The sequence below is a fragment of the Primulina eburnea genome, chromosome 8, assembly GCF_022965805.1.
Source record: "Primulina eburnea isolate SZY01 chromosome 8, ASM2296580v1, whole genome shotgun sequence".
In the NCBI taxonomy this organism is placed as follows: Eukaryota; Viridiplantae; Streptophyta; class Magnoliopsida; order Lamiales; family Gesneriaceae; genus Primulina; species Primulina eburnea.
In genome coordinates, this window is record NC_133108.1 from 378,066 (window position 1) to 522,244 (window position 144,179).

The 144,179-nt window shown below is 38.0% G+C and overlaps 10 protein-coding genes across 18 annotated transcripts; 2 read left to right on the top strand and 8 right to left on the bottom strand.

Annotated features, from left to right (window-relative positions):
- Positions 1-1,564: 1,564 nt before the first annotated feature.
- Positions 1,565-7,528, top strand: LOC140838131 (peptidyl serine alpha-galactosyltransferase-like). The gene is made up of 8 exons (XM_073204210.1): positions 1,565-1,901; positions 1,978-2,148; positions 2,303-2,546; positions 2,977-3,177; positions 3,813-4,288; positions 5,576-5,740; positions 5,864-6,107; positions 6,291-7,528. Exons 1-8 carry the CDS (start codon positions 1,603-1,605, stop codon positions 7,116-7,118), a joined length of 2,628 nt encoding a protein of 875 aa, XP_073060311.1. The 5' UTR covers positions 1,565-1,602; the 3' UTR covers positions 7,119-7,528.
- A 19,546-nt stretch (positions 7,529-27,074) lies between these two features.
- On the bottom strand, positions 27,075-29,401 carry LOC140837620 (cytochrome P450 724B1-like). Its single transcript, XM_073203734.1, has 9 exons — positions 29,315-29,401; positions 28,893-29,226; positions 28,664-28,816; positions 28,315-28,560; positions 28,049-28,135; positions 27,813-27,891; positions 27,631-27,737; positions 27,431-27,549; positions 27,075-27,297 (listed from the first exon to the last, which is right to left on the bottom strand). Exons 1-9 carry the CDS (start codon positions 29,344-29,346, stop codon positions 27,180-27,182), a joined length of 1,275 nt encoding a protein of 424 aa, XP_073059835.1. The 5' UTR covers positions 29,347-29,401; the 3' UTR covers positions 27,075-27,179.
- Positions 29,402-67,227: 37,826 nt separating this feature from the next.
- LOC140837621 (uncharacterized) lies at positions 67,228-69,405 on the bottom strand. Of its 2 annotated transcripts, none has more exons than XM_073203735.1 (4): positions 69,105-69,405; positions 68,289-68,813; positions 67,952-68,177; positions 67,228-67,847 (listed from the first exon to the last, which is right to left on the bottom strand). In XM_073203735.1, the coding sequence occupies exons 2-4, from the start codon at positions 68,811-68,813 to the stop codon at positions 67,405-67,407; spliced, it is 1,194 nt and encodes a 397-aa protein (XP_073059836.1). In that variant the 5' UTR covers positions 69,105-69,405; the 3' UTR covers positions 67,228-67,404. The 2 variants fall into 2 exon arrangements, with proteins under 2 accessions (XP_073059836.1, XP_073059837.1); XM_073203736.1 differs by having other exon boundaries at positions 68,289-68,825.
- A 562-nt stretch (positions 69,406-69,967) lies between these two features.
- LOC140838132 (uncharacterized) lies at positions 69,968-72,095 on the top strand. 3 transcript variants are annotated; one of them, XM_073204212.1, is made up of 3 exons: positions 69,968-70,398; positions 70,545-70,655; positions 70,824-72,095. In XM_073204212.1, the coding sequence occupies exons 2-3, from the start codon at positions 70,572-70,574 to the stop codon at positions 71,934-71,936; spliced, it is 1,197 nt and encodes a 398-aa protein (XP_073060313.1). In that variant the 5' UTR covers positions 69,968-70,398; positions 70,545-70,571; the 3' UTR covers positions 71,937-72,095. The 3 variants fall into 3 exon arrangements, with proteins under 3 accessions (XP_073060313.1, XP_073060312.1, XP_073060314.1); XM_073204213.1 differs by having other exon boundaries at positions 69,969-70,398; positions 70,827-72,095; XM_073204211.1 differs by having other exon boundaries at positions 69,968-70,655.
- An 11,878-nt stretch (positions 72,096-83,973) lies between these two features.
- LOC140838133 (galactinol--sucrose galactosyltransferase-like) lies at positions 83,974-86,658 on the bottom strand. Its single transcript, XM_073204214.1, has 4 exons — positions 85,373-86,658; positions 85,120-85,297; positions 84,689-85,056; positions 83,974-84,604 (listed from the first exon to the last, which is right to left on the bottom strand). The coding sequence occupies exons 1-4, from the start codon at positions 86,606-86,608 to the stop codon at positions 84,041-84,043; spliced, it is 2,346 nt and encodes a 781-aa protein (XP_073060315.1). The 5' UTR covers positions 86,609-86,658; the 3' UTR covers positions 83,974-84,040.
- Positions 86,659-87,291: 633 nt separating this feature from the next.
- LOC140838134 (glycosyltransferase BC10-like) lies at positions 87,292-90,879 on the bottom strand. Of its 5 annotated transcripts, XM_073204215.1 has the most exons (11): positions 90,483-90,879; positions 89,878-89,994; positions 89,605-89,705; positions 89,337-89,408; positions 89,012-89,093; positions 88,783-88,863; positions 88,293-88,331; positions 88,025-88,090; positions 87,757-87,906; positions 87,557-87,685; positions 87,292-87,476 (listed from the first exon to the last, which is right to left on the bottom strand). In XM_073204215.1, exons 1-11 carry the CDS (start codon positions 90,714-90,716, stop codon positions 87,435-87,437), a joined length of 1,113 nt encoding a protein of 370 aa, XP_073060316.1. In that variant the 5' UTR covers positions 90,717-90,879; the 3' UTR covers positions 87,292-87,434. The 5 variants fall into 5 exon arrangements, with proteins under 5 accessions (XP_073060316.1, XP_073060318.1, XP_073060319.1 ...); XM_073204217.1 differs by lacking the exon at positions 89,878-89,994; XM_073204218.1 differs by lacking the exon at positions 89,605-89,705 and having other exon boundaries at positions 89,921-89,994.
- Positions 90,880-91,657: 778 nt separating this feature from the next.
- Positions 91,658-97,006, bottom strand: LOC140838136 (uncharacterized). Its single transcript, XM_073204220.1, has 2 exons — positions 94,000-97,006; positions 91,658-93,915 (listed from the first exon to the last, which is right to left on the bottom strand). The coding sequence occupies exons 1-2, from the start codon at positions 95,054-95,056 to the stop codon at positions 91,736-91,738; spliced, it is 3,237 nt and encodes a 1,078-aa protein (XP_073060321.1). The 5' UTR covers positions 95,057-97,006; the 3' UTR covers positions 91,658-91,735.
- A 57-nt stretch (positions 97,007-97,063) lies between these two features.
- Positions 97,064-106,027, bottom strand: LOC140838137 (polyribonucleotide nucleotidyltransferase 2, mitochondrial). Of its 2 annotated transcripts, none has more exons than XM_073204222.1 (17): positions 105,632-106,027; positions 104,893-105,048; positions 104,637-104,807; positions 103,719-103,844; positions 103,491-103,652; positions 103,285-103,404; positions 102,830-102,967; positions 102,536-102,698; positions 101,342-101,467; positions 101,004-101,134; positions 99,993-100,212; positions 99,768-99,851; positions 99,055-99,134; positions 98,357-98,500; positions 97,926-98,247; positions 97,667-97,794; positions 97,064-97,314 (listed from the first exon to the last, which is right to left on the bottom strand). In XM_073204222.1, exons 1-17 carry the CDS (start codon positions 105,956-105,958, stop codon positions 97,213-97,215), a joined length of 2,700 nt encoding a protein of 899 aa, XP_073060323.1. In that variant the 5' UTR covers positions 105,959-106,027; the 3' UTR covers positions 97,064-97,212. The 2 variants fall into 2 exon arrangements, with proteins under 2 accessions (XP_073060323.1, XP_073060324.1); XM_073204223.1 differs by having other exon boundaries at positions 105,748-105,870.
- A 9,371-nt stretch (positions 106,028-115,398) lies between these two features.
- On the bottom strand, positions 115,399-116,033 carry LOC140838138 (oleosin H1-like). Its single transcript, XM_073204224.1, has one exon. The coding sequence runs from the start codon at positions 116,014-116,016 to the stop codon at positions 115,516-115,518; it is 501 nt and encodes a 166-aa protein (XP_073060325.1). The 5' UTR covers positions 116,017-116,033; the 3' UTR covers positions 115,399-115,515.
- Positions 116,034-116,552: 519 nt separating this feature from the next.
- On the bottom strand, positions 116,553-118,223 carry LOC140838139 (uncharacterized). Its single transcript, XM_073204225.1, has 7 exons — positions 118,077-118,223; positions 117,965-118,012; positions 117,850-117,896; positions 117,225-117,291; positions 117,089-117,132; positions 116,915-116,972; positions 116,553-116,835 (listed from the first exon to the last, which is right to left on the bottom strand). Exons 1-7 carry the CDS (start codon positions 118,128-118,130, stop codon positions 116,779-116,781), a joined length of 375 nt encoding a protein of 124 aa, XP_073060326.1. The 5' UTR covers positions 118,131-118,223; the 3' UTR covers positions 116,553-116,778.
- Positions 118,224-144,179: the final 25,956 nt, after the last annotated feature.

The following is a 144,179-nucleotide window of genomic DNA, read 5'->3' on the forward strand; positions in this document are numbered from 1 at the left end:
ATGGATCCATCGACCTTCAACTAATACGAAAGTCACAATTAAATATCTAAATTCACTAAAAAGGGAAACATTTACGTATATGATGAAAGGAAATATGATATGATATGTTGAAAGGAAAATGTTAAAGTTTATTTTTATGAAAAACTATTTTATCAAAAGTATTTTCACTGTTGTTTGTGAATGTATATGTATTACTTGCTATCATGGTTAATGTTTGCTGAGTCAATAGAATCACTATGTGTGATCGATGCAGGTCAGCATGAGATGGATGCTAATGGAGGTCTTGATGGTTGATCTTGCTGGATTGAAGTTGCACACAACCCGATGACCGTCCTTAGTTTTCTGCAAATAAAATAAGTTTATCATTTATGATTACTTAAATATTTTTTTGACTTATGATGCTTTTGAGAGATTTTTGAGAGGATGTTATAGTTAAGTGTATTTTTAAAATAATATCAGTTTATGTTGGTTGACGTTTTACGACTTTATGCTTTGAATTTACTTTCTTTTCGATTTTCAAATAATGGTTGATTGGTTTATTTTTAAAGGGTACAAAATATTTATATTTTAAATGCTTAGTGTTTCGACCGAATGAATTAAGAATAAAAAAAATTCTAATACTTTTCAAAAAAAATGAGTAGTGAACGTTTCGATCGAATCCGAGTTCAAACAAATAATGTTTAAATTGAGTTGAGTCGAATATAGCCTAGATTTTCATGTATCCAAAATCAAATTCAATATAATAGCCCATCCTGTTTTTTCTTTTGTTTCCACCCTTCTGTTTTAGGAGTTCCGATAAATCAAACCAAGACAATCCAAAGTGACAAAGTTGATCAAATTGCACGGTATAGATTATTTTTAGTTAATCATCATTTTGAATCAGTCTTAAAGTCAACTAAACCAAAAAATGGAATATTTCAATTGAAAAAATTAAAGCAAATCTAAACAAAACAATTATGAATATTATAATAATGATAATAATAACACATAATTGTAAAAAAAAAAACACATTTTAATTAGATATGTATATAAATTGAATTAAAACATTTTGCAACAGATATTGTAACGTTTGTTGTTGAACATATTGATTAATTAGAAAAAATAATAGAAATTTGTGGTTATGGCTTACAAGAATAAAGGTTGTAACCGAGTTTTATCACTATTTCAAATTGATTTACTATTTATTAATGATCATGTATTTATTTAAAAACCAAAGTATATGCTTTTAAAAAGTCGACGGAAACTGCTGGCAATATAATTCGACGAATTTAAGAAGTAAGTTAGGTTGTCAATAATAATGAATTTATGGAAAGTTGCCGTGGATTATGGGCACTTAGTTAGGTGGACTCTCAATTATCTTTACAATATATGTTTATATAAAATATATTATTTTAAAATAAAATTTTAGAGATTATTATTATCCTTATTATTTTATAATTAGAGAAATTTTTTCTTTTTATGAATAATCACATTTAGATATGATAATTTCAGTAATTTCAAAAAATATGGTATTTTTTTTTTAAAAAAAGGTCAACGAGATTTTGTCCGGTATACATCCTCCAGATTCAGATAATAGTAACATTGGGATAGTCATTGTAATCAATGGGAGTTGAAATATTAACGGCGGTGTTGTTGGCGGTCCTGCTGGTGGGGCGAGCTGAGATCCAGCGGGATCAAGAGGCGCCGTTTAGGATGCACACGCTTTTCTCGGTGGAGTGCCAGAACTATTTCGATTGGCAGACTGTGGGCCTCATGCATAGCTACCGTAAGTCACATCAGCCCGGCCCCATCACCCGGCTGCTTAGCTGCACCGAGGAGGAGAAGAAAACTTACAGGGGAATGGATTTGGCGCCAACTCTTGAGGTTCCATCCATGAGTAGGCATCCCAAGACTGGTGATTGGTCAGCTTTTCTTCATCACTCGGATATCCCGTTTCCTTTTTCCAAATTATCTATTTCATGCTTCATTTTTCCCCAGGTATCCAGCCATTAATAAACCAGCTGGGATATTGCATTGGCTTAAACATAGCAAGGATGCCCAGAATGTTGATTGGGTGGTAATTCTAGACGCAGATATGATCATTCGAGGTCCAATTGTTCCCTGGGACCTAGGAGCAGAAAAAGGCCGCCCAGTTGCTGCATATTATGGGTAATAATACAAGCCATCAAACTGATAGGTTACTCGTGTTTTTCCACCAAATAATATGAGGGGATGCATGGGATTGTTTCTTTTGGTACGAGCCTTTTCTTTTACCACCTTTCCTTAAAAAGTTTTTCATAAAAAGAAGCGGTGTATTGGCCAGATACTTGGTTGGATGTGATAATCTTCTGGCTAAATTGCACACAAAGCATCCCGAACTCTGTGACAAGGTCGGCGGGCTTTTAGCCATGCATATAGATGATCTTCGGGCTTTGGCACCGATGTGGTTATCAAAAACCGAAGAAGTACGGGGAGATACGGCTCATTGGGGAACTAATTATACTGGTGATATTTATGGAGCAGGGTGGATTAGTGAAATGTATGGATACTCCTTTGGGGCTGCAGAGGTAACCTTTTTTGCACTAACTTTATCATAAGTTATCCAATATTTCGTGCTTCTGTTAGATATTTCTAATTTTTCTTGCAACACCACCAGTAAGCTTATTTTGAAGTAACAAGATTGGATGGGAGAAGTGATGCAACCTTGCTACTAAAAATATATTAAATTTAAGAGAATGACAAAATAATCTAATTAAAAGTTATCGAACTTCTAAAGACAAATGTAAGATAGCATGTTGAAAATTCAAAGCATGACTGTTAACTAACATAGTAGTGTTGTCTAACATCTTCAGCTTCCAGCTGCTATATCTTTCTGTAAATGTCATACACAATTATATTAACCAGAAAAAGACACATAATTCTGTCCTTATCCCCTTCCCCCGGCACCATTGAAGTAAAAATAGAGACATTCATGACTATGATTTCTGCTTTTGACAGGTAGGACTCCGCCACAAGATAAACGATAATCTGATGATTTATCCAGGCTATGTTCCTGGAGAGGGCATTGAGCCCATTCTTTTGCACTATGGGCTACCTTTTAGCGTTGGAAATTGGTCGTTCAGTAAGTTAGATCACCATGAAGACAACATTGTATATGATTGTGGGCGTCTCTTTCCCGAGCCTCCTTATCCAAGAGAGGTAAATTGATAACCTGATTTCTTGCAGCAACCTTTCCCGCCAATTTCAGGGTTTTGACTTCTTTCACTCTTATCGTTGTCAATTAGATTTAGATTTATATAATAAGTACACATTGAAAATTTGATTTTAACTAGTAGTTTGTTCGGACAATTTGATCACCAGATTTGTACACTTTCGAGTGACAAAATGCGTGGAGCTACTTAATTTACAAATATAGATTTTCTTGCCGCATCTATGTATATTTTCCTTTCAACACTAGTTAGAGTTTCAAGAATGTATTCTGGAATCAATGTATGAGGATTGGAATGTTGTTTGTGCTAAAAAATTACTGGTAGATAGTGTTTGTCACCATCCATTGTGTGCCCTACCATTTGGATAGCAGTGGGAATTCTCTCATGCTAATCAGGCAAGTGAGAATTACAATTTTATTCTTCTTTATCTGTTAACTCTGGAAAATGGCTACTCAATGGAGATGGGATACATAATGAAAATTCTTGGTGCAAATTATTCTCTATGCCTTATTTTTCTCCAGCATTTATTGTTGATTTTTAAGAGTGATTGGTATTGAACACAAAGTTGAATTGTTTAATGAAACATTCGAATTTCAAATTGGTATGGCCTGGCCTTTCCTACAGGTGAGAGATTTGGAAAGAGATCCAAACAAAAGACGGGAACTATACCTCAATTTAGAATGTATAAATATGCTAAATGAAGGTCTATTGTTGCAACATTCAGCTTATGGTTGCCCCAAGCCCACACAGTCAAAATACTTGAGTTTCTTACGGAGCAAAACATTTTCAGATCTTACTCGTCCAAAACTATTGACTCCAAAAAGTCTTCAAACCATGGAAGTGAATGTACAGAAGCAAGATGCCAATGAATCTGGAAAGACATATCCAAAAATCCATACCATTTTTTCGACAGAATGTTCTCCTTACTTTGATTGGCAGACTGTGGGGCTTGTTCATAGTTTTCACCTGAGTGGTCAGCCAGGAAACATTACAAGGCTACTAAGTTGTACAGAAGAGGACTTGAAGCAATATAAGGGGCATGATTTAGCTCACACGCACTATGTTCCATCAATGAGCCGACATCCGTTAACAGGGGATTGGTAATTTTTTTTTCTACTTTTGCTGAATATGATCACAACCTTAAGATATAATCTTGCACATGGACAAGTAGTGACAATTGTTATGGATAAAAGAGAACAAAAATTGGCATTCTCAAACTGTATGTAACATATAATGAGTGACGTTTGCTTTTGTGCCACATTCTTTGATTGGGGATATAGGACAAGACAGATGGAGAGAGCATTCTCAACTCCACCTCTAGACATAAACTATAAAAAGGTTAATAACTATCACCCATCTAAGTAATCTGTGCTTCCTTGAACTTTCTTCAGCGAACCAGCCTCATTTATTGTATTCAATTCTGAATTCTTCTCAGTGGACAATATTTTCCTAGCATGCGTGGTTTAAGAAATAGTTTCCATCTCCCCACACTTGCCCTCCTACCTCAAACGAGAGGATTACTCAGAACACATACATTTTTTATGTTTTTCTTTTCTGTCACAATCTATAGTTTGAAACTATCCTGCAATAAAAAGGAAGGGGAAAAAACTGAAATAATTTAAGCTCTCGTTTTTATTATTTTCTGTTAACCTGAGGAACTAATCACAAATCCCGAGCTTTTTCCTTTATTGTTTATGTGGGCGTGGATTTAGTTGGTTGATGGTGATCTGGGAATTATTGAAAATATTAGATACATATATCATATATTTGTTGATGGTTCTTTTTCTTTAATAGTAACTATTTATTAGTCATACTTTGAGTTACCATATCTAATCATTTCTCTTCTTTTATTGGTGTTAATAACCATGAAAGGAGTAGGAAGCTCTTTAAGCAGTAGTTTTGGTGTTTAGAAAAATGCGATGAGGTGAATCAATTTGCTGACATAATAAGGTAGAATAATATGAGGTTCTCTGTGAGGCGAAAAAGGTTCTGTTGGTATCAAATTTCAGTGCATTTTGACTCTATTGATCACATCATGAGAATACTTCTTACAATCCTCTTTCAAGGTACCAAAATTACTCCCAAACGACTATTTTGAACTCCAGTTAAAAGTGAGTTTTCCTTGATCTTTGCTGAGATCCTCGCTTGAAATTTTTTTTACACGTGATTATCTTCTTCCTAGTGATTTTTTTTTTCTCCATTAGTCAACCATAGTTACCTATTAGAAAGATTAACCTCCATGTGTTTACATGCAATTTCGCATACAGTTTTTTTTTATGAAAAAGATTTATCTTGGTATCTCCAAATATCTAAATAACGGACCCAATCCCTGCATGCCATACTGAAAAATATTTAGTGACACCTGATTATAATTTGTGCTGTGATAGGTATCCGGCAATTAATAAACCAGCTGCAGTTGTTCATTGGCTCAACCATGTAAAGACTGACGCGGAATACATAGTTATCCTGGACGCTGACATGATAATGAAAGGACCAATTACGCCATGGGAGTTCAATGCTGCACGGGGACAGCCTGTTTCCACTCCCTATAAGTACGAAAGTTTTTTTGTTTTGCTTAAACAATTTGGTGTGGGAATACATCTTCGTTAGCAAATTTCCTACAGAAATTGTTATGATATTACTTTATCATTTGACTTTTCAATATGCTATGCCAGTTACCTAATTGGCTGTGACAATGAGCTTGCAAGGATTCATACTCGCCACCCTGAAGCTTGCAGCAAGGTTGGAGGTGTAATCATAATGCATATGGGGGACCTAAGGAGATTTGCTTTGCTTTGGCTACATAAAACCGAGGAAGTTCGAGCAGATATGGGCCACTGGTCAAGAAACTTCACTGGAGATATATACGAAGCTGGTTGGATCAGTGAGATGTACGGTTACTCCTTTGGGGCAGCAGAGGTACTTATGTTTCTGTTTCATTTTTATCATATTATCGGTCTTTTTGCATCGTTTTATTTTGCAGAATTAAAATGGATGATGTCAGGCCTTGCCAAATGTGATGCATGAGATTTTGCTTGCTCAAAGTGTAACAAATCTAGTTATGAAATTCTTAAGACAATATATTCATATTTCTGGCTGCAGTTGAATTTGCGGCATGTTATAAGCAATGAGATTTTGATATATCCCGGATATGTCCCTGCACCTGGTGTCAAATATAGAGTTCTTCATTATGGCTTGGATTTTAAGGTTGGTAATTGGAGCTTTGATAAAGCTAACTGGAGACATGCAGATGTGGTTGAGAGATGTTGGGCTCGGTTTCCTGATCCTCCTGATTCGTCAATTCTTGATCGATCGGATGAAAATTTGTTCCAACGGGACTTGCTAAGCATTGAGTGTGTTAAAACTTTGAATGATGCTCTAAAACATCATCACAAGAGAAGGAGATGCGCTGATCCCATCTCCTTGTCCGCAGCCGTTCATAAGATTCCTGATCCTGATTCCTCAAACACACTGACTCGGAAGATCCCCAGTTCTGATTCCTCAACCAACCTGAGACATGAGACCCCTGATCTCGATTTGTCAACCAACCCATCTCGTCAAGCCACTGATCCTGATTCGCCGACCACACAAACTCGAGGAACTCCTAATCTCCCTTTGTTACCCTTCACAAGTCACAAATCCACCAATGAAATTTCAGCTTCGAGGAAATTTGGAAAAATTGATGGAATTGATTCCCTTGGACATACTTCCGAGCTGAACAATGAATCTCAGGGAGTATCACCACCAGTAGAGACCAGCCAAACATTCACTTCCATGAGATTTTGGATAATTGGCTTGTGGGCATTCTCAATCTTTGGTTTTGTGGCAGTGATGTCAATGGTGATTTTCAGTCGCAGAGGGTATAAAAAAAGAGGTAAAACTTTGAAGTCCAAGAGAAGAACCTCTCTTAGTCAAGATTATGGTATATGAATGAACATTATAAGTATCTCCGATATTCTTAACTATTGTAAAAAGGAAAAGCCATAAAAATTCCTACATTTGGAGACTTACATTTCTTACATATCCATTCCGTGCTGAATATTTGAGATGAAGCCTGTCAAGATTCAAGCACGAATCTTTTGGCAGCTATTTGAACTGTTTCTGATCGTTTCTCCTCCAATTCTAGACAGTTAAAGAGCTTGACAGAATCTCACAGGTTTAAACATTATATTCACTGATTCCCAGTTTTGTAATGTATGAGTTTAGACTTAAGATCAAGTTTTCCTGTTTTGAGATTCTGATTACGAGATGACTGGATAATGAACAATAAAAAAGCTTATACACGTCAAATTTTCTTCTTGTCTTGGTTATTATATGGATGTATCTCTTATTTGCTTGTATCTTGTTTTGAACTACCAATTCAAGCATCTGCGGTCTTATTGTCCTATTTCTGCAAACGTTGTGCGATATTCTTCTGTTGTTTGTATCGTAACATCAAGATTTTCCTCAGACGACTTGTTTAGCACATGTATTGGTAACTCAGAAATGAGAAAAAACGCTATTTTTTCAATTCCGATTCGGTTAGCCTAAAGTTAAAAGTGACCCATCAAAGTAATCAGCTGGATTTGAAATCCACGACTTTAAATCCACCCACCAAAACACACTTCAGGCTTTTCCTTGGGGTGGCAAAAAATACCCAAGAAGCTGAAGGTAGAGATAGTGATGATGATGGTGATGATCTACGGAAATTGATCTGCTATCATCATTTGGGTGGAAGCTGGTGAGTAAAGGAGATCTAGAATAGAAGATGACGTGGTGGAATAATCCAGTAGCTGTGGAAAACAGGACAAGGAAGAAACATCTCATTACTTTATTATTTTTTAAGACATATAAATGCAATCCTCAAATTTACTGCAATATATTCAGTCGAAACACCATTTAAGACCAGATGAAAAAAAATTATATATTATATTATTTCTTAAATATCCAAATTTCGGGGCCCCCAAAAATCCTGGATCGACTGGAATTAACCCTGAATATAAACACTATCAAGTACTTCGCCTACAACTGAAAAGAGCTCATTTAAGCCCTTGCATCTCTGGTCCATCGCTTCAAAACATATTGACTTGGAACTATCTTCACATTCCTGCAGTCAAGAACTTTCAATGCATGGCTACACAAAATCCCTTCCATCTGAAACTTCACGCAACTGCAGACAACTGAATCATAATCCGCGGTGTATAAAACCTCATATCCTCGAACCTGACCATGAACAGTCTCTATACTCCACCGAGGACACAGAGTCGACAGTCGACACATTGATTAATCACAAGATTTAGAAAATTCTCCTATTCTAGATGAAACATTTCAAAATTATCGGTGTGTATAGGCCCTCACCTGCTTCAGCATTATGATGTCTTGTTAGAATTTTAAGGACCATAATTGTAATTATAAATATTTAATGTCATCAATTAAATAAGTCATTAATTGATGTGGTCTAATTTAGAATAAGAATTGACTTAGGCTTATAAGCCCAATTAATCAAGAAGTCCATGATAAAAAAACTATATTTGGTTGAAAAGAAATCACATAGTTTTGAAAGTATGGACAATCCAATGCTTAAAATATCACATAAATTACTATTTTATCCCACTGCAAAATTTGAAGAAATTTTTTTTGTTTTTATTACTCTAATTAAAATTAAGAAAAAAACTTTCACTGTTCACTAATTTCAATATTATCACTAGAATTAATATAGAAAACTACAAATATCATTTTATATATTAAATTGTCATCAATGTTATTTTAGGGGTATTTTTGTCTCAACAACAAAAAATATAAAATTTATCATACTCATAAAAATCTTACCAAACAAAACATATTTTATCACAACACATTAATATCCTTACCTTGAGTTTTGTCATCAATCCAATTATTTATCTTATCATATACACCAAACATAGCCTTAATGTCTTAATTGTCATGATATTATTGTGTGGATACCATATATGATATTTCTGGTTTGTTGAGGGGGCCAAATTAGAAATAGTGAAATTTGTTTAATTATAAAATGAGGTTATGGTCCCGATTTTGCAGAACGACGCATTGTTTTGTTTCCCATCAACAGAACTCTCTAGTTTTAGAAGAAAATTCAAGATTGAAGATCATTTCCAATAATCGTCTTGTTAGGATCGGTTAGGGGGATCATCGTTGAGCTACAATAGCTCGGTTCTTGAAATATTGAACACTGATGAATTAAATCGAGTTTGGTTAAAAACCAAGCGGAAGATACTCGAAATAATCCTTCGTAGAAACCGAATAAATATTTTGTAAACCATTTAAAATATATGCAAGTTGAATGAGTAAAAATATTCAGTTGAAACATTTTATCAAACACTTGGTATGCAATATTTTGGTATTTGAAGAACACATAAAATGCTTCAACAATGCATCCTTTAAAAACTACGAAAATGATAAGTAAATGCAATAAACAAATAGACACGAATTTGTTTATGGATGTTCGGAGATTTCAAACACTCCTACGTCACCCCTTCTTCTCCTTGGGAAGGATTCACTAGAAGACTTTGATTCATACAACTCTTTGTACAAACCCGATCCGGAAGGGCAGCACCCAACTAGAACTCCTAGCACTCAAGATTGTAGGCAGCACCTCACAATCAGCATATTGTTTAATGTCTCATATGCAAAGACTACAAACACAATGTTTTACGTCTTTGTGTAAAGACTCACTCAACTAAACTTGTAAGCTCAACTCTCTCGTATATGTGTGAGTGATTGTGTGTGTGAGGAATTTATTTTTTACAGTGCACATCTCAAATGTATCCTCACACAAGGGCTTGTGCTCTCAACTAGCTGGTTTCTTCATGCTAACTGCCCATGCTTTGAATTCTTTTCAAAAGCTCTTGTTTGATCTTCAATATGTTGTATTTATAGGCTCCAACACTGATATATACGTTAGACACAAGAATATGACCGTTTGAAAAGTTTCTGTACTGTTTCCGAGATTGCAACAGTCAAATTCAGCTTGCTAGGCATTTTCCCGACTGGTCAACTCTGGTCAACTGGTCAACTCTGGTCAACTCAACTGGTCATTCAGTTGGACTGGTTCAGTTTCAGTTGGTCAGCAGCTAGTTTCAGTTGGTCAGCAGCTGGTTCAGTTCAGTTGGTCAGCAGCTGGTCAGTAGTTGGTTCAGTTTCAACAGGTGTGCTGAAATCAGTCTATCTGATTTCAGTTTGTGCAGAACCAGTAGCTTCATCGTCATTTATCAGCATCATAAGCTTCGATTCAGACTTTGACTTATAAAAATGATTTGTAGATCTTTGTCTTATCTTTCCAACGCATACTTTATCGCTTAGTTTCGATAACCGAGCTGAGAGATATGACCAAAATACGGCAGCTGCTCAAACACAACTGATTGCTGTTTTCGTGTGATCAATTCGGTAATTGAGCGATCAGTTAGACCATGATAACATCCGATTTTGTCCAACTGACGTGAAATACGATTTGTTCCAAATTGGGTTTTCTAATCAGTCCAATTGGCGGGTTGTCATTTGAATCATCCAGATGGGAGATATCATCAAAACACCAAGCTTGCCAGAAATTCAATTTTTGCAGAATTCAGTTTCAGCTCGCTTCTTGTGTTTGCAACTTCACACTTGAGTAAATATGTTAGAAACACAATAACAAGTTTTATTAACATCAAAATCAAGATTGCGAACTTGAAAAGTTCCAACAATCTCCCCTTTTTTGATGATCACAAAACTTGGATAAACAATCAACTCAACTAACATATTTCTCTCCCTTTTTGTGTGAATCAAAAAGTCATATTTTCAAAACATTTTAAACAAGATTTTCTCCCCCTCAATATTAAAAAAAAAATCTACTCATTAAAGTCATAATGAGTTCTCCCCCTATATTTTTGAAATTTTGAAAAATGTAAAAGAAGAGGGATAACTAACCAATTTTCTTCATGGCTCATTTTCTGCTGCAGCACATATGCTCTGTCTTCAACAAATAAACTGTATTTTCTCGGGGATAATTACGCTGCAAATTTTATACCGCTGTAAACCTCTACGAGTCTAGTTTGCAACACAAAAAGCGGTTCGTCATTTGGACAATCGAGCAAGGAGATATGTCATTTTTCCCACGGTCGCTGCAAGCTGCGCGAAGATTCAGTTTTGCATATATATGTGTGTAAAAAATCTGAAATTTCGAATTTTAAACATCAAAATCAGTTTCAATGTTCTTTCAAGAACAACCGGATCTGATACCACGTGTTAGGATCGGTTAGGGGGATCACCGTTGAGCTACAATAGCTCGGTTCTTGAAATATTGAACACCGATGAATTAAATCGAGTTTGGTTAAAAACCAAGCGGAAGATTCTCGAAATAATCCTTCGTAGAAACCGAATGAATATTTTGTAAACCATTTAAAATATATGCAAGTTGAATGAGTAAAAATATTCAGTTGAAGCATTTTATCAAACACTTGGTATGCAATATTTTGGTATTTGAAGAACACATAAAATGCTTCAACAATGCATCCTTTAAAAACTACGAAAATGATAAGTAAATGCAATAAACAAATAGACACGAATTTGTTTATGGATGTTCGGAGATTTCAAACACTCCTACGTCACCCCTTCTTCCCCTTGGGAAGAATTCACTAGAAGACTTTGATTCATACAACTCTTTGTACAAACCCGATCCGGAAGGCCAGCACCCAACTAGAACTCCTAGCACTCAAGATTGTAGGCAGCACCTCACAATCAGCATATTGTTTAATGTCTCATATGCAAAGACTACAAACACTATGTTTTACGTCTTTGTGTAAAGACTCACTCAACTAAACCTGTAAGCTCAACTCTCTCGTATATGTGTGAGTGATTGTGTGTGTGAGGAATTTATTTTTTACAGTGCACATCTCAAATGTATCCTCACACAAGGGCTTGTGCTCTCAACTAGCTGATTTCTTCATGCTAACTGCCCATGCTTTGAATTCTCTTCAAAAGCTCTTGTTTGATCTTCAATATGTTGTATTTATAGGCTCCAACACTGATATATACGTTAGACACAAGAATATGACCGTTTGAAAAGTTTCTGTACTGTTTCCGAGATTGCAACGGTCAAATTCAGCTTGCTGGGCATTTTCCCGACTGGTCAACTCTGGTCAACTGGTCAACTCTGGTCAACTCAACTGGTCATTCAGTTGGACTGGTTCAGTTTCAGTTGGTCAGCAGCTGGTTCAGTTCAGTTGGTCAGCAGCTAGTCAGCAGCTGGTTCCGTTTCAGCAGGTGTGCTGAAATCAGTCTATCTGATTTCAGTTTGTGCAGAACCAGTAGCTTCATCGTCATTTATCAGCATCATAAGCTTCGATTCAGACTTTGACTTTAAAAATGATTTGTAGATCTTTGTCTTATCTTTCCAACGCATACTTAATCGCTTCGTTTCGATAACCGAGCTGAGAGATATGAATAAAATACGGCAGCTGCTCAAACACAACTGATTGCTGTTTTCGTGTGATCAGTTCGGTAATTGAGCGATCAGTTAGACCATGATAACATCCGATTTTGTCCAACTGATGAGAAATACGATTTGTTCCAAATTGGGTTTTCTAAGCAGTTCAATTGGCGGATTGTCATTTGAATCATCCAGCTGGGAGATATCATCAAAACACCGAACCTTGCCAGAAATTCAGTTTGTGCAGAATTCAGTTTCAGCTTGCTTCTTGTGTTTGCAACTTCACACTTGAGTAAATATGTTAGAAACACAATAACAAGTTTTATTAACATCAAAATCAAGATTGCGAACTTGAAAAGTTCCAACACGTCTATAAGTCATGGATTCCGGTACGCTTCCGCAATTTTGATTATTATTTGAGTGATTTCTTGAGAATTGGATAGAATTTATGGATTTTTTTCTGTGTCGAGATTTGAAATCCAATTGATTTCATCAATTGGTATCAGAGCACTCTATTCCAAATTCTTAAGAAATTATTTTGCCTCCATTAATTGTTTCGATTTCACTCCAGTCGATTATGATTATGAAATTTTTAAGAAGTTTTTTTTGTCATATCCATGATTGTTCACGGCCGATTAGAAGATTAAGATTATAAATTTTTGTTGTTTAACAAATTATGTTTAATCTGCCGTAATCTTTTGGGCTAAACAATGTTTTATTCTTTTTTTCGTTTTTTTATTTCCCTTCCAAATTATTTTTGGATGGATTATGTGGATTTGATAATTAATTATTCTTCATGCACAATCCAATGGTGATTGGGTCCCCACCGATTCTGAGCATTTGAAACCAAATTTTATTTTCCTTTCCAAAATGATTCTATCGGTGTATGTGATTATTGGTTGGTTGAAAATTGAACGGTGCGTCTGTGGTTTTTGGAAATATAAATCAAAACAGACAAGTGAAAACTTTTCCAAATCCTTATATAAAGGGCACGGTTATTATTTAAAATAATGACAATATTTTTTATATAAGTGTCATTTATTTTTGCCACAGTTTTATGTTTGATTTCATTAAATTTAATCATTTAGTTTATCATAATGGATTAAAAAAATTAAATAAATTTCATACGTCTATTAATATCTAATATTTCAAATTAAATTAAATTTAAATTATATGTCGCCAAAGTGACCGGTGTTATTTAAATTTATTTATTTTTATTTGAGGTATTAGGATATCATTAAGGTTTTAAATAAAGTGAAAATGAGTATATTTATGTGAGTGTTGATCAGTCCAAAGGAAGATTTATACTTGACAAAATGATTCATTTTCTTGTGATAATGAACATGTAACAATTACAAGATTTTACTAGTTTATTTTATGAAAATAAGAAATCTATCCAAAGATAGATTTCTTGTTTGTCATGTATTATTGTTAATGTTTGATTATTACCACAAGAGTACCACTTGCAAATGATATTATTGTCCAAAGACTTGGTATTGATATTGCACTAGGTATCTTGAGATGTGATTTGCCATTTACTTCTAATTTATTTAAGATGAGCATGTTATTTATGTTATTATTATGTTCTCTTTTCAGCAAAAGTTGCTACTATATCTGCTAATCTAAGTTCAGTGTCGATCCTTATTGGGACAAATTTTAAAGATTGGAAGGAGAACATCCTTATTGTTCTTGGCTGCATGGATCTAGACCTTGCGATCAGGACATAGCAACATGCTGCTCTTACATATTCTAGTTCCTCTGAGCAGAGGGCTGGATAGGAGAAGTGGGAACGCTCTAACCGCATGAGTCTTATGATCATCAAGCGTCACCAAAGCTAAGGATTATCTCGATGAGATGGAGAAGCGATTTGCCAAAAGTGATAAGGCAGAAACAATCATGATTCCGAAGAGCTTGATTTCCATGAAGTATAAAGGCAAGGAAAATATCCGAGAATATATTATGGAAATGTCTCACCTTGCATCGCAATTGAAGGCACTTAATCTTGAATTGTCATAAGACATGCTTGTTCATTTAGTGTTGATTTCTCTTCCAAACCAATTTAGTCAGTTCAAAATCAGTTATAACTGTCAAAAGAAGAAATGATCTCTTAATGAGATCATTTCTTATTGTGTTCAAGAGGAAGAGAGATTGAAGCAAGACAAGACTGAAAGTGTCCATTATGCAAGCACCTCTAAAGATAAGGGCAAGAAAATAATGAATGATGCTGCTAAAGGTCCATATCCAAAGAAGAACAAGCAAGATAATGACAAGAAAGATTGTTTCTTATGTGATAAGGATGATCATGTCAAGAAAGATTGTCCTAAGTACCATGCATGGCGTGCAAAGAAAGGTACATTTTCAAGTTTGGTATGTTCTGAAGTAAATTTAGCTTCAGTACCGAGAAACACTTGGTGGTTAAATTCCGGTGCTACTATTAATATAAGTGTTTCAATGCAGGGTTGCCTGAGCTGCCGAAAGCCAAATGATGCTGAAAGATGCATTTATGTAGGTGATGGCAAGTCAGTCGAAGTGGAAGTAATAGGGAATTTCAAATTGTTATTAAGTACTGGTTATTATTTAGACTTAATAGATACTTTTGTTGTACCGTCATTTAGACGGAATTTGGTTTATGTTTCTAGTTTGGACAAATATGGTTATTGTTGTTCTTTTGGAAACAATATGTTTAGGTTACCTATTAACTCTAATGTTGTTGGAACTGGTTCACTTATAATTTATGACAATCTATGTATGCTTGATACAAATGCTTCTTATATGGAAACCTTAAATGTGGAATTACGTGGTACTAAGCGTAAATTTAATAATGAAAACTCTGGTGTATTTTGGCACAAGCGATTAGGACACATCTCTACAAATAGATTTGAACGACTTGTATCAGATGGAATTTTGAACCCCGTTGATTTTACAGACTTACACAATCGTGTCGAATGCATCAAAGGCAAACAGACCAAACGAAAAAAAGAGGGTGTATATAGAGCCACAGAGGTATTGGAATTGATACATACAGATATTTGTGAACCATTTCCAACACCTTCTTGGAATGGTCAACAATATTTTGTATCATTCATTGATGATTACTCTAGATATGCATACTTATTCTTATCCATGAAAAATCACAGAGATTGGAGGTTTTCAATCATTTAAGACTGAAGTAGAGAATCAACTCGACAAAAGAATTAAGAAAGTCATATCTGATCATGGTGGTGAATACTACGGTAGGAATGACGGTTCAGGTGAACAACGTGCATGGCCTTTTGCTCAATACCTAGAGGAATGTGGAATCGTTCCACAGTACACCATGCCAAGCTCACCAAGCATGAATGGTGTAGCTGAACGACGAAATAGGACTCTTAAGGATATGGTCAGGAGTATGATCAGTCATTCAACCTTACCAGAGTCACTCTGGGGAGAAGCATTAAAAACATCAGCTTACATTCTAAATAGAGTACTAACTAAAGAAGCTATTATAACACCTTATGAGCTTTGGACAGGGTGAAAGGCAAGTCTAAAACATTTTCATATTTGGGGATGTCCAGCTGAGGCTAGGCCATATCGTCCACATGAAAAGAAACTAGACTCTAGAACAGTCAGTAGCTCTTTATTGGGTATTCTGAGCGATCAAGGGGCTATAAATTTTATGATCCCAAAGTAAACAAAATATTTGAGACGGGATGGGGGGAAGAATAAAATAACAGACTTTGTCTTCGAGGCGGAATTTTATCCAAATATTCTTCAAGAGGAAATGGTTCATATTCTTATGATTGATACTGTTAATGTTCAGGATTGTATTCATGTCATTGATCACGATATGATACAAGAACAACAAGACATTGTCAATCAAGTTCCAATCGAATAAACTCAACAAGCTCAAGAACCAGCGTCTGAAGAACAAGTGTCTTTACGGAGGTCAACTAGAGAAAAGAAGAGCGCTATTCCGGATGATTACATAGCGCTACTCCAAGAACATGAAGAAAATGATGGAATGGCGGAGGATGATCCAATCAATGTGTAGAACCCGTAAATCAGACTATGTATAAGCCATGCATAATTACTATTATTTAAATTAAAATGATTTTATGCATGAGGATTAAAATTCTTTTCTTTAAAAATTGTTTAGTATTTTACGCAGTAGTTTAGTTTTATCTTTTCAGTTTAAGTGAGGCTGGACTGGAGTTGGAGTATGAAGATAAAATTTAATATTAAGAAAACATTCCTAGAATTTATTTAAAATAAATAATAAGTTAGTTTAATGTAAAAGAATGTTTAAGGAATTATTTAAGTAATTTGAGATAAGTAGTAAATAAATTCTTTTAGGTTCAATAATTAATTTATTAATTCACTAAAATATTTAATGGGTAGATAAAACTTTAAAGATTTAAAATACAATATTTAAGCAATATTCTACCCCATTTCTAATAAGCAAAAATCAGCCACCTTATAAGATTTGATATAAGTTTGTCAACTCTCTATTTTTGATATCTTTCCCTATCCCTTCATGGTAGAATAATTCCTTCATTTTAAATCCCCACCAATTAACAATTAAGCAATATCCTCTCATATTTTTAATAGCAAATTTCGGCCACCTCCCATTTAAGATTTGAATTAAATTTGACAACTCATTTTCATTGATATCTTTCCTTAATAATTTTCTTGACATAATAATCCCTTCATTTTTAATCACCAAAAAATTATTAAATAAGAAACATCTACCTTTATTGGATAGCTAAGAATCGGCCATTCATCTCCAATCACTCCATCAAATCCCATAATATATTATATCTTTTCCTATCTAACAAACAACTAGGATAACAAGATTCATTTTGCCTTTCAAAGCTCCCTTTTTATTTAGTAAACTTCCCTTCATTCCCTAGCCATTTCCTCCATCCATATTCTCGAAATTTCAGAGAAGAATAAGCAGAAAATTGTGAGAAAGAAAGGGAGAAACAAGAGAGAAAAATAAGAAACAAAAGAAGAACACTCCGTCTCCGCCGCGTCGTGTCGTCGCACTAGTTTGTTTTCTTATTCATCAAAATTTCCAGGCATGTCTATATTATTACTTTGCTCTTCAATCAAGTTATATATTATTTTTAAACCATTACATGTGCTTGACCCTTGATAAAAACCAAAATCACCACAACAACATTTTCGAAAACAAAGTGCAGATTTTCGCCTCTCTTTCCTTGTGCCTTCACGGTTTTGGCTTGTTTTTGTCGTTCAGGGTCTGGCTCGATTCCAAGCAACCAAGGCTGCATCTATGCTTGTACTAGGATGTGTTAGATGGGTGTCGGTCCATTTGTTGCGGTCCATGCACCCCAACGAAATCATTTTTGACAGCAACACCCCATGTCGCAATTCATGAGACTCGATTTTTCCTTGTTGCTTGTCTAAGGGGAGAATTCGAACCTTGGCTGCCCTATGGGCTGTAGCCATGGTTAGAACCCATCCTCGACATGTCTAGGACGTGACCAAGATGCTCTTTCATGGCTTGGTTCATGGTTCCATCGGTTTTAAAAATAAAACAAGAACATCGCCCCATCGGTTTCGTTTTCTTGTTTTGGTTGTTGAGTTGGGTTTCGAATTTTTGGTGTTAAGTTTGTTGTGGTTGGCTTCTAGCCCTTAGCCATGACTCATACAACACCTTAGCATGTCTAGCATGGACCATGGTTAACCTCATAACTATTGGAACCTTCATTTGACAGCAAAACAAGCTACACCCCCCACGGTCCAGCATGTGTTCTCGGGTGGAGCTTCGGGTTTGTCGTAGGTGTTGGCTTGGATTGTGCCTAGCCTAGGGCCCTTAGCCATGGTTCAAACCATACCTTAGAATGTTGGAAAGAGGCTCTGGTTGGTGGTTCAAGCCCCAATGGCCATTAGCCTTACAAACGACGCAAGGAAGCGCAACAGCTGCTGCTGTAATTTTCTTGAGAGCAACTTTGTGCTTCGGTTTAGAGGCTTGTTTGAGTTCTTGGTTGGCTTTTAGCCCATGGCCTTGGATTTTAAGGTGCCTTATTGAGTTAGGAAGGTCATGTTTTTGGCCATTTGTGATTTTGTTAAGTTTAGAGGTCGTACGAAAAATTACAGTGCAACATGCTAAAGTGACTCTCGAAAGAGCGTTTCACAATTTCGGCCTCCATTCACCAAATTTCGAGTTTTAAAATTTTTAGGAGCATTATTTCATTATGTTAGGCGTATTTTGACCATGACTAAACGATGGTTCGGTGTTGGTTCGGGTTGGTACGGAGTCATGGTTAGAAATCTAGTTGTTGGTCTAGTTGGCCGTTTTTGGGATCAATGACTAAGTTATCCTTAAGGAAAAATCATTTGCATATTTTTCATGTTAGAATTAGGTCGCAGCGAGCCTGAAAATGATCCAACCCAATTGGTAAAATAACACATGAATTTAATTATATTACGTGCATAAAATATAAAAGTTTATTTTTGAGATATATGCGATATGTCTTGTGGCCACTTCACACTCATGAGATTGCAGCTTATGGGATTATTACTTCGTCCGGTGGCTACTGACCGGTTCATGTTCATGTATGGGTATGGATATACAGTCCAAGGGCTGTGATGATCTTTACCGCCCAGTATACTGTGGTTTATTCTGATCAGACGATTCAGTTCATGTTATGGGCCATTTGCGTAGAACATATTCTCAACAGAAAATTATGATACGCTATTTTATGTCAGGGCTCTATCGAGCAAACATTTCACTTACGATTTTTCAGTTATGCACGTATTTATAATTATTCATGACACGGTTTTTACGTTACGCTTTACGATATGAAATCTTTACATGACATGAAATTTTATGATATATTTACTCGTTATCTATGATATATGCATACTGAGTCTTTAGACTCACTAGACTTGATTGTTGTAGGTATTGATGAGGTCGGGGCCGAGGGCGGGGACCAGTGAGCCATCTTGGGTCGGCAGTATAGGAACTCGAGGACCTCATTTTCAGCACTTACTATTTTTATTCAAAACTCGGTTTTATTTTGTTGAATTATTTTAAGTTGTTATTTTGAAAACATTATTTATTTCCACTGCTACTTTAAACATTGAATCTCTATATCAGTATATTTTATGAATGATGCATTTTATTTATTTAAAGAGAAAATTTTAAATTATCCCGCAAATTTATGTATACGAAATTCGTAAAGCCATGCAAGATTCAAATTCTCAAAAGTGGGCTGAGGCAATGAGTGAAGAGTATAAGTCAATGCAAGACAATAAAGTTTTGGAACTTGTCCCATTACCAGAAGGCGTGAAACCTATTTCTTGTAAGTGGATTTTCCAAACCAAACGAGATTCAAAAAGTAATGTGGAGAGGTACAAAGCACGTCTTGTAGCTACATTTGCTAAATTAATGCAGGATAAATTCGAGATGAGTATGATAGGTGAGCTGACATTCTTTCTTGGTCTGCAAGTAAAGCAATTGGAAACTGGTACATTTATCGGTCAAACCAAATACACGAAGGAACTACTTAAGAATTTTGGTTTTAAAAATTTTTAGCTGCAAACACTCCGATGAGCTCATCAACTAAATTAGATAAAGATGAAGGGGGAATATCAGTTGAAATGCCACTTTACAGAGGTTTAATAGGTTCTTTACTTTACCTAACTGCTAGCCTTCCTGATATTGTGTTTGTTTTCTACATGTATGCTAGATTTCAAGAAAATCCTAAAAAATCGCTCGCATTTTTTGGCTGCCAAACGCATATTAAAATATCTTAAAGGCACACAAAATGTAGGCTTATGGTATACTAAGGACTCATCTTTTAATTTAGTTGGCTATTCAGATGCATATTATGCATGATGTAAACTTGATAGAAAAACACCAGTGGATCATGTCAGTTTCTGGGAGAAAGGCTGATTTTCTGGTTTTGCAAGAAGCAAACATCCATAGCAACTTCCACAACTGAAGGAGAATATCTAGTTGTTGCGCCCAACTGATCTGGATTCAGCGACAACTGAAAAATTATGGAGTCATCGCATAAGAATCACCAATCTTTTGTTACAACACTAGCACAATTGCAATTACATACAATCCAATTCTTCACTCCAGGACAAAGTGTTGGAACATGTCATGTTCGTAATCTTGATTTTGATGATAACAAAACTTGTTATTTTGTTTCTAATAATTTACCTGAGTGCACAGGAAGCTAGAACTGGTCAGGCTTCGAACTGACCAGTTAAACGAGCCAAAATTGAAGATAACAGATGCAAACTAAAAATGCCAGCTGATTGTCCAAATTGAATCAGCTCAACTGATATATCACAGAACAGTTCAACAGATTGTCCAGTTGATAGGCAGTTCAATAGAAGACCTTCAAAAGCCCGGCCAACTGATGAAGTGCTCAACTGATGAAGAGCTCAGCTGACCAGTTCAACTGACGAGTCAACTGATTTCACCAGCCCAACTGAATATCGGTTCAGATGACTAGTTATGTTCATCAATTAGGATTCAATCAGTTGAAGATCAAGACAAGCTTACCTAAGTGGATTCCAGCTACGCACAACGATACAAATGCTATTGTACGATCAAGGTAGAATAATGGACGTTGCAGCAATACTTAAAGACAAAAAGTTCTAGCATAGATGTCGGAAAAGAAGAGACACGAATCTCAAGGAATACATTCAAGCAGCAACAGATACAATTATTTAGTCTCACTGTACGATCAGTTTCCCGCCTATAAATAGAAGATCATGGAAGACCAATATACAAGAAGTGTATGGAAAAACACAAGTGTGAGAAGATACAGAGAAAAAAGGTACGCATATTGCATATCAGCTTACAAGAAGCAATCAGCCCAGAAGGAACACTTCATCGTGTTATCAGCTTAGATTAGAAGCACAATTCTCTCAGTGTGTGAGAACACTTTCATGTTGTACTCAGAGATCAGTTCTCACACACACCACCACCACCACTCAAATATAGTCTTGCACAAAGACAATAAACTTGTATATGTAGTCTTTGACACATAGATGTTAAACAAGTGTTGATTAGAAGATGCTGCATTCAGTCTAGTCTAGGAGTTCAGTTAAGCAGTTGGTTAAGTCCTAAGATGAGTGAGTTTGTACAAATCAATTGTATAAATCAAAGTCTTCTAGCGGATCCTACCTGAGGTGGTAGAAGAGGTGACGTAGGAGCAGTTGAAGTCTCCGAATATCCATAAATATATCTTGTGTATTTAATTTTTTAATTAATGTCTTCAAACTGATTTGATCAGTTATAGCATCCATCAGTTCAGTTTTCACCATAACTGAACTGATATATGTGACAACTGATTCCCTTTGTTTTCAGTTACACATAATATAAAATATATCAGTATTTCTTAACGAAGGATTATTTCGAGTGTTTTTCGGTTGGTTTAAAACCAAACTCGAGCTAATTTATCGATGTTTATATTCTTAGAACACGAGCTATTGTAGCTCTCTCTTGAAGATTATTGTGTTTGAAGCACCTCAAGGTGCCCTTCACATGATCCTTCACAAAGCATATCGATGTCAGACATGAGTTCATCAGAGATCATGCTCTCAAGAAGTAGATCAGACTGGAATACATTTCAACTTAACAACATGCATCATTGCCAAGATTAAGTGCAGGAAATAATAATGCATTAAAAGGAAAACAACATTGAACAAAATAATTTTTTTATTGATATAATTGAAGTTGTACAATAGAAATTTCCCTATCTATTTCCCCCTCATGTTGGTCAACCAAGTGGTTTTAACTCACCAGTAGTGGTCTTCAGGAAGTCCTCTAAGAAGGCGATCCTTCTCAGAACCTTCTACTCCTTGAGGAGCATCCGAAGATAGACACCTTCATCCTCGAAGATGTCAGCAACATGGGCAACACAGAGTCGCCGCTGATACTTATCTTTTGTCGCCACGAGGAAACAAGTCCTTCCTCATGGAAAGACTGCAGATCCTGGATCTTGTTCCAGGTAGATAGCATATTTTCCCTTCCTCGCAGCCACTATGGACCGCATGAACTCTTCTGCCATGTCTAGTTGCAGGGAACTGCTCGCCTTATCCATATGTTACTGCCTTGATAAGTATTATCTGCTGAAATATTCAAATTGATTTTGTGATTAACTAGTTTGTTCTTATTTATAGACCCAGAACCATACGAAGGGACGCGATCATTACTTTTGACAGGAGGATATGAAGAGATCTCTTTTAGCAATCGACAAAAATCTAAGCTAATGGCAAGCCAAACCCCAGCCTTCATTCTCAATGCAATGGCAATCGACTTCGACTCCTTAATATCTATCTCAGATGAAGCTGTTAGGAGCGTATTTCTGAAGCTTGAAGCTGCTGGTGTGAAGAAATTCTTGGTAATCGCAACCCAAGTCATTTATCCTAAGGAAATTCAAGAAGTTTATGCCAACAGCAAGATTTCTGATTATGGCAAGATTATTATGACCATCAACAATCAGGTACTGATTGTGTACAAATAATCTTTCAGCAATCTTTTCCAACTCCCAACTTGAAGGTTTGTCTCACTTCTCTGAAATCAAACTAGCTGATATTAAAGAAATGCAGACTCTGTTGTGTGCCGATTGGAAGAAAATCAAAGTTTCGGATCCCAAGAAAGAATTGAAGCCAGAGATCCAAACTGCTGGCTGATATTATTGCAAAGGGCATCATCGCCAAGGCAGATTCATTCGCTGCCCTCATTCTTGAAAAATTTCAAATCATGACTGCGAACATGTAAGGCACAAGATTGAACTGGTCAACTATTATTTCAATATCCCGAAGAACATGGTTCAATCCTCCAAGCAGTCAAATGGTTTCTCTTTGCAGCTCATCTATTTGCTGAAGAGCTCTGGTCTCATTGATGACTCAGCTGAAAAGTCATCCAAGTTCATGGTGTTCAACGTCAAGAACATTCAGCCACCAAAAACCAAGCTGGACATCTCGCCTGAAAATTTTATCAAGATCAAACAAGATATTGGGATGCTGGCAACTCCCAAATCTGTGAAAAAAGCCAGAACCAAGGACGTGGTTAAGAAACTGAAAATCAAAAGATAACTGATTGTCAGTGAGAGTGATTCGGAGAAGACTCCATCTCCGAAGATTTTGAAGAAGCCACGATCTCAGAAGACCAAATAAACTGCTTCTGGAGTGATTTCATCTGATAGGTTGATGTCTACTGGGTCTGAGGCACCCATAACTACTATAACATCGATCAGTTCCAGTTGCACCATCAGCTGAAGAAACCATCTGATCATCCATTGAATATTGTCACCAAATCTTGTGACAAATTGAAGATTGTTAGACATCGCGCACCTCTTATCACTATCACCAGACCAACTGTTCTACCAATTGCTCGACCGAAAGGTGTGATAATTAGAGAAAAGGTAGATTCAACTACCACGGGGCAGACCATTTCTCATGCCCTAGCTGACCCAAAAGGTAAGGGCAAGATGATTAAAGAACCCAGTCCAACTAACACAGTTCAGACTCACATCGATTTCATTTGGAGTGAGATAAATGAGTTTGCTGAGTCTAAGATTGAAGATTTTGAACAATGGGTCAAGTTTCGCATTGTAGTGTATGCCAGACGACTGAAGAAGAAATTAGTTTTAGGGAAATTCATTGCCCTGGAAACAATGATTTTGAAGACAGTCCAGACCATCATTATTGCTCAAGAAATGGAAAGCAAGACTTATTTCTTTGATCTGATGTGCTTGAAGAAGCTGGCTGAAGTAACAACTCATTTGAAACTGAACTACGATCCAATCAGCCCGACTTCTTATAATGACCGAGTTGTCTTCCAGCAGCTGGACTCAGATATGATATCTTTGCGAATGAGGATCAAAGTCTGGGAAATGGATCAACAATTATACATACCAGTTGATTCCCAAAAGTCCAATATCAGCAGAGCAAGCTCAGCCAACTGGAGTTCAGTCAGAACCATCCAAAGAGCCAGTTGCTGAATATGTTTCTAAGCTAGCAGCTGAATCTGTTCCTGTGCTGATTCAACCATCTTTACTCTCTGCACCTTCATCATCTCCACTAGCTGGACAACATCTATACATGGATGCTGAGTTGTCATTGGCCAACTTTGACGAAGTCATCCAATCAGTTGACACTGACATCCAGCTGAGAAAGATGTATGCTAACGATCAACAGAATAATTAGCATTGGAGGCTATGTTGAAAGAAATTGTAGATGAAGTTCAGTCAGTTGTTATGACTGAACAAAAACAACAAAATGATGCGGCCCAGTTGCACTCTAAACCAATAGCTGATTTGCAAGTTCCAACTGATATACTATCCAGCTCAACTGCTGCTCAGCCTACTACTTCAGTTCCAGACGCTCAACAGGAAGCAGTTGAAGAAGTTGTTACAGAATTAGAACAACAAACTGAGACTGAATTACGTCTAGCCATGGTGATTTTCAATGAAAAGGACAAGGGCAAAGCACATGCCACATCTGAAATCTAGTCTCCTGAAATACCTATAGCTACTGATATCATAATTGAAGAAATTCAGTCAAGTTTGCACAACCTAATCTCAACTATCTCTGATATGAAGTCGACTCAGCTAATGCACACGCTTAAATTTGATTCTATGAAGGAGAATACCATGAAGAGCCTCAAGCGGGTTACTAAGGATAGATGCTAAATGTTATATCTCAAGTCAGCTTAGAAGTCCGCCTTCTCTCTACCCTTGCCGGTGTTGAAAAAAAGGGGGAAGAAGATCAGCAACAGCAGTCAAAGAAAAGAACTAGTCAACCAACTGATCAAGGACCTGCTGAAAAAAGAGCAAAGAAGTGAAGAGCAATAAGTTTAGTTAGATGACAGTCTTTCATTCTTAAGTTTGTACGAATCTGTACAGTGGAAGATTCTTTTTTCTACAAGAATTCAGTTTATTTTATCTACGATGGAGTTTATCAGTTCTTGAATACTATGTTTTGTCAAATACCAAAAATGGGAAAATTGTTAGAATCAGAATTAGTTTGACAAATAAAGCTTTTGAAGATTTCAGAACTGACCGGCTCAACTGAATTAATTTGATCTTAAACTACCCAAACTGAAGTTGCTCATATTGATATAATGAGTTAAATAATTTAAGGCAATCGAACTGATCGAGGCTAACTGAATATGTAAAGATAACTGAACTATCAGTTAAAACTGATCAGTTATACAATCAACTCAACTGATCGGCTATATAGTCAACTAATAATCAGTTTGACACATCATCGGTTAAAGCGTAGCCAACAACCGACAATTTGTACAAAAGCATTGTAACTCATAATGAGAGTGTCCCATATCAGATTGCCATAGTCTACTATTATCAGAAGAACGTTGACACATTCAGAAAGGACAAATCAACATTAGCTTAGTCAAGACCAGGATTTTGACTCTCCTATTCTGCACTACTCTACTGAACCTGGAAGCACGTGTTCATGAAATGGGATTTCTTGCTTTCAGGCTATCATCTTCGGTACCATCGTGGTTGTAAAATTAGCTTGGGTTTTGCTGAAAACTAGTTGTAAGTGAGGCCTCTGAACTGCTACCACATGTATAGATGGGAGGAGGAAGAGCTATCCTGGCAGGGCTATTTTCTCTCGATCCCCAAAATCACCCGAAACGAAAAATATACAATCAATAAGAGATGCAAATGCAACCACAAGGGTCAAGTGACAAAGGGCCATGTACAACGAGATAAGGAGAAGAAAGGATTATCCCAACAAACAAAGCTCCATTGTTGCTTTATATTGAGCAAGAATTTCCATAAAACTATTTTCGAGATTGGTACACATTTTTTAACCATAAAATTAACAAACTGAAAAACAGATGGAAGAAAAGTTGGAAAAAAAATTGTAAGCAGATGCAACTTCTAGATGAAAACCTTAAAATGTTCTGAAGCAAGCCAAAGACCTGGAAATTATCAAAGTCCCGAGCAGGGATGTTTTCGTCAAATTCATTCATCATGACCCAGGGACCATCTCCCACCCAGCCAAAATAATTGATAAAAGGGAACTTGCTGCAATGCAATTTTTGAGGTTGTGCAAATCAAAGAGTGAGCAAAGGTGACCAGTATCCTCCATAAAATGTTTATAAAAGGAATTTCTGCCAAGCTAATTTCACTTCACTCTCGTAACTCGTTTCGTACCAAAGACTAAAACAAGAAATCCCATTTCATGAACACGTGCTTCCAGGTTCAGTAGAGTAGTGCAGAATAGGAGAGTCAAAATCCTGGTCTTGACGGGAAGAAATTCTTGGTAGTAGAGCACATTCAAGCTACTCCAACCCCATGAAACTGGATAAATTTCCAGCCACCGACATTAATTGATTCCAAAAGTACACCTTATTTTTGCAATATACATAGATGAATTAGACGAACCTTAGCCATAATTCAAGAATAAGTCGAACCCTTTAATAATAATTTGCATTGATCAAATATTTATAATAGGCGCAACTTTATGTAACTACTTAGATCATAAGTTGATCGGTAAAATGTGGTCCATGGATTATTTATATATACATTACAACCGCGCTCCATTTATATTCAATCATATTTGATCATTTATAACTTCAAAACTTCCATACATTTTTTCTGTATTGATTCTATCTTCATTGGCAAACCTCTCTTGAAATCCATGTAAGGACATGAGAGTGGACAATCTTCTTCTTTTAACTTCCACCTAACAATTCAAATCAATCAAAAGTCAGTAGGCGTGGCTTTGAACTCAAATTTTGTTTCACTCATCTAGACATGATTCAAGGATGGTGTCTCGATAAGAGTTGGATATATAAATACAATTAATGAAAAAGTACCTAATATTAAGGACAAAGTGGTGAAGAAAGAAGGCAGTCTCCAATTTACCAAGTTCTGCCCCTGGACAAATCCTGAGCCCCCCACCAAATGGGCTCACTTTTCGGCTTGTGGCCGGATCCTATAAACATATAAAAAAAAATATGTTATTATCCATAATTTAAGTTGATGGATATTAACAATGTGTATGAAGAATACTTACATCCCATCTCCAGGGGTTGTACTGGAATGGGTTTTCGTGAAGGGATGGATCCAGATGTGCACCCGAAAATATAGGAAGGACTTGCCAGCCCCTAGGAATTACATATTCTACAGAAATTAAGTGAATTCAATTAGCTAGCGGTTATATATTTAACTATTTTATAAATGCCAAAGTTTGTAAACCTTTGAATTTAACATCCCGGAGAGCTTTTCTGTGCAGAAACTTAACCAGATTTCCACAGCGTAAAGCTTCACATATGACCTGTACCAATAATGGATGCATATCCATGACTTTAAGCCAAAAATACATGTTTAGCATGAGATTTAGTAAACTTCGTTGTTTTCTTATTCCTGTTCCCATCAATCAAGGTTATACAAGAAAACAGCTAGCTAGCGTAACGTAATGACCATGCACATACATAAGAAGTGAACTCCATCTGCTTGTAATCTTCCCAATTCAAAAATTCCCCCTCCTTCTTTCTTCCCCTCAACACTTGGTGCTCTTCCTGAAGATTAGATCAGCGGTGGCCAAGTCAGAGATAGAATAGAAAAATTAATTTTCAGAGGGATCGGAAGCGGTGCTAGCTAGCTAGCTCCAGCCTCTGCTGTCCCTCTTCCCTTCAACATTGAGATCAAGATCCTGAGTATTAGATCAAACTGTCATATGTTTTGAAACCAGTGCTACCTGCAGCGTTTGAAGGGCCTGCGGCGCCTGCGAGAGAAAATAAACAACTAGGGCCATGAGGCCCGATGTTGTTTCATAACCAGCAAGCAAAAGGTCAAGCAAAATGCTCACTCTTTCCTCATCACTTAACCAAACTTTTCCCCGTAATAGTTCATCTAAGAAGTCCCCTTCTTCATTTACTATATTATTCTTCTCTCTTCTTTTTATTATCATCTCTTGCAATGTAGATGAAATTCTTGTTCTTGCCTGCAAAATTTAATTATTTATATATACACCACTGGCTAGCTCCCGGTATGTACATACGTACACGTTATTCAGGATTAATTATAGAATTGTAGCGCGTCCATACCTTGACGGCCTTGGCATAAGATGTCCCCGGAATGTAGAGAGGCAATGAAACGAATCCTTTCATGAAAGTCAGGAAATCCCCGAGAACTATCGCAGCGAGTGGATCCTCAGGCTCAATATTCATTAGACTTTTCAGCATAAGATGAAATGTCAACTGTGTGTATACACACACAATTTATTATTTCGTTTAAAATGAATGCAAGTTAATAAATTAAGATACATGCACGTACCTCTTTCGCTTCTTTGAAGAAGAGAACTTCCTTTTTTGATTTCCAGGAGTCGATGAAGGATAGAGTCAATTTCTCTAAGTAACCCAGAAAATTATTAGCAGACCTGGATTTGCATGAAGAATTGATGAAACCAACCGCTACACTTCTTATCTTTTTATGAAACTCCCCAGACACGAGCATCATCGATAATTTTCCAAGAACATCGTGAACGGGTTTGGGGTAACTGCTCTGGAAGAGCTTCTCTTCGTTTTGAAGAACAAACATGTTTAGTTCGTGATCACAAGACACGATAGTTGGGCACCCGAAAAGATGAGATTTGAACACTCTTCCATACCTTCATTAATAATCGATATTAATAAACTCTGTGTTAAAAATGAAAATATAATTAAATGCTGTAAAATAATATTCGTGATCATACGTACCTAGCACAATTATCTTGCAAGAAGCTGCCCATAGAGTTTGATTTATGTGGCTTGAGGAAAGCAAGGGTTTCTCCAATCAACGGCCATCTGCAGGTTGATTAATAAACGATAGAATACTGAATGTCAAATTAATAAAAAAAAAAAAAAACTGTGCATATATACCCCATGCTTCCATTGGGCAAGCGGCCAGCAGACTTTTCTTTAAAAATGGAGATATCAAAATGTTTGAGAGCAAAATATATTATGGATCCTGATAAAATAGCTAGCAACACAGACAAAAGGGCAGCCATCAAACTACTTAATTACTTGTTGGGTTGTGTGTGGGTGTTTGCGTTCATATATATATATATATATATATATATATATATATATATATATATATATATATATATATATATATATATATATATATATATATATATATATACACACAATTTTAATATCCTGCACACCTACCGTGCACACTTTTGTGAGCACCGATGAGGTGTCACTCATCCACTGCATGCGTAATTTTTCTATATTTCATCACATCCAATGAATGAGTGACACTTCATCGGTGCTCACAAAAGTGTGCACGGTAGGTGTGCAGGATATCAAAATTATATATATATATATATATATATATAGAATCCTTCTCGATTTATAACCGCTGTCTAGAAATATAAGAGTAAACTTGTATTTAATATTCTTCGTCATTAAATTATAATGTAATCTATGCATATATATGATCTAATCAAAAGTTTTTGCACGAAATTAATCTATATCTATATAAATATATGGATTGAATTGTGAATTTCCTCTATTGTCCCCATTAAAATTGTATTCTAATGACACTTGATCTTCCTTTTATGTAATTAGTTAATTATTATTATTAATCCATTGACTAATTATTATTTATTACTCTTTCACTCACTTTTTCAAGAAAATCACTATTATAAATAAATACATGGTTATTTATTTTTTCATCTACTCATTTAACAATAATCATTAATATACTTTTATTGTTAATTTTAAAATTATTTACTTTAATATTTACATTGACATCAAATTCACAAAAAATCACTATCATGATGTTAAAAATTTAAATAAATTGTTAATCTATACTAATTCACAAAAAATCACTATCATAATGTTATAATCTATATCTATATCTATATAAATATACAGATTGAATTGTGAATTTCTTCTATTATCCTCATTAAAATTGTACTCTAATGATATTTTTTCTTCCTTTTATGTAATTAGTTAATTATTAATCCATTGACTGATTATTATTTATTACTCTTTCACTCACTTTCATGGCATGACTACAAATAATATCAAAGTATTTATTCAACAACTAATGATTCGAAACAATATGTAATAATATTATTTATAAAATTAATTGATTTTGTGAAAATACCTTACAAATAATAGTAATAGTGTTATACATTCTTTTATTAAAATAAATAATACAAAAAATTATGCTAACAGAGGTTTCGAACTTATTTTTACAATTTATGTATTAATTATATTTTTCATAATCTTAGTTTTTTTTACAAATAATACAAAAAAAAATGTATGTTTAACAAAACAGAAAATAAGAAATTATAAATTTATATGTCGATGTTTAATCTATATTTATATCTATATATATATACTAATCTAAATATATGAATGTGAATTGTGAATTTACATAAATATCCTTACCCTCATTTAATAATAATAATTTAATTAAATATTCTTACCTTCATTTAATAATAATAATTGATACATGTTTTCTTTTTCATATATTCTTTTAATAATAATCATTTCATTAACACATTTTTATTTTTAAATTTAAAATTAATTACTTTAATATTTACATTGACATCAAATTCACAGAAAATCACTATCATAAATACATGTTTATTTTTTTGTTTGTTTTTCATCTATTCATTTTATAATAATCATTAATATATTTTTATTTTAAAATTTAAAATTAATTACTACATATTTTCTTTTTCATATATTCTTTTAATAATAATCATTAATATATTTTTATTTTTAAATTTAAAATTAAATACTTTAATATTTACATTGACATCAAATTCACATAAAATCACTATCATAATTACATATTTATTTTTTTTTGTTTTTTTCATCTATTCATTTAATAATAATCATTAATATGTTTTTATTTTTAAATTTAATTATTTACTTTAATATTTACATTGACATCAAATTCACAGAAAATCACTATCATAATATTATAAATTTAAATAAATTGTTAATGTTACGAACATTAATGTAATAATGAGAAAACAAATAGAGATGAGTGTGATTGAATAAAATTAAATTATTAATAAATATTAAGGTCATATAAAACATTTTTTTCCCATTTAGAAGGTAGATATATATAGATTACTTATGTATCAACAAAATACGTGATTGAGAGAAAATGTTTGTATGCAAGTGATTTCATTGCAAACATTTAAGTTATTTAATCAATTTTCAATATATGATGCTAAATACATATTACTAAATAATATAATATCTATTAATTAATCTATTAAATATATGACTTTCATTTGTAAGCTTACTATTATATTATTTTTTTTGTTTTACAATTTGTCATGTTAATGTTGTTATTTAAGTCATTTTTTTATCTTAGTTTAATAAGATCATTAATAGTGTATTTAACTCAATCAAACTAATTATTATTTTAATTTACTTTTAAATTTAATTTTAATTATTTAAATTTATATATTGCCGTCAAATAATAATAGGAAGACAAAGGGAGATGAGTCGGACTGAATAAAAATAAATTATTAATAAATATTAATGTCATACAAAATTTCTTTCTCCCATTTAGAATAAAAATATTTTCAAACTCTTTATGTGTCAATATAGATATGTGATTGAGAGAAATGTTTGTATGTAAGTGATTTCAAACACTGTTTTTAAGTTATTTAGTCAATTTTTTTATAAATGCTGCTAAATAAATATTACTAAATAATATGCTCCATTTGATCATTGTGTTCTTGCAATGAGGAGTTTTTTTTACCATAGCGTTAACATGTTTGATTGTTATATGTCATTTGTATTGATCATGTAATTGTTTTTGGATTGTTTATGTTATTTGTTGTTTGCACGAAGAAAAGAGAAACAAAATCAAATATCCAACAAAAATTGTTATTTTTCAATTTTTTATTGTTGAGATATTTTGTTAATTTTTAAACACATAATGCATGTTTTCTGTTTGCTTAGATTACTTAGTTTGAAGTGACTTATAAAATATTAAAAAAATTGAAATATTTCTTCATTTTTACGTTATGTCTCAGAATATCAAAAGATAATATTTTTTATTTATTGAGACAATTTTATTTCCAAACTTCTGTCCATAAATCAATATATAATTTTTTTACGACATTATTATATTCTCTAATCAATTTTTTTTTTACTTAGATTGATAGAAGACATTTTAATTTGAGTTTTTATGTTCTTGCTTATATTATTTTTGTAATATTATTTATTATGAAAATAATAGGTGAACTACAAAATTTGGTAGGTCTAAGAGTCCTCTGATGAACGACAAATATGGATAAATTATTAAAATATATAATATCCAGTAGATTTTTTGCATGCGATTTTGTTCTAATTCAATGATTATGCATGATTCCAAGTTTTAATTATATCACAAGTTAACACATGCTTTGTTGTTGCTAGATATATTTTGTCAATAGTATAATATTTTTCTATGGTTTAAGAAAAATTGTGTGACTTTGTATTATATTTTTACGGCTCCTTTTCTAAATGGTTTTCTTATGATTTGAAGGCACCATTTTTCATTTGTGTTTTTTTAAAGAAGTGGAATGAATATCTATAAAACGATGACATTAATAAGGCGTCTTCTCTTTATTTGAAAAAAATATTGGAAAATTTATACAAATTATGAATAATATGAGTTAATATTTAATTTGAGAATGATTTATGCTTTTTATTGCTCGTATATACTTCAATTTCTTTGTTATTGTACTAAATAAATTATTTTGTAAACTTTGAGTTATCATTTTTTTCCTTATCGAGGTTGTTTGTTTTATGATTTTTTTATTCATTTTGGTTAGTATTGTTGGCTGTAGTTGATTTTTCTGATATTATAAATGGTTTCTGTGAATTATATAATTTTTTGGTTTTTCATACATATAGTCTACGAAATGCGTCAAATTTTGAACAAAAAAGTTAAGACAAACATAGTGAATAAAAAAAAAATAGACATGTTAAATAAAAAAAATAATGTTGTGTATTACTATGTTGGGTGCAATAATTGTCCCTGCTTGGTAGAGCGGTCGAACCGTGGTGCTTGAGCTACTGTGCGGTTTAAAAGATTTGAGTTGCACCATTACTACTAGCTATAGCTTTTGGTAAAGCGGCAAGCGCTCGGCCCTACAATTGGTATCAGAGCCAAGGTCACGGGTTCGATTCCCATTGATTGCGAATAGTGCAATTGTTGAGAGGGAGATTGTTGGGTGCAATAATTGTTCCTGCTTGGTAGAGCGGCCGAACCGTGGTGCTTGAGCTGCTATGCAGTTTAAAAGATTTGAGTTGCACCATTACTACTAACTATAGATTTTGGTAAAGCGGCAAGCGCTCGGTCCTACATACTATGTCCTAATTTCTGTATGATATAATTCAAGCACATTTTTTTTATAGATATTTGAAATTAGGTTCAACTAAGTAACATGAAACATATACATATATATTAAATCATACTTAAAGCAAAATATTAAGATCAAGAATGATTCAGATTTAAATTTAAACAAAGCACAATGAAGAAGAAATTGAAGAATTGTATGTGTACATTAAGTGTTATATAATGATTATGTTGTTACTTCATGGTTGTCCGACATATGAATGTCATATAAAATGTCAATATTTCTCAATAAAATAGTTTTTCAAAAAGAAAAAATTCTTAATTCAGAAAAAAATACATAAAACAAATTGTGCATAATTCTCATTCTATTTATAATGGTATGAGAACAATTCTAAAACTTTGTTGACACAATATAATTGATCAATTTTGTACATTTTATTGAGACATTAAGCCAGTTTCACTTTATTTCCTCCAATATTATCTCGATATATTTCGATGTGACTACGAGATTTTTTTTGTCTTTTTTTTAGTCAAAGTGTCTAACCACTAATTCATAACATATATGATGGTGGCATAGAAAACTCCTCGTCCATGAAATCTAAATGGTTATATTATTAGATGAGATATTGAATAAGACAAATACTTTGACATATATTTGAATGATATCTCATATGCATATCTTAATTACATTATTCGTATCTCTTCTCAAGATTTTTAAAATACAATAATTAAGTTTGTATATCGTTCCACGAGATATAAAATATTATAAAACAAAATATAAACTCGATAGAAGAAAATTTTTTTTTGTTTCAATGAATAATATAATATTACGTTCTAAACACAACAAATGAGATTGAAACTATATCATCCTCATGACATGATGCACGCAATCATTATTTCAAAGCTTCCAAAAAATGACGATGAAGATGACTTTCTTGAATTGCGTCAAATTAAATGAGGACACAATTTAAAGATATAACCATTTGAAGAGATTTCAAGTATTTTTCTCACAGTTATTGAGAAATAGTTGTTAAAAATTTATTAACCTTATAGCTATATATTTATAATATTGATACTAAATATATAAAAATGATATCACAAATATCACAATATTTGAAGAAGGTGCAACACCATTCATTCGTTATGTTGTTGAAGAATATATAAGTTATACATACTTTTAGTCACAGTGAAAACTTATCGCGAATAAAAGCATTTTTTCTTAGTTGTTATAGTTGATGATTGTCAAAAGCTGAAAAATCATTTAACAACAAAAAAATAGCCAGAAAAATAAGATTATCAGATAAAAACAATGTAGAAAACCGAAAAAATGTCGTGATAAAGAAGCAAACTATGAGCATGTCAGATCCCGGATAAGGATTGTAAATAACATAATATATGTTAAAGACGATCAGATATTTGCTGAGCATATCAAAATAGTTATATTCATATTATAACAAACTACGACAAAGAGTTGTTAAGTTCTCAAAATCAACCAAGAAGAATATTTGAAAGTGTGTCAAGTGGATAAGATAATTTCTCTTATTCATATACCGTCTATGGTCATGATTTTTTTATTTTTTATGGCTTAGTTTGTTTCAGTTGATAAATGTTATTAGTCATATTTTAATTCATTTAAATATTATCAAAATTTCGCACATATATTTTCAGCAGTTTAAGTTTTTACGTGCAACGCACGTGCATTTTTCTAGTAATGAGTTAAAGAAGACAAGTGCTGGACATTTTCTTTTTAAAAGGAATTTGTCCCCCTATGGTAAGTACTTTAGCTTGTGACAATAATAATCTCCTAAGATACAACAATTCCGTTTTACCATAACAAAATAATATATTGCAATAACAATAACCCAAAAATATTGTATTATCTCTTTTGAATAGAAGAAAGTATTATGAATACAATATGATACATAAACTTTCGGGAAAATCTAATGCAAAAATTACTTTCAGTTGAGTGATGATGCACTGTTTAATATTTCCAATCTGCAGGGACGTGATATCAAATCATATGAGGTGTGTCTTAGACCAAAGGACATGAAGAAATTATCAAGAGACACCATATGTAAGAAGTGAAGTCTGAAATATCGAAAAGGTGAACACATATGTTCAAAAGCAGTGTGTCGTGTGCTGGGACGGTCAAATATTGTGAAGATTCGAACTCTCCGGCTACGTTTGGTTGGAAGGATAGGATAAACTAATGATTAGTATGTAAATGATAAAGAAAATGATTGTGGTAGGATGGATTAATATGGGGTAAAATAATATTATGTTTGGTAAGATTTTTAAGTGTTGGATAATTTTGAATTTTTGATGAAAAGACGAAATTGCCCTTCCCCTTCGCGGCGGCGGCGGCCGGCGGCCGGCCGGAAATGGTCCGCCGAAAACGGCCGGCCGGAAATTTCGGCCGGCGCCGGCGGTCGGTCGGTGCTCGGTCGGCGGTGGGCGGCGGCGGGAAGTGGTGGTGAGTTTGAATTTAGGCGGGAAGTGGTGGTGAGTTTGAATTTAGGAGAAGGGTAAAATTGGAAAAATATGATGGATTAAGAGTAGGATAAATAATCCTAGGGGGTGAGGAGGTATTATTTTAACCTACCTAATATAACATAATCATTCATAGGAGGGATAAGGTGGGTTAAATAAGCACGCGTACCAAACGAGGGATAAAGTAGGTTACATAATATAAAGCTACTTTATCCCTCAAACCAAACGGGGCTGGATGTAAAATCCAAGATTTCTGTATAAACGAGATAATATTTTTAATTCAATTGTATTAGGATTATGAAATCTTCTGTTATCTATCTCATTATTCAAGAGGTAAGATTTTCACTACAAAAAAATCTTAGTATAAATGTCGCTAATATTTAGCGACGTCTTTAGCATAACTGTCGTTAATAGCGATGGTTCAAATAATAATCGTCGCTAATAGCGACGGTTTAACCAAAAATTGTCACAAATTGTCTATAAATATCCGCGTCCTCGGTCCATTTTCTTCACACCAAATTTTTTCTCTCTGAGACGATTTTAATTTCGAAATAGGATAAGTTTTTTCGCTTCAATTCTTGATAAATTTCTAAGTGTTAGTTAAGATCATGAATATTATTAGCTTAGTCAGATTGTAAGTTTTTTTTGATAGATTTATTAAATTATAAAAGGATTTTTTTTAACGTAAAAACATAGAGACATATTTGTTTAAATTAGCGACGATATATCTTAAACCATCGCTAATTAACGACGAAAACCATATCATAAAATGTCACTAATTAGCGACGGTTTTTCAAAAAAAAAAAATGTCGCAATATTTAGCTACGACAACGGTTTTAAATCATTGTCGTCGAACGCACTTTCAACAACACTCTCAATTACGACAGTTTTAAATCGATTACGACGACGGATTTATCTGTTGTCGTTTAGTGTTTTTCTTGTAGTGGTTGGGATCATGTTCTCTCTCCGGTGGATGGACAGAGCTCGGCGGTAGCGCAAGTGAGAGTGAGCGACGGGAGCAAGGGGTTGGGAAATGGGTTTCTCACGTTGGCTTGTTCTTGTTCTATGTTTTCCTCTCTCACGATTTGGGTTTCTCCCGATAATAAGACAGACAAACCATTGTCTTTTGATCCCAATTTCATTTTTAAAAAAACACTTAAAAGACAACGGTTTTTGTAAACTCGTTGTCGCTGATTCTAAAAAACATTTTCATATACAACGGTTTTCAAAAATGTTGTAATTGACTAAAAAACGCTCGAAGATAATAGTTTTACAAAAACCGTTGTCGTTGAAACAAAAAAACAAGCTAATAGACAATGGTTTTGACTAAAAGCTTTTACTTAAAAAACGCTCAAAGACAACGGTTTTTACTAAAAATTAAAAAGTAGCAGACAAATTCTTTTTTTGTAAAATTGTTGTCTTTTATATGTTGTGTATTCAATATTTTCTTGTATTGTTTCTAATGTTGTTTCATAATTATATCGTGTATAATATTTTGGAGCTCGAAATGTAAGATAATGTTGAATATATATAAATATTGAATTTGGGATAAATAAATAGATCATGATCTAAGAAATTTAATAAGGAATAGTTGGATATGGGTATATCTAAATTCAAAATTGGAAAGATTTTATCAGACAAAGATCTCAGATTTGAGATGATGATGATATACCGGGATAAAGATCAAGTAAAAGATAATGCAATCCCTAAATTTCGAAATTAAGGATATATAGATTTCGAAATATTATCAAAGATCACGGATTAAAGAATGATAATTGTTTTTTGTACTCGAACGGCCCCCACTTGCTAAGTATTTCTCAAAATACTCACTCATTACTCTCTCATCCCTAGATAAATCCGAAGAACATGTCAAGGAAGAAGAATCAGAACAATTATGGGGCTGGTGATTTTCGAGATTAATAATAGCCATGTTTCGAATTTTCATTTTTTAATTCCTCGTAAAACGTTTCCGCATTATTTATTTTTCAGTTGTAAATACAATGCTATTTTGGAAGTTATAAAATAAACTGGTTTCGGTTTATAGTGTGCTATGAGGCTGGTTGTTTTTCAATTGTGTGATTGATTAACAACGCCGATGTCGACTAACCCCGGTCTCGGAGCGTGACACTCCAAGTCCTGCATGCATGAGAATTTGAAAATCATGCACATTTTACAAACATAATTTGAAGCCTTAAGGTTACTCAAGTTTGCAAAATGTAACCACCACTCTTCCATACATTTAAAGTATTTTGACAAATCCATTCAAGCTCTCAATTTATTTCACGTTCTAATAGCAAGTAAACTAAATCGGTAAGTATATGACTCTTGTATATTATTTTTTTTGTAAAGTTTGCAACAACACAGTAAATTGAAAGAACAATAATCCAAATATGTTTTATTCTATCTTTTAAATAGAAGGAAGTAAAATGAATATAATATGAGTGCATGATTTTTGAAGAAAATCCGATGCAAAAATTACTTTCAAATGAGCCTTGATGCTCTATTTAATATTTCCAATATGCAGTGACATGTCTTATAATCATATGAAGTTCTCTTGTGCCAAATGAAAGAAGAAATGAAATGTCTACTATTTGTTTTGCTTTAAAAGTACTAGAAATTTTTTTTTCCTCCTTAGTCTCCATAATTCAAAATATACATATATATACTTTAAAATATCTTCACACCAGTTTAAAATAAACATCCAACTAACATTTAGAAATCTAAAGGAAAGTAGTTCACAACGTAAAATCGTTAAATATTTTACCAAACCTAAAAACATTATTTGAAAAGTATAGTTCATACTATCAACCTCTCAAAACCCACTCATAACATAAATAAAAGTCATAAAATATCTTTAAAATAACATAAAATCATAATTCATAACTAGTGCGGGAAACTAGCGTCGATCTTCGGGTTATGTGCACCTTCAGTCCAGCAAAGTCAACCATCAAGACCTCCATTAACAATATTATCATAATCATCTCCATCAATCACACCTAGTGAGTTTAAAGACTCAACACACCATAATCTTGATAACAAGTATTACATATACAGATCACATGCACCGTAAAAATACTTATACTTAAAATATCGTTTTCATGAAAATGCATAAACTTTAAACAATAACATTTTCATAATGCAGAAACTTTAAACATAAACATTTTCATAAACTTTTCTCAAGATTTTCATAAACTTTTGCATAAACATTTTCATATAAACATAAACATATTCTTATTCGTATCTGAAAGGAATATTGTATTCCGAATTCATTTTGATATTATTTTGATTTTGCATTTCTAGACAAATTTAATAGGTTGGTTTTCCAAGATTTAATATCTCCTATCATTAGGAATGATTCAATTTAGTTGGAAAATTATCTATAAGATATAAGGTATCATATTTAAATTGGAGTTTCATTCCTATTAAACTCTAGTTTTCTTGTTTATAGGTGTGAAGGGTCCATGAAGATCTAGGTCAAAGAAGAGACTACAAGGGTCAATTATCAATATGGGTGCGCGGCACAAATATACCTTGACGGCAACTGGAGTCGTGTTGGAATATATTCCGGTCTTGGATATTTGCATATGAAGCAAGGGTGGTTCGGCTATCGTGTGATCGTGTTGCTGATTGGTGTTACCAACACTCGAAGAACAACACTGAGGCAGAGTGTTGATCGTAGAGTTGTTTCAGTTGAATTTTAAGCAATACGTGTTTGACTTATGCATCTAGATTTGATTTGTGGTTTTGATGCATATTTCAATTCCTTGGAGTGGCAAGGAATTTATCTTTGTTTCCTTCACTAGTATTGTTTGAGGTGTAAACAATTGACATAAGTTTTCTAGTGAAATTTGTGACATGAGGCAGTGCACAAGTCTTTGTACTTGTGCATAATTTAAATTCAAGTATTCATTTGTTGAAGTTACTTCCGTGTTAAATAATAAATTTTCGCTACAGTGTTGTGTGCCGTGTTGACAACACCGAGCACAACACCCAATTCTAATATACCGATTTTTAATATTTATTTCCTGTTAATTTATGCGCAATAATTCTTTCAGTATCCATATTCATATCAATATATTCATATAATCATTTTCATATTCATATTCATTTCGTGTTTGTTGAATTCAAATCATGAGTGTGACTCGTATTGTAGTATCCCGATTCCTAATTTGAGTTAATTATTGGATTAATTATTTTTCGGTGGGATCGGAAGGACCGAACCGGGTTCGGATCGTCCGATCATGGTTCGGATCGTCCGAGCCAGATGTCGGATCGTCCGAGCCAGGTGGCTGGACCCGTGGCAGACATGCAGAATTCGGATCGTCCGAGCAAGGGTTCGGATCATCCGAGACAGGTGGCTGGACACGTAGAACGCATGCAAGGTTCGGATCGTCCGAAGTGGGTTCGGATCGTCCGAAGTGTACCGGATCGGAGCTTCCGAAGTGGATCGGATCGTCCGAACATTGGCTATAAATAGAGACGCGAGGCTTCATTTCTTACTCGCCATTTCAGAGCGTTCTAGAGCGTTTTAGTCGTTTCTGAGAGGTTTCTAGTCTTTCCCGAGGTTCAGGCACTAGCAGGGAGCTACTGGCTTTGTAGCGGAGCTGTGCTCTAGTTGGGAGCTAGCGGCATCAGCGGGCTAGCGACGGACAAAGGCTTGGAATAGACCTGTTTGTCTGGTTTTCCAGTGGATTAGGATTGCAGTGATAGAGGTACGAAAGTACTATCCGAGATATCCTGGTCGAGTATACATTCTTATATGTGTTGCATGATTATGTGGTGCATTGATATATGTCATATGATGCATGCTATTATGTCACGCTGTATGATGCATGTTGCATTTCATGTTGAGCCGTATCTCCTTCGAGATAGCCTTTACTGTTGAGCTGTATCTCTTTCGAGATAAGCTATATCTTGTGGGGCCGCTCAGCCCTGTCTTGTGTTGTGGACGCATGGACACCGAGAGTACACAGTGGCCGACGGGTCCGGAGGGCTTCGGTGATCCGGGACATTTTAGGTCCACGTCTGTTCTTGTAGTGGATGCAGTGACCCAGAGGAGTACCGCGCGGCACTATCCACTTGGCGCCTCTAGACTGAGCATATTGAGATCCTTTGTTACTCCTGTTTCTTGACTACCCTGGTATCATATCATAGCATGTGCATTTCATATAGGTTTGTATACTCATGCTTTTGTACTGGGCGTTCTTATCGCTCATGTCCTCGGTTTTGTTTATCTTGGACACCCCATTCCCACGGGGCAGGCCTCAGGTTGGACAGCTCAGGAGGAGGAGGAGGAGGACATTGAGTAGCTGGTTGGTTTAGTTCTTCGGTATCTTTTTGATTCGATATGGTTGTACCGTATATTTCATTTTAGTTGAGTTGTCCTGGATTTTCGATTGGGTTGTATAACTATCTTTTGGTGGCAGTTTTCCGCCTTTATTTCTGATTGTTTTTAATTAAGTTAATCGCATGCTTAGTTCTTGATTAGTAGGTGATTCTGGAACGGGTCACTACACGTATTCGTATTCGTATTCGTATTGAGCGATGGATCCATCTAGATAAAACCAAAGTACTGGGCGGTGAAGACACCAGCGACACTTTCACCCGTCAACTGGGCCTTGGCCAATGTATTAACATATTAACGTATTCGTATCCATGGAAACACGATCGTCGGGATCCCACTGGAATCATAACCCTCACGATATCTCCAACATATCATCGTATTAGTCACAATCCCTTCATGTCCTTCAACATTTCGTATTTCCATAACTTAATAAAACATGCATATAATATTGTTTTTCTTTTAAACCAAGCATGCAACATATCTTTTAAATGTCAATGTTAAATCATAAAATCCATAAACATTTAAAAATAATAAATCATAACTTATTAAATCATAAATCCATAAACATTTAAAACCAACATTTTAACATATTAAATCATAATATTTAAAATAACATTTTAACATATTAAATCATAATCATTTAGAAGAAATGTTTTAACATATTAAAATCCATAAACTTTTAAAATAACATTTTAACATATAAAAATCTATAAACGTTTAAATAATCATATTAATATATAAAATTCCATAAAAACTTAAAATAATCATATTAGCATATAAAACAGCATTCAGGACACTGTAATGACGTTTACTAATTTTTGAGTGTAAAATTACCGTTTTACCCCTAGTAGCATATTTGTTTCGTATTCATTCTTAGACCTCGAAACGACATCCCAAATCATTCCAAACTTATCCTAATACCTTAAAACTCTCCCTTAATTATTTCTTAGGCTTAAAATTTAGCTTTTCGATAGGTTCCTCGATTCGTATTTAAACTTAGACGTATATCCCGATTTTGGCTCGTATGGACTCGAAACTTAACCTAACTTCACCAAACTTAAATAAATGCTTAATAACACCTAAATAAACCATATTCCACCCAAATCAAGCCAACTAAGCCACTTAAAGATTCCCCTACCAGCTACTGAATTTCTATACAAGGAGTCCTAGTTCTAATAGAATTCGAACCCCCTCCTACTTCGGCTCCAGCCCTTAATCACTTGGTCCAGACCCTCGTCAACCCTCCTAGGACCTTACTCATCCCCTCTAGGACCCTCTTAGCCCAGCCCCCTTGGCCCATGCACGACAACGCGTAGGTTCTCCTCCACGCACACAGACGCAGCTAGGAAGCGCCCAAGCTGCGCTCAACTCTGCTCCAGCCCTTACCAGCTTCGCGTGGTCCATCTTGGCTCGAGGCACCGTCAAGAGCCCATCCCTTCACCCAGAAAGAGCCCAGCGCAGCCTCCTCTCATGAATCACCCAAAGCCAAGTCCTTATCCCCATTAAAATCTCGCCCATGTGCTGCTATCCTGGTCTAGCCCTCGTTCCAGCCTTTGTGCAACCTGTCTAGGACCCTGGAACCACCCTCCTAAGCCCCTACGTGCCCCTGACAGCATCAAGCCACCGCAAACCCTAGTGAACCCTAGCCGAAGAGTCCTTGTAACACAAGGATTCTAATTCCCGTCTCCCTTGTCCTATGGTGATGTCCAACCCTTAAACCTTGATCTAAGTACCTTTAAGCACTCTTAAAATCCTCCCTTTTGGTGTCCCTATAATGGCAGCCACTTCGTGCAATAATATCTTAAGTTTTGGAACAAAAATTCATACCTTAATCATATAAGAATGCATAAAAACGAAATTATTCAATAAGGAATCATGTTTTCATGCAAAATTAATTCAAAACAATAGTATGATGTGATATGTCACGCCCCGGGACGGGGGTTAGTTGACACCGGCGTTGCTCTCAAATATTCATTCGAAAACAACAAGCCTCAGAAGTACAGAATATCATAAACCAGTCTTTTATTCATAATACGAAATAAATCAATTGTCTGTTACAACTCGAATACTGATGTTTTACAGCGGAAATGTAAAACCAAATATTACAGTATCTTAACAGATGCAGCGGAATAAAATAAACATAAACTGAGAACAACAGTCTTCTTCACCAGCCCCAGAACTGGATCTGTTCCTCTTATTCTAACATTTCTTCAGTACTCTTATCTGAGATGGGTTTGGTGGGTGAGTGATATGATTGTCACTCAGTAAGAAGGGGCGGGAATAACTCCCAGTTTTCGAAAATCATTTTAATACAGAACAATATTTCAAGAATATACAGAAACTCTTACTTTCAGAACAGGAATCAGTATTCATAAATCAGTAACACTACAAGAAAAATGACTTTCCGCAGCACGTCATCAACAGCGTGCATTAAAAGCACGCTGCGAATACGACTTTTCACGGCGTGCACCGACCTGTGCGCCGTTAATAGTGTTACACTTGATACTATGAACGGAAGCACGCTGCGGATAGTACTATCGACGGCGTGCATATAACTGTGCGCCATTAAAAGACGGCGTGCAAACTGCGGATAGTAACTTGATACTATTAACAGCGTGCATTAAAAGCACGCTGCGGATATTACTATGGACAGCGTGCATTAAACGCACGCTGCGGATAGTAATATTTACAGCTTGCAATTTTGTGCGCTGTTAATAAATTATATAAACGACAGCTCACAATAAACGAATGCCGTTAATAGAATTATTAACGACGTACAAGTTTATGTGTGCTGTTAAAAATAAATCATTTTTTTAAAAAAAATTCGTGTTCAGATATTAACGGCGTACATTAATCGCACGCCGTTAATAGTATTATTCACGGCTTGCATATTATTAGCACGCTGTCGAAAATGAGTCCGAATTTCGATTTAAGGTCACAATTAGCGACGGTTGATCTATAACCGTCGCCGACTTGCACGATAGAAGGACACATTTAGCGACGGGTTATCTACGACCGTCGCCGATGTAGATCGGCGACGGTTAACTGATAACGCCCCAGATTTGACGACTGTCCTCACTGTACCAAGACGTGTCTTTCCAGCGTGCTTATGTCCTCACTCACACGCACCCTGAGAAACTTCTCAGGAGGTCACCCATCCCAAAATTGCCCCAAGTCAAGCACGCTTAACTTTAGAGTTCTTATGTGATGAGCTACCGAAAAGAAGATGCACCTTCGTGATATGAGTAGTACCAATCAAATCTTTTAAGCCCTCTTCAACTGTACAGTCCGTCGCTAATAGAATGAAATCGGCGACGGTTTAATAAATAACCGTCGCAACAAAACGCAAATTATCTATTTAGACCGATCTCCGTTTCATTTCCTCCACATTATTTAACAACACTTAAAATTTTTCTATACTTATATGATTTTAGTTTCGATTTGTTTTTGTTTCCATTTTTGGTTAATTTTTTAATTTTTATTTTTTGTTAAAATTTATTAAATTATAAAGTAATTTTTTTTTATATTTACACAAAATTTAGCGACGGCTTTTATAACTGTCGCAAAGTTTTAACCGTCTTTTTTTAATTCCGTCGCTATTTTAGCGACCGTGTTTAATTTATAAACCGTCGCTGATAGGAGACGGTTTTATCCAAAACCGTCGCTAATATTTTGTTTTTTTATGACTAATAACGGCGTACGCATGCACGCTGCGGAAAGTTGTATTAACAGCTTTCATATGCACGTCGTTAATAATAGTATTAACAGCGTACAATGCACGCCACGGATAATCTTGAACTTTTAACAGCTTGTAACTTTGTAGCGTGCAATGCGCGCTGCGGAAAGCTCATATGCGCGCTGCGGAAAGCCATTTTTGTTGTAGTGTAATCAGTAATCAGTATTCAGTAATCAGAAATCAGAAGTTTAACAAGTAAGCACTGAGCACATTCGTGAATTTCATGGCTAAACTGATATCAGTCCCCTATATGTTCTCTCCTCTAAGGGGTGAGGCCAGTAATCAGTAATCAGAATTCAGTAATGTTCAGAATATATATTCCTACCATTAGTTCACTAAGTTTCAGTGCTTCAAAATCAGAAATCGAGAATATACTTTGCTTTAAAACAGAAATCATCAAACGGGTTCTAAGATATTTATATATAAGCCCACTTACCGTAATTTGCAATAAGGTTTCGGTAGAAGTCTGGAATATGCTCGTTCTTGCCACTGGTTTCTACTGCTCGAAAATAAACATCCTCCCTTAGCTCGAAATTCAAATGATAATCTCAGATTTGTGTAACACCAATTCAGAGATTTGAGAGTGTTATTTATAGGCAAGATTCTGACTGTTAGTCTCCCAAATAAATGGCCATAATCTGCCATTAACAGCCTTTATTTCGAGTTAAATGCTTCAGTTACAACTCAATAGCTGAATCAGTAACTGTCTGCTGGAATTCGCTCTTCTGCTGCTGGATTCGGCCTGCTGGATTTTGTCTGCTGGAAAATACCAGCTTCTGAAATATTAGCTTCTACTGGAATTTTTAGCTTATGCTGAAATTTGCTAGCTGCTGGAATTTCAGGTTCTCACATCCCTCCCTCCTTATGAGAAGTTTCGTCCTCGAAACTTGGCTATACTTGATCTTCAAAGAGATAGGGATATTGTGTTCGCATCTTTTCTTCCAACTCCCAAGTAGCTTCTCTTTCGGTGTGGTTGGACCATTGTACCTTGACATATGGAATAGTTTGTCGCCTCAGTACTTGGTCTTTGTGATCCACAATTCGAATCGGAATCTCTTCATATTTCAGCTCTTCATTTAGATTACTCTCCGCCCGAAGTGGTCCAGCTTCCAGAATGTGACTTGGATCAGATATATATCTTCTCAACTGCGATACGTGAAAAACGTTGTGGATCCTTGACATATCGGGTGGAAGTACTAATTTGTAAGCAAGCGTTCCCACTTTCTCAAGAATCTCAAATGGTCCGACGTATCTGGGGTTAAGTTTCCCAGCCTTATTGAATCGAAATACACCCTTCATGGGTGACACTTTAACATATGCCTTCTCTCCAACTTCAAATTCCACGGGTCTTCTTTTCATGTCAGCCCAGCTTTTCTGTCGATCTTGTGCAGCCTTTAATCGCTCCCTGATCATAGCAACTTTATCCACTGTTTCTTGGATTAGTTCGGGTCCAACGATGGATTTTTCCCCTACTTCATCCCAATACAGTGGTGATAGACATTTTCGTCCATACAGAGCTTCGTATGGTGCCATTCCAATGCTGCTGTGGTAACTATTATTGTATGCGAACTCGATTAAGGGCAGATATTCGCTCCAAGTACCACTCAAGTCCAAGGCACATGCTCTCAGCATATCTTCTAGAGTTTGTATTGTCCTCTCAGTTTGGCCATCAGTCTGCGGATGGTAGGCCGTGCTAAGAGTAACCTTAGTCCCCATAGCTTGTTGAAAGCTCTTCCAAAATCGAGATGTAAATCTAGGATCTCTGTCTGACAGTATGCTAGCTGGAACTCCATGCAATCGTACGATTTCATTCAAGTACAATGTGGCTAGCTTGTCCAAATTATAGTTCATGCGGACAGGTAGGAAATGCGTCGATTTCGTGAGTCTATCTACGATTACCCAGATGCCGTCATGACTTTGTCTCGACTTGGGTAGGCCTACTACAAAATCCATGGAAATATGTTCCCATTTCCATTCCGGGATTTCTAATGGTTGAAGAAGTCCTCCAGGTCTTTGGTGCTCTGCCTTGACTTGCTGGCACACGTGACATTTAGAAACAAACGTTGCCACGTCCCTCTTCATTCCACTCCACCAGAAATTTTTCTTCAAGTCTCTGTACATCTTGGTACTGCCAGGATGAACTGAAAATTTTGACTTATGTGCTTCAGACATTACTTCTTGTCGAAGGTCATCAATGTCTGGTACGCACAATCGTCCTTTCATCCACAATATTCCTTTGTTGTCTATCTCGAAATCTGGTGATTTCCTTTCTTTGGCTTGCTCTTTCAGTTTCACCAAAGCGGAATCTCTATCTTGACTCATCTTGATTGTCTCTCGAAGACAGGGTTGTGCTGAAAGTGAGGTCAGGATCACCTTACTCATATTCTTTCGACTTAAAGCATCTGCTACTTTGTTGGCTTTGCCTGGATGGTAGCTTATTGTCAAGTCGTAATCCTTCATGAGTTCGATCCATCGTCTTTGTCTCATATTTAGTTCTTTTTGAGTGAACAAATACTTGAGACTTTGGTGATCGGTGAAAATCTCACACTTGGCTCCATAAAGATAGTGTCTCCAAATCTTTAGTGCGAACACCACTGCAGCTAATTCAAGGTCATGTGTTGGGTAATTCTATTCATACGGCTTCAACTGTCTTGACGCGTATGCAATCACCCTTCCCTCTTGCATGAGTACACATCCTAAACCTTCTTTGGATGCATCACTATAGACGGTGTAGTCCTTATCTTCCATAGGTAATACTAGCACTGGTGTGGATGTAAGCTTCTTCTTCAAAGTTTCGAAGCTTTGCTCACATTTTTCACTCCATTGAAACTTAGAGTTCTTCTGTGTGAGCTTGGTGAGAGGTATGGCTATTGAAGAAAATCCTTCAACAAATTTTCGATAATAGCCTGCTAATCCCAAGAAGCTTCGAATTTCTGTCACATTCTTTGGTCTAGGCCAATCCGAGATTGCCTCTACTTTCTTAGGGTCCACAGATACTCCTGCTGCTGATATTATGTGTCCCAAGAATGCGACGCTCTCTAGCCAGAATTCGCATTTCTTGAACTTGGCGTATAGTTCCGTTTTCTCTCAGCTTCTGGAGGGTGAGACGAAGGTGTTCTTTGTGGTCTTCTTCACTTGACGAATATACTAGAATGTCGTCGATGAATACCACAACAAACTTGTCTAGAAATGGTTTAAACACTCTGTTCATGAGATCCATGAATACTGCCGGAGCGTTTGTTAATCCGAACGGCATCACTGTGAACTCATAGTGTCCGTACCTTGTTCTGAAAGCTGTCTTTGGGATATCGTCTTATTTGACCTTCAATTGATGGTAGCCTGACCTTAAGTCGAGCTTGGAAAAGACTGAAGCTCCTTTGAGTTGGTCAAACAAATCATCTATCCTTGGAAGCGGAGACTTGTTTTTGATCGTGATCTTGTTCAGCTCTCTATAATCTATACACATCCTCATACTTCCGTCCTTCTTCTTTACAAATAGGACAGGAGCTCCCCACGGAGATGCGCTTGGTCGGATTTGCTTCTTGTCCAACAACTCTTGAAGTTGCTCTTTGAGTTCTTTCAACTCTGCTGGAGCCATTCGGTATGGTGCTTTTGAGATTGGTGTAGCATTGGGCACTAGGTTAATCTCAAATTCCACTTCGCGATCGGGAAGTTCGCCCGGGAGTTCTTCAGGAAAGACATCCGGGAATTCTCGTACTACCGGAATCTCTTCTAGCGTAAGTGTAAGGCCCGAGATAATAAAGATGATATTATTTTAATCCGAGAGTATATAATTGGAAACTTTTGGAGTGTTGAATTATATTACAAGATGTTTGCAATTATTTAGGATTGAAATTGAATTAAAAAGAGTTTTGAGGACCAATTTGCAAATAGTGAAAAGTTGAGGGACTAAAGTGCAATTAATGGGATTTGAGTGGACACTTGTCTTGCCATGCTTGAGTGATATATATAAGTTTCAATTTCTTTCAATTGTCCAGAGAAGAATCGAGAAAGCTTAAAGGAATTTGTCAAGTTTTCTTTCAAGCTTTAAATTGGGATTTTGAATGATCCGTTTATCAGAATTTAAATCCAGACACAGTACCGTACTCCTCTCGACGAGAGCTACAACTGGACGTAAGTTTTATTGAGTTCGGTTATCATTTGAAAAGATGATGTTGTAGGAATTTGATATAATTCATATATGATGTTCTTGACATGTTAGACATCGTAGAACCGAAGTCAGATCAGGAAACAGATTGATTCTGGAATTGTTATGATTTTTCAGATTATATTAATTGAAATTGAATAGATTTGGATTATAGACTGATTACAAATCGTATCGAAATGGGTTATGATTTGTAATTAATATCTGGTGATATGGTATTGACGGGAATACTGAGATTGTGTCGTTATGCCGCTGATTTGAGTTAATTCAGATTAATCAGATTCAGAGTTGAATTGAGAATGGAATATTGATATTATGATTCTCGATATATCGTTTCAGATTTAAAGAGACAGTCTTGAGTTCAGAACTGATATTGAGATTGTGCCTGTTTTATATTGTCATTTCCAGATTGAGAATGGACCGAGATAGAGTCGGGACTTCTTCTTCTTCTGAGCGAGAAGATAAAGGTATAAATTAATGTTGAGTTGGGATTGCACAACTCGAGGGAGGTTTGACTCGAGTTTCCCTAAATCACATACTTTACCTTATTGCATTGATATTTGCATTAAGTTGATTGATGTACTTGTTCTCTTGATATTAGATGACAGGTATTAGACGAGTTATCTTGTGACAGAAGTGCCGGATAGTGGTGGTATCGCCACGGCACATTGCACGATGTCTCAAGATAGGATATTGGCGATAGAGCTACAGTCCTTGACGGTTAGGTCAGGACACTGGATGTTTGGTTATATCGAGTAATGGAATCTATTACGGAATTCGATATAGGAACACCATATTTGGTTATATCGAGTAAAGGGTATTGGAATTCTTCTATTACGGAATTCGATATAGGAATACCAGGGCACTGGTTATATCGAGTAATAGAGATTATGGTTCCATCCTTTACGGAATTCGATATAGGAATACCACATCTGGAAACCGGGATCCCTAGACTAGGATTGAGTCTAGTCTAAAACGTAGAGTCACGAGCTTGAGTGACAGTTATATTGATTGATATTGATTGATGTTGATTATGTTCCTGAATATGGTTCATGTCCTTTTATGTTCCTGATATTGGTACATATTTAGAATAGAAATTATTCTCTATACTGATCATGTTCCAGATGTTGGTCCATGTTTAGAATAGAAGTTATTCTTGAGATTGATTATGTTCCTGATATTGGTACATGTTTAGAATAGGAATTATTCTTGATATTGATTTATGTTCCTGATATTGGTACATGCCGAGAATAGGATTTATTCTAGATATTGAATTATGTTCCTGATTAGGGTACATGTTTAGAATATGATTTATTCTTGTTATTGATTTATATCATGATGTTGATATAGGATATGATTTTTGTTATATGCTCTTATATGATTTATATGATTGCATGTATACATGATTTATACTGGGATATTTATATCTCACCGGAGTTATCCGGCTGTTGTCTTGTTTGTATGTGTGCATGGCAACAGGTGGGCTAGAATCAGGGTCGTGAAGAGAATGAGGCTGGACTAGATAGCGTGGAGATCCGGGCTTCAGAAGCAACTTAGGATTCAGTACTGATATGTAGTTGAACCTAGTTGAATTATGGTAGATCCTACAATAATTGTATATTATGTATGTTATGTAATTTGAATTTAATTACATTATGTTTCCGCTGTGTATTTTAGAAAAAAAAAAATTTAGACCCTGTTTATTATGAATGATTAAATATTCCTAAAGATGATTAAGGAATGGATTAGCGTCCGGGTCCCCACAACAGGTGGTATCAGAGCTGTAGGTCCTTGAACTGTAGGTTCCTTAGCACTGAGATAGAAAAGAGTGAGCGGGGTAGAATGTGTTTTCTTTCCTGCTTCTGATTGCTAGCATGTGATATAGTATTATGTTGATTTACATTGAGTATGCTAGCATGCCAGCATGTTTTATTGCGTTTAAATGTGCGTTACCTGAATATCTAAATTTATTTGGTAATATATCTGATTTGAAAATGAATCAGAACCAATTCTTGATCAGAAGGTAAGCTGATCAGAAAGGGATTGGGATTGATTATCTCTTGTGATTAATGATTCCTGTGATCATCAGATATACCTCGTAGAAGATTTTCAGAAAGGGGTAGTACTTCGTCTGATCAGATAGATGTATCAGAGACTCCGATGGAATTAAAATTGAAAGAGTTTCAATTATTTCAGCCGCCGATTCTGAGTGGTATCAGGACGTCTGAAGAGTATGAGAACTGGTTTGATGACATAGAAATACTGTTCGATTTACTTAATTGTACCGATGAAAAGAGAATTACACTGGTATTCCCTCAGTTACGAGAAGCTGTCAGAATTTGGTGGATTACAACCAAAGGAGTACTAGAACTGAGAGGTTCCCGAGGATTTCAGGGAGCTAGATCATCTGGATATGGTGATCAAGGAACAGACCCAGGACACACTTGATGATATAGTGGCAGGTATTGTTCCTCTATGATTATGATGCATATGTATTGATGTATACTAATGCAATCATTATGATTATCCTTGATTGGGTGGCACTGATATATGCTTTACCTGTTGGTTTTGTATCTACTGTAGTATTGCTTCTTTACCTTTTGGAGAAAGAATTTGATATCAGTGATATTCTGTGGGATATGATATACTGCAGTAAGTTGAAAATGAGATTGAATTAGACTAGATTGTACTTGTATTGTCTGATGATGACTGCATAATGGATATTGATATATTGAACAAGTACATAGCTATGATAGATTCTTGCCAGGAGATGGTAAGATTCGGACCTGAAATGACCAAGGAATAAATGATATACGGTAAGGATTCTTGATTTTGAATTCCTTGATATCTGTATTGTTTATGATTCGATGATTATCGAAAGGAATGGAGTAATTCCTTATGTATTCAGTTGATGACTGAAGCTGAGCCTATCATGAATTGATTTACTAATAGCAAGAGGTTTGCTATAGTCTTTCAGATGAGATTGCATGGTTGTCCTGGATTAGGAAGAATGATTTCAGCCTTGATTTGATACCAGGTATTGGTTTCATTTTATAATTTGTATAGACTGATACTGATTGAACTGAAAGAATTGAGATATCAGTTGAAAGAATTATTGTCTAAGAGTTAGAGTTACATTTGAATATATGTTTCTCTGGAAAGTATTTCAGTTCCGATTATGGATTGATGGATCCTGTGTTCAACAATATTCTGAAGACCTTATGCTCGTTTTATCTATGACATTTTGATATATTCGCAGCGTATGATCGAATTGAATATTCTGGGAACTGAGATTGTGGTATACAGAATTGTTCGGATATGAATCTCGATTGTGACAGATTGTATTCAGAGTCTATGATATCTGAAGATAGTATACTGACTGACTTATAGTACTGTTGAGACAGGGATCAGTGACTGAGAATGGCCTGGAATATGACAGAATTTCAGAGATGTCAGAAATGTCAGAGATTGCGTCTTATGCAGTCATTAGATCAGCATTGCGTATTGATATCCTGAATCTGATCCGATATTATTATCGTTCTGAGCCTGTGTTTGATATCGATTGTTATGAACCGTTGAGATGATAAACAGTTCAGAAGTTTGATCAGACTGTTCAGAACTTGATTTGATAGTTAGAACAGTGTGTCAGAGCCGATTACCAGGTAGGTAATATTTTATTTTATATGATTAGCTGATTTGTTTATGTTAGATATTCGAATTGGAAATTGACAGGTATTGTCAGATGCACACAATAGTAGATTTGATACTATTCTGGTAACAGGAAATGTGTGATAATTCGAATAGACAGTTTTGATATAAACAGATGAAATCAGTTATGACAGAATTTGTATGGAAATGTCTAAATCGCTGCCAGATGAAGACAAAAAGATAGAATTTGTAGATTGTTTATCTTGATTATTGATTTCTAAATAGAAATGGGAGTACATTTCTATAGACTGTGTGATGACACTACTGAAATCTTTTTTAGATGGGGTTGTGATGTGATTATGATTGAACGATTGTTCAAATCTGTACATGTTATATTGTACAGGATGACGTACAAATATGACCCGACGACTAAGAAGTATGTCAGAAAAGGGGTTAGATTGTATTAAATGCCAGGATTGATTTTATCAGACTGTGATTTTCGTTTGATTTTGTACTTTTGGCTGAGTATATATCATGATTTTTCATCTATGATTTATAGATTGAAAGATAGTCGGAGCGAACTATCTAAACACTGGAGGATATCCAGGAACTGTAGTGCTGGAATTTAGCACTAATTGACATGATTCATTGTTACTTGTGAATTATTGTACAATAATAGCTATCAAATGAGTATCGAAATAGCTTTAGTCGAGGTATTGTACCATGAGAACTGCGGATTTCCTTCGTATGGGAATGATATTGCGGTGATGCCTGAGATTGGATTTGATAAGATCAGAAATCTGATAAGAAAAGTGAAACTGATTCAGAAGAAATGAGGATAGCTCAGAATTCATAGACTAATAAGCCAACGTCGGACGATGACTGTTGATATTTGAAACCGAAGATTGAATATATATTTGACTGGGATTAACAGATTTGGTAACAGATGATGATATTAAATTATTATGGAACTGTTGCACTGGTGATTGGTATATACGGATGTTGTATAGCCATTGTTCTGAGGTTGATTCTATTACGAGTGATTTCGTGGATATGAGTTTATTGCAGTTTTGTATATCTCCTTCTTATATCTGATTTGAGATATGACATGATTATCTGTATTCCACGAATTGATTGATTGTGATTTCGAGGACGAAATCGTATCTTAGAGGGGGAGAAATGTAAGGCCCGAGATAATAAAGATGATATTATTTTAATCCGAGAGTATATAATTGGAAACTTTTGGAGTGTTGAATTATATTACAAGATGTTTGCAATTATTTAGGATTGAAATTGAATTAAAAAGAGTTTTGAGGACCAATTTGCAAATAGTGAAAAGTTGAGGGACTAAAGTGCAATTAATGGGATTTGAGTGGACACTTGTCTTGCCATGCTTGAGTGATATATATAAGTTTCAATTTCTTTCAATTGTCCAGAGAAGAATCGAGAAAGCTTAAAGGAATTTGTCAAGTTTTCTTTCAAGCTTTAAATTGGGATTTTGAATGATCCGTTTATCAGAATTTAAATCCAGACACAGTACCGTACTCCTCTCGACGAGAGCTACAACTGGACGTAAGTTTTATTGAGTTCGGTTATCATTTGAAAAGATGATGTTGTAGGAATTTGATATAATTCATATATGATGTTCTTGACATGTTAGACATCGTAGAACCGAAGTCAGATCAGGAAACAGATTGATTCTGGAATTGTTATGATTTTTCAGATTATATTAATTGAAATTGAATAGATTTGGATTATAGATTGATTACAAATCGTATCGAAATGGGTTATGATTTGTAATTAATATCTGGTGATATGGTATTGACGGGAATACTGAGATTGTGCCGTTATGCCGCTGATTTGAGTTAATTCAGATTAATCAGATTCAGAGTTGAATTGAGAATGGAATATTGATATTATGATTCTCGATATATCGTTTCAGATTTAAAGAGACAGTCTTGAGTTCAGAACTGATATTGATATTGTGCCTGTTTTATATTGTCATTTCCAGATTGAGAATGGACCGAGATAGAGTCGGGACTTCTTCTTCTTCTGAGCGAGAAGATAAAGGTATAAATTAATGTTGAGTTGGGATTGCACAACTCGAGGGAGGTTTGACTCGAGTTTCCCTAAATCACATACTTTACCTTATTGCATTGATATTTGCATTAAGTTGATTGATGTACTTGTTCTCTTGATATTAGATGACAGGTATTAGACGAGTTATCTTGTGACAGAAGTGCCGGATAGTGGTGGTATCGCCACGGCACATTGCACGATGTCTCAAGATAGGATATTGGCGATAGAGCTACAGTCCTTGACGGTTAGGTCAGGACACTGGATGTTTGGTTATATCGAGTAATGGAATCTATTACGGAATTCGATATAGGAACACCATATTTGGTTATATCGAGTAAAGGGTATTGGAATTCTTCTATTACGGAATTCGATATAGGAATACCAGGGCACTGGTTATATCGAGTAATAGAGATTATGGTTCCATCCTTTACGGAATTCGATATAGGAATACCACATCTGGAAACCGGGATCCCTAGACTAGGATTGAGTCTAGTCTAAAACGTAGAGTCACGAGCTTGAGTGACAGTTATATTGATTGATATTGATTGATGTTGATTATGTTCCTGAATATGGTTCATGTCCTTTTATGTTCCTGATATTGGTACATATTTAGAATAGAAATTATTCTCTATACTGATCATGTTCCAGATGTTGGTCCATGTTTAGAATAGAAGTTATTCTTGAGATTGATTATGTTCCTGATATTGGTACATGTTTAGAATAGGAATTATTCTTGATATTGATTTATGTTCCTGATATTGGTACATGCCGAGAATAGGATTTATTCTAGATATTGAATTATGTTCCTGATTAGGGTACATGTTTAGAATATGATTTATTCTTGTTATTGATTTATATCATGATGTTGATATAGGATATGATTTTTGTTATATGCTCTTATATGATTTATATGATTGCATGTATACATGATTTATACTGGGATATTTATATCTCACCGGAGTTATCCGGCTGTTGTCTTGTTTGTATGTGTGCATGGCAACAGGTGGGCTAGAATCAGGGTCGTGAAGAGAATGAGGCTGGACTAGATAGCGTGGAGATCCGGGCTTCAGAAGCAACTTAGGATTCAGTACTGATATGTAGTTGAACCTAGTTGAATTATGGTAGATCCTACAATAATTGTATATTATGTATGTTATGTAATTTGAATTTAATTACATTATGTTTCCGCTGTGTATTTTAGAAAAAAAAAATTTAGACCCTGTTTATTATGAATGATTAAATATTCCTAAAGATGATTAAGGAATGGATTAGCGTCCGGGTCCCCACAGTAAGTGTGGTTTCTTTCTTTACCTCGCTTAACATAGCTAGGTAAACTTCTTCTCCACGCTTCATGGCTGTCCAAGTTTGAGAAGCAGAAAGGAGAGTCTTTCGTTCTTTGGTCTTGCCATGAAATAAAATTTTCTCTTGGTGTGGAGCTTGGATGGTTACCGTCTTTCCATGACAATCAACTAAGGCATGATTCTTGGCTAACCAATCCATTCCAAGAATCACGTCGAATTCCACCATGTTTAGTTGAATCAGGTTTGCCTTGAAATTCTGATCTTCTATGAGAACATTAATATCCCGATATAGAGTGCGAGTTTCTAAAATTCGATTAGCAGGAGTTGCTACTCTATATGGTTCTTCTAAGTTATCAGGCTTAGCTCCTAACCTCTTGGCAAATCTCTTAGACATGAATGAATGCGTAGCACCACAATCAAATAACACATAAGCAGATATATTATTGATTAGAATGGTACCGGCTACGACATCATTTGAGTTGTCCGCCTCTTCTTGAGTTATAGCATAGACTCGAGCATTTGACTTGTTCTCCTTAGGCTTATTTGGAGTTGCTCCGCCTGCTGGACCATTTCTCGGATCTGGAAAAGGGCATTGAGCAATGCGATGACCCATCTTTCCACAACGGAAACAAGCTCCCGAATTCTTACGGCATTCACCCATGTGAGTGAATCCACAATTTTGGCACTTGACTCTCTCTTTGCTTGATGGGGAAGAAGTGGTTCCTTTGGCTGGATCACTGGTAAATTGGTTGCTTGAAAACCTAGGTCTTTTGAATTGTTGGCCCTGTTGGTACTGACTTGACGGAGGACGTTTGAGTTTGTTCTCGCCTTCACGCCTCTTAATATCATTCTCAGCCCTGATGGCTGCTCCCATCAATTCATCAAAACTGTTGGGCTCGATAACGGCAATGGCAGATTGAATACGGCTGTTCAATCCCTTCTTGAAGCGATGCATCTTCAAAGCTTCGTCTCCCATGATGGTTGGGGAGTAAGTTCCCAATGAGTGGAACTTGGATGAGTACTCCACCACTATCATATTTAGTTCTTGCACCAAGCTTTCGAATTCTGACAGCTTCTGCACTCGAACTGCTGTCGGAAAGTATTGCCTCAGAAATGCCTCTCGGAACCTTTGCCAAGTGATAGGTCCCGCCTCTATCATAGCTGGTGAGACTCCTTCCCACCATTTGGCAGCTTTATCGACAAGAAAAGGTGTAATCACCTCTACTCTGATCCTTTGGGGAACCTCAAGTAGTCTAAGATGATTTTCCACCTCTTTCATCCAATTCTGTCCGACCTCTGGATCGGTGCTTCCATCGAAGTTAGGGACTCTTGCTCTTCGGAGAGCCTCATAGTGCTGCTTAGTCCCATTCTGAGCTGGAGGTGGTGGCGGTGGCTGGTTAGCATTAGGGTTCACTAACCCTTGTAACGTGGTTGCCACAATCGTGGCTATAGCCATTAAATCCACTTGGCTGAGGCCAACTGCAGGTGGCTGTTGTTGTTGTTGTTGTTCATTCTCATCGTTGCGGTTGTTGTTACGGTTGTTGTAGCGAGGGTTGCGGTTGTTTCTCACTGGTCTTCCGTCCATTTCCTACAATTATGTAAGTTCTAAGGTTGATGACAGAATAGAGAATAAACAAAAGAATCACAATGATTGAGTAATTGCTCCAAAATTAAATATGAACCAATGGATAGGAATAATCTTTTATTGATTCATCAAGAAAGTGCAATTACAAATGAACTTTGAAAATGAAACAGAAATGTAAATGGGACAAGTGTCACATACTAGTAATGTTCTAATCTATCACTTCCCCCAAATCTAAATCCATATGATCCTCTTCAACTTCCTCTTCTTCTGCTTCGGGATCCTCCTCGGGTTCATCTTCATGGTTGGCTATTACTGCTTCGAGATGTTCAATATGACCATGCAGAACTGCATTCTGGTCACTAAGAACTTCAACAGTATCTTGCAACTCTTGAATCTGAGCATCAGTCTGTGCATTATACTGATTATGTTGGTGCACGAGTTGGTGGTTCTGATCCTTGAGTATTTGGATCTTGTCAACTAGTGTATCACGTAGCTCGATGAATTCTGCCACAGTCTCTTGGGATATTTCAAACTCCTCTTGAGTCTTCCTATTCCTCCCTTCTGCTTCATGCAGATAGTGAGCATAACGTTGAACATCACCCTCTAAGTGTTCTGCTCGACGCTCCAACTCGTCCTTGTCCAGCTTTAGGCAGTAGTTATGCCCCTTTAGTTTCTCTAGCTTCCGCTCTAAGTTCTTAACGTAGCTATTTTGGTCTGCCATATCCTACATCCAAAACATGAGGGTAAAGGTTCAGAATTGATATCAAGAATATGGATTAATTTATAGACAAGTACTGGAATGAATAGAATCAGTAAGCCTATAACATTCGATAGCAGAAAATAGTTCAAAAATTTTCGGTCTCAGAATGGCGTGAAAAATTTATTAAAAATCTTTCACATCAAGAATATGAATGGTACCAAGTTTGGTGCAAAAATACTAAGCCATTTGGAAATGAAAATTCCTCAAAGCTTCAAAATTTTGGAACATTTTACGGAAATGATGATATCCCTATCTAAACGATGGATTTTGGGCTTCGTCGGTGGTGCTAGAACGATTTATCGTTCTAGCTTAGGTTCTCCTCGTCGAGAGCCCAACCAACGCCTACTTTTAATGGTAAAAATTCCTCCTGGATCAAAAGTTATGGTCGTTTGAAGTTTGCGCGAAAAACACCTCAACTTCTATGCCATTTTGCGAGGTCTACTGCATTTGCTTGCTGGAATACGCTGTCTACTGCAATTCTGATGCTTCTGCAATCAGTCTGCTGCTTTTCCAGCATCGTCTGCTGCATTCCGAGTCTACTGACTCAGTCTTCTGCATTCAGACCTACTGGTTTCTTTCTACTGGTTCTGGGTTCGGCTACTGGTTTCCATCTACTGGTTCTGGTTTCGTCTACTGGTTTTGGCCTACTGAATTTTTTTTTTTTTAAACTCGTTTCAGTAGTCTATTACAGTAGCTTATTTTCAGTAGTCTATTTCAGTAACCTTCTGAACTTATTCTCAGAAGTCTATAAGAACTTATTATTTCTAGTTCCTCCTCCCCAGATTATGAAACCCGGTTCTGCTCTGATACCACTTCAATGTCACGCCCCGGGACGGGGGTTAGTTGACACCGGCGTTGCTCTCAAATATTCATTCGAAAACAACAAGCCTCAGAAGTACAGAATCTCGTAAACCAGTCTTTTATTCATAATACGAAATAAATCAATTGTCTGTTACAACTCGAATACTGATGTTTTACAGCGGAAATGTAAAACCAAATATTACAGTATCTTAACAGATGCAGCGGAATAAAATAAACATAAACTGAGAACAACAGTCTTCTTCACCAGCCCCAGAACTGGATCTGTTCCTCTTCTTCTAACATTTCTTCAGTACTCTTATCTGAGATGGGTTTGGTGGGTGAGTGATATGATTGTCACTCAGTAAGCAGGGGCGGGAATAACTCCCAGTTTTCGAAAATCATTTTAATACAGAACAGTATTTCAAGAATATACAGAAACTCTTACTTTCAGAACAGGAATCAGTATTCATAAATCAGTAATCAGTAATCAGTATTCAGTAATCAGAAATCAGAAGTTTAACAAGTAAGCACTGAGCACATTCGTGAATTTCATGGCTAAACTGATATCAGTCCCCTATATGTTCTCTCCTCTAAGGGGTGAGGCCAGTAATCAATAATCAGACATGCTTTAAAACAGAAATCATCAAACGGGTTCTAAGATATTTATATATAAGCCCACTTACTGTAATTTGCAATAAGGTTTCGGTAGAAGTCTGGAATATGCTCGTTCTTGCCACTGGTTTCTACTGCTCGAAAATAAGCACCCTCCCTTAGATCGAAATTCAAATGATAATCTCATATTTGTGTAACACCAATTCAGAGATTTGAGAGTGTTATTTATAGGCAAGATTCTGACTGTTAGTCTCCCAAATAAATGGCCATAATCTGCCATTAACATCCTTTATTTCGAGTTAAATGCTTCAGTTACAACTCAATAGCTGAATGAGTAACTGTCTGCTGGAATTCGCTCTTCTGCTGCTGGATTCGGCCTGCTGGATTTTGTCTGCTGGAAAATACCAGCTTCTGAAATATTAGCTTCTACTGGAATTTTTAACTTATGCTGAAATTTGCTAGTTGCTGGAATTTCAGGTTCTCACATGATATATGAGAAAAGAAATATTCATGGTGTTCCTTTGCGTGTTTAACGCGCAATTATTCGTTGATGATTGGAAGAACGACGACGAAGGGACATTGGCTTGAATACCTTGCAAATTTCGAAACTTTTTTCCTTGAAACTCTTGTGTGTGTGTCGTGTACGTTGAGAGGAAAAGTGTTTGGATTTGTTGGGGAAGTGGGGCGTGTAATTGTGTTATGAATTGTGGGGTTTTTGCACTTTAAATATTAATTAACACACTAACAAAAGCATTGGCCCATTAACAAGTTAATTAGGCACATTAGTGCTTAATTAAAATATTTTGTTAAATAAATTTTGTGAATTTATTAGTCATGTTACCAAAACGTTCGTAATTTTGTTGAAAATCCAACACCGATAAAATTTACGTCACGGCGTATGTGACACCCAGACCCGTAACAATAAAATACACAGCGGAAATAAATTTTTCTTTAAAATATGGAAGGAGTTTCAAAATACATTTCTTTAAACATCTTTACAAAATAGCAATACATGATCATTTAAATGACAAGCAAAATACAAAATATCATTCCTATGATCATGTCCAAAATCTTCCTTCCAACGGTGTAAGCATATGACCCCCTGTCCACAGTCAATGTCCCGGGCCGCCACTCTGATCTGCATCACATGAAATAACTGAAATGAGAATAAATCTCAGCAAGTAGAACTCTTACATAGCAATGACAATATACTCTGAAAACATAGCTTTGAAATCATAAATACCATCAACTCTGAAACATAAACTCTGAACATGAATATCATAGCAATAACATAGAAATGAGATGGTATTTCTCTTTACTCTGGTTGGATTGATATCAATAGTAACTCTGCTCTGGGGTGCTCATATCCCAAATCGATATAAACCGATAACTCTGAGGGATATAAGCCTATGGTCGTTGATCAACTAATTGCATGCAATTCTCTGGCTATATATTTATCAATCTAATAGAAACATTTAAACTCTCTCTGGCTTTAACAATCACTTTGAAACTCTATCTTTTCTCTTGTATTCACTTTTGAACAATAATGAGACATAAAAGCCTCCAATATGCATAGCAATGGAATTAATACATAACAATGAATCAATTGAAGGGAATAACACATTAAAACCTTTGAAACACAATACATATAACATCATGTGAGCACAAGGGATGAAATTCCACTTACAACCCAATAGAACACCTCAAACTTAGCTCTTGGTCACCACCTACAACAATAATCCATAAATAACACCAACATCAACTCTATAATCAAGAATCCATGACAATAAATCCATAAATCCAGAAGAACAACAAACCCAAGTCAACTCTTAACTCAAAACCTTAAAAGAATCGCACCAAAAGCTTACCTAAGCTTCCTAGCACCAAGGAGAACGTCGCTCTCAACTCGAATCGTCAAAAAGAAGCTTGGATTGAAGATAGGAAATGAAATAAATGGAAGAAAACCCTATAAGGTAGAGAGAAAAGTCGAAATGAAGGGGAAGAAATGAGTAAAGTGATGGCCAACCACTCCAAAAAGCACTAAATATCTCGGCCATACCTTGACCGCGCGTGCGCCAACACAAGGACCGCGCGTGCGCCAAGCCTTCGACCAAACATCATTTTCTGAACCACTAGGACCGCGGGTGCGGTCCTTACATGACCGCGGGTGCGCTCCTGCATCGGTCCTGCCACAGCGTACTCTGCGCACAGCTTCTTCAAAGATCGCCTCATAAACGCCTCTTCCCGTCCGAATTAGAAAAAGTGGTAAACTACAAAGTTGTAGCTCTATGTCGTATCTTGACTCCCTCAAAATTTCAGATTATTTGGAGCTCTGAGTAAAAAGTTATGCTAAATCTCCCAACCTGTGTCACTGGAGGAACGTCGAATTACACGACACACTTCGGGACACTTTTGGATTACCTTCCACAATGATTTGAACAAAACTCAAAATAAGAAAGTTATAGCCTTATGTCTTATCTAACCACTCCAATTGACCTCACCTCATTTGGATCAATATACCATTTATCATGAATTTAATCGTAACGCCGCTACAATAACACTGCACATCATCTATAACCAACCATACTATAAATCATAACTCGAAACTCTTAACATCCAAACTATACTTAAACTTACCCAAATAGCCAATAATCATACAAAATCTTAAACCATACCGTACACCGGGCTCGGCTATTACCGCGTATAAAATCACATCAAAGTCTCTTATTTTCAAAAATAAGAAATAGCATCAATCATATTTTAAATAATTAAAAACAATTATTTAATAAAAACATTTTCTATTTTTTTAGCCTCCGGTCTACGTTCCTCGATCGCAACTCGAATAACCTTTAAAAATACATTTTAATGCAACCATGTAGAAAATTATATTTTAAATATGTCAATATGCACAACATAATTAATTTATGAAATTAAAACAATTGATTGAAATACACAAGGAATTTAATAACGTGTGTCCATGTGATTCGCGTGGACCTTTAGATTTTCGAGGAGTTACAATAAATCATCAAAAGATACCATATGGAAGAAGTGAAGTCTGAAAACTTGGAAAGGTGAATATATATATGTTCAGAAACACGGAGCTGGGAACTGGGGCGGCGTCTGTAAAACAGTTAATTCAAGGCAAAAACTTGTGTGAGACGGTCTCACGGGTCGTATTTGTGAGACGGATCTCCTCTTATTTGGATCATCCATGAAAAAGTATTACTTTATATGCTAAGAGTATTATTTTTTATTGTGAATATCGGTAGGGTTGACCCGTCTCACAAATTAAAATCCGTGAGACGGTCTCACACGAGACTCGCTCGTAACTCACGTAAGAAGTGACTTATATACACAAACTATTAAATAAACGAATAAAATACGGGTGGGTCATAACAAAACCATTTAACAATTATGCTGATTAGGTGGCAGATGTTGCTGGTAAGACATTAATCAGGCTAACTTGATGATGAACTCCTGTGGATGGGAAAAGTCATTTGGTTGAGCAAATAATAATAATAATAATAATAATAATAATTTCCAAAAAGTGAAATCTATAATCAAGAATTTTGCGAGTAAATCCAAAAGCTACGACCAGTACTACTTAATTCTTCTAGTCACATATCGTGTTGGAGTTGGTTCACCACAAAATATGATCTAAACTAGTTTTTTGTTCACGCGCTACGTATATATCCAATCGATTATATTGAAATTAAAATTTTAAATTTCCTTAATTATAAGCTTTTAATTTCTTTACATAAATATTATCTTTATTAAAGAAATGGAAAAGGAAAAAAAAAAAGAAGAGGTAAGATGGAACATGGTTAAAAGAGGTGGTGCCACATATGTAACATCGACACTAATTAATTTCGATGTTTTCTCTTATATATTTTGCTGTCAACCTAACCAAGTCGTGTAACATTTACTTCGATAGATGTATCTCAGCTGCCAACTTCATTGAGTTGATATTTTCGTTTTTATTTATTTCTGGATTGAATAATATAACGGTGTTGTAGGGACCCGGACGCTAATCAAGTTCTTAATCATTATTGGGACTAATTAATCAATTATAAAACATGGTCTAAATTTTTATTTTTAAAATGCGGAACGTAGTGAAATCAAACTCATATACATATCAGTATAAAATACAATACAAGTCCTGTACTGCATGCATTCAACTAAACTAAGGTTTAACAACTAATGTCAAGTGTTCCAACCCTATTATACATCATAATCCAAGTCCGGAGCCTCCACTCTAATCACAATCTCTCCTCATCTCCTGGACCCTGATCCTGTCCCACCTGTTGTCATGTACACATTTAGACAAGACAACAGCCGGATAACTCCGGTGAGAATAAATCCCAGTATAAATCAACGAAACATGCAATAATACAATCACATATAAAGCATGTAATCAGGTAACAGTAATATGTATCAAAATCTGAAACATAATTACAATTCTGCAATTCAGACTAGACTCAATCCTAGTCTAGGGATCCCGGTTTCCAAATGTGGTGTTCCTATATCGAATTCCGTAATAGAAGGAACTCTGTTCCTATTACTCGATATAACCAAATATGCTGTTCCTATATCGAATTCCGTAATAGAAGAATTCCAATCCTATTACTCGATATAACCAACATCCGGTGTCCTGACCTATCCGTCATGGACTGTAGCTCTATCGCTAATATCATTATCTTGAGACATCGTGCAATGTTCCCGTGGTAATTCCACCACTATCAGGAACTTCTGTCACAAGATTACTCATCTGATACCTGCTATCTATAATTCAAGAAAACAAGTACATCAGTCAAATCAATGCAAATATCAATGCAATAAAGTAAAGTATGTGATTTAGGTAAACTCAAGTCTAATACGACTCAAGTTGATCTCCCAATACCACATTGACTTATACCTTTCTTTCTTCGGTTTCTGGCTCAGTCGAAGTCCTGAACTCACAATCTGTCTGGCAATGACAATATCAATTATCTCATGTCAATATACCTTTCAAATCAATAACAATCTGATCAATCTTGATTTAATTCAAAATCAACGACATAACGGTACAAACTCAGTATCCCCGTCAATACCATATCACCAGATAACAGTTACAATCCATAACCCATATCCAATACAATCCGTAATCCAATCACAATTCAAATCTGTCTGGTATAAATCAATATACCCTAAAAATTCATAACAATTCCATAATCAGTCCGTTTCTTAATCTGACTTCGATTCTATGATGTCTAACATGTCAATAATATCATATATGAGTTCCATTCAATTCTGACAATATCATAATTTCAAAGCATGTCAAAACGTAGTAAAACTTACGTCCAGTTGTAGCCTACGTAGATAGGAACTCCATACCGAAGTCGGATTCAAAATCAGATGGACGAATTTCTCGCAGAAGGCGTAAGGATTTTCAGCAAATTCCCTCAGACCTTTTCTCGATTTCTGCTGAATTTTCGAAGGCATCCTACCCTATATATATCATTGCATGCATGTCATGAGGTGTCACAATTTTCGCAAAACACGTCGCACCGCGGGTGCGGTAGCTGCAAGACCGCAGGTGCGCTCATGCTTCGGCGGCCTTTCCATTTTCTGAAATTCGACGACCGCGGGTGCGGTCTTGTTCTCACCGCGGGTGCGGTCTCAGTTTTTCAAAATTTGCTACCCTACTGGAATTGCACCGCGGGTGCGGTGTCTTCCTGAGCACGGGTGCGATGTTGCTTCGGCAACGCATGCTGAAATTCAAAATAAATAGCCGCACATTCTCTTAAATCGTGTCTCAGTTGGCTCTTTCGTAATCACGTTAGATTATAAGTCAATATTCCTTGATTAACAGTGATTAATTCTCGGGCATTACAGGTGTGGACATGGAATATGCTTGTGAGCTTCCAAAGATTCTGAGATTATTACTGTACTAAATTGCACATTATGCTATAACTAACTTAATTAGATATTAGATATCAAATTTTCTTTACAATTTTACCTTCTATATATTTGTACGTTAGCCAACTTTGTTGAGATGAGTTTATTAGTAAATTTTGTACATCTCTCAATCTTTTTCCCATTTTTCTCCAACTTAAATCTAATTTATTTAAAAATTTAAATGATCTCAATAAACTTATCTAACCATTAATCTACGAGTATCATATCCTAATAAATTTTAATTTTTACATAAAAAAATTAATATGACATTGCGTGTATCATATTTAATTTTGTAAAAATTTGAAAAACAAAATATAATATATAATTTTATATCAAGCCAAACCCTAATTATTATCAAAGAAGAAGAATAGGACGTCTATTTTTGGATAATCATATATTTTATATCCAATAATTAAGACCTGTGGAATAAATGGTGCCTTTATCATTTTTATTAAAGACAAAAACTTATGTGAGACCGTCTCACAGGTCGTAATTGTAAGACAGATCTCTTATTTGGGTCATCCATGAAAAAGTATTATTTTTTATGCTAAGGGTATTGCTTTTTATTGTGAATATGGGTAGTGTTAACCCGTCTCATATATATATATACACATATATTTACTAACATATATAAAATAAATGAAACTACATATATATATATATATATATATATATATATATATATATATATATATATATATGTATTAAATGAGTTATATATTCGGCTTTGATTGTTCAATGGAGTTCGATAATAATTAATGATTTATTTCATGCTGAAAAATTAGTGGAAATGGTTCAAAGTGAAATGAAACCTATGTATTATTTTTTTATGGATAGATAAAATTTATCTGAGTAAGTGCAATATAGCTCCATAATATTTGAGTAGCATAGAGAAGGTGCTTCACATTAACAGCCGTCAATTTCAGTCGTTGCTATTCAAACAACTACAACATCATATTTAGATAAACAATTTGAAGATGTGCATCCACAAACAGTGACAAATATTACAACAACGAATTTTTAATTTTGGGTGTTCCACATGGACATTGCGCACTGATCTCGCCAATTAACCCACTCGTTCGACGCCTCAAAAGTGCTTATGTACTCATTTTGTGTCTCCTGCATGGGACTGCCAACTTCATCTTCGAGTTCCTCCAAAGGATCATCGGGCATTTGACTACGAATGAAATTATGTAGGAGAATGCAAGCAAGAATTATTTGGTTTTGAACATGCAAGGGGTAGAACGAAGGACTTTGAAGGATAGCCCATCTCTTTTTCAACAAACCGAATGCTCTTTCAATAATATTTCTTGCTTGTGAATGCCTCCAATTGAATAACTCCTTGTGATCTTGTGGTGCAGACGCACGGTTGCCCCAAGCATCCCTATGATATCGTACTCGTCTATACGGAGTCAAAAAACCCTCGACATTAGCGTATCCATTGTCACAAAGATAATAATACCCTGCGCAACGATTGAATAAGACAAAATTGTTGTTAAAGAGAGAAGCTGCAATGGTAAATGTTAAGACAACTGTAAAAAGTACAACAAACTCATTCACATACAACCTCTTGGAACCTTGAATGCATCATCCCGATTTAATGCATCTCTTAAAACCCTGGCGTCAGCGGCAGACCCTTCCCATCCAGTAAGAGCGTAGATGAAGTTCATATTTCTATCACACACCCCCAGCACATTAACCGCAACATTTCCCTTTCGGTTTCTATATTTGGCTTTATCTGTGGCCCGAACGTGTACTCCGATATACGTGCCATCCAACGCACCTAGAGAACCCTTTAAAAGATATGAAACGACGTAAATAATGGTCAAAAATTACTTATAGTCACTAAAAAAAAGGGTGACGGACAATTTTTAAACAAAATCAATGTCTTTACAACGTAATACCTGAAACCATTTCCAAGGTTCGCTGTCACAATTGGCATCCACAGGCGTAGGCTTCACAAGAAGTAACGTATACAACTTCAACAACGCGCGCATAACTTCATGAAAATGTGCGCTGACTGTCTGGCCACTACGCATGTAATCATGACTGGTTACCCGATTTTTCTTGTGGTGTGCCAATATAGACAAAAACATTGCAACCTTCTCTTGGACGCGGACATATCGAGAATCTGCTAGTCCTCCTAAATGCATTAAAAGATAGCACAACCTTCCAAATGCGTTTCGATTCATTCTCAAGTTCAACATGCATTGAACATCACCCGCATCAATAATCATATTCAAATGGCTAAATTGACCACTGATTCTTTGTGTCATGCTATAGGAAACAGGTCTAGTACGCGTGGATCGACGACGATGGACAATCATTCTCGTACGTGGTCGAATTAGAAGACACAACATCAACAAATTTCTAAACAACAGTTGTTGAACCAATAGAACCAGTAGAAGGTTTCTACGTTTCAGGTCCATCTTCCGACAACACTCAACAAACGAGAAGACATTATTATTGAGTCGCACAGAAGAAGAATAGTAAGTAAATGTTAACAAAAAAAATTTTAATTAACTGAAAACAGTTTGTTAACTACACATTTTCTGAGGTCGAAGAACCTTAACGAATTTGGTTACGAAAAAATTATACGGGTACATGAATTTTTTAAAAATAATGCACGAATGAACCCTACAATTTGGGTGTCTATTAATTTGGGAAAGAATTAAGTCGGTCCGGTCTATAACAACAAAGTCATCGAACAGATATTTTACCTGCAGATAGTGTTGAGTTCAGCAAATATTTGCACGGGCGAGCTTGAGTTCAGTGGACGAGAGTTGCAAACCTCCAGGAAGAACGAGGGCGGGCATTTTCAATCCACGGTGAGAAATAAGTGAGAAATGCGCCACGACGATGTGAAGTAGGGCAGAGGGTAATTTAGGAAAAAATAGAAGCTTCATGTTGTACTGTACAAATATGGACAACAAATACCTTCTCGAAATTGGGATTGTATTCATTCATTTTCAAGCTTGTACAGTGCCTTAATCACGGGCCCATTGGTTATCCCGACTGGTGTAAAAAATGAACCAAACGTTTGAATAATAGTGTTATCCTACACTAATCCAGCGGACCAAACGTGGCATAAAAAACTACAAGTACAAACACATGCAGACTAGAAACCCTATTAATTTTTGGAAAAAATTAATTAAAAAATCATCCATGTACGCAATTTCCTAATTAACTAACCAAAACAATACAAATAATTCAATATATAATACATAAAAAAATTATGATAAATATATATTATTTTATACACATAAATTTTATGCACACGTGTAGGTGACTAGTATATATAAAATTTTTAAATACAAATTTAGTGGCCAAAAGGTGCATGACTTTTCGTCTTTGCATAAAGCTTGATAATTTGATTATAATGCTTTACGTGGACAAGATAAAATAATTCTTTATAATTAAAATCAAAGTTATCGAATATATATCGAAGGTAGGTATGTTATTTTGTATTTGTTTGTTTATGAGTTGACGTAAGTCAACGTAATCATTAGTTTGTTTTTTTTTATTTACTCTTTATTAATATTTTCGAGACAAGATAAATCTTGTATGTACCACGTGGTCCTCAAATTTTTCAAAACAGAATGGTTTGCTGCGCTTTCATTCATATTCTTCCACCTTTCATTCTTCGTCACTCTCCAATAAACAGAGAGCACTGTGCAGATTCAAAGCCATCAAAATAATTGGCAGCTGACAATTAATACGCTTGCGATGCGGGAAAATAGAGCAAAAGCATTGTTGAGGAAATTTGCCTGTTTTTAGGCAACAACAATCCAACCACCCTTCTTTCTCCCTTTTTTGAGTTTCTTTCTAGATATCGGCGTTTCCTTTTTATTTAATGCGCATGTAATCACGGAGGGGAAGAGGATTTTTTTTTTCTCGAAACGGGATATGATAAATCAACAGACTTGAAGGGTTTGAAATCACACAGGGCTCTGTCCGATTATAGTTTACCTATTCAAAAAAGATTATTGGGTTTGTGAAGATGTCTGTACTGGGGTGCGATCGATGAATTTAGCTTCGCTGGCTCTGTGATTTACAGTTTTATTTTCTTATATTGATCGAAAGATTGAAACTTTTGGTCGTTTTTGAGTATTTGGTACGAGGATACGAGTGAAGTGATTTGGTTCCTTGTTGGTTTCCAGATTTCTGCATGGTTCAGAACATTCTGCATGTTTCCAGGAACCATGGTCGAAATTATATTAGCAGGGCTTAACTCTCGGCGAGGTTTACCTTTATTTCCTTGTGATTTGGAGGTAAACTTGATTTCTAAGTGTCTTTTGAATGTCTCTGATTATATTTTGGACAATTCCTTCTGTCCTTTTCGATATGTAATGGCGAGACTTGAAAATTGATCGAATTCTTTTTGTGGTGTTTGTTTTCATATTGTTTTTGTTGGAATTATTATATGTTTTCATACGCAGCAGGCTTTCCAGTCATTTTTAGGGATGTCGAAGTCCCGATTTTCGCTCGGGAGGCTCTATTTCAAGGCAGTTATCTTCTTGTTTCTCTTTATCTCAATAGGCATGGTTGGCGTATATTTACATGGACAGAAGATTACCTATTTTCTACGCCCTCTATGGCAGTCTCCCCCAAAACCTTTTAAACCAATAACCCACTATTATCATGAAAATGTCTCCATGGCGGCTCTTTGTAAGCTCCATGGTTGGGGGATTCGTGAATTCCCGAGGCGTGTGTATGATGCAGTCTTGTTCAGCAATGAATTAGACATGCTCACTATAAGATGGAAAGAGTTGTATCCTTACATCACACAGTTTGTACTTCTTGAATCCAACTCAACCTTCACGGGTATACAGAAACCTCTCAACTTTGCCAAAAACAGGGATCGGTTCGAATTTGTTGAGCCTCGTCTGACTTATGGTTACATCGGTGGGAGATTCAAGAAAGGCGAGAACCCTTTTGTCGAAGAGGCGTACCAGAGACTGGCACTCGACCAACTTCTAAAAATCGCAGGTATAGAGCACGATGATTTGCTGATAATGTCTGATGCTGATGAAATCCCAAGTCGCCATACGATAAATCTTCTTAGATGGTGCGATGAAATTCCTCCGATTCTTCATCTTCAGCTGAGGAATTACTTATACTCGTACGAATTTCAGTACGATTTTCAGAGTTGGAGAGCTTCGGTCCACAGGTACCAAAGTGGAACAACTAGATATGCGCATTACCGACAAACAGATTACCTTTTATCTGATTCGGGCTGGCATTGTAGCTTCTGTTTCCGTTATATTAGTGATTTTATCTTCAAGATGAAAGCTTATAGCCACAACGATCGCGTAAAATTCTCACATTTTCTAAGTCCAAAGAGAATTCAAGATCTTATATGCAAAGGGGCTAACTTGTTCGACATGCTTCCTGAGGAGTACACATTTCGGGAAATCATCGGGAAAATGGGGCCAATCCCTCATTCATATTCGGCTGTTCATCTTCCGACATATTTACTGGAAAAGGCTGAAGATTACAAGTATCTTCTACCTGGGAATTGTGTAAGAGAACATGACGTTGAAGCAAAATAGCCACAGTTTTAGCCATGCACGAAAAATAGGTTTTGGATAGCATTAGCATCAACGATGTTTTGGCGGTTGGCGGGGGGGAATTGGTACAAGACACTTTTCTTCAGATAATACAAACTGTAATTCACTCGTCTTGTGGAGTAACTGGTACCTTTGACTTTTGCTCTTTTACCAAGTATTTAGATGGTGTCCTTTGCATATAAAAAATAACAAACCCCAAACAATATGATTTATACACCACTAATTTGGATAGCCTCAAAAGTGATCAACTTTGTCGAATTTATTTTGTCATAAAAATCTGTAGAGCACTTGTACGTGCATGTTTTAAATATCAATTTATAGACTAGTCTTGCTAGATTCCTATCAAGAGCAAGTTAAATTCTAGTTTTATGTGGGTATTTCACGAATATATATGTCCGTCCATTCGATGGGATAGTGAATCTAACATGTTTGATTATGATATATATGGTAGTCTATATAACACCCATTCATAAAGGTCCATATTATTATAATGCACCATTCAATATTGTTAGATGGGTGTGATGCATGAATTTTTTCGGATTGAGCATATTGATTATATTCGGTATATTTTTCTAAACCAAGTGAAAAACATTCAAAATAACATCTCTAAAACTGATTAACTATTTTGTAAAGGACTTTAAAAGTATGCAAGTCAAGTTGACAAAATGGTTACTGATGTCAAGTTTCAGAAGGTGGCTTGCCTTTTTCATTCGGAATCCAGAAGCTTATAAGCACCGAAGATGAAGCCAGCAAACATTGCTCTACGGGGACCCCCATCTCAAGCAAGTTGGGATCCCTATATAGCAATCCCAGCACCCTACCTGCGCAAACAGAAACACCATTCCGTCCCAGTCCCTAAGATTGTACTCTCTTCCATGCACGGACGCTGAATAATCTTCGGAATCAAATTAATCCTTGATCTCTAATCATAGCTCATTTCCTCGGCAATCAGTATACAAATTAATAACATGTAGAAACAGTGCATGGTGTGGAATTGTACACAGTGAGGTCAATTAACCATACGGTCTCTGCTCAAAATGCCACAAAATAAACTAGAACTCAAGATATCATCAGGGACAGGCAGTCGTCATGCTCATCTATCTATACATTTGGATAATGAGTTTTATTTTTCAATAAAATAACTTCAATCATTCAATAAAGATGTATATGTAAAATTCTAATAAATATTATATCATTTCCAGAATAAAATATAACTCATATATTAATTTTTGAAAAATAATCCATCTTTATAATATTTTTAAATATTTTATTCTTTTAATTTTCTATCCATATTTTTTATGATTTAATTAATGTAATCTCATAATTATATCAATAATTATGAATATCATTATGTTAATAATCTCATAAGAACTCAGAGACAGTTAGAAGAATTCGGAGAGTGTTTCTATTGTTAGAGTAGGTGCCCGTCGAGCCAAGTGTTGGCCGAGTGTTCACAATGAAACTCTATGAATAAGCAATCTTTATTTTAGTAATATTTGATATTATTATTTTGGCACATCTTTATCTGTATACCCATGCTAGTTGCATAGATAAAGCCCTTGAATATACAAATGATAGAAAGAATATGAGATGCTCATATGATGAGTATCATGAAACTCATATTTGGAATACTGTATATTCTAAACGGTTCCTAGTCGATTCAGCCGCCACTAAGAAGGATATAGGCCGCTCGAGTTAGAGACTAGTATCTGCGATGTGAGTACCATGTTTCATTGGTAGGGGACATTGTGATGTCCGAGCATGCAGATAGGTGCTCCTGGTAGAGTGCACTGAACAACCCTCCATTAAAGGACTTTCCAAGTGGTTCTCACTTATCGAGTGGAAACGTCCTAGTTTATGGTTGTACACCATTAGTCCTTATGACCCGAGACAACATTGAGACTCTATGTGCTAGAATTACACTTTGACTTGTTTACCGACTCTCATGGGGTCATCAGGTGGCAAGGTTGGGTGTTCTGTCGAAACACATAGGAGTCGATGCATTGTAGTCGGGGATTCACCGCTTACCTTTGGGTATGGATATCCTATGTGTTATCACGTGTATGTAGGTTGAAAACTCTGGCCAGAGTATGGTGGTAATTATGAAAGGGGTTTCATAGATTACACCATCGATGCAACTACGACATGACACATAGTATCGATTCACTGACAACTCTCGATATACCAATGGTTGTCGAATCGGTCGGGATATATGAGTTGAAGGGACCGTACTGTACGCTAACCATAATAGAATGGTTCTTGCAGGCACTATCATTTGATACCTAGGGAATCATGTAAGCGATGCTGCTAGGCGTTTAACATGATTGGTTGGGTACTATCAGACTTGAGTTCTGACGTTCTTATTATCAAGGTGTTGATAAATAAGAATGGAGCAATTGGGGTATGCTCATATAAGGACATGTTTAGTCCGAATCACATGGAGATGTGAACCCACGGCTAGTTGTATCAATGAACCATTGAGGGCCACACAAGTACTAGCTTTCTAGATCCCGTTGAGAAGTAAAAATAGTTCAATGTGTTGAACGGCTTATAAAGGAGTTTATAAGCGTAATGAAAATTAGAAGTATGGCTTCTATAAAGGAGAAAAATAGTTCAATGTGTTGAACGACTTATAAATGAGTTTATAAGTGTAAAGAAAAATAGAAGTATGACTTCTATGAGAGAAATGTAAATTTTAATTTAAGGAAGTGTTCCTAAATTAAAATTGGCCAAGTGAATAATGTAATTGAAAATTGTGATTTTCATAAACATTATTATGGACTAAATTAAATTAATTCAAGTGTTGAATTAATTAAACACTAGTGGGCCTGGTAGAGTCCAAATAATTAAATTAATTCAAGTGTTGAATTAATTAAATTATATTGAGTCTTGAAGAGCTCAATTAAAATAATTATTTAAGTAGTGGGACTTGGGTAAATTCAAGTAATGTTTAATTAGTCTCAAATATGTTTGAGATAATTAAAATTTAGTCCAAGGTTTTAATTTGAATAAAAACCATATAATATGCATGCATGGGAGGTGAAAGGTTGGGAGACTACTTTTTGTGTTTTCAAGGCATGGCATGCAACTTTTTGGAACAACTATTCCCACAACCAAAAAAATGTCTCTCCTTCTCTCCTAGCATGAATAGTGGCCGAGTTACTATTCACATTTTTCTCCAAGTTTTTCTCTCAATTTTCTTCTTCAATTGTTGAGGAAAGAAATCACTTCTCTTTGAAAAATCTTCTTATTTTTCTAGTGCAAAATAAGAAGGGTTCTAGCTAGTTAGTGGTGGGCTTGATTGGAAGAAAGGAGTCCAAAAGAAAGGTGAAGCTTGTAGATTGTCTACCTTCAAGAGCTAAGGTGTTTACACCTTAGTTGGAGCCACAATCAATCTTTGAGATTGATAGGTACATTTCTTACACTCTATGAATGTCATATTGTGTTTTTGTATTTGCTACACATTAGATGTGGTGGCCGAAATTTTTGAACAAAAATTAAAATTTTAAACTTCCGTTGCGCTTCCGGTCACCGTAACCGATCCCCTTTCATCTATTATAAGAAAATGAAATATTTTAGTAGCAATTTTTTTAAAAAAAAATTATATAAATGACAAATTTATAAATTCAATACACAAAATTTGGTGCTATTTGAAACATCTATTGAGATTGTTTAAGATTTAGATATTAAGGATCTAAAAATAAATCCGACCATGATTCTTAAAAATAGCAGAATCAAAATCAGAACTAAAATCTTTGCTTGGTTTCAGTTCCAAAATTAACTTTCATAATATATTATAATAAAAAAATGGATCATAGTTGCAATTTTTTTTAAAAAAATTATATATCAGAAAAATTTATAAATTCAATACAAAAAATTTGGTAGCATGATAAGTTTTAATATATATATATATATATATATATATATATATATATATATATATATATATTAAAACATATATATATATATATAATTATTTAAGAAATTTTGAAAAAAAAAAACAATAATAAGAAAATTAAACATTCAACATACAAGTAAGTGAAAAAAATTACATATAATTTGATTACGCTATTACTCTAAAACTTGAAAAGCAAAATATTCCAAGTGATGTTAAAGAATTTATACGGAAATCGGTTAATGTAGGTAAGTTGTCATATTTTTATAGCTATAATATTTAGATTATATTGTATATTTAACGTTATTAGTTTATCTTTTAAACTTATTTCAATTTTTTATTTACCGTTGACGTACAATTTTGACACAACATGAAAGAAAGGCGGTTTGAAATCATCAAATAACAAGTGACGTCAATACAAAACTCATCTCAATCAAACATTCATTTTTAGCAAGCTTGACAAGCCAGAAAAGTTGAACGAGTCACCTATTGGTTATGAAATTAACAAAGATGATTGGAGTTCTTTTGTCATCAGTCGCATGTCAGACGACTTCATTGCAAGATTCTTAATTTATGCTTTCAAAATTAGTCTACCATAATTCATTATTTATATTGAAATTTGATTATGGTATTTCTAAAATAACTAGAGACAATGTGATCAAAAAAATGAGGGAAGAAAGCAGAATATATACCCTCATAGGCTTGCACGATATTTTTCAATAGATTACATATGTATTGTCAGTAATTTTTTTTTATTGCATATTTTTTTGAAATTCAAATATGGAAAATGCTATGAACAAAACTAAACAGAGAACTAATCCATTGGAAGTTTGCATACCTGATAGTGGTACAACACACACTATTCTCCAAGATTAAATGTAAGGTCCAAAATTAAGACGACGTAATCCAACGTCATGCAAATCTAGGAATTCTGAAACATGGTTAATTAAATTATTTTAATTGCTTAATTGATTATGTGATATGCATGCTTATATGTTATATAGGATTTTTATTGTCGTTATGCATAAAATTGTATTTTTAAGGATTATTCAAGTTGCGATCGAAGAACGGAGACCGATGACTGAAAAACGTAAAATGTTTTTATTGAATAATTGTTTTTAATTATTTAAAATATGGATGTTGGTTTTTTTTTTATTTTTGAAAATAAGGGGTTTTTAGATGATTTTATACGCCAAGACGTAAATTTTATCGGTGTTGGTTTTTCAATAAAAATATGAACTTTTTGGTAATCTCGCTATTAAATTCACAAACTTATTTCAACCAAAACTATTTTAATATTTTAATTAAATATTAATTAAGACTAATGAGCCTAAATTGTTAGCTTATTAGTCCTAAGCCTTATTTAGTGATTTAATTAGCATATATTATATGTTAAACCTCCCAACACCAAGACACGCCCACTTTTCTGAAATTGCATACCAATCACACGGCACACACCATCATCAATATTGAAGGGAAAAATCGAGAAGCTCAAGGGAAATTCAAAGCCAAAGTCTTGCTTCGTTCTTCGTCATTGTCAACGATTAATCGTGCGTTAAAAACGCAAAGGCACACCATATTCTCTTTTTACTCATCATCACATCATAATATGTTTTTATGCATAAATTTCATGGAAAACAAGTGGTGTATTTATTTATTTTCATTTTTACATGATTATGCACTTTTAAAGTTTGGCTGTTGATCTAAAATCATGTATATTATGTTATTAAAGGGCTGCCATGTCTAGGGTATGAATTTAAGGGGGTCTTACACGAGTTTAAGAAGTCCTATACATGCACGAAAACATGCAGCACACACATGAAAACAAGCTAGAATGAATTTGCTGTCAAACGGAACTAAGGGCTCGATTAAGGGGGGGATTCGATGCATGGCTTGGTTTGGCTTGACCAAGGATAGGCTAGGGTCTGTTATGAGTCAAGGGAAGAGTCCTAGCCATGCTAGGACTCGAAAACCAGGGCTGGGAAGGATTCCTAGCAAGCTAGGACTCCAATCCGTGAGTTGCAAGGAGGTTTAGCGCAGATGGGCGGCAGTCGTGCAGGGTGTTGTGGCTCGGCCAGGGGCTCTGGGCCGGGTTAAGATAGGTCCTTTAGGGTCTAGAGAAGGCGGTCCAAGGCTGGGACATGGGCTGGTATGGTTTGGTTCAGGGATGGCACGAGCGAAACCTGTAAACGTGAGAGGAGCATGGGTCGCGCGTTGCTGCCTTCTGATCCAGGTGGCTCACGTGAGGGTTACAGGGGCTGGGCTGGTCTGGGTAGGGTCTGGCCGTGGCCCAGGGAGGGTTAGGGTCATGAGGGGTTGAGTGGATAAGGGCTGGAGGTGTCCTAGTTGGCTAGGAGTCATCTAGCGTGAGTCTTGGGAGTGTGCAGATTTGGGTCTAAGTTTCAGTAGGAAATTGAGAGGGGCTTGGCCGTTTTACGGGCTGTGCTTGGTCAATAGGGTTCCTAGATGTGTTGACTAGGTTTTGGCTCAAGGTGGTTCGGTCGTGGCTCGAGTAAATTGTGAGATGGTTCGGTGTATTCGTAGTTGTGTCAAAAACAAAAATTATAGAAGGAAAATTGAATCCATGGGTCCACGGATGTGGCTCATGACTTGGAAGGGTAAAATTAATATTAAAAAGGATATGTTTAAAATTTGGGATCAAAATAACGAGTTTTGGTTTAATCGAGATTTAATCGCATCACGAAACGCTAATTAACGAGTTAATTGAAACACCTAGTTTAATCTTTATAAAATCATGGAAAATTATATTAATGCTTAAATAATTATTATAAGTCTAATTTTTTTAATTTGGGAATTTTATATTAAGTTTTGGTTAATTCGGGATTAAAACGCGTTATTATGTTATATTTAAAGAATAAATTAAAAGTCATCGATTTAAGCCAAATAAAAATATGAGAAGATTCACGTAGGCTTAAATAATTATTTGGGACATGTTAGGGTCAATGAAATTAAGAAAAAATCAAAAACGGGAAATTTTACGTCCAGAGGTAAAACAGTCTTTTTACACCGGAAAATTAGTAAACGTCATGGCAGTATCATAAATGCTATTTTTTATGCTAATATGATTATTTTCAGTGATTATGGATGTTTATGAAATTTTTATATGTCGAAATATGATTTTTTTAATGTTCATGAATTATTAAGGTTTAAATTGGACATTTAAAATATATGTTGCATGTTTGGTTTAAAAATAAAATGATATTATATGCATGTTTTTATTAAGTGATGGAAATACGACATGTTGAAGGATGTGAAGGATTGTGACTACTACATGTTGGAGATATCATGAGAGTTATGGTCCCAGTGGGAGTCCGACGATTGTGTTTCCTTGGATACGGATACGAATACGAATACGTGATACAAATACGAATATGTTAATACATTGGTCAAGGCCCAGTTGACGGGTGAGAGTGTCGCTGGTGTCCCCGCCGCCAGTACTGTAGTTACATGTAGATAGATTCATCGCCCAATACGATTAAGAATACGAGTCACAATCACGATCTGAATTCAACAAACACGAACATGAACATGAATATGGATATGGATACGAATATGAATATGTTTATATGATTATGTTTATGAAAATGTTTAAGTTAAAGTTTATGCATTATTATGAAAACGATATTTTAAGTACAAGTATTTTTCACTGTTGTATGTGAACTGTATTACGTATTACTTGTTATCAATGATATGACGTGTTGAGTTTTAAGACTCACTAGGTGTGTATGATGCAGGTGATGTTAATAATTATGATTTTGGAGGACTTGATGGGTGACCTTGCTGGACTGTCGGTGCACATAACCCGAGGACCAGCGCTTCTATTTTCCGCATTTAAGTTTATGATTTTAAGTTAAAGATTTTTACGACATTTTATTTATGCTTTTTGAGAGATTTTGAAAGGTTTAGTATGAGCTACACTTTTCAACATTGGTTGCTTTTTAGGTTTGGTAAATCGTTTTACGATTTATTGTCTTGACTATTTCCCTTTGGATTTTATAATACAATTGGGTGTTTTATTTTAAAATGATGCAAAATTATTTTATGTATTTATATATGTAATGGCCGAAACTTTAGAGTTTTTTTTTAAAAAAAAACTTTTTATTACTTTTTAAACAAAACGAATAAACAGACGTTTCATAAAAGATATTTCTTGGAACTAAAACAAACACAAACAAAGGTGAATAAAATAACAGGTCCTATAGACTTGATTAAATGTTGTAATAAAACACATTTTTTGTTACCTAATGATACAAAATTTATGATAAATGATGCTTTGTATTTACCACAATCGAAAAGAAATTTGTTGAGTTTTAATGACATATATTTTCATGAGTATGATACTCAGATAATAAATGAAAGAAATGAGAAATATATGTGTCTTACCACATGTAAATCAGGAAAGAAATATGTAGCTGAAAAACTAACAATGCTCCCTACTGGATTGCATTATACACATGTAAGTCCAATTGAATCAAACATAGTCGTTGATAATTTTTCAATACTGATTAATTGGCATAATCGATTAGGACATCCTGGTTCAATAATGATGCGAAGAATGATAGATAATACACATGGTCATCCAATGAAAGAACAGAAAATATTTCAAAATAATAAGTTTCAATGCAAAGCGTGTTCTCTTCGAATACTTATTATAAGACCATCACCAGCTAAAATCCAAATCGGATCACTCATGTTTCAGGAACCTATTCAGGATGATATTTGTCGGCCAATTCATCTACTATGTGGACCATTTATATATTGTATGACAATGATAGATGCCTCTAGCAGATGGTCACATGTATGTTTATTATCAAATCGAAATGTGGCATTTGCAAGATTACTTGATCAAATAATAAAATTGTGGAATAAATTTCCCGATCATACAATCAAGAAAATTAGACTTGATAATGCCGGTGAATTTACTTCCCAAACTTTCAATGATTATTGTATGTCAATATGAATCACTGTTGAGCATCATGTTGCTCATGTACATACACAAAATGGATTAGCTGAATCATTGATTAAACATCTACAACCGATTGCTAGACCAATAATTATGAAAACAAAACTCTCTGTTTCTATATGGAGACATGCAATTTTTACATGCTGCTGCATTAATTCGCATCAGACCAAGTGCATATTATAAACACTCTCCATTGAAGCTTGTGTTTGGTAAAAACCAGACATTCTCCCCTAAGAATTATTGGATGTATGATATACGTGCCAATTACACCACCTCAACGAACAAAAATGAGACCTCAAAGCAAGATCGGAAGTTATGTTGGTTATATTAGCCCATCAATAATTCGATATCTTGAATCTCAAACAGACGATATGTTTACATCATATTTTGTTGATTGTCATTTTAATGAGGAAATCTTCCCAATGTTAGGGAGAGAAAAGAAACACATCGAAAAGAAAATTACATGGTATACATAATCATTGTTACATCTAGATCCAAGAACTAAACAAAGTGAAAAAGACGTACATAAAATTGTGCACTTGCAAAGAATAACAAATCAAATATCAGATGTATTTGCAGACACAAAAGGGGTAACTAAATCATATATACATGTTGTAAATGTCCCTCCTCAAATTGAAACTCCAAAGAAACAAATTGAAGACACTTATGATGTCACTAAACGCTTGAAGCGTGGAAGACCAATCGGTTCCAAGGATAAAAATCCTCAAAAAAGAAAAAACATAGAGAAACACGATGATCACAAAATAAAGAATGATATTCCGACAGAAATACATGATGATGAAAATGTTCTGTTAGAACCACAAACTGATGAGAATCGTGAAATCTCTATCAATTATATTAATACTGAAAAAATATGGAACCAAAAAGATATAAAAGAAATTGATGAAATATATTTTTCTTACAATGTGACATTTGACATCATAAATGATAATGAAGATCATGAACTAAAACCTTTTGAAGAATGCAAAAATCGACATGACTGGATAAAATGGAAAGACGTCATCCAGGTTGAATTGGATTCGTTAAATAAACGTAACGTTTTTTGACCTATAGTCCGTACACATGAATGTGTAAAACCTGTTGAGTACAAATGAGTTTTTATTCGAAAGAGAAATGAGAAAAATGAACAAAGAGATATAAAGCTTGACTTGTTGCACAAGGTTTTTCTCAAAGGCATGTAGTTGATTATGAAGAAACGTATTTTCCTGTTATGGATGCAATTACGTTTTGGTATTTGACTAGTTTGGCGGTATCTAAAAATTAAGAAATGCATTATATATATATATATATATATATATATATATATATATATATATATATATATATATATATATATATATATATATATATATATATGAAATATATATATATATATGAAAATCCCCGAAGGATTTAAGATGTCTGAAGCACAAAGTTCAAAACCTAGAGAATGTTATTATGTGAAATTGCAAAGATTATTATATGGGTTAAACCAATTCGGTTGAATGTAATATAATCGGCTAAATGAACACTTAATGAAAAATGGATATGTAAAGAATTCAATATGTCATTGCTTTTTGATTAAGAAAACAACATCCAGATGCATAATTATTGCTATATATGTTGATGTTTTAAATATCGTTGGAACGAATAAGAAAATTCAAGAACTTGTGTTGTACTTGAAAGGAGAATTTGAAATGAAGGACCTTGAAAAAACAAAGTATTGCCTATGTTTGAAAATTGAACCAAAAAACAAGTGTAATATTTGTTCACCAATCAAATTATACAGAAAAGGTCCTTAAACATTTTAATATAGACAAATCAAATCTTTTAAGCACTCAAATAGCTGTTAGATCATTAAACATAGAAAATGATTCATTCTGTTAATGTGAAGATGATGAAGTTATTCTTGGTACAGAAGTGCCATATCTAAATGCTATTGGTGCCTTTATGTATCTTGCAAATTGTACAAGACCTGATATATCTTTTGTTGTAAATTTATTGGCAAGATTTAGCTCATATCCAACAAAGAGACACTGGAACGGAATTAAACATATATTCTGTTCTCTACGAGGAACGACAGACTTGGGACTTTTGTATTCAAAAGATACCAATCAAAGTATAATTGGTTATGTTGATGCTGGGTACTTATGTGATCCACACAAGGCACGTTCCCAAACTGGATATGTATTTACTCGTGGAGACACTTCAATTTCTTGGCGTTCACATAAACAAACACTCGTAACAACTTCATCAAATCACGCCGAGATTATTGTAATACATGACGCAAGTCGTGAATATGTGTGACTAAAATCAATGAACGAACATATCCAAATCTCATGCGGATTATCATTTGACAAGAAGGATGTGACACTATATATACGAAGATAATGCTGCATGTGTTGCTCAAATGAAAGAATGATACATAAAATGCGACATAACTAAACATATTCCCCCTAAATTCTTCGCATTCACCCAAGAGCTTGAGAAGAATAAATATATTGATATTCGTCACATTCAATTAAGTGAAAACTCATAAGATCTCTTTACAAAGGCACTTTCTACGGAAATATTCAGAAAACATATATATAATATTGGGATGCGCAATATATGAAATTTGTGAAGAATCGTTTGTGTTAACATGAGGGGAGTTTATGTGACTGCAATAATTTTTCCTTACTATAGTTTATATCCAATGATTTTTTCCTAGTAAAGTTTTCAACGAGACAGTATAAAAACACGTAATGAAGACAATCATTGTATCACGATCATCATTACAAGGGGAGTGTTGAAAAATAAGTGATTGAGTGTTGAAAATAAGAGCTGTAAATATTGAAAATTAGTGTGTGATGATGTATGTAATGATGTATTTATTTTTGGATTATTTCTAAAGAAATTTTATAAATATGCCTCTTAATTTGTGAAGAAAAACACAATTAAATGGAGAAAATTTTATAAAAATGTGTAGTTTAATATATTTTGTGAGTTTAAGATTTTTACTGTAAATTTTTACTTTTAACACTTGACATGCTATCTTTATATGGTATGTTCTTGAAATTTTATTAGAAAATATTTTTAAAAATTCACAAATAACTATAAAAATAACTTTATTGCTCAGAAAAGAACACTAAACATTTAATGTTCCATGAAGTACCAAGGAAAACTTTTTATTTCAAGGGGACAAATAAACCCCCTCGTTTCCTAACTTTAAAAGTGGTATTCAATGAGAGAAAGGCCGGAAGGAGCATGCCACGGAACTCGAACAATAACCATCTTATCTTCATACCCAAACGTCGCATTCCCATTATTAAGCTTGCAAGCCACGGGTCTCTCCGAAGCAAACACCCTCAATTCTCCCGTTCCTTTCACTCCAATTTTAACACATTTCGCATTCTCGTCCAACACCAAAGACTGAACCGCGCCACCCGTATTAAGCATGTTTACTAGCCCGATGGGAGCAAATCGGATGGTCTTTTTGGCCAAATATTTGACAGGAGAGACTGTGATGAGCTCGAAATTGAAGGGTTCCAGCGATATGGCTATGGTGTCGTATGGCTTGGCCACCACGAGCTTCTTCTCGCGGAACAAGTACATGGCGAATGCTTGAACTCCTTCAACGGGGATTGGGTTTGTGCCGTGTTTCCATTCGATGTCGCTTGGGCCTGTGACCGAGGAGACAACTTTGGAGTATTCGGAGGCACATTTGTTGCGCCTCGTCTCCCTGCACCATCCTCCGCCTTGGCAGTTAAACAGCCCAACAACTCCCGTGAACTGATGCAAATATCCAGTTAAATAAATGAACTCAGTATCCATGCATATTGCACCAATAGGTAGGTCTAAGTATCAATACTGTACCTTGTTTAGGTTCCAAATTTTTAACATGGTCTTGCCGTTATGAAGCGGATCTTCAAACAGGCAATCACGAGTGGGAAGTGCGTAGTAGTCGCACCGCAGGATGGTGCCATCAGGCAAGGTCATGGTCTTTAGCAGCTCGAAATTGTGCTTGCCAACCGAATCGCTCACATAGATGGGTCCACCTGAAATAGCTCGGGATGCGGCATGGAACTCTGCGCATGGGTGAGTGGACTGGAACATGTCCCAATCGGGGTGGATGAAATTGCCCATCCACAGGCTGTTGTAAGCACAGTGCACCATGTGGCAGCCCTGGAGCCAGAATGTGCCGTTGGGGTCGCCCGACGGATCCGTGCACCAAAAGTCATCTCCTGCGTCAGTTATATGAGAATGAGAAGCTAGTAAGTAGCGTTTTAGAAATCCAACATACATACCGACACGGCCTAGGGATATGGCCTCGGTGCCGATAAACATGAAGTCATTGCAGTGCTCCATGCTAGCAATTACACCGTTCCCCTTGAAGTGGTTCCTTATCGAAGAGGACAAAGCCCCATAATATGCCTTAGCTAGCTCCACTCTCCCACCGTAGTCCTCGCATAACATTTCCAGCAACTGTACACACACAAGAAAGCATACCATTGATTTTTAAACCAAAAAATTAATAAATTCGCCTGTCTATGTACTTACGTGAATCACATCAATTTTGACCCCATCTATCCCAACAGACTCCAGATGTGAGTGTAACCCTTCATACATCTGATAAGCAATCTCAGGTGGGACCAACCCCACTCCATTGTTGACAATCTTGTCGACTGCTAAATCTTCCATCGTCATTTTCAGGCCCGCTGTCAGCACCGGGGTAATCACCTTTGCATCGGGCATGCCGGGGATATTTGGTCTGATTCCACCCCAGTACCCGCACAAGGCATGCCAAACATACACGTAATCCACGGTCGTAAACTTGTGCTTCAGGTCCCTGATAAACGCCCCCATGCCGGAATCCGGGCCCTGCACAGATTTATTCGGGCTCTTGTAGTCTCTGAACTTGTAGTTTTCAGGGAATTGGATGAGTCTGCACGGCATTTGCTCGCCGGCGGAGGTGCGATTCATTCCTTCGGAGCTGATCGGATCCTCGTCGTGGCAGATGGACTGCCAGCCGTCGTCGATCAGCACCAGACCCGGTGGACATCCGCCGTCGACCAAGCCCTTGACACCTTCCCAAACACCGTGAGGGTGAACCGTTAAGTAGAAGGCATCCCACGTGCACCACCCGAATTTGTCCACAATTCCTGGTGGCGTTTTCTCATCTAGAAGTTTGAAGGTTCCCAAATGCGTACGCGCCACTTTAATGGCGTCTTTTACTAGGGTAAAGGGCTCTTCTCCTGCGTGCATGTAGAGCGAGGTCCGAAATGAGGATCCTGCAACTTTTGTCGACCCGGTTTCCACGCATAAGTCCACGTGGTCGTGGGGTCCGGGCTGGAGAGAAGCCCGAAAAGGGCTCTCGATAAGTGGAAGAAACAGGACATAGGGTCTTATGCCGTCGTGCGACTTGTCAAGCATGAGAATTTGGGTTTCGTGCTCCAGATCGGAGCCATTAGAGCCGGTCCAGTGGGTGGTCCACCAGACCTTGAAGCGGAAAATGGACATGAATTTGATTCCTTTGAGTTTGCCGATGGAAACGACGTGGTGGCTACGGGGTTCTTGGCTGTCGAAACCGACGAAGCATCCCGGGGTGGGGGCGTCGAGGTCCCCAGCGGTGTAGGGTGATGCAGTGACGGTGATATTGGGTGGGACCTGTGAAAGAAAGACATGATCATTGACGGTGAAATTGGAATTTTCATCTATTGTTATTGACGAGTGAGTGGACGATCCATCGACAGGAAATGCGGATTTGGAAGCATCTTTGCTCAAACTTGGAGCCATTGTTAGTAATAGCTATGTTGGAGTCGAGGAAGTGGCGAGATGATAAAAGTGTGGGAATCAGTATTAAGATTTCAAGAATGGTGTTAGCCAAAGAAGAAAGAATTTGGTTTGTTTTGTGCATATATCTTAAAGTGCAAGTAAAAGTGATGGTTCAGAGGAGTGAATAAATACGAAAGGATCATCCAATGCATGAAAAAATGATCTTCCATGGTCGGTGAGATGCAGTCACATTAATTAATTAATAATATCCGAATGTTCTTTGAAATTGAGCAACACTTAAATTTACATCAGAAAATATTGTGTTTGTTCCATTCATCCATAGTTAATATTCACTGTTCAATTTAATATGATATTGATCATAAACGATCGTCGGTGTTTGTATTGCCACGTGCTTCAAATATAATCATTCACATGCCACATGTACCCATATCTTGCTTCCATGTAAATTAAAAATTTCCACAATTTCTTTTGTTGGGACAATTTTGATTTAGGAAGATTTGTTTTTAAGCAAGAATTAAACGAAAAAGGTTCTGTTTTGGGGTTGGGACCTTATTTCTGTTGGATTATAGAACACTTGTACAAGGCAATGTTAGCAGAATAAAAACGTGGGCCAAACGAGATTCCAGAGCCCACGTCCCAAAGAAATCAAAATTCTGGACACGACAAATTACTACACCAGACCAGATCACTAATTATGCATGTATAGGAGGTGGTAGATAGTTTATCGATACAAACCGATTTATAAACTCTGAATTTCTCGTGTACAATTTCTCTATTCACAATATAACAGTCATTTTCATAGCTAGTGATCCTCAATGAAATTATTTCAGGCTCTGCTTGTTGCTTCACTAGATATTCCCAGAACAGACTGCAGCAGCAAATACAAGTTATGTTTATTTTTAAAATTTTAAAAAGCGCATAGCATTTAAACATGTCTTCTCGACTCACTGTATTAAGCAGGCGTAGAGCAGCAGGACGTGTAAATTTCCTCGCAAAAAGGAAGCATTTAGAGGGTTTTCCCTTGCTAGTGCACCATTCTCTTCTGTACTCGGTTTCGTAATAGATATTGTCTATATCCTAGAGTATTGATATATTAACAAGTTCTTAGCTGTGCAGAGACCAAAAATTGCTACAACTTCACCAAGTACCTTGATGGATTGGATGAGCATGGGAGATGAATCAGCTAACTTGTAAGTCAGGGGATGCCATCCTCGCCTTTCAGGGTCTTTGGAAGATGAAAGATCCCATGAAGAGTGAGTCAGTGATCTCCTTGTGATTTCTCCTTCAAGGCCCTTTTGCTGATCAGTTGAATAAAGGAATGGGCGGGGAAATAAGTGGTTGGACATGGATAATAATATATTTGAAATTTTGGCTGAAAAGATGTTAGTCTGGTATATGAGTAAGAGATCAACTTACAGCAAGGAGCGTTTGGACATAATGTTCATCTGGTATGCAGTTATGTTCCTTAGATGCATCAGCCGGCTGCAGATAAGAGATTTAAACAAAAAACGAGAAAAACATCATATCTTCAAGTTACATTTCATGACCTAGTAATTTGCATATATGTGAAGATTATACAAGGTAGCGGCAACAATCTGAACCAGCAATTTATTACTGATAAATAAGGTACAAGGGGGTGGAAGAGACGGGAAAAGGAAGCAAACTGCACAGAACAGACACTTACAAGCGCTATCTCACGCCAAAATTCTGGTAAAGATCTCTTCTGCTTACAAAAAGGGAAAAAACGAGTTACTGAAAATTCAGTCAACACACACAAAGCATCGTATGATGTGGTGGTCCAAATAAATGCATATGCATCCTGTGCATGGTCGGTTCATTTGGTGTGTCTCACAGTGTACTTGGAGTTCCACTTGAACCAACCTGATGCCGTGGTATTAAAATTTGAAAGCTGGCAGATTACAAAGTGTGGGACCATCAGCAGGTCAAACACGAGGAGTTCCAGTCGATTATCACGCTTCTTCAATTAGACCAAGCTCTCACAATAGTACAATTGTATGGTAACTTCTAGACCATCAATTACGTGATGGAAAGGCATGTTATGCAAAAATGAAATCTTCAAGCATATTTGCTACCAGTGCTAGGACCAGTGATGGCAGAGTAAAAGTCATAAATGAGACAGCATAACTGTAGAACAGAATTATAAAACAGCTTGCCTTGCAATGCCACTGAAACATCGGGAATACAGAGTCATCTTGAACTATGGTCTCGACATGCTTTCTAGTAAGAACAACCCACTGCAAGAATGAAGGACATGGTTTACCGACTAGAACTTGATGATACACATCATTTTTTACTTCTCCAATCCATTTTCCTTTCTGTATGTAATACTTGGAAGCTAATTAAAGTCTGAAAAGCATGAAATAGAACAGAAATATGCCGGACCTGAGATCCTTTCCTCCAGTTATCAACAGGAATCACTGGATCCATTTTCGGATTGTATCGACCCTCTTTTGTGTCAGCAAAACTGCTTACATTATTATGAATAGGAAATACTCATAACAAACTAAACGTGGTATGAGGTTAACATACATTGTTACAAATATTGATTCAATTTCAAAGGAAATGGATATAAAGAAAAACTTAAATGGAAGAGAAACAGAACGATATGAAATTTATTCCTGGGTAAAGAGATCAGCCAGAGATTGGTGATAACAGAATAACACCTGATGATTGAAAAGGAAAAATGATGGATTACATTTCAACTAACCTGTCCACGAAGCTAGTATTGGTCGACATTATATAGTCATATACGTAGCTGAAATTGTATAAAGGTATGCAGCTGTGACAAGACAATTTTTTTTAAAAAAATTAACAACGGAACGTGACAGACATTAGAGATTGTAGGCAGCCATAGATGAAAACTCCAGTACTTTTATAACAAGAAGATGCAACAGTTTCTCAAAGTTCCAGCTATGAAACAAAAACATTAGAAAAGTTACTGAAACAAACAAATAAAAACTACAACACGTATTGACCTGTCCGAGAGGAAAATAAATCGTTCGTTTAAGGGATGCATCAGTGCATTTTGGAGTAAAATACGCTCTGCTTGGATCATACTAGCTTCTCCCCAAACTACCTGGAATCAAAGAATCCCTAGGTATCTAATACATTTGAAAAGTGGCACGAAATTTCTGATTTGCGGATAACAAACACATGTTCAACTCAAAACAATGAGATAAATAAAACCACAATGTGACCAAAGATCTTTGAATTGACTAGTAGTTCAGATAATCAATATAAAATTAGACCTGTATGCTATCATTTATTTGACGATTTAAGAAATATGGAGACCTCGTTGTTGCCTTGTTCAACAAGAACCCAGGACGTGAATGAACATAGATAGAAAATCTGTTTTCCTCATCTCCCTGTAAACAGTCTCAGCATGTTGATTATGTGATAAAGTAAGAATGAATAATGTGCTAAAACTAATGAGATCATAAAACATAGCAGGTAAATTTTTTTGCCATTTACTAACTCATTATCAGATATTGGAAAATATCTATTAAAATGGAGAAAACTAATAACCCCGATCCATGCACAAGCAAAGCCAAGAAGTCACTATTCAAAACAATTAATTCACACGCAAGTTTTACATAAAAATATACTGGCATAAGAAGTAAAATTAGTCAAACTAACAATGACATGGCGTAAACAGGAACTCCTAGAGCCATGCTGCTAAAAAGGAAATTTTTTTTAACACGGGATCTACGCAGTTCAAATGCAAAATCCAATTGAGGAAATCATGACTTCATTTTGTCATCATAACAAAGAAAAATCAACTAAAGCCTAATAACAAGGGTAAACGTAGCATAAGAAACAAAAAGAAGGAACTAGGAGGAATCCGAGCAGTTACCCGAAAAAATGCATCCCAAACCATGTCAAGTGGAATCCGATTCCTTGCTATAAATAGGCAAGCGATTTTGGGCTTGGCAATTGTAGGCGGAGATACGAAGGTCAACATTTGAATTGGGCTATAATGCGATTCCACGAGTAGAAAAATGGTGAAACAAGAAAAACACAAAAGCATAGCAAAAAGCTTCCTCTTCCATATATGATGAAATTTCAGCGAATTTGATCTTCGCTTCATTCTTTTCTACACCTTCCCTACCTTATCAATAATTTAGAGAATTCAGAAAAACAATTCCCTGACAGTGTTTCTTCATAGGCACACTGCCAACCAGATCCGAAGAAAAAATGAAGACTTGAAAGTAACTGAGGTGTAGTTGCTATTCCCTTTTCGATTTGTTAGTTGCCCACATTATATAATTTTTTTAAAAACTCATTGTTTCATTATTTTGTGAATTTATAAATGTAGTTCTAGTCGATTCATATATCGTCTCACAACAAACTTATATTATATATAAAAATTAAGGCTTTATGTGATCTAATTTTTTAACACCAACTAATTTGTATAAAAATATTCTATTTATTTAGATAATTAACATTTTTCATAAAATTTATTCATAACTATAATATCTAATTCACTTTAAAAAATTTAAAAATCACATATTTAATATTCATAACTATAATATCTAATTCACTTTAAAAAATTTAAAATCACATATTTAATATTCATAACTATAATATCTAATTCACTTTAAAAAATTTAAAAATCACATATTTAATATAATTACATCAAATAATAATTAAAATTTTAAAAAATTAAAAATAAACTCGAATAATAATCATTATCCTACTTATAGCATTTCGTGAATATAAATTATACTATATCGGTTGTAAAAGAAAGGTCAAGAGTCGCACTCCCAACAACACATGCTTGTATTTATTTGATTTTATAATTAATTTAATTCTTGAGTTTAAATTGATTCTTAAACGCAATCGCTGTATATATAATATAATTAAATAAATATCTAAAGAGATCCATACATAAAACAAAACGCACAAAGGGAATATAAGTTCATTAAAAAAACATTTGCTTCAGAAAAACGCATATCATACAACACTTTATCCTAAAAGAAACCAAAATTTCTTTTTTTTTTTTTTTTTTTTTTAACGAAAATTTCATTAAAAACGAGGGTAAAAAGTTTGAGTACAAGTACACTGGGCATACCCAGGAGAATATCCAACAGTATTACTTAATCAAACCTAAACAAGACAGATGTCCATCGAATTAGGAATACAACGTAAAACAAGAATCTTAATAGTCTTCACTATATCTTCAATTCTTGGCTTCTCATCATCAAACATCCTCCTATTCCGAGCATTCCAAATGTGGTACACCGTAGCTGCTAGGGCCGAGGCACGCAGTCTAGCCAACATCGATTTGCCTCCATAGTGATTTCTATAAGCTCTCAGCACCGCTGTGGTCGAGCCCATAATTTTCGACATACCAAGCCAGTTCTTAATATCTGTCCAAACAGCAATAGAGAACGCACAACGGAAAAATAGGTGATCTACCGATTCGATGTTACCATCACATAAAATGCAGGCTTTGTCAATAGCATACGGCAGCCTATCTCGAGTACGCAGCTTGGAGTGTGCCACCAACCACAATGTGAATTTATGTTTGGGAAGGATACACGAACGGCTGAGCAGAGGTTTCCATGGCCATTTACCAACCTTCTTAGTGAAGAAATCATATGCTTTACCAATTCCCTCACCACTAGAAAACCAGGATTGTAACGTGGTAGAAGCCGCATCAACCGAGCCCATCCGAAGGACAATTTCATCACGAATAGCTATTAGCTGTTTAATCAATGGAGACTCATCCTTATGCCAACCCCAACTCCAAACCCCCCCAACTTTGCTATAAAAATGATTAACCCATCTAATCCACAAACTCTCCTTTCGCATTTGAATCTTCCACAACGTCTTAGCAATCAAAGCCTTGTTCCAACATTTCAGATTCTTAAGTCCCAGCCCTCCATCATCAATCGATTTGCAAAGAGTAACCCAGGCAATGGGTGGGTGCTTCGTTGGCCAAACAAATTTACGACAGAGAGAGTGTATGGAATCAATAATGCAATTGGGGATAGGCAAAATGGAAAGCCAAAAACATTCAATACCTTGCACCACCGATCTAACAAGCTCGATCTTCCCAGCATAAGAGAGTGATTGTCTAGGCCAACTATTAAATTTCGCTGCGATTGATTCCACCAGCTTTGAGTAATCTGAAGATCTCAGATTCCTAGCTGCAAGAGGCACGCCCAAATACCGGAATGGAAGATTTCCCGGGCTGAAACCTGTAATCTGCAATATCTCATCACGAACTCTGTCATCAATGGCAGCCATGTAAATGTTAGATTTCAATAGGTTGACACGCAGTCCCGCCATATCTCCAAAGTTATTCAAGCATTCCATGATCATCGATACACTACGGGTGTCGCCCCTCGAAAGGAGTAATAAGTCATCCGCATAAGCCAAATGAGTGATACGAAGATTAGCGCATTTGGGATGGAAACCGAAGTGAGCTGATCGAGACGTGCGTTTTAGAGACCTAGATAGGACCTCCAAACACAGAGTAAATAAGAATGGTGATAGAGGATCACCCTGTCTAAGCCCCCTCTGTCCTTTGAAATGCCCATGATAATTCCCATTCAAAGAGATGGAGTAGGACGTGGTAGATACACATTCCATGATCCAATCAATAAAAACTCTAGGAAAGTTAAGGCCAGATAATACCTCTTTCAAGAAGGACCAATCCACCGTGTCATAGGCTTTTTGAATGTCCACCTTGAGGATGCAACGCGGTGATCCACGCTTACGTGCATATTTCCTCAAAAGTTCTTGGGCTAGGTGTATATTGTCAACGATAGACCGACCCCGAATAAAGGCAGCTTGTGCCTCGTCAATCAAGGAACCCACAACCTCACCCAATCGCTTAGAGAGGATCTTTGCAATAATTTTGTAGAACACCGTGCAACAAGAAATCGGTCTGAATTCATTCACCGATGAAGAGTCCACCGATTTTGGGATAAGAGCAATAACGGCATGATTCCATTGCTTAAGCAACCGAGCACTCTGAAAGAATTCTTGGACTGCTGACACCACATCATTCTTAACAACCGGCCACGCTTTCTTGAAGAAGAAAGAACCATACCCATCAGCACCCGGAGCCTTGTCATAATCAATGTCGAACAAGGCTGCCTCAATCTCATCACTAGACACGATCGCTGTTAAGGCATCCCAACTCTCGACAGGCACACACGGCCCATCTAGTATAGCTTCGCTGTCAATCTGGGTTCTGTTCACGCGGGTACCCAATAAGTTCTTGTAATAATCCACAAACAACTCGGCAATAAGATCGGGCTCGGTAATGGTTACCCCTGCAGAATTGTTAATCGCAACAATAGCATTTCTTTTGTTATTCCTCTTAATCAAATCATGAAAGAATTTAGTACACCTGTCACCTTGTTGCAAGTAGCTAAGCTTGGCCTTTTGTGCAATAAATGATCGCTCTGCTTCCAGCAATAACTCTGTACGCCTTTTCATCTCGCCATAACCGTTCGGCGTCACCCCCGAGTGCAGCATGTCACGCTGCAAATTAGTAAGTGATTTCGCAGCAGCAGAAGCCCTCGAAGATATATGGCTAAATTGTTTCTTATTCAACTGCTTCAGAGGGTGTTTCAGATTATTAAGCATCTGTTTAAGTGAATACTGCGCGGTGCCATGCCCCAAAAACTTCCAATTTCGTGCAACTGTCTCTAGGAAGCTATCACTGAGTGCCCACATGTTGAAAAATTTAAACGGTTTGTCACGCTTAGCCGGTGGATGAACAAATGACACAATGCTGACAGTGTGGTCAGAAACACAACCAGGAGGAACAAAATCGACATATCCATCTAGGTGCAAAGTAACCCACTGTTGATTCACAAGCACACGATCGAGCTTACTACATACCTTTGAGTTACTCCAAGTGAATGCACAGCCAACCTGTCGTAAATCCAACAAATCCAGGGTAGCAACACAGTCAACAAAATCTCTGATGTCATAATTCTTAACCATCAACCCACCAACTTTCTCATTTGGTGATAAAACAGTATTAAAGTCTCCTAATACCATCCAAGGAAGAGAATTCGTGGCCCCAAACTCAATCAAATCGTCCCACAATGCTCGCCTTAGAACGATTGTATGTAACCCATAAACAAACGAAGCACAAATCCTGGTTTTCGAGCTCAGATACTCGATGCATACGTGGACCGACTGTTCGGTCATACTCAAAACATTAAGATCAACTTTATTCGGGTTCCACACCACACAAATTCGCCCTCTTGTATTAAGACAAAAGTTATGAATAACTTTCATACCTGGGAAACGAATTCTCATCATAGAGGAAAGTGATTGCTCATCAAGTTTCGATTCCAAAATACCTATAACATCGATCTTACGAGTGTGCATTAATGATTGCACACTCTTCTGTTTTAGAGGCTTATGTAAGCCCCTAACATTCCAGCAAGCAACAATCATTGAGGATTGGTGGCATTTTGGGTATGCCCACCCTTCCTCGAATTCCCAGAAGACCTCTTATCTTTGTCTTTGTTTTTCAACTTGATGAGCTCGATATCACTGTCATCATCCATGTCATCAAAGAAGGTGTCAATATGCGCAATTTTGAGCCCCTTCTTCCCCACGGTCTTAATGGCTTTGTTCTTCTTTTTGTTTTTCTTATTAGCAACATCAATGAAAGGATCCTCAATAGCAACAGGGACAATCAAAGACTCCCCCAAGTGTGGAAATTCGCTAATTAGCACCCCTTTACCTTTGCTCACGCTTTCCATAATATCAGTCGAAATGACAGTAGCGGAATTGCCATCCTCACAACGAGCCATATCCTCAATACTCTCGGTACCTGCGGTTTTCTGTCCCAATTCTGCACTCGGCCCCGGCTTATCCTCAGTATGGATTGGCTTCGGTGGTGCACGATAATGAGTACTAGAAGCTCGAGCTCTACCACGAGAGGCAGCTCTATTCCATGTCGCACTCCTCGATCTCTGTCTAGTATAAGATTTCGGCTGTGCACTAGTGCCTGGCACATTCTCCCCTCCATTAGTAGTTAGGCAAGTAGCAGCATCATGCCCAGCATTCTTACACGTAGAACAATATTTGATTTCCTGTTCATACACAAATTGGATGTCCACCGATCCTGTAGGTAGCTCGACCGAGATAGTATGCACCTTAGGTGAGGCTAAGTCAATATTAATCAAGACCCTAGCAAATTTCATGCGTTTGCGCCCTTGAGTTAGCAAGTCCATGTGAATAGGGACACCCAACTCAGCAGCAATATTACTAAGGATAAACTGATTCCAACAGTCAGGAGGAAGCCCATGGATTTGCACCCATGCCGGGACAGATACAAGATCCTCTTGTCTGAATCTAAAACATCTAGGCATCTCTTTAATGAATAAGTGCAGACCTTGAATCAAGTAAGGACCACCCTTAAGGATTGTATCACGCAAATCTGTTGTAGGAAACGAGAAGACTATCCAACCACTCTCATGAGTTTGAAATCTGACATCTTTTCCCCATTTTTTTACTAACTCATGGAATGCAAAAGAGGAGGGCCTTCCACTAATAACATATCCCAATAAGCAGAACCCATAAGTATTATCCACAGAATCAATCACATCATACGAGAACTTCAATGTATTAGAACCACGCTCAATCGGTTTGAGTTTACAGCTCTCATTCGCCAATCGGTTTGCTTTAAACAGATTCACAAACGGGATCCTTTGTTGATTACAAGCATTAGGAACAATAGCAAGCACCTTGGGCGCAATATTCTTGTCAATAACGGTATTAGGATGAGCAATTACAGTAGAGTTCTTGGACAATTCAGTCTTGTCACTCACGAAATTTGGATGTGCATTATCTGCATTATTCATTAACCCCGAACCATTTCCAGCAGGTATACTATCATTCGGAAGGGGAGTGATTTTAGTCATGAATCACTCACTTGGACAAATAACCAAACACTTGGCTCAGCGAAGTACCTGAATCGATGTCAAGAACAATCGCGAAATTCCTGAAGCAAATGCCCAAATGAATCTCGAATCCAATCACGAATGTGAAATGGAAGTCCAGCAGAAAGTCAATCGAGATTAGCCCAAGATATCTGAATCAAATGCCTGCTACTGGGATATGATTCCAATCACGAAAATAAATCGTGAATAACCCTGCGAAATAAACGCAGAAATCGAAGAAATACGTTCCACTATTCGAAGTGAATAACACGGAAAAAACGAGAGAAGGCACCAATATTCAGAAATAATCTCGAATTTAACAGTTGTTAGATTCAAGAAAATCGAAATAAAAAGTAAGAACAGTAGCTCCAATCGAAATCGCCATTTTCCCTAGAGAGAGGGGAGAGCACATCTCTCTAAAAATGACTTACTATCTTTACTTACAGAAACCAAAATTTCTTGAGAAGTTTACATTAGGTAAAGAATCCCGACCCACACACTGAATCCGTTGTACAAATATGGTCACCGGGAAAGTTCAGCATGCTTTGATATCCAACAATCCCCTTTCAGTCAGAAAAGGTTCTTCGCACAAGTAGATTCCTACCAAGGTTGTGTGGCATAGGTTTTGAATTTATTTCCAATACCATGCTAAACGCAAGAGTTCTACTCTTGCACCAAAGACATTACAGGGATCCCCTTGCTGGAGAAACTAGAGCACTGTACTCTTATTTCTTCGCCAACCTCGAACTCTTTCCTGACGCTACTCTGCAGTACAGAAATGAATAGCAAGAATGAGAGGTGTTAAGCTTTTTATCATCTTGGCGTCGATCGTCACCGCAGTAGAGTGTAGCATTTTAAAAGAAGTTCGCCTTATTTATTTAGCCAGGTATAATTTCATAAGGGCTTGAACATCAGACGCTTGGATAAGTCACAGATTGGTAAAGATATAGCATTAAACTGGGAAAATAAAGGAAAATAACTTCAAGGTAGGTAAAGTCCACGAAAAAATAAAAACATTCTATGTTTGCAGACATCTGCGGCCAAAATTTTAGTTTTATTTATAATAATCTCATAACAAAATGATCAATCAGGTTCAAAGAGAGAAGTCTTTGTTTACCTCAAACCTATACATGCCATGGACACCACCACCCAAGTCAAGGACTAGGCCATGTGCTCGAATTTGATGAACCTTGGCTGTCACTTCCATGCCAAGCTTCAGTCTCTTCGCATTTATAGGAGCCTCAACTGTAGGTTACATTGGGTTAGAACATACCAATTATGTTTAACAGATGGGCAAAACCATTATAAGGTAAGAATAATTGTAAATTTCAGACTTTGGGCTAAATTTTTTGGGGTGCTATGAAACCAACAACTACCTTTGCTATTCTCTTCGAGAGCAGCAGAATTTTCCTGGTCACAATCAGCAACACTGCGAATCACAATTGACGATAAGCTATCCCCATCTCTCAAAGGCTGATCATCTCGATTTGTTGGCTCTTGCACATTACTGACTGGCTCCCTGATTTTTGGTGTTTGTTGCACAGACGCCACAGATACTCTGACAGCGTCATTTGTTTTTGATCCTGGTCTAGGTAAAGTGGCTTTGAGGGATAATTTGATATTACCACGTACGTCCACACCAATGCACATCAAATTAAGTGTTTGACCGACCGACACTATATCGGAGACCTGGCACACCTGACAATAAATCAACATAATTTGTGATTATCATAAGAATGGGGAAGGCTACAAATAGAAAGCTCCAAACATAGCGAACATGATCAGGAATGTAGCAAAATGAACTAACAGGTTCATGTGATAACTCAGAAACGTGTAGAAGACCTTGTTGGCCTCCATTGAACTCCACAAAGGCGCCATACTCTTTGATTGATGTTACAACACCTTTATACACTCCCCCCATTTCGATCTCATGACCCACTATAAAATGGATCTGAAAACAAAAATATAAAAGGCAAACTATTGCATGAGGTCTTCGAAGCAATGATCACTTACCGGCAATAGCCTGAGGAAGCACAGATACTAAAATGATTGCTCAATATGCACAAGATATGGCCTGTGATAAGTTCAAAATTTGACCATATATATGATATGATCTGTTCTCTCTAAAATATAATTTAAAGCAAAAGGTTCACTTGTTTCAATGGCAGTCGCTGTCTCAATGGTCATACGTCAATTATTGATGCCAATATGCAGGTAAAATCTAAGGAACACAACCGTAACATAAGATTGACGACGATGCAATATTTTCCTGTTATAAAGAGGGCAAAGATTTTTTAGACAAATTTTGCACAATTGGATGGTTTGGTTTATACAATCTCGTATTACCAATTTTTTGATTATATAATCAGAATTTTAGATATAACAGAATTAAGTATAGGGCATAATGAACCCAACTTGCAAAACAAGAACAGGTTGTCTTATAACACCAGCCAAGAGAGTGCACTACATGCAAACCAAATACATCCAAACAATGTATACTGTTACCTTTTCCATCAATTTATCCAATACTGATTGATTTTTAGCAACTATTGTAAGAAAACCGTCATTCACAGAAATCCTTCCACCTGTTGCATGGAAAGTAATGATGAGCCACCAGAAGGTAAACAAACTCATAATAGAGTCTCACCTGAGAACGATTTCTTTAAGCGATGGTGGTGATATTGATAAGTGCAAGGATAAAAACTCAGAAAATATGAGAATCTTCAATGGGATACAAACAAGATCATAAATCCTAAAACCTGAACATGTTTCCAAAGAATGTGAAACACCTCGCATGGTTGTATAAAAATTTTAAAAAAATGATAGCCAAGGAAAATTAATAAAATGTGGTACAAATTGAAGATTTAAAAATTGTGCAAGTATTATAGGAATTTCACTCTACAGTTTGTCAAACCATATCAAAGAACAGAGTGTTCATGCGATTACTTGTTCCAAGTAGCAAGAGATATTTGCACACAATAGAATTGTGTAAACAAATAGCATCAACATATTCGGATGCTATTACTAAACTAAATCATTGAAATTCCAGGTCAGTATCAATAACAAAATAAAGTAAGTTTTATGACCCCTTAAAGAAAGAAGAAAAATAACATATTGCGCCAAGGAATATTGAGAAGATGATCAAAATTAAGAAGAATTAAAAAAGCACAGACTATAGCACTCCTAAATCTTGTACCATAGCTACATCACTAAATCACCTGTTTCTTCTTCAATTTTTCTCTTCAACGAGCCAAGAGGACCAATTAGGCGGCGAATCACATCGTTGCTATACTTCAATGTCACTGCATCAATGTATCAATGTAAAACAAAAAAGACACGTAAATTACTAAAAATATTAACACCATATCATAAGACACCATACAGCCTGTGTCAAAAAACCAGAAGGAAACCAAAGAAGCTAAAGCTCCAATCGGACATCTTACATATCTGTGGAGAGAATCTGCAATCCTGAGTACGTGGTACATTTATCTCTCCATCCATGTGATCAAGGATTTGAAGCCGCCCTTTATAAGCAGGTTCTAAACACTCGCATATTATGTCTAAAGGGATTCCAGCAGGCTTGATATCCAACTGAATTGCTGTAATTCCATTTCGGGTTCCAGCAATTTTGAAGTCCATGTCCCCAAGATGATCTTCCAAACCCTGGAAATAGTATGTGACAAAAGAAGTGACACATGGATAATCTAATAACTTAAAACTGAGAGGAATGTAAAACATTACTCTGAACCTAGTTGAGAATCATAAAGAATCATGTTGACTGCCCAACAGCTAACGGATGACATATGTGAGATGCAACACACGCACCCCATAATTCTTTTTCACATTATAGTCCCCAAAATATGCATAGATAAATGGGAAGTATGGCAATTCACCCTCAAAAATAATAAAAACTAGTGCTCATGTGCACGCGTTGTGTGTTTGTACAGTCATGTATTTAGTGAAAATCTTCTTTGGAGCTTAAACATTTTTCTAATTAATTTTATTTATATTAAAATAGAGGTATTATCATAATTGTACAAATTGACGAGAGACTATACTGTAATTTGATGAAGGAACAACTGCAATTTGATGGGAGGCCATACCAAATGAACCACAATGTCTATCTAAGGCCTTGATAGTAATAGATAAATGAACAATGAATAATGAAAAGAAACTAACAAGTCACAACCAAGAACACACAAGTGATGGGATCGATCCTCACTTTCCACTGAAGATAAAACACAATACAGCCAAGGGAGAGAAATAAAACACAATCAAATCTTATTTTGGTTATGCTAGAATTTATGGAAAAAAATTCAAGCCAACTTCTTCCACACTAACTATTCTAGAGCACAACCAATATACATTCCAAATTTTAAAAGTTTTTACAATCAAAGCAGAAACAACAAAGGGAAATCTTCTATGGTTTTATAGAAGAAGATATGTTGATATACCAGGATATCTGTTAAAATTCTGTATTCAGTGATTGCACCAGTTGAGGGATCAATGTCACTGACGAGGCCCACTGACAAACCAGCTACATGTTCTTTCAACAGAATGCCAGCATCCATCAAAGCCATGCTGCCTAGAATGATAGATGCATGTTATATCCTGGCAAATAAATCTTTCGAGAAAGTAAACACACACTAGATAAAGATAGAGATATGGATGCAATAAGGGATATCTCCATACAAATAGAGATAAATTAATCATCATGGAGCGAAGTTCCTGATCAGTAAAATGAATAAATAGTGGAGCTCCTACAGTAATAGCCCGGGTGTGAGATGACTACCTGCACAAACAGAAGCCATTGATGTTGATCCATCAGATGCCATAACTTCAGCATTAATGCGAACTGTGTATGGACAATTATCTTCAGGAGGTAATACAGCAAGTAGGGCTTTTTCGGCAAGAGTACCTGCACAATGAAGATTCAGCATAAATAATCGCAAATGGTGTCCTGACCAGTAGGTTACCATCGTTGAAGACTAGCTTTAAGGAACTTAAGAAAACTACACGGCACACTGATATCATTGTAACACTAATTTAGAGAGAACTATCACGGTCAAACAGAATGAAGAACGAGGAGTCCTGGACAATCATGTAGCCAATGAAACACCAAAAAAATTCCACATGAGAGATGCAACTTTTCTCATCACTTTCAGAGAGACAATGGTGGAGACAAATAAGTAAATTGTTTTGCTTTCACTTCTGACAATCAGACAAGTTAAAATAGTTTGCATAGAGAAACATGAGCAAATAGATGCCCAGAAACCATGAATTAGGACAACTATGGATATGTTTCTGGCAGAACTAAAAACCTTGTTGCCAAAAGTATTCTCCATTACAAGTACAACATAATAAACAATAAACTTCCAGACTGCAAATGTCAGAGAATCAAAATAAGGATTACAGAGAAGTCCAACCATTCACCAAGATAGTAAAAACAACTGTCCTAAAGATTTAAATTCATCCCCTTCAATGTGCAACTGTTAAACTGTAAATGTCAAGATATTTCGATATCATAAAGTAGCTTAACACAAACATCTTTTACATGCAACTTTGCAGCGTATTCAACTTAAAGTGAAAACGGAGCATTGCGATCATGCCATCGAAAATTCAGTTTCACTATTCAGGGACAATGTCACCAATTACTGCTTCAAATTCAAACTCATCCAAAATCTAGGCCAAGTGTGGACTAAAATTGTAGGCAATTATTACTCAGCTATTAGAAGACCACGCAGAGTCGCAGACCACATTCTACCATTATAAAACTGCCAAATAAAGGAACCTATATGAACAGAGGACATATCAATAAACAAGTTGTGTTCTTGTTTTCCACCATGAGTTACAAGATAATAACAAAAAATCATCTTGGAATCAGCAGTTGACCAAGACAAAAGAAATCACTTCATGCCAACCAAGCTATAATGCATTGCAAACATGAATGTGTGCCCATCACTCTCATAGAATTCAAGTAACTTACCATGCCCAACTTCTCGTCTGTTCAGACCAACCCGTTTACCCACCTCATTAATGCAGAATGGTGGAAAACTATAATGAAGCATGAATCGCTTGGATGGAGGACCAACGATAGATTCTAGACGTTGGGCTTCTCCAGGTGCTCCAAGGGTTACAGTACAAAGTACCTGTATCCAGCATATTAGATGCCACGGCAACCATACGCATCCCAGAAGAAAAGTGCCCATACATAAGATGTCATGCACCTCTATCATGAGCAAACTCTTTTGGGAACACCATAGACAATGAAGTTACTAACCTGAGTATCTCCACGTGAAAAGATTGCTGAGCCATGTAACACAGGTAAATAACCAGCTTCACAATACAGAGGCCTGATTTCATCAAGGCATCTTCCATCAACTCTCAGACCTTCACCGATTATCCTTTTGCGAACAACCTGACATGATCAGAAGTTTAAGATGCCTATACCTGAATAAGATGGGTTTATGAAGAGTGAACCTAGTGGAAAGAAAAAGCACAGTTGAAACCCAAAATTTTTGACCAAAACCAAAGAATTTAAATTTGTCCTCATATAACTTCACCTATAGCTGTTTTTCAATATGCTCAGCAGAAATTGCTTCTGAATTCAATGAAAATGTTCATTATACGAATGATCATCAATATATAAATATTCATTTTGAAGGACTTAATATGTAAAATTTAAACATCGAAAACATGTATTGATAGGTAAGACCAAGATCATGATGAAAATACCTGTTTCCGTACAGCATCTACAGTTTTTGATAAAAATTTTAGACCTTCCTCATCACATTCTTCCTCTAGTGTTTTTTTCACATCCTGCGTAATATTATCCAAGGCTTCTCCCCGCTCAAACTACACACAACAAATTAAGATAATAAGGTTCTTAAGAATAAGATAGCAAACAGAGTAAATAGTAATAAGAATACAAAAGGATGCACCTTGCCATATGTAGGGTCTGTAAACACAGCTTCAATGGGAGCTTCAGCCAAACTCCTAATTTTCTCATAGGTTTCCTTGGACACCAAAGACAATTTATATTCTCTTTTCTGTTTGCCAGCTTTGGCTGCAAGCCGTATTTGAGGGTCAAGATATTTAACTGCCTGAAAAATAAAAGATAAGCACCATAAAATATCATGGTGTTAAACATGACCAGTGTGACCACTCACTTCAGGATGCGCCAGCCTTAGAGCTGCTTTTAAGTCTTTTTCTGATATCTCACGTGCTTGCACATCTATCATCAAAGTCTTGTCTTTTGTGCATGCATACACCAAGTTAAGATCACTCAAACTAAGCTGCAAAATATCCATGAGATATAGCACATCAGATCAAAAGCACAGGATTTCTTCAATACAATATCTCATTAGGCAGAGACGAACCTTCAAACTCGCGTTCAACCTGCAAGTTTGAGATCATCTCGAACTGGAATCCATTGAGACATAAATGGGAGAATTTCACCTTTATCTAGTTATTAGATGGTACAAGGCATGTGCATTCGTGTTCTGAAGGGTTCAATCGATGCACTCCAATTCTTATACTCCATGTGAAATTTTCTTCGTGCATCTACATCTAATACTCCTTAGTGCACTTTATTTTCATATGACTGCCAACTAGAGATGGCTCAGACCTACACTGTAATGCAACCTCATACCATAGTGCACAATGCTCCTTTAATAACTATGCCACAAAAAATTTACCAATTAACCAACTTTTTCTACCCTACCTGTCCTCTACGGCATCACATTACTTAATCTAATGTAATTGTGTATATAGTAACTATCACATCCAGACCTCTTAGTCTCAACAGAAAACAGATCCGCCGTTTTCTCTAAAATCATGTCTATCTAAAGATCACAGATTAATTTGGAACACCAACTGACATTATTAAGTCGAAGTACAAAGAACTAAGAAAAATCTGACAATCATTTACGGGGTTCCTCAAGCAATAGTGCAAACAAAAAACACCAGAGCGGCTGAAATTTTAACAATGATGTCTACAACAAATAGTAATGGAGATTAACCTAATTGATAATTATGTGAAGAGCATAAAGAAATGCATCTTACAATGGAAAAGGGATTGAAAATACCTCATCCATGCTGGGGTTAACAATGAATTGATCACCAATCCTCCCTATACGGATGACCCCGATGGGGCCACCCCATGGAATATCTGATAACATAAGTGCAGCAGATGTTGCGTTTGCAGCCATCACATCTGGGTCTTGTCTCCCATCAGATGAAAGGACAGTAGCCATGACCTAGCAAAGAAGTCCATTTTCCAAATCAATAGAAGAGTAGAATTAACAGGAAACTGTTCATAAATGTTTAAATGCATTATAGTACCTGAACCTCATGGTAAAATCCAGCAGGAAAAAGTGGTCTGATAGGTCTATCTATGATTCGACCACATAAAAGTTCTCGCTCTTTTGGAGCACCCTCCCTCCGCATAAATGTGTTGGGAATCACACCCTGAGCAAATTGTTTCTCCTGATAGTCGACCTAGCAAATAAATATTCCATCATAACGTGCATCGATGATGCACCTACTTGCCACTGCCAGCAATTATAGGCAGTCCAATTATAATTTAAAACTACCGCAATCAAAGATGCATCTGATACGTTAATTCATCATAATTAAGAATGTAGAGTTTCAATGTTAAGAAGAAACAATCAGTTCCATAATTTCAGTATGGATACTAAAGATAGGGCTCCCAGAAGCTGATAAAACGGGCAGTTAGATTTCTAACTTTCCTGTGTGTTTTATTTTGGAAACTGGGCATCCCCATGTATTCCCAAGTATAAAAAAAACTGACACGGATATTAAAAACAAAAAACCCCGTGATAAACCCACAGAAAATGATACTCTGAATCTTTTCCTACATAGATTTACTCAAACTTCAAGACGCAAACATTCAAATTTGGCATACTGAACTTCAAAAAGCATGTTCGAAACAAATATTGGTTGCCTTGATGGATTAAAGAAAGAAGAGGAAGTGATCCCGGTTGAACAAGTGACGCCAGCAGAAAGAGAAACCACGAGTAAACTTGAAATAGTACTAAAACAAAAAGATATAAACACATACAGTGAGAGGTAGGAAATCGCGAGTGCCATCACACTTAGCTGCGGAAATTGTGGACAACACTTTCGTCTCTTCCATAGCCAAGATAACGGCGCCATTCGCAAAACGCGCTAACTTACCTGTTTCCAGCGTAATTTTCCGTGATCCAACGTCAAACTCTTCGGTGTGTGTTTCAAGGATTTTCTTTCCTGCTACTGGAGTTTCAGAATCGGCGATGGCTGACGTGGCTAATGCGTTGGAACAAGGGCCGCCGCAAATTGTCCGGAATTTGATTCGCGGCCATGGTTTTGTTGAGAGTAGAGGATTGGCTTTACTCGCCATTCGTGCCATGGCGCGACGGGAGAGATGGAGACGTTGGGGTTTAGGGTTTAACGAGAGAGTGGGGCGGGATCAGGTGCATCGCGCTGGAATTGTTTGGTGATAAAATAATTGTTTTTTAATCATTTTAAATTAAATATTTTCATAAAAATTTAGGCAGCCAAGATCAATTTTGGTATAACTTTTAGTTTTCCATAAAGAAAAAAATTCTTATATAATGATAAAACGTAAAATTTCCTGTTTAAATTTTTTAATCGAAATAAAATAATTGTTTTTTAATCATTTTAAATTAAATATTTTCATAAAAATTTAGGCAGCCAAGATCAATTTTGGTCTAACTTTTAGTTTTCCATAAAGAAAAAAATTCTTATATAATGATAAAACGTAAAATTTCCTGTTTAAATTTTTTAATCGAAAAATCCATGATTGTGATAAATGAATATATAATTGAATTTCTAAACATGCTTATTTTAAAAAATTGTATTTGACAATTCATATTTAAATTAAAATTTTTAAGATATTTCTTTTTATATTTATTTAGTCGTATCGAAAAAATAGCGATTAGATGTAAAATAAAAATAATAAAATCAAATTTCAATTTTAATATCGTAATTGATCGTCGTATTATTCTCCCTAAATCGGTTAATCCTTTCATCATTGTTGTGATATTAACCTGCAGTAACTAGTAAGGGCCTTCATTGTTTGGTTCTCTCAATTATGAGTTTTTAGGATGTTAATGGAAAAAAATCGGGCAGCTCTTCGTTCCTCTTGGAAATGCGAAGTGCACGACTAATTTTGCCAACAATTGAGGGTCATTTTAGGCAATACACAAAAAGATCTTCCATTTTATAATAAGTGAATGATAGGAATATAAGATATGAAGATGAGTAACAGAGTTCGATAAATACAAATTATCAATTAATATATTTGATATATATATATATATATATATATATATATATATATATATATATATTATTGAGAATTTGTAGCCAACTTAATCAGTGTGACATTACAACATAGGATTCACAATTGTTAATGAGTGAGTTTCATGTGAAACCATCTCACGAATCTTAATCTTTGAGACCGTCTCACTTGTCAAACATACCAATATTCACAATAAAAAGTAATACTCTTAGCATAAAAAGTAATAATTTTTCATGGATGACCCAAAAAAATATTTGTCTCACAAAATACGACCAGTGAGATCGTTTCACACAAGTTTTTGTCATTGTTAATTGAATCGAATTGACAATAGGGTGGTCTGTATGCCCAATTAAAATAATTATAGCACAATTACATTAATCAAATCGAATGTGTGTATCATAATTGATGAGGACCAAATGAATCGAGTAAGAGTTTGGTGGACGATTTCACCGGGTCGGGTTGATGAGCTGGAGATGGTTGCCCGGGCACTAGACCTGTACTTTCAAGATAGAGAATGTTAATGGGCACCGGAATATTCTCCGACGTGACCACTCCGACGCTCAAGTCAGTCAATAGTTATATGGAGAGTTTTGTAATAAATGTTGTAGGCAATATGTAAGTGAATGAATCGATGTTTAAACATACTTGGTATTTATAGAAAGAAAGTCAATGATAACTTTGTTTTTAGTGTCCACTTACTAATTATGACAAGATGGTTGCCCACACCCAGCTTGCACTGACACTGCTGGGTCTGACAACCCATGCATGTTTTGATTGAGTTCGGTTACTTTTTACATGCCGAAAGTCTTGATAATAATGATTACCGAGCTAAGGTTTCCCATACATATGCACTTGAGTTATGTGTTTTATCGAGGTAACCCCGCCCGGGAGACATCATCTAGATTCTGTCTGAGAGCCCGGGCTCCCTTTGACCGGGGAAATGATGCCTCGGGCATCTATCTACCCAACACCTTACATGGTCCTACTGAAAACTTTCCATGATCTGGGCTATTCATCTATTGTCTCGGGTCATCCATGACCCGAGTTCTCCTGGGTAATCACCAATCTCTCCTTAAATAGTCGGGCTAGAGTCTTTCTCGCTATCCTGATCACTCTCTTGTCCTCGTTCTGTCCCTTGTTCCTGGTTATGGAAAGTTTAGTCGTTTTATCTTCTCGGCTTGTCGGGCTGGTGTCATGATGACGGAAGCCCTAGAATTTAAATATCTCTGAGACGCTTCGAAATCCGATCCCGTCAACAACTCTGTAAGTTTTTTTGTTTCTTTCTCCTAAATATGTCACACTCTACTTCTGGAGCAAATGCGTGCGGCTCGCCTGAGTACGAGTCTGCAGCGGCACGCTCTGATTCACCATCCTCTTCTGTTAAAAAACCTACTTCCACTCGTTTATCCAAAAAACCAAAAGCACAAAGAACCATACCCATCTCCTCTGGCCCTTGCCGAGCGTCTAAGAAAGAGAAAGGCAAAGCCCAGGCTCCTAGCTCTCCTCATCCCGGTGCCCCGACTGCTCCCTGGTTTTTCTACTATGGGGAGCATTCTTCGTTCGGGGCGGAGGAAGATCTTAGAGCATAAGGACCTATTCCTTTCTCCTTCCAAATCTGTCTCCCTGGTCCCTCCGATCGGGCTGACCGGCCCCCGGAGGGCTTCTTTACTTTCTTTAAAGACCACGTGCGTAGTGGCCTTGGATTTTCCTTTCCTTATTTCTATGTTGACGTGGCCCGTTTTGTAGGGGTTCCCATAAACCAACTTCATCCGAATTCTTTCCGGATTATGACCTCGGCCTATATCTTTTTCAAAATGGACAATCTTCTCATTAACCCCCTTGTTCTTTATTAATTCTTCGTCTATCGTTTTGGCGATAATACTTTCTCCTTGTTTGCTCAGCTGAAGAGCCGATTCCTTGATGACATCCCTTCCTCTTTGAAGGGGTGGACATGTAAGTTCTTCTACATTACCCTTCCTTCTTCTCCTCGATGTCTGACCGGCTTCTTGCCTGGTCTTCCTACCCAGCCCGAGATTCCTCGTGGCTATAAATTTGAGGAGCCTTATATTAGAAGCCAAGAACTGGTGGAGGGGCAAAAGTTTTCTTCTTCTTCCTTATTCACTGAAGAGAATTTAATAGCTTACAGGTTCAGTGCCCGAGCTGAGGACCCTATATATAGGGTGATTGACGAAGTGGCTAGCTTGGGCGCTTAACTTGGTAATTTCTTCCTTTGTTTTTTCTTGCTCTTTAATTTATATTGGCTCTTAATAGCTTCGCATTTATGTCCCTCCTGTTTTCGATAGATAACTGAGAAAAACAAGAAGCCTTTGCCAGTAGACGGGCTTTGGAAAATAAAATCGAAGAGGAGAAAAAAACAGCTCGAACAGTGAATAAAGAGAAAAAAATCTCTTCATAAGGCTGCCGCTGAAGGGGGCCGGGCTTTGGACGAAAACCAACCCCTGGTTGAAACTCATCCTGAGACCGTATCCAGGGGGAACATCCCATCCACCAAACAGAGGGTCAAACCTCCTAACTCCCCCAGGGATTTAGATGACCACATTCCTCTCATCAGCATGAAAAGAAAAGCCGCCAACGCCCCCAAGACGGTCATGGTAAGTGATACCGAGGACGGGGGTGAGGGTCCTTCCAAGGCAGTTTATACATGCTCTCCTCCCCGGGACAGACTCACTCCAGCCCTCCCGAAGCTTGAGGCAATCTTTTCCTTGATGGAGTTTTGTTTGCTGGGCTCCAATTGCTAAAAAGACTGATTTCCCCTGCGGATGAAGCCTATCTCCGAGGACTGGGTCCTAATCACAAGCTTTTTGAGGGCTCTACCCAGGACATGTCGGTAAGTGTCTTCTTCCATGCTTATGTATCCTTACTACTATTATTTTTATAAGTATACTTCTAATCCTTGCTTTTACAGGGTCTTCAAATGTTGATTTCGGTTTATGAGGAAGTTGCTTCCATTGACAAAAAAAGAAGCGACTTGGGCTCGCACCTTAACACATTACATCAGCAAGTCCAAGGGGAGTTAGAACAAGCCTCACAAGTGCAAAGAATTGCACTTAGTTTATATGAGGATCCATTTGAATTATGTTAGTTTCGGACAGAATTACGTGTGTTATTTGTTATGTTTGTGTCGTGCAGGAGATAAACCACTATTGGATGATTGATGATGATTAGGGACAATTTTGGTGTTGAATGGTTGATGGACGAGACCCACAATGCTATTGTGTGCGGGAGACAAGCGCAGCAGCGCCACAGATGTAGCACCGTAGCGCTATCATGCCGAGCAACAAGCGTCGCGACACTGCTGGTTAGCGCCGCGACGCCTACACTGCCAAGAGATAAGCGCCTAGGTGCTGATACTCAGCGCCACAACGCTCAACTGTCGAACCACGAGCGCCTAGGCACTAAGGAGCAAGTGCCGCGACACCACACCCTTGACACACTGGCACGTAGGCACTGCCCAAGCAGAGCCGCGTCGCTAATGACGACAAGAAACATCAAATGGGCTTGAGTTCACGTGTTGAAATATGCATAAAAGGTAAGAACATCGTTTGCATATATCAATTAAACTTAGATTCTTATTGGGAATGTTTGGATCGAAGTTTGAATGATACAATTTATTCGTCACTTGGGAAATAAGGAATAAAATAATTAAGTGTTCTTGGCCATTAAATAACTGGAATTCATGAATATAAATGCAATCGAGAATAATTATCTTGGAAACTTAGTAAAAACACACCTCTAGATATTTTTTCTCATTGATATTTTCTTGATTCAGTGATTAGATTAATATTTATTTGCAATTAATTCACTTGAAGTAAACCAATTTTTTTTATTGATTTTTCTAAATAAAGTCGTGAATATTTTAATTACAAGCACTGATGTATTTTTTACACACACTCCTCATGGGAACGATACTTTACTCACATATATTAAAACTTGGCCATTAAATAACTGGAATTCATGAATATAAATGCAATCGGGAATAATTATCGTGGAAACTTAGTAAAAACACACATCTAGATATTTTTTCTAATTGATATTTTCTTGATTCAGTGATTAGATTAATATTTATTTGCAATTAATTCACTTGAAGTAAACCAATTTTTTTTATTGAATTTTCTAAATAAAGTCGTGAATATTTTAATTACAAGCACTGATGTATTTTATACATACACACTCCTCATGGGAACGATACTTTACTCACATATATTAAAACTTGACAACCAATGCGCTTGCGAGCGAAAAATTCGCAGCAGAGCACGACTTCTGCATGAGGATGTTGTCAACGATCTGAGAACGGAATCAGAGATGGCCCAGGCAGAATTGACTTGACCAACAGGTAGACCATAAATTTCGAACAAACAAGGTTGACCAGTTGAGTTAAATCAGTTTGGTTGCATAAAATGACAGTTACACGAATATGACCGTTTATATGTTAGAAATCGTGCAATACATTTTCAAACAGTCATATTCTTGTCTCTAACGTCTATATCATTGTTGGAATTCATTACAATAATGTAAAGATCAAAGAAGAAGATTTTGAAATAAGTTGAACATATGAGCCAGGTAGAACACAAATCTAACCAAAAATAAAGCACAACCAAAGAAATAGAATTACGAGGAACATTAAAATACACTAGCTTTGAATAATGCTCACACTAAAAAAAGTTTTTAGAGTACTCTTTCATGTCGAAGCACATACAAAAACATATTTTGAAGATAATAGCTCACACAAAATATAGATGAATTAATAAAATAGTTGAGTTGAATTAATATAATAATTGAATGAGAATATTAGTACACACTAAAGAATATGCAATCATATTTGTAAATTTTGTTATGTGACTTGTCAGTCGTGCTTGAGTTGTTAGGAGTCTCGACTATAAAAATGGCTTTATTTGAAGTGGGTTTATACAAAAATTGCATAAATCAAAGCTTTCTTGCGAATTTGTTCCTACAACGATGATGCGATCCGGGCGAATTGGGCGAGCTAGGTCAGGTGTTCCACTGGATCAAATCAATAATGTTGTTCAGGAAATGAGCAGAGTAGATGAATCTGTGAGCTATAGCTTCCACTGTGACCTGCAGACAAGGAGATGATCTCGTGAATGGGCGCCGGAGGGGTTTTCGGCGTGGCCACTACGATGCTTAAGTCAGCAGGTTGAAGATGAACACAAGCGAATATATGTGTGTGCTTGAGAGTTCAAAGATTTCTCCCCTTTAAATGATATGCATACCTGCTATTTATAGGAAGGAAAATCAAGGATTACCTCGATTTGCGCGTACACCTACCACTCATAGCCTTTGATGTTGACTTCCTGTCAAGCCACCTATTTTTCCCATCGTGACACATCAATAGGATTCTGTCAGGCACGTTAGTCGAGACAATATCTTATGTAGTATCCCGATACCTAATTTGAGTTAATTATTGGATAAATTCTATGTCGGTGAGATCGGAAAGACCGAAGTGGGTTCGGATCGTCCGATCAGGGTTCGGATCGTCCGATCAGGGTTCGGATCGTCCGAAGACAGGTGTCTGGACACGTGGAAGACATGCAGAGTTCGGATCGTCCGATCAGGGTTCGGATCGTCCGAAGACAGGTGTCTGGACACGTGGAAGACATGCAGAGTTCGGATCGTCTGATAAGAGTTCGGAAGGTCCGAAGTGTACAGGGTTCGGATCATCCGAAGTGGTTCGGATCGTCCGAAGTGGATCGGATCGTCCGATCGTTGTCTATAAATAGAGGCGCGAGGCTTCACTATTCCCTTGCCAATTCCGAGTGTTCCAGAGCGTTTTAGTCGTTTCTGATAGGTTTCTAGTGTTTTCCCGAGGTTTAGGCACTAGCGAGGAGCTACTGGTTTTGTAGCGGAGCTGTGCTCTAGTTGGGAGCTAGCGGCATCAGTGGGCTGACTACGGACGCGGACTTGATTCTAGGGCTGATTGCTAGGATCTACTGATTTGAGGTACGAAAGTACTATCCGAGATAGCAGGATTGAGTATGCTTTACTATGTGTTGCATGTTTATATGATGCATTATTATCTGTCATATGATGCATGGTTTATTATGCGGCATTTGCATAATCATGTTGAGCCTGATTATCTTTGAGATAGCCTGTTGAGAGGGTGCTCAGCCCTCGTTTGTTGTGGATGGTTGGACCCCGTTGGCCGACGGTGGTCAGGTCACCGGTATATCCACAGGTTTATTTTGGTATGGGAGCCACCTCCTGGTGCGACGGCGCAGAGTGCTACATACCTTGACGTCATTTGCCTGAGCAGTATTTCGTTATACCCAGATCCTGGTATCCAGTACATTTTGCATACATGCATGTCATAGTCTTGTATACTCATGCTTTCGGTGCTGAGCGTTTTATGCTCACGTCCTCGGTTTATCTCTGTTTTGGACACCCTATTCGATGGGGCAGGTCTCAGGTTGGACGGTCCAGGAGGGAGTGGACAGGGAGCTGGCAGAGGTTGATTTGTAGTTGTTGGTATTTATTCTTGGATTTAGTTCGATCTGGTTGTTTAAGTATTTTTGTACTTACAGTTTCGATTGGGTTGTATTACTTTTTCCGCTGTTTACCTGATTCAGTTTTAAATATAAATTTTGCATGCTTTAGTTCTGATTAGTAGGTGATTCTGGAACGGGTCACTACATCTTATCTTGTGAACCACTCGAGTGCGGCACTGTTATCGAGGTGCCCGGGTAGAATGCCTCCCGGGAGATTTATCCAAGAGCCCCGGCCTATGACTGCCCGGAGAGTAGAGCATGGACTTGCACATGCCCGGCTCCAGAAGAAACTATCTGCAAACTCACTCGAATTTGGGAATTTATTTAATATTTCGGGTCATCCAGGACCCGGGCTCTTACGGGGATATCATCAAACGAGAAGAACGGGGTATAAGACTTAGAATATGTCCGAACTTCTATAAATCTCGTGTTTTATTTTGCATCTATATTTATGTTTCTTGAATTTATTCTCACTCTTTTGAACGACTTTGGTGAAGCATTATATATTTTATTGATAAAATATTTCATTGTTGCATATTAAATGTTATATAAAATATTTCGATCAAACTTTTTATATATACTTGACCAGAGACGGATCTACGCTAGGGCTATACTGGGCTGTAGCCCAGCCCATTTTTTTTTGGGTGAGTCTTATGTGAGACCGTCTCACGGATCATAATCCGTGAGACGGGTCAACCCTACCCATAGTCACAATAAAAAGTAATACTCTTAGCATAAAAAGTTATACTTTTTCATGGGTGATTCAAATAAGAGATCCGTCTCACAAATACGACTCGTGAGACCGTCTCACACAAGTTTTTGCCTTCTTTTTTATTTAGCGACGGTTTTAGCGACGGTTTTTTGAAAACCGTCGCTACTTTTGCGACGGTTTTAGTAAACCCGTCGCCGATGTGGATAGGCGACAGTTTTATCAAACACCGTCGCAAATATTAGCGACGGTTATTTCTAAAACCGTCGCTAAAGTATTAAAAAATAAAAAAAAAGTGGATCGGCGGTTTTAATTAGCGATGGTTTATTCAATAGAACATCATTACCACTTTGATGTTTTTAATGCAGCAATAAATTTCATTTTGATGGAGTTAAATACTCGGTTCAATGAGTCATCGGTAAAACTTCTTTCTCTTAGTATAGTTTTAGATCCTAAAAATTCATTTGACTCATTTAACAGTGATGATATTTGCAAGCTTGCGAAGAAGTTTTATCCTGGAGATTTCACAGATCAAGAAATTGTTGTTTTGAAGTATGCATTGATACATTTATAAACTCGATGTGATGCAGAATTTAAAGGTTTCTACACTTGTTGAGTTGTGTCAGCAATTGACCGAGAGTGAACGGTCAAGTGTTTATGTTATGTTGACTAGATTGATTCATCTTGTTTTGACATTATCTATGTCTACTGCCACTATTGAACGGGTTTTTTCAGCAATGAAGCATGTGAAGACGGCACTTCGCAATAAAATAGAGGATTACTGTCTTGCCGATTGTTTGACACTCTATGTTGAACGAGATTTAGCTAAACATATTGATGTAAATTCTATTATTGATGAATTTTATGTTTTAAAATCCCGTAAGACACAACTTCGTTGAACGATATAATGTACTTTTTTTTAATAATATATAATTTATCATATTGAGTTCCAACCCACCTTAACTTTTATTCCTGGATCCGTCCCTGATTTTGTGGATAGATATTTGGGCATGGGTTTGCACGCGATCCATTTTGTGGACACTGTTAAAATATGACCCTAATTTTCATCTTTGTTACTTATTATTTCACGAATTGTTTCGAAGCAAATATAGCATTCGCTCGGGCCCAAATGCCTTGGATACCAATTATCTATCGTGAGAGAATGGACAGCACGATCATCCCAGCGTTCGAATTCTATGTGAACAGCCTTGGTTTCTGGTTTTCATTTTAAAATCATTATTTTTCCAAAATCTATATTTAGTTAAAAGTTGAGCTGACACAGAAAATCATTGTATTACGAATATGTTCCACTGGATCACATTCTACACAAAACAACATGAAAACTCACACACGCAAACGTAGCTAACACACAAAACCAACTCGTGCATTATTCCTGTCGAAATTCATCTTCAAGTTCTGCCTGCAGTTTCTCGACCTCCTTCCTGAGCCTTACTTTTGATCGTTTCGCCCACTTGCTTAGTCTTCTCTCCCACCTGAATTGTTGCCTCCTGCATCCTCTGCTTCGCATATTCCAGCGGCTCCTTACCAGTGGACTGTCTGAATGAACTCAAAACCCACGAAAGTGACGAAAGACCCGTTAACCCGAAAGCTCCAGACGTCAAAAACGCAGTGGTCGCACCGCCGATGAGGATTACAGCAGGGACCAAAATCGGGCTAAATATCACCAACAGTGGGGTGGCAACAGCTAACCCGATGAGGGTTCCGACTAGTGTGATTCCGGCAAGGCAGAGAAGGGTCCCGGTGACGGGGAGAAGGGTGACAACGGCAATAATTTGGCTGGTGGTGGGGCCTTTCTGGGTGTGGAGGGGTTTTCCGCCCACCTCGTGGCGGTATTGCTGTTGAGGATGGACTTGAAGTTGGTGAGGCTGTGGGCGGTCGCGGTCAGCCATGGGGTTGGTGAAGATGAGAGCTTGAGATAGGTGCTATAAAAAGAGGAAGGTTGAGTGCTACGTGTTGGCTTGCATGTATGACGTTGTGTGCATGAAATACAAGTTGCATCCGGCCGTATTGGTCATGAGAGATAACATCCAAAATCATTCTGAATTACACTTGTTTAAATTAGGGATAACGGGCTACGTGCTGATTTATTTATGCATGTCCCATCTCGATCGAGATCAGCCCAACTTAATTAATATTGTATGATAATCACCGGCCGAATCAGCCACCGCCAGTGTTGGGATTATTAATCCACTGATAAGGGTCAGATAGAAGTCGAATTGCTATTACATAGTTAAGCCGTGTGACAATCAGGCCCAACTTGCACGAAATAAAGAAGATCCAATTGTCAAGCCCCAGAAAATGTTGGCGAATGTAAAGATTGAGCATAGAATTTGTCACAACAGCATGACAGGTGTCACGTCATTATCATTAGTTAGACTAGGTTAATAGATATAAAATATGTGTATGTTGGATTTGTATCGATCAATGAATGAAATACGACCTTATGATTTTCACTTAATTATAATCTTCAACGTACATGGATAATTTAGAAATTCCCAGTCTTTCAACTTCATTCCCAAGTCTAAACAAAACGACTAAAATGGCAATGAACACAACCCGACGTATTTCCCTAAATTGGCTTGTCCATGTTAAGCGGCCTAGTTCTTAATTTAGCCATTATATCCGACCACCGAGAGTGTATCTTCACCACATCAAGTGGCCTCGGGAAGTTTTTCTATGACAGCAGAAACAATGGCCTTCATAGTTTCCTGCATTAAAATCAACAAATAGGAACATCGATGGCCTTACTTCTGTATCATGAATAAAAATTATAGATAAACAGTGTACCATTGAGTGGTCAATAAGCCCAAGAGACAATACTAATGCTTTAGACGATCCAGCGTCACTGCAGCAAGAGAGAGAGAGTCGATAAACAAGGTTTAAATAATATAATGTTTGACAAGAAGTTGGCAAGGAAGAGCAGATAAGAATGCAACAAAATGATGGAATTTGCTAGAATACCTTATGTGCTGTATTATTCGTCGAGCACATGCAACTAGCATTGGCTGCACATGATCAGTATTTTTTCTTTTTAAATCCCTTAAAACCATAAAGTAATACTTAAGCAAGCAGGCAGATATAGTAGTCAAGCAATTACCTCGTTTCGTTTCCCAAATACTACATTAACATTGAAAGTTGGGTCAACTGCCAGGCCTTCCTCTTTCCTGACAATCAATACCAAGATCAATTTTTTTTTATTGGGCAGATCCATAACGGTTAACATGACATGAGTAATAAACTTAAAACCATGAAGAATACTGCAAAATGCGAGTTGACACCAAAAGTAGATCATAAGACCAAAATTATACTACTCAAAGAAGGCAAAAACTCCATGTTCATTAGTAAGAACAAATCAAAGTACACTTTGTTTGTTTCCTTGTAACTAGTAATTTGAAGTTATGTAGTGGAATGCTGGCTTAATGGAAAAACTCTGGGCTCTATGTCTATTGTCTATACATCAATTCAAAGTTACGCAAGGAGTCTATGGGAGTGGATGTGGTATGATGTTCGCCTATGTACAACTTGATTATACCCAAGTGTCTGATCAGCTACTCAAGTGTGATTCCAGAATTTATATCGTCCTTTAAAATTCAAACATTGCAAACTCGATATAAACCACAGAAAGAAAATAATCCAAGATACACCCGCTTTAGATTACAACTTAATAATTCTTGTCACTACAATATAAAATTAATAGCTGAGAATAACAAAACACACCACACCTGGCATGCAATATTGTCCCCATGCTTCCAATCTGCGTAGCCAAAACCTGATATAGTTTCTAAAGATTAAAAATGTGGGCAAATTACAAACCCAGAGGGCAGTAAACACACTCACAAGGATGTGATCTCCATAGCCGCTTACGATGATTTCCGTCTCGTTCCCCTGGAATACATACAATAATCAAACTAAAAAGTTGAATTTTCGATGAACAGGACAAAACACTCGCCTGTACATCCAGAGAGATGGAGGTATGGTGCACGGGGAATTGCAAATTTTCCATCTCGGAAATCCTTTGCCCTACGACCCAAATTTCCAGAGTTTTATGGGCCTCTGAGTGGGCTTGAAAATGGCGGGCCCATCACACTTCATTTAATATTTAATCCAATCATTAATTAATGGTTGCTTTGGACAAATAATTGAGCTCACTCGTTAGCCATATATATACCACTATTTTATTTTATTTTATTTTTTTTTGGGATGATAGAACTCGTAATCATAAATTATTTGGGTACGAAAGTTAGAATAATGACTATATGTCAAACAATCATGTCAAAGGTTGCATGGCTTAATAACCAATGTGATTTTAGATATTTCCCCTAATGTCTAAGATTGCATGTAATTTATTTTCCTCTATGACATAATTTATTTTTCATGCAAAAACTAAAATCAACTTGGTACTTTGTCTATTTGTATCTCCTCCATGACATAATTTATTTTCAATACAAAACTAAAATCAACTTGGTACTTTGTTTCTTTGTATAATAAAATTTTGGGTCTTCACATTAACGACTTGTGGATGGGCTTTCACAATGAGTTTGATAATCATTCTTTACTTATCTTGGGTGGATAATTTATTTTCAATTTTAGTCAAGATTGTTCTGAGTTGGTATTTATTAGAATTTTAAAACAACTACATTTGTGATTCAATTGATACATTGGACCGAAAAAATATAACCTAAAAAACCGAATCGAAATTTACAAAAAAAAACGGTTTGGATATCATATTAGACATTTGTAAAATCAAAACCCGAAAATCATATTTATAAAACGCTCTGAATATTGTATTATAAACCGATCTGAACTGTCCAATGAAAACCCCTGGTTGCTACTACACAACACACACTATCATCGCAATTTCTCCTCTACCCAATGTCTACATCGACAATCAAGAACACCCAAGATGAACATACGCCCAAATTCTTTAAGATTTGGTTCCCTCAGCCATGATTCTTACCTTATCACTAGCTATTTCAAGCGTCTCCACGAGGCGTTTCATCTCATCTTTCAAGCTAGACTTCTCCTCTAGCGAGAATTTAAGAAGATAGTTTTCGAGAATTGTGGTCATTATCTCAAACTTTTGCTTGATGAGACTGACTTCTGTCATCAACTCAAACTATTCCCTAAGATCCATGAGACCTCAACCAAGTTGAAGAACATTGTAGTATGTAATTAACGTTTTTACCGAAGGAACTCTGGCTTAAAGATGATTTGAATGCTGCTTTTGCATCAGAATCTTTTACGTAAACAATCTGAAACGAGTGAGAATCTTTGGATATGTTTGTTTCCTTTTTATTCAGGAAACCATACTTGCTAAATATCTTTCTTTGAAGGTAACGAATACTCGGGGTTGAATGTCAAAATAAGCCTCGTCGCATTGATTTCCTCCACATTCAACTATTTGGTTTTTCCACCAAAAGTCTCACCAGCTTTCTTGGACATGGACTTACCTGAAGTTTGTTCGGTCTTCATTGTCAAGGCTTCACTGGGTTTTAGGCCAGATGACTTGGTTTCTGTCTGGGTGAGGTCGTCTCCAACATTTCTCCATTGGGCGGGAGGTGATTCTTTCATTTTCCCTTTCTTGCAATTTTGATATATATTGTAGTTTGATCCTTCTATATAAGTTGAGCTTCTGAGTGAAGAAACAAAGCCCCTGACAATATCAAGGGAACCTTCATCACTAACTTGATGAGGAAAAAGAGTGATAAGATCCGGGTGAAATGGATGAGCAGGGTCGGGTGCTCCACCGGATCAAATCAAGAATTTATAGTGTTGTTTAGGAAAATGAACAAGGTAGATGGCTTCGATCGTGACCTGCAAACAATGCAAGAAACTCGTGAATGGGCGCCGGAGGAGTGTCCGGCGTGGACACTCCGATGCTTAAGTCAGCAGGTTATAAGATGATGAACTCGAGCAATATTTGAGGAAAAATACGTAGAGTGTTTAAAGTTCAAAGGTTTTTTTTTTTGGATCCTTAAATGACATTAATACCTGCTATTTATAGGAGAGGAATGGGTAGTTACCTCGATTCCCGTGTCATCTACTAAGTCGGTTTACCATACTAGCTTTTGATGACTTCTCGGACACTCCAAACCCAAGTTGTTCTGGAGGATTGGACTACTTGCAATGCTCACACTCGAGTGCGGTTCATTTATCGAGGTAGCACCATTCTCGAGGTTGCCCAAGTGGTTGTGCAGCTGGGAGCTATGCCCGGGAAGGTGAGAAGCACCCGGCCAACTTTATGAGGACTCGGGCTACTGGTAAAGGACTGCGGATAAAGCCACCACACCAGGGAATGGGAGATTTACCCGGGCATCCATAAAACGATCCTGTATCCCGGGTTGTATATACGGGTATCCGGTGAACGAACCCATATCCTTATAGGGGTATCACCACCCATCCCTAAAATAGTCGGGCTAGAACTTGACTCGCTGTCCCGATCCAGTCCCATATCATAGTCCCAAAGCCCGTAAAATGAACTGTACACGCCGAGATTCAATTTCTCTCCTGCCTTAAGCCTCCGTTCTGAGTACTCTTGGGAATTTCAAAAGATATTATTACGAGGCATGCACCGGAGCATTGAATTCGCCGAAGATCGCTCATTTTCGAGGTAATAATGAGCATGTCCCCTCGATGTACGTACACGTCTTTTCACCTGTACGCACGATTTCATAGGCTTTTTGCGACCGTCCGATCGAATTCAGATCGAGGGTGGAGATTAGCGCTTTCCTCTATAAGTAGTAACCTTACTTATTCTTTCGTCATATCTCAAAGATTTTCATCGAATAAGCGAAATGGCAGGCTCGAGTAGTTCGAAAGTCCTGGATATGGCGGAGGAGCTTATGACATCTGCAATAGAGAAAAGGAAAACGGCTATGGAGGACGAAGTCTTCCACAAAATACTTCATTTCTGGGAAAAACTATACGAGCTGGAATCCTCTCAGTATGTAGAGGGGGTTCCTACTCCTGAGAATGTGGCTCTTATGCGGAAATATCTTCGACGCCTCGGTGTTGCGGATTACGTGGACATCTTTACTCACCATGGTGTCTACGCATTAATGCTACAAAGGGAGCTGAAGATCCTGGAAGATATAGCCGGGTCAGATATCTTTGGCAAGACCGCTACCGGAAATCTCAGTGGTTGGTTGCATAAATGGAGGGTTGTTGTTGAAAAGGAACATCTTCGTGTACTCTCTGCTCATTTTTTTTAAGTAATGAAATATCCTTTTTGTTTTGTTCTGGCATATATCTGGTAAATGACAAAACCAAATTAATAGTAAGTAAATAATGAAGATTAACATGACTAATACTTCTCAGACTTAAAACCAAATGCTTGGGCTTCTGAAATCCCGGCCTGCCAACCAATATGCCCGAGTCCCGAATTTGTAGTCCTAGAAAAGGAATAAGCCGGGACCAAGAATCTTCCGGTCTGCTGACGTGGTGTCATAATGATATGCGATTTATTAAACTCCTGCCGAACGAAAACGTTCCGTATTCCGAGATACATCAGATTTGACGCTTTGATAACCGTTCAGACCCTTTCGCCTGCCCCGCACAATTTACGAGGGACATCCTGATCGTCCATATGTCTAGATTCGACGGTTTCGATCAACTCTTGCCTTTGAATAATAAAGGAGACGATTCGACTGGCTGAGACCCTTGGACTTTCTCCACATTTAAGGACATTTGCCTATAAATAAGAGGGTATAGATGCAAAGTGACCCTCAATCCAAAATGTCGAGTTCAAGTGGCTCCAGTGCCTGCAGCAGTACACATGTCCTGGTGACTCCGGAAATGCGTCCTCATGTGGAAGAGCTAAAGAAGAGAATTGAACAGCGCATATGGGCAAAGGTCATGGCCGTGCGGGACAAGGTTTACGACCTGGATTATACCTACCGCAATCATCTCGCCACTACTCGAGCACAAAGAGCAAGAGCGAGGAAGTATACCCGAGAGTTTGTAGTAAATCGGGTGACAGATCTGGTTGATGACGAAGTTCTGCTGCACATGATGCTGTGGAAAGAGTGGCATGCTTTGAACAAGATAATGAAGGAGGAATCCTTCGTCAACCTCCACATTCACGAGTTAACTAATTGGATAACGGAGTGGCAGGATTATGTATCTTATATAGTGGATCCCATAACTTTTCGCCGCTATTTTATGTAATGGAAGTTTTATCGATTTTTATTGCTTCATTACTCCTCTGCAAACAAATCTTGTACAAATTTATGCGGACTGAAACAACAGACGTACCATGAATTGTAATAACACAATCTTTAAAACTGAAACTACCCTTGTGACATACCTGATGGACATACCTGATGAAAATATGGTTCCAGGATCTAGTGTCTCCTGCATTCAGAACATACTCCCGGGCTGGTCAAATCTTTGGATTTGTAACAAAATACCAGGGTCTCGGACTACCCGGACTTAGAAATCACCATCCCGGGTCTCTAGGTTTCCCGAGCTACGAGACAAACCCGCCGGGGTTTCCAAAACCCCCCGACTTACCCACACAGCATCGTAATGACACGTGTTCCTCTATTCCAACGGTCAGTAATGTTTCGTATTCCGAGGAGCAGTAGGCCTGACACTAATCATGGCGTGTGTCCGTTTCGCCTATCCTCACGGATTCCTAGGTTCATTTCATCCATCCGATCTGCTTTCAATCAACGATGCAGATCCACTCTCTCTTTTATAAATTCTAACCGCCTCTTTCTGGAGAATCATTTTCGAATTCGAAACTCCGGCGAAACCCTTGCGAAAAATCCTCTCAAAGCTTTTTTACGAAGTTTCTCCCGTCTCCGGTGCGCCTCTGATATTGCCATTTTCCCCGACCGCCTGTCTTCAAAGTTTGTAAGTCTTTCTTTATAAAATGTCTAACTCTACTTCTTCCACTTCTGGGGCCAATGCACGAGGCTCGCCTAGCGATGAATCCGCTGTGCTACGTTCCGATGCTTCTCAATCTCCCCCACCTCGTCGCTCTATTACCCAACCTGCTAAGAAACCAGTAGTCCCTCCCATTAGACCTTCTTCTTCTTCTAAACCCTCCATTCCTAGTCACTCCCGAGCTCTTGCCCAAAAGAAAGGTAAGGGTAAAGCTCGGGCCGCGGGGACCCCTTCTGCTGAGGCCCCAGGAGTTCCCTGGTTCTCCTCTCTGAGCAGCACCCTGCGCTCGGGGGCGGATGGGGAACTTAGGACCTTGGGTAATATTCCTTCCACTCTTTCTATCCTAATACCTGGGTCCTCGGATAGGGCAAAAAACCCCCCTCCCGGGTACACTACTTTCTTCCGGGATCAAATTAAGAATGGTCTTAGGTTTCCGGTTCAACCCTTTTTCATTGCAGTCGCCAAATTTTTTGGCATACCAGTTAACCAATTTCACCCCAATTCCTTTAGAATAATGGCTGCTACCTATGTCCTCTTCCGTATGAACGATTTCCTCATCAACCCTCTCATCCTTCACTATTATTTTTCTTACCGGTTCGGGGATAATGCCTTTTCCTTGACCGCCCGGCAAAACACCCGCTTCCTTGATGACATACCCTCTTCGCAGAAAGGGTGGAAAGGAAGATACTTTTTTATTCGACTTCCGGGAAATCTTCCCTGCTTGACCGGTTTTCTCTCCTCTCTGCCTACACAACCTTCCCTTCCTGGCACTTATAAATTCGAAGAACCCTTCATTGTGAGCCAGGATTTGGTGGAGGAGCGCAAATACTCATCTTCCACACTAATTTCTGATGAGAATCTGATCACTTACGGGTTGAGTCCCCGAGCTGAGGATCTCGAAGACCGCATAATCGATGAGGTGGCGGGCTCGGGCTCTCAACCCGATAATTCACCCTTTTTCCTTATTGCTTTTTTTCTCGTTTCCCTCCCCGTTTACTTACCGTTATTTCTTCTTTGTACAGATAATTCCGAGATGCAGGCGGCTTTTGCCAAAAGACGGGCAGCTGAGAAAGCTGCCCGGGAGAAGGATCTCGCGGCTCGCCGCGCAGCCGCTGAAGCAGAAAAGAAGCGAGCTGCTGAGAATGCGTCTCAGAGAGTCGAGGTTGCCCGGGAAGATCCTCATCGGGACAACACCATCCGGGGGATGGCTGAGACTTCAGAGGAAACTGAGGATCTTATTCCTCTAAGTCAGAGGAAAAGAAGAGCTGTGGCAGAGCCCGAGCTGGTCATTCTTGAAAACCCTCCTGAAGGGGATCCAAGTGCTTCCCAGTCTACCCAATCCCGACCTTCCCAACAGCCTGCTGAGGTTCCAACTCCTGAGCTTCCTTTGAATAATATTTTTTTCGAAGGAGCTACTTCCAGTGGTGCCAAGCGCTTTAGGCAGATGCTTCGTCCTGCCGAAGCAATTTTTCTGAAGAGTGTCCCTGCTAGCAGCAGGTTTCTTGAAGGATCAAACCGGCTTTTCTCTGTAAGCCCCTCTTCCTTTCGTCTAACATATTCACCGGTCAATTATTTCTGAACTTGGTTTTCGTTCAGGCTGCTCAAATGATAGTCTCGGCCTTTGAAGAGGTGGCCTCCGTGGCTACTAAGACGAACAGGCAAGCTCGAGCGACTCGAGAAGTCCACGACCAACTTCGAGAGGAGATCGCTCGGGCTGAAAAGGCGCATGAGGAGAAGGTCGCCGGTCTCCTTGCTTCCTTGGAAAGAGCCAATCAACAATTGGCCTCAACTCAGCGGGCCCGGGACGAAAGTTTGGCTCGAGAAGAGGCCTCTCAACGGCAAATTGCTTTCCTGGAATCTCGGGCTCGATTTCTCGAAGAAGAAGCCACTCTTCAACAACATCGGGTAGTGGCTGCTGAAGATAGGCTCAAGCTCCTCCAACTTACTCACGAGGAATGGAAGACTGTCTTCCTTCAATCTTCGGACTTCCAAGCAGCTGTTGAAGATAGATCGTACAAATACTTCAACGTTGGCTTTGAGAAGTGCCGGGAACAATTTGAGGAGGAGGGCTTAATTCCGGCAGACAAGGAGGGCTTTCCGGACATAGACCGAGCCATCGACTCCCTTCCTAAGGACGATGCTGCTAACAAGGAGACCGAGAAGGCTCCCGAAGAGGCCGGGGAGGAACCTGCTGCAATATTTTTAGTCTAGGATTGTTTCTTTATATTTCCATGCTTTCTTGTGTAATTCTCGCCCCCGGGCTTTGGTTATGAAAATTATTTTCCTTTTCGCAATATCTTAATCTCTGTCGAACCAAATATTTTATATCTGATAGGAAGTTAAAGAATGCGAACCTTGTTATATACAGAGCCCCGAGCTCGAGTGTAACTCCCTGGGCTTTTTAGATAACCAAGGTACGGAGCCTTGGGCCGGGGAGCATGTCCCGGGACTTGGGAATGGTCGAGGTGTGTTGCCCCGAGCCAGGGTGTAGTGCCCTGGGCTTTTAGATAACCAAGGTACGGAGCCTTGGGCCGGGGAGCATGTCCCGAGACTTGGGAATGGTCGAGGTGTAGTGACCCGTTCCAGAATCACCTACTAATCAAGAACTAAGCATGCTATTAACTTAATTAATAATAATCAGAGATAACAGCGGAAATATGGCCAACGACAATAGTTATACAACCCAATCGAAAACAGAATAACTCAAAATATATTCGGTACAACCATATCGAAATAGAATAGTACTGAAAACTAAACCAACCAGCTACTCACTGTCCTCCTCCTGCTCTTCCTGAGCCATCCAACCTGAGGCCTGCCCCGTGGGAATGGGGTGTCCAAGATAAACAAAACCGAGGACGTGAGCGATAAGAACGCTCAGTACAAAAGCATGAGTATACAAGCCTATATGAAATGCACATGCTATGATATGATACCAGGGTAGTCAAGAAACAGGAGTAACAAAGGATCTCAAAATGCTCAGTCTAGAGGCGCCAAGTGGATAGTGCCGCGCGGTACTCCTCTGGGTCACTGCATCCACTACAAGAACAGACGTGGACCTAAAATGTCCCGGATCACCGAAGCCCTCCGGACCCGTCGGCCACTGTGTACTCTCGGTGTCCATGCGTCCACAAGACAAGACAGGGCTGAGCGGCCCCACAAGATATAGCTTATCTCGAAAGAGATACAGCTCAACAGTAAAGGCTATCTCGAAGGAGATACGGCTCAACATGAAATGCAACATGCATCATAAAACGTGATATAATAGCATGCATCATATGACATATATCAATGCACCACATAATCATGCAACACATATAAGGATGTATACTCGACCAGGATATCTCAGATAGTACTTTCGTACCTCTATCACAGCAAGCCTAGCCTTACGCAACACCGCTAATCAGGTCTAGAACAAGCCTACGCATCAAAAGCATACCCAATGAACAATACTACCATGCTCGACTAGCAAAACCAGTACTACCAAAGGTTTAGGGTTTACCTTCGTCCGTCGACAGCCCTCTGATGTCGATTGCCTCGTAACTCAGGCGTCGCTACGCTACCAATCCTGGCAGCTCTTGGCTATCGCTCGACCGACAACTAACCCTAGAAACCTTCCAAACCTCTCAAATATGAGACACAACTCAAGAATTTGCAATGCAAAATGAGGAAATCCGAGCACTATTTATAGGCTATGTTCGGATCCACCGAACCCACTTCGGAACGTCCGAACTCCTACGTGTCCATCGGCTCTTGACACCTCATGATCGGATCCACCGAACCTACACTTCGGATCATCCGAACTTGCATGCAAACTGACGTGTCGATCAACTCTTGACACCTCATGATCGGATCCACCGAACCCACTTCGGATCGTCCGAACTCTTCGGTGCTACCGAACCATCTTCGGTCCGTCCGATCATGACCACGGTCAAAATTACACATTAAACCTTCTTAATCACCATTAATCCGTTAATTACCCAATTTGGAATTCGGGCTACTACATTCTCCCCCCCTTAAAAGATTTCGTCCTCGAAATCAGGCTTAGAGGATGAACAAAACGAAATAACAACATCGTTATTACATCTCAATTGTTGTTGAATACAACTGATATTTCGATTACAACTGAAAACACAAACATATACAAAGCATAACTCAAAAGAGCTCTGGATGCTCCGAACGCATACGACTCTCTAGCTCCCAAGTGGCTTCTTCAGTGCCTCTGCGCTGCCACTGAACTAAGACAAGAGGAATGATCTTATTCCGCAACACCTTGTCTTTGCGATCGAGGATCCGCACTGGTCGTTCCACGTAAGACAAATCTGAATTTAGTTGAACTTCAGAGGGATGCAAAATGTGAGACTCATCTGCTACGTATCGTCTCAACAAAGATACGTGGAATACATCATGAATACTTGATAGGTACGGCGGCAATGCAAGTCTGTAAGCCAAATCTCCCACGCTTTCCAATATTTCAAATGGACCAATAAATCTCGGAGACAGCTTACCCTTGAGACCAAATCTCAAAATCCTGCGAAAAGGCGAAACTCGGAGAAACACTTTCTCACCTGGCTGAAAATAAAGAGGTCGCCGCTTGGTGTTCGCATAACTAGCCTGTCGATCCTGAGCGATCTTAATTCGTTTCTTGATTATTGCAACCTTATCAATAGCCTGCTGGACTAACTCCGGTCCCTCAACATGTCGTTCCCCAACTTCATCCCAAAATAATGGAGTACGACAACGTCGCCCATACAACGCCTCAAATGGTGCCATACCAATACTACGATGATAGCTGTTGTTGTACGCGAACTCAATCAAAGGCAAATGATCCTGCCAAGCGGTTCCGAAATCCATCACACAAGCTCGCATCATATCCTCAAGTGTACGGATAGTCCTCTCCGTCTGACCGTCGGTCTCTGGATGATAAGCTGTACTTAAACTTAGGGACGTACCCAATACCGCCTGGAAACTACCCCAAAATCGTGAGGTAAAACGAGGATCTCTGTCACTAACAATACTGACTGGCACTCCATGCAGACGTAAAATCTCTTGAATATACAAGCGAGCCATACGATCGAAAGTGAAATCACGGTTATATGGCAGAAAATGAGCAGACTTGGTGAGTCGATCCACCACTACCCAAATAGCATCACTATTCCTCGAAGACAATGGTAAGTGAGTAATGAAATCCATCGCGATATGCTCCCACTTCCATTCGGGAATAGGTAAGTTCAACAATAATCCTCCCGGTCGACGGTGCTCTGCCTTAACCTGCTGACAAACAAGACACTTGGAAACAAACTGATAAACGCTGCGCTTCATCCCTTTCCACCAAAATCGTGTCCTCAAATCTTTATACATCTTATTGCTTCCCGGATGGACACTCAACTTGCTTCGATGGGCCTGAGATAAGATCTCTTCCCTCAAAGTATCACCCTCTGGTACTACAACCCGATTAGACAAACACAGAAGACCATTAGACTGATAATGGAAATTGCTATCTCCACCAACCAATCGGGCTAATCTCTGAGTCTTGAGATCAGACATCTGTGCATCTCGAATCCGAGCGAACAAAGCTGGCTCAGATAAAATGGTAGCAACACGAATGCTCTCCATACCTTTCCGATGTTTGAAATTAAATCCCAATGAACAACAATCCTGGATATTACTAATCATAGCACTGGTCTGAAGTGCAGAGGCTCTCACCTTGCGACTAAGAGCATCGGCTGTGAGATTCGCAGAACCTGGATGGTATTTGATCTCGCAGTCATAATCTTTAAGTAGATCCATCCAACGACGTTGTCTCATGTTCAACTCAGCCTGAGTGAACAGATACTTCAGACTCTTATGATCAGTAAAAATTTCAAACTTAACCCCGTACAAGTAATGACGCCAGATCTTCAGCGCGAACACAATAGCAGCTAATTCTAGATCATGAATAGGATACTTTTCCTCGTGAGGTTTTAACTGCCTGGATGCATAAGCGATCACATGATCCTTCTGCGTCAACACACACCCTAAGCCTTGAAAAGAAGCATCGGTGTAAACACTGAAACCATCAGATCCTGACGGTAACGCCAAAACAGGTGCAGAAGTCAGAAGTCTACGAAGCTCTCTGAAACTATCTTCGCACTCAGATGACCACTCAAATGGAACATCCTTCCGAGTAAGTTGCGTCAATGGTCTAGCTACCTGAGAGAAATTCACGATGAAGCGACGATAATACCCTGCCAGACCTAGAAAACTACGGATCTCAGCCACCGTCATCGGACGTGACCAATTCAGCACTGCCTCAATCTTGCTAGGATCCACAGAAATTCCTTCCTTGGAAATCACATGACCAAGAAATACTACACGATCAATCCAGAACTCGCACTTACTCAGCTTAGCATACAATTGCTTCTCGCGAAGAATCTGCAACACAATCCTCAAGTGCTGGATATGCTCTTCCACACTATGAGAATAAATCAAGATATCATCGATGAAAACCACAACAAACTGATCCAGAAAATCACGAAAGACTCGGTTCATTAGATCCATGAACACCGCTGGCGCATTCGTCAATCCGAATGGCATAACTAGAAACTCGTAATGCCCATATCGAGTACGAAATGCAGTCTTGGAAATATCATCATCTCTAACTCTCATCTGATGATAACCCGATCGCAAGTCAATCTTGGAGTAAACAGAGGTACCCTGAAGCTGATCGAACAAATCATCGATACGAGGTAATGGATACTTGTTTTTGATCGTCACACGATTCAGCTGGCGATAATCAATGCACAATCGCATAGATCCATCTTTCTTCTTGACAAACAAGACTGGAGCTCCCCAAGGTGAAACACTCGGGCGGATATAACCTTTATCAAGAAGATCCTGCAATTGCTGCTTCAATTCTCTCATCTCTGATGGAGCAAGACGATAGGGGGCACGAGAAATCGGTGCAGTCCCTGGCATTAACTCAATGCCAAATTCCACCTCTCTAACCGGAGGAAAACCAGGAATCTCATCTGGAAAAACATCAGGAAATTCACAAACCACTGGAATATCATCTATACCAACACTACCTGTGGAAGAATCAATCGCATAGATGAGGTAGCCTTCCCCGCCCGCCTCTAAAGCACGACAGGCTTTCAGAGCAGATACCACTGGCATCGGAGGTCGCGCTCCCTCACCATAGAAAAACCAACTAGAGCTCTCAGTCGTACGAAACTGAACAAGCTTCTGGTAACAATCCACGGTAGCTCGGTAGGTAGTCAATAGGTCTATACCTAGAATACAATCAAAATCTTCCATCTCCAGGATCATAAGATTCGCAATCAATTCGTTACCCTCAAAATCTAAGGGACAACCCATCACTAGACGCTTAGCTAACACTGAATGACCCATCGGGGTAGAAACGGAAAGAATGACGTCTAGAGAAACATACGGTAACTTATGACGCTTAACAAATCGTGCAGAAATGAATGAATGTGATGCTCCGGTATCAATAAGAACAAAAGCAGGAATACCGCATAAACGAAAAGTACCTGCTATGACTCTCTCTGTCTCATCTGCAGCCTGATCCTGGTTCAGCGCAAAAACCTGACCTTGGGCACGAGGTCGAAGATTTGAACTACCCACTGCCTGACCCTGCCTCCTCTGCTGAACAGTCGTCTGAGATCCGGAACCAGATCCTGCTCCACCTCGCAACTGAGGACAATTCTTCTTGATATGACCCATCTCTCCGCACTGAAAACAAGCTCCCGCGGCTGATCGGCATTGCTCCGATGGATGGTTCTTCCCACAATGCACACAAGAAACCTTCTTCTTACCAAAGTGGAAAACACCGCTAGACCGTGATCCAGATCCAGAAGAAGAAGAACCAGATTTCTTGAAAGACTGAGATCGAGGGCTCAAAGTACTCGGAGGTCTAGAAGAAAGAATAGCCCTACCACGCTGGAGACTGATCTCTGCCTGGCGACACCGGTTCACTAACCCATCATAAGAAGTAGGATTATCACAGACAGTGACTCGATCAAAAATCTCCTGGTTAAGACCCTGGAGGAAATGGTCATACTTGGCCTCAGAACTGCCACTGATATGAGGGGCAAAGGGTAACAACTCGAAGAACTTCTGCTGATATTCATCAACAGACATACTCCCCTGCTTAAGATTCAGGAGCTCAATCGTCTTTGCCTGGCGAAGGGCTGGAGGAAAATACAGCTGCATGAAAGCTGCACGGAAATCGGCCCAAGTCACCCTACCCTGAGACTGGACTATCGGCGCAGAAGTCGATCGCCACCACTTGCGCGCACGGCCCTCGAGAAGAAAACTAAGGGTCTCCATCCTCTGCTCCTCGGTGCACTGGAATGCACGGAAACAACTCTCCATGCGCTCTAACCAATCCTCAGCATCATCGGGAGTCTCACCGCCGACTAAAGGCTTAGGCCCCATCTGAATGAAACGGTGCAAATCAAAACGCCTAGGACCATCCCGACGATGACGATGTTCACGATGACGCCTACGATCGCCCTGGTCACCCCAACGACCTACACTTCCCTGACTACTCTCATCACCAAAGTGGTCAGCCATCGCTACAAGATAGAATGGGGAAAATGGTAAAATGGTCAACGAAAATCCCAAAACAGAATCTATATCCCAAAATCGTAAGCATGCTCTGATACCATAAATGTAGTGACCCGTTCCAGAATCACCTACTAATCAAGAACTAAGCATGCTATTAACTTAATTAATAATAATCAGAGATAACAGCGGAAATATGGCCAACGACAATAGTTATACAACCCAATCGAAAACAGAATAACTCAAAATATATTCGGTACAACCATATCGAAATAGAATAGTACTGAAAACTAAACCAACCAGATACTCACTGTCCTCCTCCTGCTCTTCCTGAGCCATCCAACCTGAGGCCTGCCCCGTGGGAATGGGGTGTCCAAGATAAACAAAACCGAGGACGTGAGCGATAAGAACGCTCAGTACAAAAGCATGAGTATACAAGCCTATATGAAATGCACATGCTATGATATGATACCAGGGTAGTCAAGAAACAGGAGTAACAAAGGATCTCAAAATGCTCAGTCTAGAGGCGCCAAGTGGATAGTGCCGCGCGGTACTCCTCTGGGTTACTGCATCCACTACAAGAACAGACGTGGACCTAAAATGTCCCGGATCACCGAAGCCCTCCGGACCTGTCGGCCACTGTGTACTCTCGGTGTCCATGCGTCCACAAGACAAGACAGGGCTGAGCGGCCCCACAAGATATAGCTTATCTCGAAAGAGATACAGCTCAACAGTAAAGGCTATCTCGAAGGAGATACGGCTCAACATGAAATGCAACATGCATCATAAAACGTGATATAATAGCATGCATCATATGACATATATCAATGCACCACATAATCATGCAACACATATAAGGATGTATACTCGACCAGGATATCTCGGATAGTACTTTCGTACCTCTATCACAGCAAGCCTAGCCTTACGCAACACCGCTAATCAGGTCTAGAACAAGCCTACGCATCAAAAGCATACCCAATGAACAATACTACCATGCTCGACTAGCAAAACCAGTACTACCAAAGGTTTAGGGTTTACCTTCGTCCGTCGACAGCCCTCTGATGTCGATTGCCTCGTAACTCAGGCGTCGCTACGCTACCAATCCTGGCAGCTCTTGGCTATCGCTCGACCGACAACTAACCCTAGAAACCTTCCAAACCTCTCAAATATGAGACACAACTCAAGAATTTGCAATGCAAAATGAGGAAATCCGAGCACTATTTATAGGCTATGTTCGGATCCACCGAACCCACTTCGGAACGTCCGAACTCCTACGTGTCCATCGGCTCTTGACACCTCATGATCGGATCCACCGAACCTACACTTCGGATCATCCGAACTTGCATGCAAACTGACGTGTCGATCAACTCTTGACACCTCATGATCGGATCCACCGAACCCACTTCGGATCGTCCGAACTCTTCGGTGCTACCGAACCATCTTCGGTCCGTCCGATCATGACCACGGTCAAAATTACACATTAAACCTTCTTAATCACCATTAATCCGTTAATTACCCAATTTGGAATTCGGGCTACTACACGAGGTGTGTTGCCCCGAGCCAGGGTGTAGTGCCCTGGGCTTTTAGATAACCAAGGTACGGAGCCTTGGGCCGGGGAGCATGTCCCGGGACTTGGGAATGGTCGAGGTGTGTTGCCCCGAGCCAGGGTGTAGTGCCCTGGGCTTTTAAATAACCAAGGTACGGAGCCTTGGGCCGGGGAGCATGTCCCAGGACTTGGGAATGGTCGAGGTGTGTTGCCCCGAGCCAGGGTGTAGTGCCCTGGGCTTTTAATTGTTTTCTTCCGGAATGTGGGAGATAATAATACAACACCTCTGGAAAAAGCAAATCTTTCATTTATACCCTTCGCGAATCGATTACATCTGTCATGTATAATATTGCTTTAAATTAAATACATTCCAATGTCTCTTGAGAGAGCGTCCTTGCGCATCCTCTAGATAAAAAGATCCTGACCTGACCCTCCGAATAATTTTGTAGGGCCCTTCCCATTTTGCTTCTAATTTTCCCACCTCTCCAGCTGGGTTGACCTTTTTCATGCCTAAGTCTCCGATTTGAAAATCGCGGACTCGGACCTTCTTATTGTAAGATTTCATAACTCGACTTCTGTATGCTTCCATGCGGATAAATGCCCGGTCTCTCCTTTCTTCGACTAAATCCAATTCCCTGGCCCGACTTTCATCATTATCGTGTGGGTAAGATTCTACCCGAGGAGAAGTCTCTCCAATTTCAACTGGGAGAACTGCTTCAGAACCATATACAAGGCTGAAAGGGGTTTCTTGAGTAGGCAAACGAGGAGTAGTTCTGTAGGCCCAAAGAACACTAGGTAATTCTTCAACCCAATCCTTCCCTTTGCCTTGAAGTCTTGTCTTTAATGCCTGTACAATAATCCTATTAACAACTTCCGTTTGACCATTTGCTTGAGGATAAGCCACAGAGGTGAAGGATTGAGTGATCTTCATTTCTTGACACAACGAAACGATTCCTCTGCCTTGAAATTGTCTGCCATTATCTGAGATTAGTCTCCGGGGCACTCCAAATCGGCAGACAATATTTTTCCACAGGAATTTCAATACTTCTGCCTCGGTAATTCTTGCCAAGGGCTCGGCTTCTACCCACTTGGAAAAGTAATCGACGGCTACTAATAAGAATTTCTTCTGAGCTCGGGCCATCAGGAAAGGACCCACAATGTCCATGCCCCACTGATCAAAAGGACAAGACGCCCAAATAGGCTTCATAAAAGTAGCTGGGCTATGCTTGAAGTTTGCATGATGTTGACATCCTTCGCAAGTTTGAACCACCCGGGTGGCATCTCGGTTAAGAGTTGGCCACCAAAATCCTGCAAGCATGGTTTTTCGAGCCAGAGACATTCCCCCAAGGTGCTCCGCACAACATCCTTCATGAATTTCCCGGAGTACATAATCTACCTCTTTTTCAGGTAAGCACTTTAAAAGGGGTCCATGGAATGATCTCTTATACAAGATTGTGTTTAAGAGAACAAACCTGGGAGCTTGTCTCTTAATTTTCTGAGCTTGACTTCTGTCCTCGGGTAGTGCACCCTTTTCAATAAATCTTATTAAGGGCGTCATCCAGGAGCTTTCCGGATCGGATGCTCCTTCTTCGTCCGTTGAGAGGATCAAACGGGAGACGTGCAATACTTCCCGGGTGTTTACTTCACTTAGGGATGCTACCATTTTTGCCAGGATATCTGCCTCGTTGTTTTCTTCTCGGGGTATTTGCTCGATACTCCAATCCGCAAAGCCTTCTGCTCGAGTTTTGATAAGCTGTAGATATTTCAGCATCCTATCATCTTTAGCTTCATATACACCCTTTATCTGCTGAGTGACGAGTTGTGAATCAGAATATATAATTATCCGGGAAGCCCCGACTTCCCGAGCAGCTCGAATTCCAGCTAGCACGGCCTCGTACTCGGCCTCGTTGTTGGTTACTCGGGAATCAATCCTGATTGCCAATTTGATTTTTTCTCCCGGGGGAGATATTATCACGACTCCTACTCCACACCCCGCAAGGCTAGATGCCCCATCTACAAATACTCTCCACACTTCCTCTTCATTGGGCTGGATCATCTCAGATAAGAAATCTGATAAAGCTTGTGCCTTGATAGCCACCCGTGGCTTGTATTCGATATCATACTCCCCTAATTCCACCGTCCATTTAATCATTCGTCCGGATACCTCAGAATGAGTCATGATTCTACCAAGAGGGCTGTTGGTTAGAACCACTATTTGATGCGATAAAAAGTAAGGTCTCAGCTTCCGGGCGGTCACGATTAAAGCCAATGCAATCTTTTCTACTTCTGTATACCGGAGCTCAGGCCCTCTTAGAGCGTGACTTACATAATAGACAGGCTTCTGGTTAGAGCCTTCTTCTTTGATCAAAACTGAGCTGACAGCGTGCTCTGTAGAAGACAAATATAGGAATAATTTCTCTCCGGGCTCGGGCTTTACTAATATAGGGAGCTCTGCAAGATGGGCTTTCAAGTCCTGGAAGGCTTGCTCACATTTATCATTCCACCCGAATTGCTGGGCCTTCCTTAAGATTTGAAAGAAAGGATAACTTCTGTGTGCTGATCGGGATAAAAATCGAGAAAGGGAAGCAATCCTTCCTGTCAACTTTTGCACCTCTTTTACAGATTGGGGAGAAGGCATACATAAGACAGACTTGACTTTCTCCGGATTTACCTCAATCCCCCGATCTGTAACCATGAATCCCAAGAATTTGCCACTTTTGACGCCAAAAATACATTTGGCCGGGTTAAGCTTGATCTCATATTGTATGAGGGTGGCAAAAGTTTCCTCCAGATCATTAATGAAAGTGGTGACCTCCCGGGTCTTGCCCAGGATATCGTCCACATAGACCTCCACATTCCGCCCCAGCTGCTTCTCGAATACTTTGTCCATAAGACGCTGGTAAGTAGCACCTGCATTCTTCAACCCGAAAGGCATTACAATATAACAAAATGTACCTCCCGAGGTGACGAAACTGGCTATGTCTTGATCATTTTTTGCCAGGGGAATCTGATGATACCCCTGGTACGCATCCATAAAACTCAGCAGCTCATAGCCTGAAGTGGAATCTACCAGCTGGTCAATCCGGGGCAGCGGATAATGATCTTTGGGGCACGCCTTGTTCAGATCGCGGAAGTCTACGCACATACGCCATTTGCCAGTGGATTTAGGTACTAAAACCACATTGGAAAGCCACGTAGGAAATTGAATTTCCCGAATATGCCCCGCCTTTAGTAGCTCCTTTACTTGTTCTGATATGACTTTGTCCTTTTCAGGACCAAAGTGCCTCTTTTTCTGCTTTATGGGGTGAGACCCCGGGAGGATGTTTAAATGATGCTCCGATATAAGGGGAGAAATCCCCGTAAGCTCCTGCTGGGACCAGGCAAACACATGGATATTAGTTTTTAAACATTTAATTAAACTCACCCGGGTGGTCATGCTGAGATCCCGAGCCACCCGGATTTGCTGGCCTGGCCCAATTTCCACCGCCTCCTGCTCTTCCTCTGCCACAAAGTGTATCTCCCCTTTCTCCACTCTCCTTCCTCCCCTCTCACCTATCTTAGCCCTCTTCCCCTCCCTCTTAGATCTGCTCTGATCCGCCCGGACTGCCTCTACATAACACTTCCGAGAAGAGGGTTGATCTCCCCGGACTTCTCCTACCCTGGCTCCCACAGGAAATTTTATTTTCTGGTGGTAGGTAGACGCTACAACCCTCAACTCATTCATGGATGGCCTCCCAAGGATGATGTTATATGATGACGGGGAGTCCACCATAGTGAACGAAGTCATCACTGTTCTCTTGAGATCGTGAGAACCCAAAGTCAGAGGTAAAATAATTTCCCCCTCCGGATAAACCACGTGCCCGGCGAAACCAAAAAGAGCAGTTTCCACGGTTTCCAGGTGATAGCCCTGCAAATCCATCTGCTCAAAAGCATCTTTGAAAATTACATTCACAGAACTGCCTGAGTCCACGAAGACCCGCAGAATATCATAATTCGCCACTCGGGCTTGGATCACCAAGGCATCGTTATGGGGTAGATTCACCCCTCTTAGGTCCTCCGGGCCGAAACTGATGACTGCCTCACTCTTCCTCGATCCTTCCAACTCCAAACATTCTCTCCTACTCCTTGACTTCCTTGCCCGGTTAGAGTCTCCATCAGTAGAGCCTCCGGATATCATTTTAATCGTCCCTACAACCGGGGGCAACTTTTTTCTTTGCTCAAGCTCAAACCCCCTTCTCCTTCCGGGCTCGATCCTAGGATTGTTTCTGACACCTCCTCCCCGAGAACTAGATCCGGGCTGTCGGGATGTCCATGGCGGTAGCCTAGACACCTGGGTTTTGATAACGGGCTTTGGGAGGGAAGGCGCAACATAATTTCCCTTCAAAACTTTGCACTTCTCACTGTTATGGTAGCCCAACTTGTGAAGAGCACAAAATCCATTTTTCTCTGGCCGGGACAGTTGATGGTCCGGGGCCAAATCTCTACTACACTCCTGTACCTCCCTCTCTCGGGCAATCTTCAGAGGCACATGATGGGAGAAATGCCCTGGATTGCCCCTCTTTTGCCCCCTCTCCTCGGGCTTAGATGTCCGGTCTCCTCTTTCTTTCCTCACGGCCTCCCTTTTCTGCTTCTGGGCTTCCTCCATATTTATGTACTTTTCTGCCCGGGATAACAGGTCCTCAAAATCCCCGGGTACCTTTTTCGTTAGTGATTTGAAAAATTCTCCCTCCCTCAAACCCTGAGTGAAGGCTGTAGTCTTAGTCTCGCCGGCACAAGATGGGACGTCTAGGGCTACCCTGTTGAACCTTTTGATATAAGCCCTCAAACTCTCTTTCGGGCTCTGCTTCACCTCAAAAAGACTAAAAGCAGTCTTTTTGTATTTCTTGCTGCTACTGAAGTGGTGTAGGAATACTTTTTGGAAATCTCTGAAAGAATGCACACTTTGAGGGGGCAAACCCTCAAACCATCTCTGGGCGGAGTCCACCAGAGTTGTCAAGAATACCTTGCACTTGATTCGGTCAGTATAGCAGTGCAGCATGGCCATGTTTTCGAATCTGGCGAGATGATCATCCGGTCCGCATTGCCATCGTAATCTTTTACTTTGGCAGACTTGAAATTCCCGGGAAGAGGCTCCCGGACAATAATATCAGCAAACGGGCACCCTTTAGCAACGACCCGGGCAGCGCTACGGCTCTCCAACTGTCCCTCTAGGACCCTCATCTTTTGCTTTAACTCTCTCAACTCCTCTGCTGTAGTCGGAGCTTTTGACCCGACAATATAATCCATGTTACCTCCACTCATTTCCTCCTCCTCCCTCCGTTCCTGCTCCTGCTCTTGCTCCTGCTCTTGCTCTTGCTCGGGCGGCGTGTTGTGTCGAGAAACCTCTTTCCTGACCATGGCTTGAGCTATCGCGTCGGCCATCATTTTTTTCAACTCTTCACGGGTCATGGTTACGAGATTCTGTTCGGTGTTATTAACATCCACCTGTCTTGAAGACTGTCCCCCGTCCCCCTGGGCCCGGGAGTTATTTTGGTCTGTTCTCCTAGTTCGAGCCATATCAACGTCTCGAGCTCAATATATTTTTCCACAGACGGCGCCAATGATAAGATCCAGGTGAAATGGATGAGCAGGGTCGGGTGCTCCACCGGATCAAATCAAGAATTTATAGTGTTGTTTAGGAAAATGAACAAGGTAGATGGCTTCGATCGTGACCTGCAAACAATGCAAGAAACTCGTGAATGGGCGCCGGAGGAGTGTCCGGCGTGGCCACTCCGATGCTTAAGTCAGCAGGTTATAAGATGATGAACTCGAGCAATATTTGAGGAAAAATACGTAGAGTGTTTAAAGTTCAAAGGTTTTTTTTTTTATCCTTAAATGACATTAATACCTGCTATTTATAGGAGAGGAATGGGTAGTTACCTCGATTCCCGTGTCATCTACTAAGTCGGTTTACCATACTAGCTTCTGATGACTTCTCGGACACTCCAAACCCAAGTTGTTCTGGAGGATTGGACTACTTGCAATGCTCACACTCGAGTGCGGTTCATTTATCGAGGTAGCATCATTCTCGAGGTTGCCCAAGTGGTTGTGCAGCTGGGAGCTATGCCCGGGAAGGTGAGAAGCACCCGGCCAACTTTATGAGGACCCGGGCTACTGGTAAAGGACTGCGGATAAAGCCACCACACCAGGGAAGGGGAGATTTACCCGGGCGTCAATAAAACGATCCTGTATCCCGGGTTGTATATACGGGTATCCGGTGAACGAACCCATATCCTTATAGGGGTATCAAAGAGCAATAAACTTAATCTCAGATAATATTACATCGATATGGAAACTAACATCAGACATAGAACACATCAACTTATCATTCTCGGTGCAGTTACTAGGGGAGTTAACATCAGATATAGTAGACATCAACTTATCATTCTTGGTGCAGTGACTCATATTATCGAACATGTCATGCCTTTCCGAATGTTTGTCTGGTTGTTCTTTCTCGAATGCCTCATCAACCATCTTGGGTAAAGGTGGAGATTCAAAAAGGTTTTTTTGCAGCTTTAACGATATGCTCTCTCACCCGAGCTATCTTGGTAATTTTATCGGACTCAAATTATGCCTCCCTCTTTGAGCTAGTATTAACAGCTCTCCGCACAATATTCGTATAAGGTGGAGATAAGAACCTGCTCTTCTTTCTTTCCCTTGGTGTGGTAATCCATTCTGATTATTCTTTAGCTTCACCCGAAGTAGCTTTTATTTTCTTTCGTTTCCTTGACGAAGAACCTTATTTACATTATCCACATCTTTAACATTACTCTTTTCTGCATTTACAACATCTTCACTAGTCACTTTACTGGACACAGAAAACTGAACCTTTTTCCTCCCACTCGTTTTCCCTTTAGAAGAATCCATTTGGCCGCCACCTTCTCCTACTACATCAATGCTCTTTTTCCGCTTTTTGGAAGACCTGCATTTTGCCCAAATTGACTGCCTCGTGAATTGTAACTGTAAGGACCGTGTATCGTATTATCGTAAATCTTATATGATTATCGATAATTAATGAAATTGTCATGTGATTATGTATTTGATGTATATCATGACTGTAGTAGCCCGAATTCCTAATTGGGTAATTAACGGATTAATGGTGATTAAGAAGGTTTAATGTGTAATTTTGACCGTGGTCATAATCGGACGGACCGAAGATGGTTCGGTAGCACCGAAGAGTTCGGACGATCCGAAGTGGGTTCGGTGGATCCGATCATGAGGTGTCAAGAGTTGATCGACACGTCAGTTTCCATGCAAGTTCGGATGATCCGAAGTGTAGATTCGGTGGATCCGATCATGAGGTGTCAAGAGCCGATGGACACGTAGGAGTTCGGACGTTCCGAAGTGGGTTCGGTGGCTCCGAACATAGCCTATAAATAGTGCTCGGATTTCCTCATTTTGCATTGCAAATTCTTGAGTTGTGTCTCATATTTGAGAGGTTTGGAAGGTTTCTAGGGTTAGTTGTCGGTCGAGCGATAGCCAAGAGCTGCCAGGATTGGTAGCGTAGCGACGCCTGAGTTACGAGGCAATCGACATCAGAGGGCTGTCGACGGACGAAGGTAAACCCTAAACCTTTGGTAGTACTGGTTTTGCTAGTCGAGCATGGTAGTATTGTTCATTGGGTATGCTTTTGATGCGTAGGCTTGTTCTAGACCTGATTAGCGGTGTTGCGTAAGGCTAGGCTTGCTGTGATAGAGGTACGAAAGTACTATCCGAGATATCCTGGTCGAGTATACATCCTTATATGTGTTGCATGATTATGTGGTGCATTGATATATGTCATATGATGCATGCTATTATATCACGTTTTATGATGCATGTTGCATTTCATGTTGAGCCGTATCTCCTTCGAGATAGCCTTTACTGTTGAGCTGTATCTCTTTCGAGATAAGCTATATCTTGTGGGGCCGCTCAGCCCTGTCTTGTCTTGTGGACGCATGGACACCGAGAGTACACAGTGGCCGACGGGTCCGGAGGGCTTCGGTGATCCGGGACATTTTAGGTCCACGTCTGTTCTTGTAGTGGATGCAGTGACCCAGAGGAGTACCGCGCGGCACTATCCACTTGGCGCCTCTAGACTGAGCATTTTGAGATCCTTTGTTACTCCTGTTTCTTGACTACCCTGGTATCATATCATAGCATGTGCATTTCATATAGGCTTGTATACTCATGCTTTTGTACTGAGCGTTCTTATCGCTCACGTCCTCGGTTTTGTTTATCTTGGACACCCCATTCCCACGGGGCAGGCCTCAGGTTGGATGGCTCAGGAAGAGCAGGAGGAGGACAGTGAGTAGCTGGTTGGTTTAGTTTTCAGTACTATTCTATTTCGATATGGTTGTACCGAATATATTTTGAGTTGTTCTGTTTTTGATTGGGTTGTATAACTATTGTTGTTGGCCATATTTCCGGTGTTATCTCTGATTATTATTAATTAAGTTAATAGCATGCTTAGTTCTTGATTAGTAGGTGATTCTGGAACGGGTCACTACATTTATGGTATCAGAGCATGCTTACGATTTTGGGATATAGATTCTGTTTTGGGATTTTCGTTGACCATTTTACCATTTTCCCCATTCTATCTTGTAGCGATGGCTGACCACTTTGGTGATGAGAGTAGTCAGGGAAGTGTAGGTCGTTGGGGTGACCAGGACGATCGTAAGCGTCATAAGTTACCGTATGTTTCCCTAGACGTCATTCTTTCCGTTTCTACCCCGATGGGTCATTCAGTGTTAGCTAAGCGTCTAGTGATGGGTTGTCCCTTAGATTTTGAGGGTAACGAATTGATTGCGAATCTTATGATCCTGGAGATGGAAGATTTTGATTGTATTCTAGGTATAGACCTATTGACTACCTACCGAGCTACCATGGATTGTTACCAGAAGCTTGTTCAGTTTCGTACGACTGAGAGCTCTAGTTGGTTTTTCTATGGTGAGGGAGCGCGACCTCCGATGCCAGTGGTATCTGCTCTGAAAGCCTGTCGTGCTTTAGAGGCGGGCGGGGAAGGCTACCTCATCTATGCGATTGATTCTTCCACAGGTAGTGTTGGTATAGATGATATTCCAGTGATTTGTGAATTTCCTGATGTTTTTCCAGATGAGATTCCTGGTTTTCCTCCGGTTAGAGAGGTGGAATTTGGCATTGAGTTAATGCCAGGGACTGCACCGATTTCTCGTGCCCCCTATCGTCTTGCTCCGTCAGAGATGAGAGAATTGAAGCAGCAATTGCAGGATCTTCTTGATAAAGGTTATATTCGCCCGAGTGTTTCTCCTTGGGGAGCTCCAGTCTTGTTTGTCAAGAAGAAAGATGGATCTATGCGATTGTGCATTGATTATCGCCAGCTGAATCGTGTGACGATCAAAAACAAGTATCCATTACCTCGTATCGATGATTTATTCGATCAGCTTCAGGGTACCTCTGTTTACTCCAAGATTGACTTGCGATCAGGTTATCATCAGATGAGAGTCAGAGATGATGATATTTCCAAGACTGTATTTCGTACTCGTTATGGGCATTACGAGTTTCTAGTTATGCCATTCGGATTGACGAATGCGCCAGCGGTGTTCATGGATCTAATGAACCGAGTCTTTCGTGATTTTCTGGATCAGTTTGTTGTGGTTTTCATCGATGATATCTTGATTTATTCTCACAGTGTGGAAGAGCATATCCAGCACTTGAGGATTGTGTTGCAGATTCTTCGCGAGAAGCAATTGTATGCTAAGCTGAGTAAGTGCGAGTTCTGGATTGATCGTGTAGTATTTCTTGGTCATGTGATTTCCAAGGAAGGAATTTCTGTGGATCCTAGCAAGATTGAGGCAGTGCTGAATTGGTCACGTCCGACGACGGTGGCTGAGATCCGTAGTTTCCTAGGTCTGGCAGGGTATTATCGTCGCTTCATCGTGAATTTCTCTCAGGTAGCTAGACCATTGACGCAACTTACTCGGAAGGATGTTCCATTTGAGTGGTCATCTGAGTGCGAAGATAGTTTCAGAGAGCTTCGTCGACTTCTGACTTCTGCACCTGTTTTGGCGTTACCGTCAGGATCTGATGGTTTCAGTGTTTACACCGATGCTTCTTTTCAAGGCTTAGGGTGTGTGTTGACGCAGAATGGTCATGTGATCGCTTATGCTTCCAGACAGTTGAAACCTCACGAGGAAAAGTATCCTATTCATGATCTAGAATTAGCTGCTATTGTGTTCGCGCTGAAGATCTGGCGTCATTACTTGTACGGGGTTAAGTTTGAAATTTTTACTGATCATAAGAGTCTGAAGTATCTGTTCACTCAGGCTGAGTTGAACATGAGACAACGTCGTTGGATGGATCTACTTAAAGATTATGACTGCGAGATCAAATACCATCCAGGTTCTGCGAATCTCACAGCCGATGCTCTTAGTCGCAAGGTGAGAGCCTCTGCACTTCAGACCAGTGCTATGATTAGTAATATCCAGGATTGTTGTTCATTGGGATTTAATTTCAAACATCGGAAAGGTATGGAGAGCATTCGTGTTGCTACCATTTTATCTGAGCCAGCTTTGTTCGCTCGGATTCGAGATGCACAGATGTCTGATCTCAAGACTCGGAGATTAGCCCGATTGGTTGGTGGAGATAGCAATTTCCATTATCAGTCTAATGGTCTTCTGTGTTTGTCTAATCGGGTTGTAGTACCAGAGGGTGATACTTTGAGGGAAGAGATCTTATCTCAGGCCCATCGAAGCAAGTTGAGTGTCCATCCGGGAAGCAATAAGATGTATAAAGATTTGAGGACACGATTTTGGTGGAAAGGGATGAAGCGCAGCGTTTATCAGTTTGTTTCCAAGTGTCTTGTTTGTCAGCAGGTTAAGGCAGAGCACCGTCGACCGGGAGGATTATTGTTGAACTTACCTATTCCCGAATGGAAGTGGGAGCATATCGCGATGGATTTCATTACTCACTTACCATTGTCTTCGAGGAATAGTGATGCTATTTGGGTAGTGGTGGATCGACTCACCAAGTCTGCTCATTTTCTGCCATATAACCGTG

Excerpts from the sequence above, each read along its gene's own strand:
- LOC140838131 (XM_073204210.1), top strand. The coding sequence starts at position 1,603 with ATGGGAGTTGAAATATTAACGGCGGTGTTGTTGGCGGTCCTGCTGGTG. Across the intron at positions 4,289-5,575 it reads CATCCGTTAACAGGGGATTG|GTATCCGGCAATTAATAAAC; the intron begins GTAATTTTTTTT and ends GTGCTGTGATAG. Across the intron at positions 5,741-5,863 it reads CCTGTTTCCACTCCCTATAA|TTACCTAATTGGCTGTGACA; the intron begins GTACGAAAGTTT and ends ATGCTATGCCAG.
- LOC140837620 (XM_073203734.1), bottom strand. The coding sequence starts at position 29,346 with ATGGGCAGCTTCTTGCAAGATAATTGTGCTAG. Across the intron at positions 27,892-28,048 it reads AGATGGAGTTCACTTCTTAT|GTCATATGTGAAGCTTTACG; the intron begins GTATGTGCATGG and ends TTATTGGTACAG. Across the intron at positions 27,298-27,430 it reads CACTTTGTCCTTAATATTAG|GTGGAAGTTAAAAGAAGAAG; the intron begins GTACTTTTTCAT and ends TTGAATTGTTAG.
- LOC140837621 (XM_073203735.1), bottom strand. The coding sequence starts at position 68,813 with ATGGACCTGAAACGTAGAAACCTTCTACTGGTTCTATTGGTTCAACAA. Across the intron at positions 68,178-68,288 it reads AACCTTGGAAATGGTTTCAG|GGTTCTCTAGGTGCGTTGGA; the intron begins GTATTACGTTGT and ends TATCTTTTAAAG. Across the intron at positions 67,848-67,951 it reads TGCATTCAAGGTTCCAAGAG|GGTATTATTATCTTTGTGAC; the intron begins GTTGTATGTGAA and ends ATCGTTGCGCAG.
- LOC140838132 (XM_073204211.1), top strand. The coding sequence starts at position 70,572 with ATGTTTCCAGGAACCATGGTCGAAATTATATTAGCAGGGCTTAACTCT. Across the intron at positions 70,656-70,823 it reads TATTTCCTTGTGATTTGGAG|CAGGCTTTCCAGTCATTTTT; the intron begins GTAAACTTGATT and ends TTTCATACGCAG.
- LOC140838133 (XM_073204214.1), bottom strand. The coding sequence starts at position 86,608 with ATGGCTCCAAGTTTGAGCAAAGATGCTTCCAAATCCGCATTTCCTGTC. Across the intron at positions 85,298-85,372 it reads TCAAAATTGATGTGATTCAC|TTGCTGGAAATGTTATGCGA; the intron begins GTAAGTACATAG and ends GTGTGTGTACAG. Across the intron at positions 85,057-85,119 it reads CATATCCCTAGGCCGTGTCG|GAGATGACTTTTGGTGCACG; the intron begins GTATGTATGTTG and ends TAACTGACGCAG.
- LOC140838134 (XM_073204215.1), bottom strand. The coding sequence starts at position 90,716 with ATGAAGCGAAGATCAAATTCGCTGAAATTTCATCATATATGGAAGAGG. Across the intron at positions 89,706-89,877 it reads AAATAAATGATAGCATACAG|GTAGTTTGGGGAGAAGCTAG; the intron begins GTCTAATTTTAT and ends CTTTGATTCCAG. Across the intron at positions 87,907-88,024 it reads ATGTCCAAACGCTCCTTGCT|CAAAAGGGCCTTGAAGGAGA; the intron begins GTAAGTTGATCT and ends TCAACTGATCAG.
- LOC140838136 (XM_073204220.1), bottom strand. The coding sequence starts at position 95,056 with ATGATTGTTGCTTGCTGGAATGTTAGGGGCTTACATAAGCCTCTAAAA. Across the intron at positions 93,916-93,999 it reads GCTTAGCTACTTGCAACAAG|GGGTAACCATTACCGAGCCC; the intron begins GTGACAGGTGTA and ends ACAATTCTGCAG.
- LOC140838137 (XM_073204222.1), bottom strand. The coding sequence starts at position 105,958 with ATGGCACGAATGGCGAGTAAAGCCAATCCTCTACTCTCAACAAAACCA. Across the intron at positions 98,501-99,054 it reads TGGATAAATTGATGGAAAAG|ATCCATTTTATAGTGGGTCA; the intron begins GTAACAGTATAC and ends TTTTGTTTTCAG. Across the intron at positions 97,315-97,666 it reads ATGGCATGTATAGGTTTGAG|AGTAGCGTCAGGAAAGAGTT; the intron begins GTAAACAAAGAC and ends TCTGTACTGCAG.
- LOC140838138 (XM_073204224.1), bottom strand. The coding sequence starts at position 116,016 with ATGGCTGACCGCGACCGCCCACAGCCTCACCAACTTCAAGTCCATCCT.
- LOC140838139 (XM_073204225.1), bottom strand. The coding sequence starts at position 118,130 with ATGGAAAATTTGCAATTCCCCGTGCACCATACCTCCATCTCTCTGGAT. Across the intron at positions 117,897-117,964 it reads GCTATGGAGATCACATCCTT|GTTTTGGCTACGCAGATTGG; the intron begins GTGAGTGTGTTT and ends AAACTATATCAG. Across the intron at positions 117,133-117,224 it reads TATTTGGGAAACGAAACGAG|CCAATGCTAGTTGCATGTGC; the intron begins GTAATTGCTTGA and ends GATCATGTGCAG.